The 112,779-nt window shown below is 40.5% G+C and overlaps 1 protein-coding gene across 11 annotated transcripts; it reads right to left on the minus strand.

Moving 5' to 3' along the window:
* Positions 1-24,214: 24,214 nt before the first annotated feature.
* Positions 24,215-79,594, minus strand: IL20RA (interleukin 20 receptor subunit alpha). 11 transcript variants are annotated; one of them, XR_012324864.1, is made up of 9 exons: positions 79,019-79,594; positions 59,950-60,085; positions 54,259-54,440; positions 52,433-52,608; positions 51,713-51,857; positions 48,161-48,300; positions 44,420-45,254; positions 44,214-44,316; positions 24,215-25,286 (listed from the first exon to the last, which is right to left on the minus strand). XR_012324864.1 is itself a non-coding variant. In XM_073789651.1 (8 exons), the coding sequence occupies exons 1-7, from the start codon at positions 79,128-79,130 to the stop codon at positions 44,463-44,465; spliced, it is 1,683 nt and encodes a 560-aa protein (XP_073645752.1). In that variant the 5' UTR covers positions 79,131-79,594; the 3' UTR covers positions 42,504-44,316; positions 44,420-44,462. The 11 variants fall into 11 exon arrangements, 9 of the variants coding, with proteins under 9 accessions (XP_073645752.1, XP_073645753.1, XP_073645751.1 ...); XR_012324865.1 differs by lacking the exon at positions 24,215-25,286 and adding an exon at positions 25,330-26,057; XM_073789651.1 differs by lacking the exon at positions 24,215-25,286 and having other exon boundaries at positions 42,504-44,316.
* Between the last annotated feature and the right edge of the window lie 33,185 nt (positions 79,595-112,779).

The following is a 112,779-nucleotide window of genomic DNA, read 5'->3' on the forward strand; positions in this document are numbered from 1 at the left end:
CACCAGATGCCAAATCTGCCAGTGTCTCCCATTCTCCAGAACTGTGAGAAATAAATTTCTGTTGTTTATAAGCCACCCAGTCTGTGGTATTTTTGTTGTTACAGCCTGAATGGACTAAGATGGCAGGGGAGGGGAGGATGACTTAGCAAATCTTCACTAGGCTTCTTACAGAATTATCCATTGCACCCATGTGGAAACCACCCTACCTGCACATTTTGGTATTTTCACTAATAATACCTTTTTGGAGACTATGCTATTAGGTTATATTGTATTATGTTTAAAGTATTATGTGGACTAAGTGCTTATATCTATGCTTCTTGCAAAGGGAAGGCAAGTTCCCTGCACTTTTCAGATTTCTCTAAGACAGGGAGATTCCTGAGCCCAGAGAGAGCACGTCTCAGTGTAAGCAGAGGCCAGAGGGCAGTGGGAGAGGACAGACAGGTGGGCAGGGGGAAACCCTCCAGCTATCAGCCACCCGGCTCTGTGTGTGTATGTGTGTGTCTGCAACTGTGCACACGTGTGAAAATATTGCCTCTCCAAGGGCCTTCTAAAATCAAACCTCCTGGAAATGATAATCCTTTAAGTCTTTCAGTGATTATTGCCTCATTATGAATTGGTTTATCAGATACTCTCCTCGGAGTCAGAAAATAGCTGCTCTTTCTTGATTAGTGACCACAGACAGGCATTTTGCTGAGTACTCTGCATGTTCTATAATTTAATCTTCTCACCCAACTCTGTAAAACAGTTACATTATTTTCTCTGTTTATTATAGGGAACACCGAGGCTCAGAGAAGTGAAATAACTTACTGAGATTACTCAGTAATAAGAGGAAAGGACTAGGGTGAGGCAAGTGAAGCATGCGGAGTACCAAGTTTAAGGAGGCAAACTCTCAGGTTTGAGCAAGTTCATGCTGATGCTTGCAAGAACCTGAGAGTATCTCAAGTTTTGCATCTAGCCTGCCTCACCCCCGTCCCAGGAATTCTTAGGTCTTCCGGCCTCCAAAGCACATGCTCTGGACCACTACACCATGGTTGAAAGCAGAATATTCTGCAGTCAAATACTCTACCCCTGAGCTATGCCTGCTAAAGCAGAACATCCCAGATGGTAATACTGAGAAGGGAAGAGGTGTAGATTGGAATAAGGTAGCCCAGTTGTCTTCAAAGTTTTTTGTTTATATATTCCAGGAGAGAATTTTCAAAAGCTATGTATTCTTTGCACCTGTTTAAGTTGATATCTAAAAATTTTCAGGTGAAGTTTACACAGTTGCAAAGGATTTAATTTCCTCTTTTATTTAAAATAAAATTGATACATCATTTTAATGTATTCAACAAAGCCTAAATCTCATAGTGGTAAGAAAGACATGGGTATAGATGAGGGGAAATTTTATACCATCTTCTTTTTTCCTTACCCTTTGAAATTGTATTTCTATTCCACTCCCTGATAGAAATTTTATCCTAGTGCTTTCTGTATTTGAAAGTTTTAAATATTTTTCTCAAACAAAAATATGTATAGAAATTGAAATTAATTTTTTGACCACAGGACCCTAAGCGTAAGGGTTTTCTTCTAGAATTGAGTTATCATTACAATTATTATCAGGACTCAGTGGGTTCTCAGCTTAATTATATTACAAATGTTAATAATTACTAAATATAAAAATAAAATTCTATTAGAACTGCATCTCTTAATGAGATAGATGGGATGTTTAAAAAGTTATTTCATGAATTCATAGAAGAATATTACTAATGGTCAGAAAAAGTCAGGGCTCAGCTCTAATTTTCATTATGCATTTTTATAGACGTGTTGAGAAATTTTGTTCACTGAGTAAGTAGGTGGTAGTGGAAAGAGTTTTGTTGTTAGGAAAGCCTCTCACTTCTCCAAGATGTAGCCTAACAAAAATCACAGAGTAATCTGTGAAGGAAAATTATTTTTAATGATTTATCAGCTTTTTTTTCAAAAGAATCAGAAGCCACTTGACTTGCAAAAGGATTTGTTAGACAGTCACTATAGTCGCAACACCAATACTACTACTTTTTTTTTTAAATTAATTTATTTTTGGCTGCATTGGGTCCCTGTTGCTGGGCACAGGCTCTCTCTAGTTGCGGCGAGCAGGGGCCACTCTTCGTTGCAGTGCGTGGGCCTCTCATTGCAGTGGTTTCTCTCGTTGTGGTGCATGGGCTCCAGGCATGCAGGCTTCAGTAGTTGTGGCACACCGGCTCAGTAGTTGTGGCGCATGGGCTTAGTTGCTCGGCGGCATGTGGGATCTTCCCGGACCAGGGCTCAAACCCGTGTCCCCCACATTGGCAGGCAGACTCCTAACCACTGCGTCACCAGGGAAGTCCCACTACTACTTATTTTAAATTGAAGTATAGTTGATTTACATTTCAGATGTGCAGCAAAATGATTCACTTATACATTTTTTTAGATTCCACATAAAAGTGATATCATATATTTGTTTTTCTCTGTCTGACTTACTTCACTTAGTATGATAATCTCTAGGTCCATCCATGTTGGGGCAAATGGCATTATTTCATTCTTTTTTATGGCTGAGTAATATTCCATCGTATATATGTACCACATCTTCTTTATGTGTTCATCCGTTGATGGGTATTTAGGTTGTTTCCATGTCTTGACTATTGTAAATAGTGCATTGGGGTGCATGAATCTTTTTGAATTAGAGTTTTCATCTTTTCTGGATATATGCCCAGGAATGGGATTGCTGGATCATACAGTAACTCTATTTTTAGTTTTTAAGGGCCTTCCAAACTATCTTCCAGCCAACACTACTACTTTAAATTGATTTTACCTTGGTTGCTTCAGAGAGTTTTAAGCCCTCTGGTAATACACTGAATTGAGTCCTGATAGGTGAGAGGTATGCCTTCTTTTTCTGTTTTTTTTTTTTTTTTTTTAGGTGAGAAAAGGGTGCCTATGAAAGGGGGGACAGGAACAGAGAACCAAAAGGACACCTTGACCACAGGCTCTTTCTCAGGGAGAATGGTTTTAATAAAAAGCCCATATGAAAAAAAAAAAAAGCCCATATGGACGCTAAGGATTTGGGAACTGATTCCCATAACACTACCTGTGCCTGGGGTAGGGCATGATGGGCATTCTTGAAAGAGTTGATAAGAACTCTTTCGAAGGATAGGATGACAAGGGTGGGAGGGAGGTGTAGAAAAGGCAGTGGGGAGGAGGAAGGCAGCACCAGTCCGGTAGGAAAATGGGGTAGAACTGAAAGGGCACAAAAGAGTTAACTCACCTTTGCCTGTGATTGGCCCCTCTGTGTCATATACTGGGCATTGACTCACCCTCACCAGCACAAGATTTAGAACCTAGTGTTTTTGTCTTGTGTTTGTTGGACGAGCTGATTTTTATTCAGGGTTTCAGTCAGGAAAGGAATCAATATTAGAAAACGTGGTTTACAAAACAGGTCAAGATTAGAAGATAGAAAGGGTACAATTTGGAAAAAGGAGAGAGGACTTAAGGTAAAGTCTGGGCAGGCTGATTTTGTGTCCCTGGCTTGTGTCATTAGCACTGTTAGCAGCAGATGTTGCTTGCTCTTCTCAAATTAAATTTTAATGTCCTTAGAGTTGGAATAATGCAGTTCAGTTATCTTTCAACCAGAGTATACCATCTCTCGGTACTTTCAAAACTGTTAAGGTGTATTTTGTGTGTAACCTTTATTTTGTGTGTAATACATATGAATGTTTTTGAGCATCATTCAGAAACAGGCCATTTCTCTTTGACAGGTCTGTATCGATTCAGGGAAATGTTTGCTATTAGGCTTACACTGTTGTCAGCTTAATCCAAAATAACCTATGTTAAGATTAGGCTCTATAGGTGGAAAAGTCACTAAGCTAAGTTTTAAAAAGTACCTTTGAATGAACAGATGAAAAGAAATAAGAAAATTAATTTTAAAAATCTTTGCTTGAATTCAAAGTTCATGAAACTCTGTTGTGAACTTACTTTTAATACATAACTTTAAAATTGAAGAAAATATTTGAAAATTAGTTTCATATTTTTTCAGCACTGCTTTTAACTCTGTTCACCGGAATTGCAAAACTTATCTATTTGTAGAAATTCTGCTTTCTAAATATGACTCTTAAGCATACGTATTTATCTCATTGTTAACACATATCTTTACGAAAGAAATAAGCAAAAGTTATAGTCACACAATTATCAAAGTATCCCGTGTAGATGATTTCTATTTTAATGAGAAGTCAAAAAAGACTTCTGAGACAGAGCCTTCCCTATTAAATACTATATAACCCTCTCCTTGCTGATGCCAACTAGATCATATTCCAAACTGATGATCCAGCTGTTAATTCATAAAATAAAGCAGGTGAGAAGGTCTCTATTTTGCCTTTAACTTTCATTATTTTAACAATTTTTTCTTTCTCGCTTCAAATGCAAGTCATTAGCAAATGTCACCTAAATGGTACTTCCTTTGTGACTTTGCAGCTCTCTTTGTTATACATTCAGCAGGCCTGAAGCCTCTTCTGTGTATTTCTGGAAAGCTATTCTTCTGTGTAAGCTAAACAAATGGTGCTGTTTAAGCTGTTAAAATACAGTACCATAGTTGTTTGTTTTTTGCATCCTCAAGTTGCATCTAAATGAGAGGTTTAATTGGTTCTAGGAATAGTATCAAAAGCAGCCCTGGAGAATTTCTCCTGGTATTAAGGGAATGCACTTCCGGCGCTCTCGCCGACCTCAAACAGAAGGAAGGGCGTCCCGGTTTTCTCTGGAGCCGCTTGCACTTATCTCCACCAGCTTAGTGGTAGTGGGATGCGGTGGTGGGGAGAGCAGGAAGAAAGATAAACGTGGCACACTGCAGGCAGACCCGTGCTTGGAGGGGAAGGAACTGCTCCAATCGAGAGAGGAGCCGGGGCAGTTTGGCCACGTGGGCGAGCGACCAGCGCTGTCACACAGGGTCCCGCGCCCAGAAGGGGGGCCCCCCCGCACTCCCAGTTTCTGCCCTAGCCGTTTTACCATAATGATTTATCTTTGAATTTGTGTCAGGTAAGTGAAGTCGGACGGGACAATGAAGTACGGGCCGAGATCCTGGAGCCTCCCGCCGCCCTCCCGCCTCCCCGGCGACCGCGCATCCTCGCAGCCGCCCTTCTCCCGCGCCGGCTGGGCAAGGGCTCCGGGAGGGCGGGGGGCGCGCGCGCACCCAGACTCTTGGAAAATGAAGGGAGGGCACTAACCGAGAGTGTGGAATATGGCACATGAAGGGATCGACTTCTTTCCGACCCCATGCCCTCTCCTCTTTAAAGCTGCTTGAAAGGTTTATTAGTGGTTCCTGGATCTCTTTCCCAAAGGGTTGGAGTAATGCCCTGAGGGCTTGTCACGTAGGCCTTTACCCCTTCTAATCAGCCAGATGGCAGCTGCGGGAAGCAGCCAGGGAGGCAACAATCACGGGACAGTGTTGACAGGGAGGTCTTCAACTGAATGGGGAACACGAGGAAGCATATGCCGTGGAGTTTCTCCGCCTGGGATATTAGATTCGCTTTTGTCAGTTGGGTTTTACGTATTAGTTGGGAATACTTCAATAATAAACAACAGCTATTAGATTATGTTCATTTACTGGGCCAAAATAGAAAATTGCTTTTAAAAAAAAGCCCTTCTAGATTAAAATTTCATCTCAGAAACATGGATAACTTGTCACCGCTCTTAATCTAAAAATTTTCCTACCTTTGTAAGTGGTTCAAAGTGTGTGTGCTGTTTGTGCTTGTGTATTTAGTTTTTTATTTTTATATGAGAAATTATATAAAAAGAAAACACACTCTCTTCAGTAGCAACCTGTAAATCTCATAATCCTTAAGGGAAAAGGGACCAGAGAAATGGAGCTACAAGGAGAGACGTTGCCTGCCTTTGCAGACCTCAGTGTGGTCACTGGCTTCCCTCAGCAAGGGCAACATACCGTGCAGATGTGCAACAGAAAGCAAGCAGAGAGTCTAATGAAAATGCCAGTAAACCCTTTGGGAAGCTGGCAAAGTGTGTGACAAACACGGACACAAGCTCCATCCATAGGCCTATTATTAGAATAGGGACAACGTCCAGCTCCCTTAACTGGACTCCCTTAACTGTGGAATGACATACTTATCCCTGCCACTGAATTGCCTCAGTGTCACCTGTGAACTATACCTAATCTTAGACAGCAAGAACATTTGCTCATTCAGTTATCTGTCTATGTGTCCATCAACTCATCCATCCATCCAAAAGATTGAATGTGGTCCTTTAAAACTGTATACAACAGGCTCTTCTGTCAGTACAAATATTCCCTCTTGGAAACCGTAATGTGACATGAGTTATGATTAAGTGGATTATATTTTTCCTATCAAAACAGCATTAAAATTGAGAGCTTGCTTCTGTTCAAATCCCAGAAAAAAAGTAAACAAGACACAAAATATTTGGCAAAAGCATCAATACAAGTAAAACCCCACAAGCCTCTATAATCTATAATACAGTAGAAGTATATGTGAGAAGACCAAAGCTGTGAGAGAGGAAAGGACTTGCCTGGTGTCAGTCACTTAACTCAAAAAAGCTAAGCTTATAAACCTGGTCCTCAGATCCACGTTCCTTTTCTGATACCACATTTCCTCTCTCAGAAAAATCCAAAGATTTATTTAAGGTTGCTTAAGTAAGAGATCACAGTATACTGTAATACGTGCATACAACATGAAAGGTTACAACTATATTTCATATGATTAAATTAAATCATTAGCCAAAATATATATTGAAATAGTTAAAGATTGTTATTCAATTAAGAATGTAAATCAACTATACTTCAATAAAAAAAATTGTTTGCTTTATTAAGAGCTACTAAAATTTGGCGGGAACAGGGGGGAAGCCCATTTCCCTTAATAAAAGTGCTCAGGAACTTCTGAGCCAGTAATTAAGTGGGCTCGGTCCGTTGTTTGCCTGACTAGGTTCCATCCGTTCCTTCTTCTTTCCCCACAGACCCTGATTTTATTTGGGTTCCTGTCACTTCTCTGCCCCTTTGTGCCTCAGTGGCGTGGACCCCTTCCCAGCTCTAGGGCTGGTCTCCATGAGTGAAAGGAGATGTCCACACCCTTGCCCATGATTGGTTTTGGGAAAGTCATATGACTTAGTCAAATGGGACAAGAGGGGAAGACTGTTGGAAGCTCTGGGGGAGATTTCCAGAAGATGCCGTCTCTCTGAGGTTATTTTGTCAGGGCTGAGATTTGCAGCAGCATCTCACTACCTACCCATGAATTAACAATGAAGTGAGTCAATGAATGGTGTTTATTGTTTAAGCCCATTGAATGTTTTCCTTTGTTTGTATCCCCAAAATGGATGCACGGAAGCAGCAAGTGCCCCCCTCCTCCCCCCTCCCTCCCTGGCTCCCTATGTCCCTCTAGTATGTTGCTATGCACAGGTGTCCTCCTCATTGTGGAGGATGCTTAAGTGAACGTGAATTCAGAATCCCTGCCCCCAAAGGGCTTACAGCAGGCTTCATAACTTTTTTCATAACCAGTGCCCTCCCATGAAAATGTAATACCACAGGTATACTATATATGTGTGTGTAATATCTATCTATCTATCTAAGCTTTATACATTAAAATAGTAAGACTTTTTTGTCCCCCCAAGAAGCAATTTTTGCCTTCTTGGGAGAGATATTGCCTCCGTTGAGAACGGTTTAGAGGGAGAGATGGAAGCAGGCAGTCATGATGAGATATATTACGATGAGGATATCCCCAGGATGGGAGCACCTATACACAGACAGAAAGCAGGGGCATTGCAGATTCTTTTACAGAACAGTCATTGCAACACACAAATATTTAAAACTATTACCATGGGCTTTATTTGGTCTTAAATTTATCTTGTTCCATTCTTTTCTCTCTTTCCCCATCATCTTCTCCCACAACAGCTACATTCTGACAGTCTGAAAGAAGAAAAGAAGAACCCAAGGACAGCCAGGGTTGGGGAGGGGCTGTAGGGAAAGAGGCTTCAGGTCATAAACCTCAGTTTTGTTGGCAAATCATCTTATTTTCTGTCATGTCTCTGAAATCTCTTTTTCATCTTTCTCTTCTTTTTTGTTTTCTTTGCTATCATCCTCATAAGCCTGTATTGCCTCTGGTCTGGGCAATCATTTCTCTCTTTTTTAAAATTATTTACTTAGGACCAACTGAATTTCAGGTACTTCCTATTACAGTCTCAAGCAACACAACAACCATGTGGATTAGGTATTAATGCCTCCATTTTACAGACAAGGAAACTGAGGCTCAAGTGTTTTAGTGACTGGCTCAAAGCTAGAAGCTAGTAAGATATAGACAGAGCTGACACTTAAACCCAGTTTGCAACCTATGCTTATGCTCCTTCTGCTGGTGTTTTGTAATGTATTTTAAAAATTACACATGTGATAAATGAATACCTTCTCTTGGCAAAAAAATCAAAAAGATATCACAACTTAATATTCTTATTAATCACCCCTCCCTATTCCTATTCTTCCTGTCCCCATCCCCAAAGGTAACCACAGTCACAGTTTGGTGTGGAGCTTTCCAGATCTTATTCTAGGTATTTCATGTGACTATTCGTGCTCCACTGCACTGGAGGGACCAATACAGCACCTCAGGCATTGGCCCCCCTGCTTGGATGACTTCCCATGACACAGTCCAGTACCTTGCATGTAGCTGAGCAGCTCCACTTGGTAACTGGCTGGTTTGCAAATCCTTCTCCTCGTAAATTACAGCTTGCCAATGTGCAAGTGGCTCTCTCCTCTGCTCCAGACCATGCCGTGAATATTAAGTATGTTCCTTTTGGTTTATGTTTTCACCCCTTCCCCTCTTTACACCATTTTTCCTCATCATCTTTTAACCAGAACACTTGGGTCCCTTTTTCTCTTTAGGATAGCAGTGGTTCTTTTTGTTGCTGACTGGGAAGAGTACTTAGGTAAATATCAGTGTGGACTGTAAAATAAGCTTAAGATAGCGCTTTTCTACCATGGGCTAATTTACTACCTCCTTCTTTTTTTGCACCTTTTTCTTCAGTTAACAGAACTTGTGAGCTAGTGATAGAGAAAATAAGTTATTTTAAGGTTGACAAACTGCCTGCAGTCAGCCCCGGGGATTATCACTAGACTAGATACACACCGTTGCCCTTGCTCCCCGTACACTGCTTCTGCAGCCCCTTCCGAGCTCGGCAGTTGGACACTAGGGAGGAAAGGGGGACATATTTGCAGGGGAGAAGCTGGTGTTGCTGACCTTTATGGAGATAGGCAAGTGGGGCATGGAGTCCAGAGGGATCAACCTCGGCCTCTGTGCCTATGCACCCCAGAGCCCCTACCCAGCCTGGAGCCCTGGCTGTGCACTCCAGAGCCCGCTTCCAGCATGCAGATCTCTAGGTAGAGTTCTGGGTAGAGACCGTGCACGACACCAATCATATGGCCATGATGCTGAAAGGGGAGGTGGCTCATCTTCCCTGCAGAGACAGAAGTCAGACCTCAGGGCCTTTCTTGCCATACTTAGTGGACTGTGGACACACACTTGGTCTTCGCTGGTGTTACTTGAGGCACCAGTCAGGGGGTTATACCAGCTGGAAGGAATGCGGAGAATAATGGAGGAATCAGCCACTGCCTACACCCCACAGGTAGGGGCAGGGAGATGAGAGAGCACCAGCCACTGTGGTCCAGAAACTGCCCCAGCCTCTGGGAGTCACAGGTGGGTAGTCACAGATGCTGCCACCCTCCCCCATAGGGATGGACACCATGCTGCAGGGGTCTTGTCAAATCTTATCAGCTTCCTGATGAAGGAGGGCTGGGAGGAAGGTGAGGCCTGACAGATGAGAAGAATGGAGAGAGGGGAACGAATCTGGGTGAAGTTTTGGTCAAGTTTGCCATCCCCATTCATCTTCTCTGTCTCAGGACTCCTTATATGAAAACCAGCCAACATGTACTTTACTCAGCGATTCATCCCTAAGTCCCGCTGATGGACAGAAATGCAATGTAATAACTTCCACCACAAGGTGGCAGCAGCATCTCCTTGGCTGTGTTCAACTAGCCTAGTGGGCACATTTTCTTTAACTACAGAAGAAATGGTTTTCTCCCCGCTTGTACTTTCAGAAACAAGTTGCTCTTTGAGCACCCGAGGATCTTCACAGTACTTATCACAAGGAGTTTTCTGAATGTTTCTCTTTCCTTAAATTAATGTCTTGGAAAAAATGAGGTTATGCATTAGCAGGTGCCTCTTCTGTCTTTGCCTAACAGCCAGTATTTAAAATCTAACTCTTCGTATCTGTGAAGCCAGTTGTCTTGCAATGGGATTAAGGGGACAAGGGAAGGTGACCAGATGTTCTAATTGAGGCAGACAGTCTTGGTTCCGGCAATGAGCAGGTGCTCTGGAAGAAGTCCCAGGCAGGCTCTGCTGTGCCCCTTATCTGAACCAAGCTGATGAGCTGGCCCCTTTCCAGAGGAGGGTGACCAGAGCAGACAGGGATCTGGAAACCAGGCGCAACCGGGACATGTGGAGGCGAAGGGGGATGTTTGCTGAGGAAGAGGCGACGTGAACGCTGCATTTAGACATTTGAAGGGCTGTTGTGGAGAAGACAGGTGGTTGGAATCAGATTGGTTAAATGCTAATTATGGAAGGGACCGTAGAAATCCCATCAAACACACTCCCCAGTTTACAAAAGGGGAAAATGAGGCCAAGAGAGTGACACTTTCCTAGTGTCACACAACTGGCTGGTAATAGTGCTAGGACAAGAACATTGACCTTGGACTGTACCTAAATATGGTCACCCATCAGGTTGTAAGCTGTACCCAAGGTGGGGGGAGGGAGGGTGATGGCTTCTGTTTAGTGTTGAAGCAGAAACTGAATGTCCATAGAGAGAGTTCCTGAATTGCACAGAGGGCTGGCCACAGCCCAGCCACTAGAAAACCTCTGCGGTTACTTCTAGGTTCTCTGCCTCTGTGCCGTTGTCGTGGGACTCTTCCAGTAACTGGTAGATAATTCATTGTGTGTAGTTTGGTGAGGTGAGGGTCAGAAAGGCAGTCCCCAGGAAAGGTCTGGCCTTCAGAAAAGGCCACGTTTGTGTGCTTCTCCACAACAGGAGGCTACGGAGTTCTCCGGCCTGGGATCCCCTAGTGTTCTTGCCCTTGCAGAGTCCCCAGGCTCTGACTTGGGGGTGGGGTGGGGAGAATGGAGCCAGGAGAAAGGAGCATTGCAGGATTCTCTACACAGCAGCCAGGCCCTTGGAAAGGGGGCGGGGCTACTTGTGATCTGAACTTGAAGCTCCCATTGCCAACTTCATAGGACCCCACTGTTGTCTTTATCCCTGAAAAATCCTTCTAAAGCACTATATGATATTAATGTTCTATCAGCTTTCCATGTATTTGTTTATTCTTTGTTAAGGTGCCTGCCTGACCTGGGCATGAGGTTTCATCACACCTTGCATGCCTTTTTTTAAAATTTTTAAATTGATGTATAGTTGACTTACAATAGTGTGTTAGTTTCAAGTGTACAGTAAAGTGATTCAGTTTCATATATGTATATATTCTTTTTCAGATTCTTTTCCATTATAGGTTATTACAAGATATTGAATATAGTTCTCTGTGCTATACAGTAGGTCCTTGTTGTTTATTTTATATATAGTAGTGTGTATATGTTAACCCCAAACTCCTAATTTATCCCTCCCCCCTTCGCTTTAATCATAAGTTTGTTTTCTATGTCTGTGAGTCTATTTCTGTTTTGTTAATAAGTTTATTTGTATCTTTTTTTAGATTCCACAAGTAAATGATACCATGTGATATTTGTCTTTCTCTGACTTACTTAGCTTAGTATGATAATCTCTAGGTTCATCTGTGTAGCTGCAAATGGCATTATTTCATTCTGTTTTATGGCTGAGTAATATTCCATTGTATATATACCACATCAAAAAGACAACATACGAAATGGGAGAAAATATTTGTAAACAATGTGACCGACAAGGGCTTAATTTCCAAAATATACAAACAGCTTATACAGTTTAACATTAAAAAACCCAAACAACCCAATCAAAAAATCGGGAGTAAACCTAAATAGACATTTCTCCAAAGAAGACATACAGATGGTCAACAGGTACATGAAAAGATGTTCAATATCACTAACTATTAGAGAAATGCAAATCAAAACTACAACAAGATATCACCTCACTCCGGTCAGAATGGCCATCATCAAAAAGTCTACAAATAATAAATGCTGGAGAGGGTGTGGAGAAAAGGGGACCCTCCCACACTGTTGGTGGGAATATAAATTGATACAGCCACTATGGAGAACAATATGGAGGTTCCTTAAAAACTAAAAACAGAGCTACCATATGATCCAGCAATCCCACTCTTGGGCATATAACCAGAGAAAACTCTAATCTGAAAAGATATATGCACCCAATGTTCAGAGTAGTACTATTTACAATAGCCAAGACATGGAAGCAACCTAAGTGTCCATTGACAGAGGAATGGATAAAGAAGATGCGGTACATATATGTACATTTGATGATTATCTGGGTGATGAAGAAATGAGTGCAGGCCACTCCCTAGATATGAGACACTGCAGCAATTAATTAAGCACTTAATGACTATTTTCTTAAGATGGATAGGAGTGACAGCAGTGCCCAGAGGAAAATGAGGTCCTTCCACTGCATTCAGCCAGAGAGTGCAAAGGTCATGCTAGAAGAAACAAGGGCAATTATGCTCCCAAATGTGTCCCACATACCACAGGGAAGTTGAAATGACTTAGGTGTGAAGAGGAACATTTCCAAATGGAATTGTTGTGTACATATTTTCAAGTGTGCTAGAAATCCATGGCTGGTGTATTAAATTTATTTACTTAGAATGAGGCCAAAGCAATTACTTAAGTTAAAAAAGTAGGTAGGTTAGAAAAATGACAGCTGATACTAAGTGCAGTGTGCCTAGTCTTGTACTAAGTGCTTGATAGGTAGTCCCTCATTTAACCTTCTCACAGCCATCCTATGAGTTGAATTCCATTTTACAGGAAACTAAATGAGAGCAAAGAAAAATTGCATAACTTGACCAAATGCACACAGTTATAAGAGGCAGACCTGTCTGGTTGCAGACAAACTCAGATCTGTCGGAATTCAGAATCTGGACCCGGAACACCGTGAGATACGGCTCTCCAAAATGTACGTCTGGACCCAGAACACCGTGAGATGCGGCTCTTCAAAATGTAATCACTCCTCCTCCCCAACAGAGGGGCTTTGTTTCTGCTGGATCCCCAGTGCACAGTAGGGCCTTAACAAATCTTTGCTGAATGGATGAATGAAAGAATGAGTAGCACATGATAGATGCTGATTGAGGCAAAAGTCATAAGGTGGTACATGGATGCCTGAAGCTTAGGAAACCCTGACCTAGTTTAATGGTTTCAAAATGTGTTCTCAGGAACTGTCCTGGGATTCAAGCCGCAGAGGAGCCTCTGGGGCTGCTATGAGAAGGGGGGGAGGTCAAGAGGCAGGTTTCCAGCCCATTCTATCAGCTTCAACCAGGGCAGCTCTCTTTGTTTTTAACGTTTATTTCCCCTCCTCCCACTTTAATTTTTGAAAGCTTTACTGCTGTTGCAATCAAGACAAAACAAAGCAAAAATCAAACAAACAACAAATAACGCCTCACAACGAAAACCTCCCAGTGATCCCAGTGCAATAACCTCATGATACAGATGAAGAAACAGTCCCAGAGAAGGAAAGTTTAGAACAAAGCCAGAACTTGAATCCAGTCTCTCTGACCCGTATCCCAGTGCTTATTCCATCACACTGAGAAAGTGATATTTGAAGTTGTGTTGGAAAACATCATTGTAGTACTGATGTCTGTATCTAGTATGTGGAAAGATAGCTGTAGGGTCCAACCCTGACCTACACAGAGATGCATTTTAAATGCTGGGTATTCCCCTCTACAGAAATGTCTTAGGTGAGTTCAATTCCCATCATTCACTTGCATAAGGAACAGGTAATTTGGAAGCATAAATTTAGGAGGAGTAGGCTGAATTAGCCAATCCGATCTTTCAAAAAGGGTTTAGTACACATTGTAACAAAATATATTGCTCAAACGAAGGTGACTTAATAAATCATAGTTCAAACCCTAAACATAGATAAAAGATAACATTATTACACAATACATGGTGAGTGCAAGATGAACTGTAGACAAAAAGTGACTAGTTAAGCAATAGGAAGAAAGTCCTTCCAACTAGGGTAGCTTCAATGCTTTAAGGTACCAGCAACTCCTGAGGGGGCCTTGAAGGATTGATGGGGTCCAAGCATTCATGATATAGGGAGGGGGAAGACTTTGGGGAAGGCAGGTAAGGATTTTGGAAATACTTTTATGATTGGAGCTGGGGCATTGGGCTGGGTAGCTGATGAATGTGGTAACATTCTTGAGGCAGAACATCTGTTATACTGTTTACTTGAACTAAATGATGGGAAAAAATTTTTAAACATTTAAAATAATGTGGAAATCAAAGAGGTATGCATTATTATCAATAATAGTAAATTTATCATTTAAAAATACAGTTTCCTTCAACTATATGCAATGTAAGATTTTTATTCTTTAAGATCTATTATTGTTTTAAAATCACATATTTGTCCAATTTTATGGAATAAATGTAAATTGTTAAATGTAAATCAATTTTAAAAATCAAAATCCTATTTCAAAGGAACCTGAGATTTTTTTACTTAACATAATCATACTGTGAATTTTTTTTGTTAAGTAATGAATCACTGTACGTAAAAAATTACAAGTTTTGTGTTTTAGAGGAAATAGGACTTGACACATTCATTCTAAAAATAAGACTTATTGTGAAGAATAATTTGTGAGATTACTAAGAAAACTCAGAAAAGATAAGTAATGAGGGAAAAGTACTGAGGATTAAATCAAAAAACCTTAATATAATAGCTTTATACTCATACAATAATACACATAAATCAATGGAACCAAAATACGTACTAGTTCATAAGGGGATTTTATATGTGATACGGAGGGTACATTACTTTCCTAGGGCTGCTGTAATGAAGTACCACAAACCGAGTGGTTTAAAACAACAGAAATTTATTGTCTCACAGTTCTGGAGGCTAGAAGTCCAAATTCAAGGTGTCAGCAGGACAATGCTCCCTCTGGAGATTCTGAGGAAGAATCCTTCCTTGCTTTTTCCTAGCTTCTGATAGTTGGTGGCCATCCTCGGTGTTCCTTGGCTTGTGGCAACATGACTACAGTCTCTGGAGCCGCCTTCATATGGCCGTCTTCGCCCTGTGTATCTGAGTCTTCACTTGGAGTTCTCCTCTCTGTCTGCTTCTTTTCTTCTTATAAGGGCAAGCATCTTATTGGATTAAGGGCCCATCCTACTCCAGCGTAACCTTAGCTTAACTAACTACGTTCTCAATGACCCTATTTTTTTTTTTTTTTGCGATACGCGGGCCTCTCGCTGTTGTGGTCTCTCCAGTCGCGGAGCACAGGCTCCGGACGCGCAGGCTCAGCGGCCATGGCTCACGGGCCCAGCAGCTCCGCGGCATATGGGATCTTCCCGGACCGGGGCACGAACCCGTGTCCCCTGCATCGGCAGGCGGACTCTCAACCACTGCGCCACCAGGGAAGCCCAATGACCCTATTTTTAAATAAGGTCATTATGAAATACTGAGGCTTAGGACTTTCAACATATCTTTCTGGAGGACACATTTCAATCCATAATGGATGGTATCACAAAATTGTAGGGAAAGAAACCATTGCTCAAGAAATGACAATTTATTTAACTCTTTTGGACAAAAAATAAAGTTGGTTGGACACACCTTACACTTCAGCCCCAAATAAATTTCAAATGGATTAAAATTAAGCCTAAAATATGAAAAAGCAAAACAGAAAAATAGAAGAAAAATGACTACATCCTAGGAGGTCAAAGACTCTAACTATAGAAGCAGTAGTAGATGTTTGTCTAAATTTGTCAGAAACCCTTAAAATTAAAAAAATGAAAAAAAAAATACTAAGGCAGGGAAAACACTTGCAATAAATATGACAAACATATGCAGAATTCTTCAAACTCAATAAGAAAAGCACTAATGCAACAATAGAAAAAAGTGATAAAATTGTGAACAGTTAGTATATTTCAATCAGACTTTAATGTAACATATTCAAAAATAAATTTAATGTAAAACCTGCATAAAGAATAGGATAACCATGAAAAGTATGTCTAAATATATGAGCAGAAAAGACCTAAAGGTAAATACCTCAAAATGTCAACAGGGGTTTTCCCTTGGTGCTGGAATTACTGTTGATTTTTATTTTCTTCCGTATATTTTCTGTATCTACCCAATACACATGTATTCTTTTTACAGATAAAAAAATTTTTCTTTTAAAGGCTACCCACTCCAATTTATTTCTGTGCAAATAAAGATTGCTAAAATTGAATTGCTTAATGTAAAATTATAGCCCTAGTATACTAAATTAGTTTTCCAAACTGTTGTAACAGAAATCCAAAAATGCACAAAGTTGGCTCGAGACTGCTTGTATGTTAGAGATATATGTGTGTCATATCATTTTTTTGGTTTTATTGCATATCTGAATATTCTGAATTTCCTTTTCAGAACAAGTAGTACATACCAGCATTAGTTTTGATGCTTTAAATGGGCCCTTTAAGTGGCTTGGCTTCCCAAGAGAAGTTCTTTGAATATCTCAGATCATGGGAACGAGGGTCAGGAATATGCAGAGACTTCAGGTAGAATTTGGCTTTTAGACAACTTCCCCCAACTTGGGGGACCTTTGTTATACTCCAAGGTGCTCTTCTCTCCCTCTCTTCAGTCAGATTCCAGTTGTTGCCTTTCTAGTGCCTCTGACTGGACTATAAAAGCAGAGCTGTTAGTCACCCAGTCAGTGGTGTGCATCTCTGCTAGTACCTTAAATGAGGACCTAAGGAATTTTTGGTTGTGGGAAGCTGTGTGTGTGTAGGTTGTACAGAGGGTGGGGAGAGGACTTCTTTTTCTTTTTGAAGTGAAAAAAATTTCCGGTAATCTTCATTGCCATTGTTCTGATTTCTCTTTACTCCTCCAGAAAGGTTAATGACTCTTTGAACAAAGTTGCCCCAATTCACAGTACCCAACACTTGGGAAGTGACCAAAGGTAGCAAGGGAACTATGCCTGTATATTACAGGGTAGCAAGTTTGGAGGAAGTTGAGCACCATTCCTTTTTACTTTTTTAAAAATTAATTAATTAATTAATTAATTTTTGTCTGTGTTGGGTCTTCGTTTCTTCACGCAGGCTTTCTCTAGTTGCAGCGAGCGGGGGCTACTCTTCGTTGCAGCGCACGGCCTTCTCGTTGCGGTGGCTTCTCTTGTTGCGGAGCACGGGCTCTAAGCGTGTGGGCTTCAGTAGTTGTGGCACGCGGGCTCAGTAGTTGTGGCGCATGGGCCTAGTTGCTCCGCGGCATGTGGGATCTTCCCGGACCAGGACTCAAACCCGTGTCCCCTGCATTGGCTGGCAGATTCTTAACCACTGGGCCACCAGGGAAGTCCCAGACCGCCATCCCTTTTGACCCGTAAAATAAAATATACTCAGGATTATAGTGTCTTTAACCCACATCTCTGGTTGTGACTGAGTTGGGGGCAGATCTGCATTTTACTTGCAGATGGTCACTTAATATTTGTCTCATGAGTTTCACGTTCTTGCCTTAATGGGATGATATAATTAATATAGTCAAATTGCATCACGAGGCTAGCTGACCATACATAAATGGTTAAATATAAATGGATAAACAGAGGTTCATTTTTTCCAACTGGCCCCATCTGATGGCAAAGGAAGTAGAGCTGCCCAAAGCTAAGCCTGTGTTTTGAAATCAAGTAATTATTCTGGGTGGAGAAACTGGCACAGGAAGGCACAGTGGCAAGCCAAGCATACCCCCGACTAATGGGGTGTGTGGCATGTTAAATTGCCTTAATTCCCTGAAGAGGTAGGTGTCTGGCAGGCTGAAAACGAAAGTCAGGCAAGTACTGATTCAAAATATATTGGTCATCTCTATTTGGAAGTGGATACTTTAAGCCAATCCCCCTTAGCATTCCTGTACTTTCATAACTCTTGTTGCCTTATCCGTAATTCTGGAGACATGACCTTTTTCGTTGGCCAGGTTCTAGACTAGAAGAAATTGTGCATCCAGCTCTGGCATTTGTCCCTTTGGAAAATGAGTGAACTACTCAAAACTGTCTAAAAATCCTTTCTCAAATCTCCAGAGGAGATGATTTTCTCCTAGACTATGCAACCCAGCTATTGATACCCTCTCCCTGTGTCTGGCTGGTTAATTAACCTGGGCGTGAAATTCTGGGGCGTCCCTCTCCTTTCATTCTCTCTCCCTCCCATTTTGCTTTTCTTCTCTTCTCTTCCTTCTTTCTCAAAGCAAAACACATTCCTCAACTTGCCTCTTGAATCTCAATTTAGCATTTTTCTCACTTGAAGCCTGATCTTGAGGTCTTGTCTTACCCTCAGTCCCAATCAGTTTATCAAAATATTTTTTCCAGATAAACATAGAGCACTTCCTCAGAGGAATTCCAGTGAGTAAATTTTCTCTGTCTCATTCCATTTATAACAGTGATGTTATGGAACTTGAAAAGTATAATATTAAAGACAAAACGTTGCCTTACTTAAAAGATAAACAATATTTATGATGCAATCCTTATGTATTGGTCACTCTCCAAGTGATTTCCTTGCCTTCTCTTACTAGCTAACCTTTCTGGCAACCCTAAAAAATAAATGTTTTATTCCCTGTTATTAAGCAACTTGTCCGAAATCACACAGCTAGTAAATGGTGAAACTGGGATTTGGACGTAGGAGTTTGGTTTTTACTATGACATACACTTACATCTAGGGAGGCATGAAGGACATTAATTTTTTTTAAATTTCTTTTTGACGTTAAGTTTTGAACAAGGTATGAACAGAGAAGCAGGAGAGAGTATTAGATAAGTAAAATATATTTGGGAATAGGTACTCAAAAACTGCTTTATTAATTTATTAAATATTCTCTATTTTAGAATTGCTTTTTTCCACTGCTATAAAATTATTTGTTTATTGTCATCATTCATTCGTATATTGAGCATTTTTGCATTCCTTTTTATTTATTCTTTTTTTTAGTTTATTCTTTTTTATTGAATGAAAGATTTTTTTTTTTAAACATCTTTTTTGGGTGTAATTGGTTTACAATGGTGTGTTAGTTTCTACTGTATAACAAAGTGAATCAGCTATACGTAAACCTATATCCCCGTATCTCCTTCCTCTCGTGTCTCCCTCCCACCCTCCCTATCCCACCCCTCTAGGTGGACACAAAGCACCGAGCTGATCTCCCTATGCTATGTGGCTGCTTCCCACTAGCTATCGATTTTACATTTGGTAGTGTACATATGTCCATGCCACTCTCTCGCTTTGTCCCAGCTTACCCTTCCCCCTCACTGTGTCCTCAAGTCCATTCTCTACGTCTGTGTCTTTACTGTTGTTCTGCCCCTAGGTTCTTCAGAACCATTTTTTTTTTTTTAGATTCCATATATATGCGTTAGCATACGGTATTTGTTTTTCTCTTTCTGACTTACTTCACTCTGTATGACAGACTCTAGGTCCATCCTCCTCACTACAAATAACTCAGTTTCGTTTCTTTTTATGGCTGAGTAATATTCCATTGTATATATGTGCCACATCTTTATCCATTCATCTGTCCATGGACACTTAGGTTGCTTCCATGTCCTGGCTATTGTAAATAGAGCTGCAATGAACATTGTTGTAGGTGACTCTTTTTGAATTATGGTTTTCTCAGGGTATATGCCCAGGAGTGGGATTGCTGGGTCGTATGGTAGTTCTATTTTTAGTTTTTGAAGGAATCTCCATACTGTTCTCCATAGTGGCTGTATCAATTTACATTCCCACCAACAGTGCAAGAGGGTTCCCTTTTCTCCACACCCTCTCCAGCATTTATTGTTTGTAGTGAATGAAAGACTCTTTAAATTCTATAGTGCTTTACAATTTTCAAAAGTTTCACACACATGATTTCATATAATCTCATAGTAACTCTTTTTAAAATGCTCTGCCCCTATATTGCCCCTCCTCCCTTCCCTCTCCCCATGGGTAACCACTTGTTTGTTCTCTACATCTGTGAGTCTGCTTCTTTTTAGTTTTATTCACTAGTTTGTTGTAGTTTTTAGATTCCATATATAAGTGATATCATACAGCATTTATCTTTCTCTGTCTGACTTATTTTAATGCCCCCCAAGTCCATCCATGGGGCTGTAAATGGCAAGCCTTCATTCTTTTTTATGGCTGAGTAGTATTCCATTGTGTATATACACCACATCTTCTTTATCCATTCATCTGCTGAAGGACAATTACATTGCTTCCATACCTTGGTAATTGTAAGTAATGCTGCTATGAACATTGGGGTGAATGTATCCTTTTGAATTAATGTTTTTGTTTCTCATTTGGTATGTGAGCTAGTCTAGGCACAAAACAGTTCTTGACTTCAAGTTTGAGTTTTGTCTTCTAACAAGTTCAGAACCCAAGGAGGAAGTTGGGGCGGGGATGGGAGGTGGTGGTTAGAGGTGGCTTTTGTACCCTGCCAAACTCCACACCTAGCTCCTAAATGAGGGATGGTCCTTCAGTCTCAGCCCTTAGGGCCAGTGCCCCATCCTACCCTGTTGGACATCCCTTTCTATTTAGATACTCATCTCTCCTTGGACTCTCTGTCTCCTCCGTGTTGGGTCTTCTAGCCCCTTCTGACCTCTGCTGCCTCCAGGGAAGAATGCCACTCACTTATCCATTCTGGATGAGGTGGGCTGAAAATGACCTTGGATAGTATGTGTGACATCTGCAAGACAATCAGTACATATGTCCCTAGGCTTTCTGTGTAGTTTTTATGCCCTCTCTAGAACTGTGATCCCTAATGCCCTCTTCTCATATCTTGGCTTCTGTAAGTATCAAGCCCAGAAGGGTATATGGTGGTGAGAGTCAGAGGATAGAAACCATTTTTCTTCTATAAGCTATTGCTTTTATATCTCTGTGCTCCTGAATATCAGCAATGAGTATACTTTAATATTATAAAATGTACTTTTTGGCGAATGGGAGAATAGTGACTATTGCTTGGAAGGGACCACATAATTTTATATATATATTTTTTTGCTTAAAACAACACACTCCAGAAACTGACACACCATTGTAAAGCAATTATACCCCAATACAGATGTTAAATAAATAAATAAATAAATAAAACAAAAAACCCCAACACACTCATACAATCATTATTACTACCATTATACCATTTTTTTAAATATGAAAGGACTTTCATATATATCATTTTATTTAATCCTCACAACAAGTTTTAGGAAGGTAAGTTAGATATGATTATCTGCTGTGAATCTCAAGTTTGTGTGTTCTCCTTATTTCCTATCTACATTTTCTGGCCTGTGATTGTTATGTTCATGAAGATATGCTATCTTACCATGTCTGGTTAGTTTTTCTAAACTCTTTTCTGTGGATTAACCTCTGTTTTATTCTTTTTTATTTCTTGGATTGACAGGATATAAAAATATTAAATAACAGTTTTACATTTGACATTTTTTATTGGTACTGACTTTAAAGAGAATGGCTCCAATATTTCCCCACTTTTTCCTATTTTTAAATTTTATTTTCCCTTTGTATTTTTGTGAATGCTTTATTCTTTTCAGATAGCAAAAATACCATACATCATAAAAATTTTGGAAAATATTTTAAAAAGCACAGAGAAGAAAATAAAAATAAGTTAATATAAAAAACTCCACTTAGAAATAAACCTATAAACTATGTTGTGTCTATTCCTTCTAGCTTCTCATTTCTCTCAATTTTATACTATCATAAATTATTAAAGCTCCCAACTGTTATACATGTTTAATGTTTATAATTTTCCTATATTTTAAGGGATGCCATAATAAATATTTACTTACCTATATATTAGAATACTTCTGGGAAGTTCCTAGTAAAATTGCATAATCAATTTTAAAGCTTTTGATGAATTATACCAGATGGTTATTCAGAAAGTTTTACCAATATATGCTTTTAAAAACGTTGCGTGAGTCTATGTGTTTTACCACGTGCTAAATAATCTTAGGTATAATCATTGTTTCAATCTTTGCCTCCTTGAAGAGTAAAGTAATACTTTAGTGTTGTTTCATTTTGTGTGTTAAACTCTGATGAGGCTGAGTATTTTTGTGTGTATGAATTGCCTTTTCCCATCCTTGGCTCATTTTTTTTTAAATCGAGGAGCTAATAAAAGAAAAAACCTTACTCTAAGAACTTTCTCTACTAAATATATTAATCCCTTGTCGATTACATATTCTAATTAGCCTGTTATTTGCCTTTTTAATGGCATTTTAACAATTTTTTTGAATTTGAAAATTATGAATGGTTATTGAGTTTTACCAAGTATCTTATTGATACTTATTAATAGTTTTTCTTATTTTTAAATCTATACATGTGATACATTGCAGGAAGAAAAAGAAACCATATGTTGGACTATCCTTGTATTCCATAAACTCTTTTAGACATGCCATAATTTTGTTTGAATCTATGATATTTTTCGGGAGAACAAATCATTTTGTGTGATTAGAGATGCCAATTATTTCCTGCCTGGGGGATTCTTCTGCAGCTGAGCTGTGGCACTGCCTTCCCAACTCCAAGTATCAGGTGACTGCTGTAGAATTGGACACCTGACCAGAGGGTTCCCTCAGTAGACTCACCAGAGACCAGGCTGGCATGATTCTTAGGAACGTGGAATTTTGAGTGATTCAACGGTGAGCACCTGAGCTGCAGGTGTGTTGGGCCACATACAAGATAAACAAGCAGCTATGCAAGAAACCCTGTGGTTCCTGAGAGGTGGGAGGTGCAGGGTGGGTTCTTGAGGGCTCTTGAGTTTCTCAAGTTTCCAATGAGTCTCAAAGGCACCGTCTGCCCCTGGATTCTGAGCCCCTCCAGGGTTCTTTCAATCATATACTTTCCTCTCTTTTAAGGTAGTTGGAGATTTCTGACTTACGCAACCAAAAAGCCTTCAGTTGACACTCAGGATGTCACTGGCCTTCTTCAAAAATAGGACAGGGGGCTTCCGTGGTGGCGCAGTGGTTGAGAATCCGCCTGCCAGTGCAGGGGACACAGGTTCGAGCCCTGGTCTGGGAAGATCCCACATGCTGCGGAGCAACTGGGCCCGTGAGCCACAACTCCTGAGCCTGCGCGTCTGGAGCCTGTGCTCCGCAACAAGAGAGGCCGCGATAGTGAGAGGCCCACGCACCGCGATGAAGAGTGGCCCCCACTCGCTGAAACTAGAGAAAGCTCTCGCACAGAAACTAAGACCCAACGCAGCCAAAAATAAAAAAAATAATAAAAAAAAATACGAAGGGGACGAACTCAGCACTATCTGATCTGGAAGTTTCCCTTAAGCCCCACAGTTCTATAAGTCTATGGAATTAATGGTCCCCTTTATTGGGACAGTTTCTAAACCCAGCTTGGTAGAACTCTGGAATAACAAAGATTCAGTGAAAACCAGGAGCCAGATGGCGATGTGTTAAGACAGACCTCTTAAGACAGGAAGACATTTCCAATTTTCGAAAAATTGTGTTTCCTTAAAACCTGAAGGAGCATTTTGCTTCTCAGTCACTGAATTGAACGAGTACCTCTGCTTCCTAAACAGTGTAATTTCAGCTGTCTGTGCTTCTCTTCACGTACCTCAGACTGGGCATCTGGCAGTGACAGGTAATCAAATCATATCGAGGGACACTGAGCCATCTGCCTTGATCTCAGTCCTCAGAACTGAGCTATTGGAAAGGGTTTCAGCTTTTCATCTGCAGCTTGCAAGCCTGCATGGTCCAGTTTTCTCAATGAAAGTATTGATTTAGGCCTTTAAAAATAATTCCCGGCCTTGCTGACATCAAGGAGACGACTCATAGCATCAGGATAAAAGAGAATCAGGCTGTGAATAAAGCCATTCAATTTTCTTTTGCGCACAAAACAAAAGTCTGAAATGCCCGCCTTCAATGGCCAAAAAAGAGCAGCGAGATAATTAGGACTTTAGGATTAAGAAAGCACAGCGTTGGGAGGTAATGAGGAGGTTGAGGGTGACAACAATTCCTGGGCTGCTGTCAGACGGGATATATGAAGAGGGATGGAGCTTATGCTCGATGCAAAGAAGGATACCTTTATTTCTGTTAAAGACTTGAATGTACAACAAACATCAAAACTGATTGGCTTTTAAATTACTTTTAAGTCCCTTAGTATCTTAGTCAGTTTGCTATAGCAGATTACAATAGACTAGATGACTTAAACAATAAATGTTTATTTCTCATGTTTCTGGAGGCTAGAAGTCCAAGATCAGGGTGCCACGATGCCCTTAGTGAGGGTCCATGTGGTTATGTCCTCACATGACCTTTCCTTGGCATGTGCACAAAAAAAAAAGAGGGAGAGAGATCTCATGTCTCTTCCTCTTTTTATAAGGGCACTTATAATCATGGGGACTCCACCCTTAAGGCCTAATTTCCTATTTACCACCACCAAATACCATCAAACTGGGGACAAAGTGTTTCGACAAAAGAGTTTTGAGAGGACACAAACATTCAGTCCCTAGCACTTGAGAATATGTATTCTATTCAGGGATCTTTGGATTGCATCTTAGGTTGAGTTTCCCATAAGTGGACCCTGAGATAAGGATTCATGGGAAAGTAGTTTATTAGGAAATGTCCCTAGGAGAAACTGGTAGGGGAGTCGGATTGTGCAAGAGTGTCAGATCAATATCTCACAGGGCATAACTCTTACTCAATCCTGCAGTAAGTAAAACCATCCAGAGTAAGGCAAGGGTTACAAATAGCTCCCAGGGGATGTAAATTCCCGGGTAGTTATAGCTCTTAAGACCAACAGGCTGGGCAGCCTGAGAGTAGTCCTCTAACAAAGAGCTGCAGGTACTGGTTGGTAGGAGTGAAAGCACCTTGAGGGAAGGCCCTTGTGCAGGAAAAGGACCCGTAGGGTATGGATGGTGCAAAGACAGCAAGTTGCAAGAAACAAAAACCCACCCAAGGTAACGTAAGCAAAGGGGTATCTCAGTTAAGATTTCATTTGGCTGCATATAATAAGAACTGGATTCAGCACCCAACCAAAAGAATTTATGTTTCTAATAAAATAAGAAGTTCAGAAGTTGGCAGTCTGGGATTGGTGTAGCTGCTTCCTGATGGTATCAGTGAACAGTGTTCCAGCTCAACCTTCTTGCTTTTTGCTTCATGCTTGCAAGACGGCTCTTCTACCTCCAGCCTCATGTGTGCATTCCTGTAGGAAGAAGAAGAGGAACAGAAAGAAGGCCATATGTGTATCAGGAAAACAAACACCAGAAATCTAGAACAGCCTTCTGATTATTTTTTATTGGCTCTGAGTTGCATAATTACCTTTAGATGTAAGGAATTCTGGGAAGTGGCATATGGCTCCCCTGAAAAGACTAACTTTTCTTTTAGTAAAGAAGAGAGAAAGGACAATGACTGGGCATCCAATAGGGGATTTTTTGCAAAAATACAGTGGGCCATCTTATGAGCATCCAAGGACAAGACACAAGCACAGCTTGGATTCCCGAGGGATGGTGCCAGAACTGGCCAATGAGGAGGTTGTGTTTTGTAAGTTAAGTCTGAATAGATAATGGAACATGCCTGTGCAAAGAGGAGATATGTGAAGTCACAGCACACACACACACACACACACACACACACACACGCCCTCATGCACGCTGGCTTTGTCCTGTGGCACTGTGAGCAGTGGCCAATGTTCGTGCTAAGCAGTTAGCCTGGCTGCACACGCCAAGGCTGGGACCTGGGTCCGGATTGGTGGTGATGATGGCGACAGCAGCAGCAGAAGCAGCAATAGTGGCAGCAGTAGCCATAGCTCTGGAGAGAGGAGGGTCCGCGTTTGAAGACGATGCTAGGATCCATGGTGGGTGCCTGTCTGCTGATCTGGTCGTGGAGCCTATCTCTGGGGCACTGACACAAATCTTAAATCTTTGGCCAGGAACTGCTGGAGCTCAGCTGGTAAAACTTTGTCAGCAAATTATTACTAAATAAAAAAAGACACGTGGGCATTGTAATAAAGCCTATCAGTGAGTTGCTAGAATTCTTCATAATTTAAAATCTCTGGTTTTGAAAACTGTTGCAACGTTGCCAAATACATATCCACAAGCCTAGAAATAGAAATTAAACTTAAAGATCATCACATCTGATGGAAAAGAACACTATTGTCATATGAAGCATCAGGTGAACCAATTATTAATGAAGGAAATCATTTTAAAATTAGTTTTCTCTTGTAATGGAAGATACAGTGATAGAATACATAAACAGATGTTTGAATTGTATATAAATCATGAAGTCAGATTTCTGTATAACCCCCACAAGTTACAGGAAATATAAGAGGAAATGTTAACATGCCATTGTTCAAATTTGCATTTAAAATTAGATCCAGACTTACATGAAAGGGATTTGTATGAAGGATCACATTTTTTAAGAAAAACTGTTCTGCAAGAATCATCAGCTCTAGATGTACTGATATTTGTATTTCAAAATAAATAATCAGAAAATTTCCCCAAAGTTTTCACAGCCTATAAAATACTCTTAACGGCTCCAGTAACTGGAGTTATCAGAAGATAGACATGGGCTTCCCTGGTGGCGCAGTGGTTGGGAGTCCACCTGCTGATGCGGGGGACGCGGGTTCGTGCCCCCGTCCGGGAAGATCTCACATGCCACGGAGCGGCTGGGCCCATGAGCCATGGTCGCTGAGCCTGCGCGTCCGGAGCCTGTGCTCCGCAACGGGAGAGGCCGCAACAGTGAGAGGCCTGCGTACCGCAAAAAAAAAAAAAAAAAAAAAAAAAAATTCAATCTTGAATTTTCCAAGAGCACCTCACATTGCTTTCAATATCAATTGAAAATGAAGTTGCTAAAAGTATAAATTTTGATGGCCTAATAATTATGTTTGCAGTAGTGAGCCAGAAAAGCCTAATGATCAATCAAGCCACCACACTAATAAACTATTATTTATTGTGTTATATGAGATCGTGACACAAAAGAATATTATTTTGTTCATTTTGTAAGTTCAATTCGTAAATGATTCCTATGTGTCACGATTATTCCCTTGTTATGGACTGAATTCTGTCCCCTGTCCCCAGTTCATATGTTGAAATCCTAATAACCTTCTATGTGACTGTAGTTGGAGACAAGGCCATTAAAGAAGTAATTAAAGTTAAATAAGGCCATAAGGCTTGGGCTCTAATCTCATAGGACAAGTGTCCTTATAAGAAGAGGAAGAGACGCTCGACATGTCTCTCTTTCTGCGTGCACAGAGTAAGGGTTGTATGAGATACACCAAGAAGGCAGCCATTTGCAAGCCAGGAAGAAAGTTCTTAGCAGAAAGCCTAGCAGCACCTTAATCTTGGACTTCTAGTCTCCAGAACTGTGAGAAAGTAAATTTCTGTTCTGTAAGCCACCCAGTATGTGGTACCTTGTTAAGGCAGCCTTAGCTGACTAATATACCCCTGTACATTTTATGAATAATTTTAAAGGAAAAATCTTTATATTTTAGTACCTTTAGTGGCATTTCCCCCCTTGCTTTTGAATAAGGGGGTCCACATTTCCATTATGTGCTGAACCCTGCCAATTATATAGCTGGTCATTCTCTGAATTGAGGTCACACTCTGCGTCTCTCCTAGGGTCTCTTCTCTCTGCTTCCTTTCTCTCTAATCAGCTTTTCATGGCTGCATATAACCCAACAGGCCACTTCCATCCCGACTCTACATGACCTTTTAGGTCAAGTGCTCAACATCAACCCATTAGTTTCATCTCAGAGCCCTGACTCTATATTTCCAAGAGAAAGAATCTAACTGGCTTGGCCACACATGTGTTCCTGGATGTCCAGGCCTCCAGCTGCAGGAGCTGAGATGGAAGGCGATTCCAAAGGCTGAGGACTGGGCTTGTGCTCTTAAGTGAGGCAATTAAAATGCATACGTGGGGACTTCCTTGGTGGTCCAGTGGGTAAGACTCTGTGCTCCCAATGCAGGGGGCCTGGGTTCAATCCCTGGTCGAGGAACTAGATCCCGCATACATGCCACAACTAAGACCTGGTGCAGGCAAAATAAATAAGTAAATAAATAATTAAAAAGAAACAATAAAATGCACATGGGGAGGATAACTGGCTTCAATTCCAAGCTCAACTTCTTTTCTAAGGGTGTGCGCTATCTTCACTCCTAAATGTAACCAACCTCAGTTTAAAAAGGAAAAGCAGAAACCACTGCTCTGTGCCAACAAGTATTTCAGGGCTGTGTTGCTCAGTTCTCCATCTACAAAGAACCCATTAAGAATAGGATTAGGTGGAAATTTTCAACAGAATAATGCAATGTCCGTGAATTTTTAGTTGAGGATCCTCAATTCATTCCAACATGGATTTCTGACATACTGTCTCACTTAACATTAAACTGTATTTGAAAAAGTTAAACAGCAAAGATACAAACAAAAATAGCAACATAAATATTTTCCAATAAGGTAAATTTTAATAACATTTTTGGGTTAGATTCATACCTATAATTTTTAAAATGTACTAAAATCAGGAGTCTTGCTATACATTTCCAGAAGCAAACTTGGAAGAGTCCTGTTGAATTAAAAGTACAAATTAAAATCATTGATTACTGACAACTACCATATGCTATCACTTATATGTGGAATCTAAAATATGACACAAATGAACTTATTTACAAAACAGAAACAGGCTCACAGACAAAGAAAACAAAATTATGGTTACCAAAGGGGAAAGGAGATGCGGGAGGGATAGACTAGGAGTTTGGAATTAGCAGATACAAATTACTGTATATAAAATAGATAAACAACAAGGTCCTACTGTATAGCACAGGGAACTATATTCAATATCCTATAATAAACCATAATGGAAAAGAATATGAAAAAGAATATATATATATAACTGAATCACTTTGCTATACACCAAAAACTAACACAGCATTATAAATGCACTCTGCTTCAATAAAATAATCACCAATTACCAAAAAGTTTAATATAGTCACACCTTAGTTACCTAGAATTCAGGCTTACTGACAACTCCTGCAATCTGGAACCCAGCAATGGAACAAAGTTCCCTGAGGTACTGAGACATCCCTCACAGAATCAGTGCACTGAAGCTCATTTGCGTTAATTGTAGATGCGGGACCCAGTCAGAGCCTGCTCACCCTTACTTTATACTCTCTCTAAATAATTTTGATTTTCTGGTTTGCCAGCCCACAGCAGATTAAAACCAAAAATTTATTAGGATAGTGGAAATAAGTGAATGGAAAGCAGAAATGCTGCTAAAACGTATAAAGTGATTATTGACATTGGAGAGGAAACTGAAAGAAGGAACTGTAAAACCACAGTAGTTTGGAGACATTTAATGCACACCTGCACCCATTTTGCATTCTCACATACATTTAATGAACATGAGCCGAGTGCCTCCTACTAGCCCATCACTGTGCTTGGTGTCCAGGAAACTCAGTGCCTACCCACAAGGGCTTATAATCCAGCATAAAGATTGACAAACAAAAATGCCATTATGATATAGTATGGCGAATGGTTAAGTGCTGGATAAGACTGAGCCCAGGGCCATGAGCCAGAATACATTTAAAGTGTTCCAGGTGAGACGTGAAGAAGCCCTAATTAAGACAGTGGAAATGAAGAAATGTGTGAGCTATGAAAGATCAAGGAGGTAGAATTTCCACTTCAGGATGACTGATGAGTTGGGAGAGGTGAGGGAGAAGGAAAAGTCTAGGATGGCTCTGAGATTTCTGGCTGGCATGAAGAAACAGTGAGAGGCTCCAATCTCTCCAATAAGGGCATCACCTTATTACAGCTGACATTTTAAATGAAGACTTGGGAATCATGACATAAGGTCAGGGAAGTATGAAATCCATTTAGTAGTGATTTTCTGTATTGGGGAATAAAACACCTCATTGTAAATGAACGGTATACAGAGAAGTCCTTGTAAGTTCCTTGAGGGCAGGACATACATGATTTATCCTGGTGTCCCCAGTGCCCAAATCTGGTGGGTGCTTAATAATAATTTATTTATTTGACTTATAGAAACCAATTAGAATCACTCTGACCTTTTCTAGTCATCTCCCTTTAGGGAGTAAGATAAAACGGAGGAAATTTGTAAATGTCTTTCGTGCTTGAGCAGATAGCTATTGGCTCCAGACATAGTCTTTCAAACAGAATTTTTCTTAAGGCAACTGAAAAGTCTGTGTTGTCATATTGGATCAGATCTTCTGAAGACCCTGGCAAGTAGCCTTTCCATCTCCTTAGATTTCCAGTGGCTTTTACAAAAGTAGCAGACACCAATTCGCTCTCTGATGGTGTAGGATCTGGAGGGACGCTGGCAGTGCCACCTCAGGGCAGCGGGAGTGGCCCTGTGTACTCATAGGCACTCTGCGTGCTCACAGGTCCAGGGATACGTGTGCAGTAGGAGCCTGTCATTCCCTAAAGGCAAGGAGGCCTCATTCAGCCTTCCTGACCAAGTCCTCATGGGAATCTATTCAGAAAAGAAGTTTATCTCCAAGTGGCAACTTGTAAACAATTAATTAAGTCAAGATGCACTTAAAAGAAAAGCTCAGAATTAGGTCAGGGTTGAATGAAGGGAAAACACAGTCTAGATGCATTATGGAGCTTCTCTGAAAAGAACTGTTTTCGTGATTTTAATCACTGACATCTACTGGAGCAATGTAATTTTCTTTTATTTGAATGTTTAATTTTGGAAGTTAAGCCTGAGAAACAGAAGCATTTTAGCCTTTATCAGATAGCTATGAGTCATGATTGATACGTATGAAAAAATGAGTTATAAAATCTCAGTTGGCTTTGAAGCAGGAACAGAAACAAGAGAAAATAAGAATCACATTGTGTAAGGAAAACCAGCTTCCAAAAACACTCCTGAGGATGTTCATCCTTGCCCATGAAATATAGCTTCCTCTATCAGATTGCTAAATTTGTGAGATCAAATAGCAGATTTTGTCACTACAAAATCTCTAGTTGGATCAACACTATACTGCAAGGATATGGGTGTGCGAATTCAAACGACACTGGGCAGTGGGCCTTCTTGGTCTTTATGTCTTATTCTTTATGTCTCTCGGTTGGAGGAGCCATGCTTTTATTTCTTTTGAAACCCTCCCTCCCCGTCCCCCGCGAGCAGCTGGGATTTTCTGTAAACCTGAAAGTTGTTCAGTAAGTGTGGCTGGCTAGTTGCCAGGTAGAGGTGAACCGTTCCCACTTCAGCCACCTCTGGGTGGGGAAATCATTCTGGAAGCATTTAGCTGGGAAGGGGGCCGCCAAGGAAAGGGCACACAGCCTAGCTCCTGGGGGCAGAGAGAGGCTCATCACCTCTCCCTGGACTTGCTGCCCCCGACCAGGGGCTGTGGGATTGCGGGAGGGGCGCAGGGACTAACCCTGTGCCGTTTCTGAATGCAAGTGGAGGGGGCGCGCTGAGAATGGGCTCTCCTGTCACGAACGGCTCCTCGTCCTTAGGGGAGGGTGATGAAGCCGACTCTCCTCTGGAACGACCGTTGGACCCGAAGGAGCCAGTCTGGGATGTAAAGGTCAGTGGCTTTGCCTGCTGCACTTCACGGAAGACGGTCGGTGCGCTCTGCCTTCCCGCGCTGAGCCAGCCACCTCCCTGGAAGCTGAGCCGCAGGAACGCTCCGCGGAAGGAAAGGCGGCAGGGGCTGCACCTGCTCGCAACTGCTTCCCACTCCGGCTTTCTCAGAGTCCTGACCCCGGCAGCAGCGTGGAACTCAAGTCAGCAGATGCTCAGGGATGTGAAGACGGCTTGGGTGGCTCCGCAGTTGAGGGCATATGTAGGAACCAGAGGCGGGAACCTTCTCTGTCAGAGACAGGCCGAGTTTATGCATTCGTAGATGAATTCTGGGCTTGTCTGAAATTTTGCTGGGGGTCTCCAAATTTAATCCTTAGGCGCTGATTTCTGTACTTTCCCTGGAAATGCAGCTATGACTCAGAGATATTTATGTTCACTAACTGCCTTATCAGATACGTAGGGTCTTTAATAATTCTTTTCTATCATACCTACCACCTAGCCTTGAAGGCTGTTTAAAAGGCAGACTTATTGAGGGTTAGGGCCTTGCTCCTACAAATATATTTGCATTTCAGATTCTAAACAAACCAAACATGGTTTCCTAAGAGAGCATCTGTTTATATCTAGCAGTATTGAAATATTCAGCTAATTCATCCCACTTACAACTACAAAGTTTACTTTGGTTCTTTTAAATAGTTAAAATTAAAGGTTCCCAAGGTTGTATGAGCTCCTTTTTCTGGGACTGCGTTGAAGAGCTATCATTATTCTTCGGGTGGTAGACTGCGCTGTTTGCTAATTTCCAGCCTGATAGACGTCTCAGGGGACGATTCACCGTCAGCGTGCCCATCAGGTTTTACTTCCTAATTTCAAATACATTTTTGAATGTTCCTGTCTGAGTTTATACACTGTGCCTGTACTTATAACATTGTTGGAAGGATGTAGTTCATTTAATTCTCACTGTTCCATCCTAATTACTTTTTCTGTGAGTCTTTGGTCTTTAAAAATGCGATAGCTAGGGCTTCCCTGGTGGCGCAGTGATTGAGAGTCCGCTTGCCGATGCAGGGAACACGGGTTCGTGCCCCGGTTCGGGAAGATCCCACATGCCGCGGAGCGGCTGGGCCCGTGGGCCATGGCCACTGAGCCTGCGCGTCCGGAGCCTGTGCTCCGCGACGGGAGAGGCCACAACAGTGAGAGGCCTGCGTAACCCAAAAAAAAAAAAAAAAAAAAAAAAAAAAAAATGCGATAGCTAGAGGCCTCTCTGTCCTTGAGGGTGGTGCGGGTAATAGCATGAATGTGCTCCTAATAGAATTTCCACACTTTTCTAAATGTCACAAGTGATGCATGACCATGATGAAAATGAGAAAACATGTAAGCAGAAAGAAAAACAATGCACTCTTATATGCATATTTATAAAAAGTATTTATAAAAATGTATATTTGTAAAAATGTGATTCATTTCATCACTTTTTAATATTTTCCTGCTTAATATAATATGAACATGTTCCTTGATTCTAATGGTTGCCTAATTTTGCCTTGTATGGATGTAACAAAATTCATCTTTTGTTGTTGGAGATTCAAATTATTTAAAAATCTTTGCTATAGTCAATGCAGTGATGAACATAGTTATATTCCTGTGCATTTGCTCAAGTATTTTTGCAAGATGAATTTCCTGAACCCAGTTTCTTTTTGACAGTAGCTTTGCTCATGGCCTCAAGTGGCCTCCCCCTTCAGTGGGACTTGATTCTCCCAACACAGAAGCTTTTGCCTCTACTTGATTCTTCATATTAGTTTGTCTGATCTCGAGTCTTCATTTTAGTTGCTGTATCTCACTTTGGGATTTTTTTTTTTTTTTTTTTACTTTTTATTTTTGGCTGTGTTGGGTCTTCGTTTCTCTCTTTTTTAAAGTGAAGGTGACCACTATCTACCTGCACACAGTCGTCCAGATTCAGTCAACTGATGTTTGTTGACTGCATCACATCGTATCAGTCTCCTGCATAAAACTTTCTGGTGGCTTCTCATTGTCATTAAAGTGTAACCCAAACGTCTTACCACATATGGTCTTCATATGATATCACTTACATGTGGAATCTAAAATATGGCACAAATGAACTTGTCTGCAAAACGAAAACAGACTCACAGACATAGAGAACAGACTTGTAGCTGCCAAGGGGAACGGGGTGTGGGGGAGGGATGGGGTGGGAGTTTGGGATTAGCAGGTGCAAACTCATATACAGAATGGATAAACAACAAGGTCCTACTGTGGAGTACAGGGAACTGTATTCAGTATCCCGTAATGAACTAAAATGGAGAAAATATGAAAAAGACTATATATATACGTATTACCGAATCACTTTGCTGTCAGCAGAAATTAACACAGCATTGTAAATCAACTCCACTTAAAAAAAAAAAGCTCCTGGTTTTTACCTGCCCCCTGCCCTCATCTTCTTCCAGGTTCCTCCTGGCTCACTATGTACTACCTGCCTTCCTTCTGACCTTCCCTTCAAACTACAAGTACATCCCAGAGACTTAGCACTTGCCCTTCCCTCGGCCAAGAACCCCTTTCTGGAATATATTTTTGGTTTGGTAATTAAAAACTCATTGTTAAACCCAAGGTCACCTATGCTACTATGTTTTCTTCTGAAAGTTTCATAGTTTTGCATTTTAAATTAAGGTCTGTGCTCCATTTTGAGTTAATTTTTGTGAGAGGTGCAAAGTCTTTGTCTAGGTTATTTTTTTTGCCTGTGGATTGTTCCAACACCATTTATTGATTACATTATCCTTTCTCAATTCAATTATTGATTTGCCTTTGTGGCTGGATCAAAGATCAGTAAACTACATTTGTGTGGGTATATTTCTGGGCACTAATTCACATAATTTTCAAGATTCATTTATTCATATTTTCCATCAGCAAATATTTACTGAGAAATTACTATATAGTAGACACTTATTTAGGTGCTAGGAACATAGAGTGAAAAAAAAGGTCAAAATCCCTGCCTTCAATATTTTGGTCCACTTGGCCCTATGAAACATCTTTACTCATGAAACTGCTAAAATCAAAGCTTTCATCAATCCACTATCAGAGATCTTAACTTTGGATCTAAACAGAGATGTAGCCTCACTGAACACAACTCACCGTACTTGAAAAGAGTTCGTGTTGATATAGTCCAGTATTCTCATTGACTTGACCCAAATTGATCAATTCAGGTAAATATAATTTGAAACCTTAAAAAAAATCCCTGCCTTCATGGAGTTTACATTCTAGAAGTTAAGTAATATATTACATGTAAGAATATTTTTAGAGTTATTCACATTCCTTTCCCAACTAAGTACAGTGTGCCCTTAAATGCCCCTGTCTTTGCTCACACTTTCCCATGCACTTGCTCGTTCATCACAAGTTTGAGCTGAGTGCTGCGCACTGTTCAAGGTGCTGGGCTATGAAGAGACCCCCTTCCCTCCCATCTCTGTTCATTCGATTCTCACTTTCTCTAGCTGTTGGAAAAGAACGATAATATGATATTTAGACCTAGGCATACCTGAGACCTTGAGTACACTAAGAAACGAGATACTGGCTAAGTTGTATTTACCAGCTTACTCTGATGCTTCCAGCAAAGAAACCTCTACTTCAGTGCTAACTACTTTGGGCTTTTCTGTATAATTGGAAGGAGAACAGATAATATTTATTCAGGTTGAAGGGTGATATAGGCAATGTTTTTAAATTGTAAACCACTCTTAACCTGTCATTTATTTGTACTTCTTTGATACATAGCTGTCTGGTCCTGGTCTCAGAGTCAGAAAGAGATTTATGGAAACAAGATGGGTTCTGAGCCTTATTTGTGTGAAGTGTTCCCTTTTCTGACAACCCAAAACCTTCATTAAGGAAAAAAAAATGATAAAAGAGACTTGCTTAGGCAGGATAGCAATGACAAGGAGAAATAATTTTTAAAAAGACACTGGTTTTTAGACTCACACTGTTTTTTTGTAAGGGAGAGAGCTCAGAAGAGTCTGTCTAGTGCCAAATGCTTCAGGTGGGAATTTTTCTTTTTCTTTTTTTTAAAATATAACACTTCACTCCTTTTTTATTTATTTATTTATTATTATTTTTTTTGCGGTATGCGGGCCTCTCACTGTTGTGGCCTCTCCCGTTGCAGAGCACAGGCTCCAGACGCGCAGGCCCAGCGGCCATGGCTCACGGGCCCAGCCGCTCCATGGCATGTGGGATCTTCCCGGACCGGGGCATGAACCCGTGTCCGCTGCCTCGGCAGGTGGACTCTCAACCACTGCGCAACCAGGGAAACCCCTTATTTTGTTATTTTTATTAAAAAAATATTTTTTTTGGCTGCACAGTGCGGCCTGCAGTATCCTAGTTCCCCAACCAAGGATCAAACCCAGCCCCACGGCAGTGAAAGTGCAAAGTCCTAATCACTGGACTGACAGGGAAGTCCCCCAGGTAAGAATTTCTAAGCTCTTGTACATCACATTCAGGGAAAGGCACTACTTGGCTCGCCTTAGCTGTCCACAAAGAGCGGGTCTATGGCAATTTATGAAAAACAGGATAAGTGACTAGCTAGTGAATTGCCTGGAAGAAAAAGGAGAAAAAGGGGGGAAATAAAGAAGATCCCAAATATTGTTTTTTCATAGTAGACATTTAGAGGCAGAAGAGAACTTAAAGACCACCTATGTCAACCCCCAGCCCCATGGAGGAATCCTCTCTGCAAAAGCGTCAGCAGAAACCAGCCCGTGCTTGAACCTTTCCTGTGACAGGGAACTCAGTTCCTCATATGGTTATGAATTAAGAGCTGCCACTTAATTATAGAAAGCCCTTCCTTCCTTGGAACTGAACTCTGCCTTCTAGCAACTCCCAAATACGTGTCCTAATTTCTTTCTCTGGAGCAATAAACACGTGGCCAATGTCCTCACTCATAGAAAAGTCCTTTGCATGTGGCAGCTGTTTGGACTTCACCAAACCCTGGATTCCCTCCACATTCCCCTTATGTCCTGGTTCCTGGACTCTCTTTGAGACGCTTTTTGGTTGTTCAAGCCTTTGTTAAAATGTGATGCTCAGAATGAACATACACTCTAGGTTTTTGAAACTGGGGTTAAGATCATGTGGGTGGCTAAGAAGAAATATTAGCACACCTTAATTATACTTCTGTTTATACTTCATTTGGGGGAAAGTTAAATGTTTAAAGTTCATCATTATGCCTGGATCAAAGGCGTTTCCACTTGAAAGTGTTTAAATTTGTAATTTTGCAAATTTTTCATTTTGGAAGCTGCTGGCAACAAGCTGGCTGGAAATATGGGACTTAGGAAAAGCAAACACATTCTATTTGCCAATGGTCACTAAGCATGTGTAACCAAGGCAAGCTTATTACAGAAAGGAACAGTTAGCTGGAGTGTAAAGGCAGAGCATTTGAAAGTCGTAATCCTTCTTCTCTGCATCCTAAAATCAGCAGAGATCAACTATTAGCTGCTTCATAAGGAAGGGATTTATTTACACTATGTAATTTTTGTCAGTGGGACTGCCTGCCTGCCTGCCTGCCTGCCTCTTTTTTTTTTGAGGTACGCGGGCCTCTCACTGCTGTGGCCTCTCCCGTTGCGGAGCACAGGCTCCGGACGCGCAGGCTCAGCGGCCATGGCTCACGGGCCCAGCCGCTCCGCGGCATGTGGGATCTTCGCGGACCGGGGCACAAACCCGTGTCCCTGCATCGGCAGGCGGACTCTCAACCACTGCGCCACCAGGGAAGCCCGCCTGAGATCTTTTTAACTCATTATTACCTGTGAGTAGGAGAAGGCGCTTGCATTTCAGAAGTTTGTGTGAATCACGTGTCCTCCTCACTTCCTGCCAGGGCTCAGGTATTCACTCTTTGAATAATGGCAGTTCTCAGCCGAGCCAAGGCACGCCCTTCACCACGGAAACCCAATGAATCAATTGGTCAATAGTTCTTTTCTGTTCAGAATTTTAGGCATAATCAAATCTTGGGAAACTAAGAAGATCGGTAAACAGAATATCGTCATAAAATACTTGTTTCCGACTTGCAAGGGAAAATGTTTAAGAGCGATCATCATTCCAAATAGCTTTACCAATGGTACAAAGCTGACACTGGTTATGGAACCTATGAGAATGACACAAAATTTAGGGGCTTTGGGGTACCATTATTGTTTTCCTTAATTAAATATACACACATTAGAGGATATATTAATACATATGTGCAGTTTAAAGAAGAATAATCAAAGGAATACACTGCTTCTACCATGTTTAAGGAGACTGTTACTAGTTCCGCTGAAGTTCCCGTGAGCTCTGTGCACTCCCATCCCCTTCAGTCCACGGCGGGAATCCATGATCTTAAACTTTGTGTTAATCATTTCCTTGCCTTTCTTTATAGTTTTACCATGTATATATGACTAGTGTTTAATTTTGTATTTCTCGAGATGTTATGTAAATGGATTTATCCTCTGTATATTCTCTAGAAATCACTATTTTTGCTCAACACGCCTGTGAGATTCACGTTGCCATGTGGATGTGTAGTTCCTTCCTGTCCATGGCTTTCTTCCGCTGATAGATAAATACACTCATTTTGTGTCAGGCACTCTTCTAAGAACTTTCAATATATTGATTCCTTTAAACCTCCCACAACCCTAGGAGGTAGGGACAATTATTATCCTTATTTCATAGATGAGGGAAGTTGGTCCCAAAAGGTTAAATAAATTGCCTAAGGTAATGTGGATGAAAAATGTCGCCTGCCGTATCCTGACGGTGCACGCTGAGGTGTTTCAGGATGGAGAAAAGCAGGACGTTGGCCATAGATAGTTAAGGTGCATATCAAAGGAATGATTTCAATGAGCCCAGACTCTTGGATCTTCCCAGACACGGAAAAGCACTAAATTCATTAACTTGATATGTCTGGTTTTCTTTAATTAGCAGTAGTCTTTTGATGTTCTGATTGATGTTTTTTTTTTTAATTTTTATTTTATATTGGAGCATAGTTGATTAACAATGTTGTGTGAGTTTCAGGTGTACAACAGTGATTCAGTTACACATATACATGTATCTATTCTTTTTCAAATTCTTTTCCCATTTAGGTTATTACAGAACATTGAGCAGTGTTCAATAGATCGGGATAGATCGGGAGTTTGGGATTGACATGTACACATTGCTATATTTAAACTAGATAACCAATAAAGAATTAACTGTATAGCACAGGGGACTGCTCAATATTCTATGACTGATGTTTTTTTGCAAAAACTCTTATATAGCCTGGCTCTTCTCTTATCTCTTCGGAACGGTCTATCAGAGTTATGTGAGAGGCTGCCTCCCGGGCTTCAGTCCTCAGAAGGTCTGCCGAATAAAATATAATTCTCACCCTTTAGGTTGTGCAGTTTTTTTCAGTAGACAGTCCATACATCCCTTTGTTAGTCAAATGCTGCGAAATTCTTTTAAAAGCACAAAGTTGACAAATTTAATGGAGATCCAATATCCCATGCCTCCTTTTTGGGGGGGGGTTGGGATTAAAATTCCCACTGATTTTTTTTCCCCTCTCACATCAAATGTTCTGAAGCGTCTGCATTTCAGATTGGAGAAGAATGCACTCGAGGAGAAGGAAGAATATGTAAACTATCTTAACTCTATGGGACCTCTAAAAGCAGTGGCTAATTCATACGTCCCACAAAAGTCAGTCCCAGGGACAGGCAAATGGCAGATGGTAGCTATCCCCAGCAGCGTTCATTGTCTCAGTGGCCTGGGCGTGAAAACACAAACACCAGACGATGGCCATATGGCTTAATACCACTTAATACCAAATACCACTTAATCTAGAGAACGACGGATTGAGATGTCAAAAAGAAATCTGTTGAGGAAGTAAGGGAGAAAATACCTCGTCTGTTTCCAGATTTAGCAAAGTGCCAGAGACAGGGTTTTAGGGAAACCCATGAAGAGGCAGCCTTGCCTGAGGACAGAAGGAGACTCCTTCAACCGGCACCAACACAACGTAACCCCTCCCGGTAGGGAGCCTTGGATGAAGCAATGCTTTCAGAGCCTTAACCTGCCATCTTTACTGGCATTCAGAAATGAAAACCACCTGGAAGATTTGTTGCAGTCTAAAACTAGTAAAGTACAAAAGAAATCTTGTGGCTGCCATAGGCAAAGGAATCTAGAGGAAACTCAGTGATAAACATGAATGTTTATCCAGGATTTACAGTGAAAGCCAAGATGCCTTCAAGGATCTGTCACTGAAGATCCTGAAGACCTTTAGAGGAAAGGTGGAAGGTGGTCAAAACTAAGCACAGGGGAGTCCAACACCCTCAAAGGGAAGATACACGACCATCTAAGAGTCATCCAGCCACTCTGCAGAGGCAGTGAGTTCCAGGAAATAACATTTTGGAGAGGTTCAGTTTTCTTTAAAGGATTCATATCACTTTGCTCTTAATAATGCCAACTTTTGGTTGCTGTTCGACTAAAAAAGTTTTAAAGCATTAAGTTTAGAAAAAATAATTCATCACTTGTCATTTCAGTTGTTCTAGTTTGAATAAGATTGGTGCTTCATAAAGTTAATCTAAGTATAGTTAAGACAGTTATATATTTTCGAGTGAGTGAAAAGAGCAAGTTATAAAAGTTCAGTAGGATCCTTCTTTTGAGGAAAAATAGATACATAAATGTATTGAAAGTGTCTGGAAAATTCTACACCAGTGTTTATCAATGTGGGCACTATTGACATTTTTGGCCAGATAACTCTTTGCTGTGGGGGGCTACCCTGGGCATCGTAGGATGTGGAAGAGTATTCTTGGCCTCTCCCCACTAGATGCCAGCAGCACCCTCTCCCTAGAGTTGTGACAAGCAAAAATGTCTCCAGATATCGCCAGGTGTCCCATCGGGGACAAAATCACCCCCAGCTGAGAATCATTTCCCTACCCTAAGATGTGTACAGTGGTTAAATCTGGGTGGGAGTATTACAGGTAATTTTAATTTTCCCCCCTTTATCTCTAGTTAGTTTGTAATGAGTATGTGTACATTTTTTTATGTGTACATTTATCTTCTACAGAAAAAAATAAAATCTAGTCTTAAAATACCCACAACCATTGCACTATTTATTTATTTATTAGATTTTAAAATATTCTAAGTTTATTGGCTGAACTGCAACTAGCCAATAGGCTGCTTGAAACTAAGCAGTAATATATCTTGCTGATAATTTGTCTGTAGTCACACTCTTCTTTTTTACATTTAAAAAATGTTTATTTATTTATGTGTTAATTTAATTTTTATTTCATATTGGGGTATAGTTGATTTAGAATGTTGTGTTAGCTTCAGGTGTACAGCAAAGGAATTCAGTTTTACATATACATATGATCTCTTTTTCAGATTTTTTCTTTTTCAGATTCTTACCCCATATAGGTTATTATAGAATATTGAGTACAGTTCCCTGTGCTATATAGTAGGTCCTTGTTGATTATCTATTTTATATATAGTAGTGTGTATCTGTTAATCCCAAACTTCTAATTTATTGCATTATTTATTAAAAAATTATAGGCACATGTTCTTGAGCAAAGTCTTTGAAAAACCGTGGATAGAAGATTTATGGAAGATATAATGTGGGAACCACAAAGGAAATAGAAAAAGTTCTTTCCAAGGTAATTTAGCAAAAATTCATCTCAAGATGTGGGATGGCAGTGTGTGGGCCAGAAAGAATTTGATTTATGACCCAGGTGCACTGATCCATACTGGTGTAGCCCTCTATTTGATGTTCTCATTAGATTTACCACGCTGTGCTGACTTGTACTCTGGGCTGTACAAATAGTTTTTCCCTGCACTGATTTCCTTTGAGGTGAACTCAGCCTGGGGGCACCCGATCTTCCCCATGTTGTAGGCTGAGGGGACAAATGTCCCTCTTCTACTTCATTCCCATGTGCAGGATGTGGCACTAGGTTTCATTCACTTTGTAGCAGGGGGTATTTTTATTCACCCAGTTGTTTAGAATTTATGGGGTATGGACATAGAGCCACTAGCAGACATTTTCATGTGGAAAAATCACCTAATGTGGAAGAGGTATGTGAAATCCTAAAACTGATGAACAGCTGGTGAAAGGATGAAGGTGCTGGTCAAAGATTCTGAAACCTCAACTTCCCAGCTCCACTGGGACCTCAGGCTTAGGGATGGAATCTAATGAGGCCCCAGAGGATGACTTCTCAGAGCTGCTGAGGCTCTGGCCACAGAGGTGACAGGAAGCACGATGATTGTTGCTCATAAAGGTAGACTGCATCGAAGACTGTGTCACTTTCCCCCACAAGACATACCTACTGTACACTCACATTTGAATATATATATATATATATATATATATATATCTGCGTGCATTATGTATGTTGCAAAGTACTAAAGAAACAAAATTTTACAAAGGCTCAATACTTCTGATATGCTTAGAATGATAAGAGATGTGAAAGCAACTCAGAATTAGATTCCGTTTTACAAAACCACAGATGGATTTCAATCTGAAGGCATAAAGTAGGAAGCAAATTACTCTTGTACTTTTCGGTAAGAGAAACAAAGAGAGGCAAACTTTGCCTTTGAATCAAAATAGTCCTATGTCTAAATGGCTTCTTTTCCTGGTGTTAAGCACAACGATAACAAACACCTAACACTCGCTATGTGCCAGGCACCGTTCTAAATGCCTTCTACGTTCTAACGCTTTTTCATCCTCAAAGTAACCCTAAGGTTGTTGTTATCCTCCCTACAACGAGGACATTGTAGGACATAGTAGATGCTCAGTAAGTATTTTGTGAATGAAATGAATAAGCCAAACAATCATCAATCATTTTATTTTCTTTTTGCTCTTAATAGCAACTCATTCTTTCCCACTCCTGAATTTCCTTTATAGTAATAATAAATTTGTTCTTCAAAACTGGCTGTTTTGAAGCAAATGGTGAAGGAGATGGGAATAGTGGAAATTAGCTAGGGTAGTATTGTTTTATGATATACGTTCGTTTCCACAGTAAATTATGTCAAAATTTTAATACACTCTCTCTTACATATTTATTTAATAATAAATTTGTTCTTCAAAATTAGCAGAATTAGTTTTATAAAGATTGAGAAGAACAGAACACTCTGGTTAATAGAATTATGCTCTAAATTAAATCACTAGATCAGAAGCTGTTTGGATTTGTGGACAATCTGAAAAGACCATGACTTCAGAATCCATCTCTCTTACCAGGGTTGTCTGTCTGTGCCAAGAATATAAATGAGAAAATACGGATGATATCTGTTTTTCTGAAAGAGTATCAACGGATCATGAGCTCATGATTAAAGCAAACATATGCTAAGGGAAATCATACGAAATTGCTGTCTCTGCAGGTCAAAAATGGTCAAATATCAACAATTTTATATGGCTCAACTTAACAGATTCTGTCATATTTTAATACAATGTGACTATCGAATTTAATTTTCTAAGCAAATGATGAAGGCGATGGGAATGGTTACTGGAATTTAACTAGGGTGATATTGTTTTATGATATACTTTCATTCCCACAGTAAATTATGTCAAATACACTCTCCCTTACATATAAACTCAACTTATTTCTTTTGTATGTCTTTATTTATTGATTTTAAGATTATGTAGATATGGGATATTCATTCCCACATATTCCAAGGAATCTCTAAGGCACTGCTCATTCAAATAGAATATTTAATATTATAATAGTAACAGTGATTCAGCTACTAAACATGTTCTAGTTTATAGATTATCTAAATATCTTTTGAAAAACACATTTCCAGAAATAAATGGACTGTTCTATTATAAAATGTGGCATTTTTTTTTTTTTCTGGTTAATTCCCTACTAAAAAGCCTCTGCTAGTTATTGAGAGGACATTTTAAAATTATTTATTTATTTATTTTTGGCTGCCTTGGGTCTTTGTTGCTGCGTGCGGGCTTTCTCTAGCTGCAGCGAGCGGGGGCTACTCTTGGTTGTGGTGCGCAGGCCTCTCATTGTGGTGGCTTCTCTTGTTGTGGAGCACAGGCTCTAGGCGCACAAGCTTCAGTAGTTGTGGCTCGCGGGCTCTAGAGCGCAGGCTCAGTAGTTGTGGTGCAGGGGCTTAGTTGCTCCGTGGCATGTGGGATCTTCCCGGACCAGGGCTCGAACCTGTGTCCCCTGAATTGGCAGGCGGATTCCCAACCACTATGCCACCAGGGACATTTTCTGACTCTAAACTAATAACAACAATTTATGTTTACACTCGAGAACTTCTCCTAAAGTATTAATATGGCCACTTAAAGTAGCCCAAAGCATATGACATCAAGATCTGTGCCTGATTTATTCACTCTGAACATGGATTATTATGACTGAACAGCGGGTTAGGTCTTTAAATGTGACCACTTCCCACCCACTTAGTGGTATTTGCATGTTTTAAGTATCTCATCATTCTGGCAATAAACCAAATTCTAAAAAAGTAGCACTTATACAATGAATGGTCTTCATGAAGTATTTTTTACAGTGCTATACGCTTGGTAAGGGCCCAGAAAATAATTGTACAAGTGCTTGTTAGAAAATCATAAATAAAGAGGCCACAGTACACCCACCTGAATAAATTCTGCATCCAAGTTGGCCAACATTTCTGAATACTTACTGGGTACAAAGAGGGTCAGCCACTGCACTCTGGGCGCCCACCATCGGTGCGGGAGACCCACACGCACAACCCAGCCACCACAGGAGGCGGAATGAAACAAGCACTATGAAAATAGAAGGAATAAGTAATTCTCACTGACACAGAAATCCGAGTAAACTTCTGGCTCCGGTACTTTATTATTCGGTCACTTATCTGTTTGCACTCACGTGTTTTGTAACAGTAGAGGTCTGGCAAAGGGACGTTTGAGTGTTAGTCTTCCATTTGTACATATAATCCCCATTCCTCCATAAACTGCATGAGATAGGCTTCATGTTCCTCCAGTGTCTTGTCTGGAGCCCGATCCTGGTAGAGTCTAGATAAGAGGCCCTCCTCCTCGAGTCCCTCAGACTCAGGATGCTTACATCTCTCTGAGTCATGTTCAAAGCTGGATAATGAAGGTATACACAGCCTGCCAGTCCGAGGGTCCCAATCGACCAGTGTGGTTGACGGTTCTGCCTCTGGCCCCTCCTCTGTGTCCACATGCCCCTGCGGCAGGTGGTCCAAGTCTCTGAGCTGAGGGGTATATGAATATGGTAGTGTTTGTGGACCCAAGTCTGCTAAAGTTGCCTGTTGCTCAGATAACTTTCCTTGTAGGGACACTTCCTCCTGCAAATTGAACTCCTGATCTCCAGGCCCCACAGAAATGTCACTAGTTCTTACATCACATTCATATTCGATGACTGTTTTATCTGTGGGCATTGTCCTGCTGGGTGGCTCTTGCTGGCTTAAGGAAGTCCCTTGGGTGCTTTTCTCAGGGTCATACACAATGTCCACCACATGTGAAGCATATCCCAGGTGTTTCACCTCCACTTCCTCCTGATGGGGCTCCTGGTCCTTGCTGGGCTCATTCAGGTCTGAGGCATCATTGCTTTTTTCCATTACACTTATATCTTTATGAGAAATTTTAGAATCCTCCAAAATATTGAGGGTGATAAAGTTAATCACAACTTTTTCAGCAGGTACAAAGACTCTTTTGTCAAATTCATTTCCATAAATCAAAATCTATAAAGAGAGAAGAGAATGGTTTTCATCTTTTCACTTTAGAGAGACATTAAAAACAGCTGTTAGATCACTAATCATTAGAGAAACGCAAATCAAAACTACAATGAGGTATCAACTCACACCAGGCAGAATGGCCATCAACAAAAAATCTACAAACAATAAATGCTGGAGAAGGTGTGGAGAAAAGGGAACCCTATGCACTGTTGGTGAGAATGTAAATTGATACAACCACTATGGAGACCAGTATGGAGGTTCCTTAAAAACTAAAAATAGAACTACCATATGACCCAGCAATCCCACTACTGGGCATATACCCAGAGAAAACCATAATTCAAAAAGAGTCATGTACCACAATGTTCATTGCAGCTCTATTTACAATAGCCAGGACATGGAAGCAACCTAAATGCCTGTCGACAGATGAACGGATAAAGAAGATGTGGCACATATATACAATGGAATATCACTCAGCCATAAAAAGAAACGAAATTGAGTTATTTGTAGTGAGGTGGATGGACCTAGAGTCTGTCATACAGAGTGAAGTAAGTCAGAAAGAGAAAAACAAATACCGTATGCTAACACACATATATGGAATCTAAAAAACAAAATGGTTCTGAAGAACCTAGGGGCAGGACAGGAATAAAGACACAGATGTAGAGAATGGACTTGAGGACATGGGGAGGGGGAAGGGTAAGCTGGGACAAAGTGAGAGAGTGGCATGAACATATATACACTACCAAATGTAAAATCGATAGCTAGTGGGAAGCAGCCACATAGCACAGGGAGATCAGCTCGGTGCTTTGTGACAACCTAGAGGGGTGGGATGGGGAGGGTGGGTGGGAGACGCAAGAGGGAGGGGATATGGGGATATATGTATATGTATAGCTGATTCGCTTTGTTATAAAGCAGAAACCGACACACCACTGTAGGGCAATTGTGCTCCAATAAAGATATTATAAAAACAAACAAACAAATAAAACCAGCTGTTAGTTAGAATTTATACCGTCCCCAGATAGTTGTAAAGGCCTATTCTTACCAACTCATGGAAGTGAAAGTTATGTTTGGAATACGTGGGAAAACTCCCTCACCTTGAGGCAAGAGACCCAAGATGCACGAAAGGCATATGACCGTGAAGAGTGGTTCCCTGGGCGGTCCTGATCCAGTCCAAGGATCGGGGGTGACCGCCTCTTCCTCTAACTGGCTGAGGGAATTCAGGGGGCTTATTTAATTTCTTGAGCCTCCTTTTTTTAATTCTGTAAAATCAGAATTTCTGCTGTGTCAGGAATGGTGAAGACTGAGAGTTTTTGAAATTGCTTTATTAATTACAGTGTACTATGTGTTTATCAATAAGCCATCCTCTGGGCTACCAGCTCTTTTTTGCATATACGCTGGACAGGAAATGTGGAAGGGCATGAAAACTAGGTGTAAAAAGAGAAATAAGCACACGAATAGAGATGGTTTTACTTACTTCCCCCATACACCAAACTAATCATGCTCTAATAGGGCCCAAAATGGAAATTCACCTGCCAATTTATTGCAGAGAGAGAAACTCTAAATCATGTCAGGAAAACTTGTTTAAGATTAAAGTTTTGCTGGCAATACATGGAAGGTGCCTGTTCAGATTGTCAATGATGAGTTATGTTACAATTCTCATTATCCACCCTATGATGTGATTTCATTTAACTACAAAATAGGAACTTCAGCATCTTTCTTTTACAAAAATGTGGGTTTCAGAAAGTCACAGGCTGTCAGTTCTCCTGTGCTTTTTCCTCCTAGGAAAGGTCTCCCTACGTCATTGAAAAGCTAACTCTGAAACCTAAATGAAGGCAGAATAATAGAAACATTTAAAAACAGAACTAACAGGAATGCATGTATGTATCGTGTACACGTGAACACGTATTTTGATAATTCCCAAAGAAACAGTTTTTGATTGTTAAAATATGCTCAGCCTTGGGAAACCTCCAGTACATGGTCCAGAAGCATAAGGTTTGTTCCTTCTTTTACTTTCTTGCTTCTCCTTGCTGTGAATGATTAAGCCCTGGCCGCTTTCCCCCTAAACGTGTTTCCATTCCGTGTCTGTCTCCAGCCCTACATCCCCCTCTCCTCTTTTAGACTCTCATCTTCTCTCTCCTGGACAACTCCCACAGTCTCCTAGCTGGGTTTGTTTGTTTGTTTGTTTGTTTCTAGTCTTCCTCCCCCTAAAGTTGTCTTTAACACTATCCAGTTGTATCTAAAACTCAATCTTGACCATAATGATCCCAGCTCAAAACCCTACAGAGTTTTGCAAACACAATGAAGTCCAAGGTCCTTAGAATAGCTCCCCAATTCTCCCATTATCTGGCCTTACCCCCTCACCCTCCAGTCTCTTCTTTCATAGCTTCTCATCAGGAACCTCATGGTTTTGCAATATTATGTGTTTTCCCAAACATCCTCCTACCTTTGCCCCTGCTGTTTCTTCCGCTTGAGGTAGGTGCCCTAGCTCTTACTGAACTTTCACGACCAAGCCCAGGCATGAAACTTCTGATCCTCCACGTAGGGTGCCAGCACCCTTCCTGTACCCACAAGAGTCCCTAGAACCCACTTTCATCTTAGTCTTCACATATCCTTTAAAACTTCTAGTCCCCAACTAGACTTAAGCCTTCGGAGGGGCATGGGTCATGACAATTTATCTGTGCACCTCAAGACCTAGTCTGATCTGTTCCATAAATATAAAATCTTTGTCAAAAGTAAAGGAATCTTTCTCTTTGGTTATGGTACTGAGTTAGTCTAGTACAGAAAGTGTTTTTAATTCATCAACTCTTTTAACTTGAAACTCACTCTGCCCATAAAAGGAACGGTATCTGTTCTAGGACCTCCTTTTCTATCTTCCTGGGTGTGTTGTAAAGCCTCCTACCACTCTAGGCACTCACCAGATTTGCTGGGTGTTTCTCTTTGCCGACGTAGGTATACCTGTACATGGAGTAGCACATCACAGAAAAAATAAACACAGTAACAGATACGGGCAAAACATAGCAGAAGATGATTTTAACCTTCAGTGTTGATGTTTGATCTGTAAAGAGAAAAGTAGGGTGGGGTAGACAGCTGTGATTTGGTGTGGTGGGAAAACACTGGTAACGTCAAGAAGCTTTGGAGAGATCAGTTACTTTTGGGAATTCAGTTTTCTCATTTATACATTGAGAAGCTTGAGCTAAATGTTAGAAGGGATCTCAGAATTCTTACTCTCTCTGACAATAGATGGGCTTCAGGAATCATCTGGACTTGTCTCCAACCTTTACAGCAAGGATGCCTTAACAACCCAAGTCAGCAGATATTCCAACATTTTATATCTGGCTATGAGATTCATGCCGGTTCTTCTATTTGCAGAAAAGTGTGCCTGATACTCAAGTAACTCACAGCGCTTCAAACCAAACAACAAAACCTTCTTGTGAAGATCCCATTAAGCTGCCCCACGTTTCCACGCCCCTCATTTGACTCAATCTTTTCCACCTATTCAGGACCTTGCCACGAATGTATGGCGTCGTCTTCTGTGTGACAAACAGAATCATCCTTACACAGCTGGCCAGGCTTTCTGGTAGGTCTGGAGCTTGGGGATGTGTGGAGAGGCAGCTGAGCTGGTGTGTGCTGAGAATGGCAGTAACTCCCTCCCTGGTCCTGCTGTGCCGTAGGTTCATGATGAGTTTAAAAGTCCATAGAGACATGAAAAGATCTGGCGAGTAGTTTTAAGAAAAGTAGCCCTGGATCACCATGGATCAGACTATATGCTTGATAGATAGGACTCATTGTGACTAATTTATATTTGTTAAGCTCCTGTGGAGCACTTGTAAATCGTGAAGATTAAATTTACGTGTCCATCTGGCGAGGCCACAGTACCCAGTTATTTGGTCCAACATTATTCTAGATGTTTCTGTAAAGCATTTTTTAGATGAGATTAGCATTTACATTAGTAGACGTGAGTAAAGCAGATTGCCCTCTATAATGAGGGTGAGCCTCATCCAATCAGTTGAAGGCTTTGATAGAAAAAAGACTGATCATGTCCCAGAAGAGTGGATTCTGCCAGCTGATCACCTTCAGATAAGAACTGCACCATAAATTCTTCCTTAGGTCTCCAGCCTTGCAGACTTTTAACTTACCAACCTCCAAAATCATGTGAGCCAGGTCCTTAAAATAAGTCTCTATCTCCATCTTGATGTGTGTGTGTGTGTGTGTGTGTGTGTGTGTGTGTGTGTGTGTGTACATTTATACATAAAGATTATGTATATTGTGTTCTATGGAGAACCCTGACTACTACAGCATTTAGCACAAATGACAGAAGTTCTAGGGCATTCCTTACATACTAATACAATCAGCAGGCGTGTCGTGGGAGTATTCTAACCCATTGCAGATGTTGGGTACTCTTGATGCCTAGTCCTGGGAGAGAGCAGCTAAGTTACTGTCTGGTCAACTGTCTAGTTAAAGAGTGGAAACAGAAGTATCATGGACTTCTGGTCAACAATAGCCAGTGGGAAAAGCCCAGGTATGGGGGTCCAGCTGCAGGCTCTTCCATCCCGAAGAGCACATCTGTCAACAGGTTCCACATAGAAAGATGCCAATAATGCAGATGTTGCAGATGGCTGAGCATCACCTGCCCCTACTTCAGGCTACAACTCAGTCCAGTCCTTTTTTTTTTTTTAATTTTTATTGGAGTATAGTTGATTTACAATGTTGTGTTAGTTTCAGGTGTACACCAAAGTGATCAGTTATACTTATACATATATCCACTCTTTTTTAGATTCTTTTCACATATAGGTCATTATAGAGTACTGAGTAGAGTTCCCTGTGCTATACAGTAGGTCCTTATTAGTTATCTCTTTTACATATAGTAGTGTGTATATGTCAATCCCAATCAATCCAGTCCTCTTAATACAATCCCTGGCCTCTGGACCAAACTCATCCTGATAAACAGAGCCATGACAACAATGACTGAAGGCACTTAGTATATACCAGCACATGTTTGCAACAACCAACTAATAAACTGTATCTGTATTTTAGGAATTGGGGGATTGTGGAGAGCAGAAATATTTCAAAGAATAGTCCCCAAAGAGGTAATAGTGAGTTTTTGAAAAAGTAGACCCTCATAATTGTGTCTTGGAAAGGTATCTGGGGTGCTCTAACAGCTGGGATATCAAGAAAGGTCAGACCATGAAATGGTACCTTGTTATTACCGTTCCAGGACTAGTGAGAAGGTCAGCTCCTTCTGCTTACTGGGAAGTATTTCATTTAATCTGTACTTTAGTTGCTTTAGCTCTGCCAATGGCTTAAATGATTTCCACTGGGAATTCATTCCTACCATTTGCCCACTGATCAAGCTGTTAGTAAACAGAGCACTTTTCCAAATACAAAAATGATTTCCTCAATCTGCTTTGCTTTGCCTTTTGCTTGCCTTGCATTTTAATTTTATTGATATTTGACATATGGTAGAGAACCCTTCATTTTAAAGGGAAAGGTATGATAATGATGGAGATTCAAAAATAAAGCTTTTCACTTCTGATATGTATTCACAAAATTCCCTTTTTAATCCTTAGGACAGTTTCATCTCGAAATGTGGGAGGCTTGAGGGGAGAGGAAAACAGGGGTTCTGTCAGCATTCCTGTCCCATAGCTGGTGACGGAACCAAGTCTTGGGGAAAATGATTGTGACGTTTGGAAGGCCAGCACATTTGGAAGAGAGAAACAAGAATGGATGAAGAGCCATTCAATGAAGGTAAACTTTAGGATTTATTTTCAATTTTTAGGTTTTGAGTTCAGGGTCTTACCACCCTCAGGGGAGAACAATTAAACAAACGCCAAGCTCCTATAACTCTAGTCTCCTAACAGGAACGAGAATCTTCAACCACACTTCCTTGGCAGCCAAGTTCAGAAAACACGAGAAGACAAATAAAAGGAAAGAGAGAGAAGCAACTATAAGAGTGAGGGAATAGTAACTGATTTGCTGATCCCAGGCCCTTGCACAGCCTTGCACAGTGAGTGATATCTGAACACAACCTGCAGCACCTATAATTTGTATTCCCGAGGGGGAGCAAAAGACTCTGTCGTAAAGTGTTTTTAGGATACTGCTTTGTTCCTAGGAATAAACTCATGTGATGTTCTTAAAGACCACAGAACTTCTACTGATCAGAGTGATTATAGTTTGAAAGAAGAAAAGCCGTGTGTGTAAAAATTCCTATAATTTTTCTTTCCCAAGGTAGAGTCTTGTTGGACTGGTGCTAAGAGTGTCCTAGGAGGTGAAAACACTCCCTACTGTGAGCCAAGTTCAATGGTAGAGTCCCAGGCTGCTCAGTGCATTTCTGGTGGTGGTTGTTTCTGCCTGCACTTCAGCCTGTTTCTGGTAGACACGGATTTTCAAAACCTTGTCTACACCACCATCCTTCCTTCTAGTTTTAGCAGATTTCCTACCTCAGACCAGCTGAGATTCTCAAAGCTTACCTTTCAAAGTACTGACACACTGCTTCTCAGATGGCTGAACAAGGCGAGGAGGGCCTGGGACGAAGGACTCCACGAGGACGCAGTACAGAGTGTCCGGCTCCAGCCAGCCGAATACCAGCGTTCGGTTTGTCACACACTGGGACCACTAGGATAGGGGATTGCGAAGAGCAGTTAGAGCCAGAGATTTCCAGCACCACCCCAGACAAGTAACTTTAGAAGGAAACAGAAGACTGAGGTACCAGTAAGTCCTTTACTATCACTAAGAGCTTATTTTTTTTAGCAACAACTTTAAAATATCCTTTTCCTTCAGCTTGGCAGTCCCAGTTAGGGACTGGGCAAATTGTGGGAACAATTCTAAATAATGACATAAGGAGGGATTTCTTCTTCCACTTTGTCCTGGGTTCTTGCTGATATGTTTTTCTTTCTTGGAGAGTGACTGACAGATGTTAAGCAAGTAAAAACTCTCCATCAAAGTGAGGTGGACAATTGCTCTACCCACCCACAGCAACATCATAGCAGAGACTTTCTGTAAAGGAAATCTGAAAGCAGTTTTGAAAATTTCTACACATCAGCTTCAACTGTATCTTGTATGGCGACACTTTTGAATGTCACACCTTCCCAGATTCACATGCCGAGAATTTAAGCATCAGGGCTGTGTGTTCCAGCATTAGCTGCAAAAAGTGACACAAATGATAGGTCCCCATTCCATTTCAGGCTTACCGTTCTATTTGATTTAGTATTATGTATGGACACATTATACTTCAGATTAGAGTATATTTGTTCCAGGGAAATAGAGCTTTCTTCTGGGTTTTTCTTCCACTTCTTTGGAGCCGTCAGAACAATAGATATGGATTTCTCATCAGTAGTCAAAGCAACCTCTGGTGGGCCAATTTGTGCTTAAAGGGGAGGGGAGAGGGAATGATCATGTTCAGATGTAGAAATCACCTCAGATGAAACAATATAATCCTACTGGGATCGAAGCTCTAAAGCCCACCCTCTTATCTGAGTTGCCTCAGAATGCTCTAGGTGGGCCCAAGTGATACCGAATCTTGAAACAATCATGTCACACACTGATAGAACATTAAAGCAGCAAATTTACTTAGTCACATGTAGTTCCTAGTCACATGGCTAAACAGTACTAGATGACGGTAAATATAATTTAAAGTGTTTGCATGGGCTTCCCTGGTGGCGCAGTGGTTGAGAGTCCGCCTGCCAATGCAGGGGACACGGGTTCGAGCCCTGGTCCGGGAAGATCCCACGTGCCGCGGAGCGGCTGGGCCCGTGAGTGGTGGCCGCTGAGCCTGCGCGTCGGGAGCCTGTGCTCCACAACGGGAGAGGCCACGGCAGTGAGAGGCCTGCGTACTGCAAAAAAAAAAAAAAAAAAAGGGTGTGCAACACTCCTGGGACCTGAAACGTTGGTGATAAATAACATTAAGAGGATTTGATGTGTTTGTAAAAATCAGAAATGGAGAAATGAAGCGCTGCTAAAGACCTCTGGGGAAGTAAACTTTGGAGAATGATCTAGAATAGAGATTAGCAAACTTTTACCATAAAGGTACTGACGTAAGTATTTTAGGCTTTGCAGGCCATGTGATCTCTGTCGCAACTATTATTTATATAAATGTAAAATCCATTCTTAGCTCTTGTCTTGTACAAAAACAGAAAGGGGAGGGGGTGCTGCATTTAGTCCGAGGCCATAGTTTGCTGACTTCTGATCCAGAAAGGCAGCAAGGGAAAGGCTCCAGCTCCAGAGCTTAGGGAGTGCTTGTAAACTTCATCATGGCAGCTCTGAGTGGGTCCTCTATGGCCGAATCAGTCACAGATCAGGGATGGAAAATTTTCAAAGGAAATACCAGGAAGATGTTGCCTTAATTCTGAGTTACATCTAGAAATTATGTAATAACTCTACCAAGTTTGTAACAAGAAGAGACTTAGTTTGGTGATCAGAACAATCTTCAATCAACCTGCGGGCATATGTCAAATAGTTTATAAACCCACAACAGGAAAATAAATCTGTCAGTTGTTCCTCAAATTATATAATCTCAACTAAACAATAAAACAAAATCAAAATTTGATAATATTGGTATCTAGGGCTTCCCTGGTGGCGCAGTGGTTGAGAGTCCGCCTGCCGATGCAGGGGACACGGGTTTGTGCCCCGGTTCGGGAAGATCCCATATGCCGCGGAGCGGCTGGGCCCGTGAGCCATGGCCGCTGAGCCTGCGCATCCGGAGCCTGTGCTCTGCACAGGAGAGGCCACAACAGTGAGAGGCCCGAGTACCGCAAAAAAAGAAAAAAAAAATTATTGGCATCTAGCGTCAATTCTGGATCTGGGAGCAATCTTAGAGACACTTGGCCAAAACTTTCATTCTAAAGATGAGACTCTGAGATGCAGCAAGGTGAAGTACCTTGGGCTGGTCACTTCACCTGATCGACAGAGTGCAGAGCGCTGGCCTCGACAAGGCTGTCTATGAGGCAGAGACTGTTACATTAGGGGGTCAGATGAACTTGATATTGATACATGTTTAACAAACAACTGTGTTACTTACTTTCTGAAAGAGGATAGAATCGTCCAGTTTCTGCCCATTTAGAACAATTCGTTCCCCAGATGGCCTTAGCTTTGGCATAATATTGACGTTCGTAGTCAGAAGTTTCAGCAGAGAGATCACAGTAGGTCCTACTGATATTTCTGCATTCGGATTTATTCAGCCATTTCTTTTGCCCATATCTGCTGAGAAGGAAACTGTGAATTAACAATGAGGTGCTCTCTATGCTTTACAGTAGGAAAAAAAAAAAACAGTCATTATATAAAACTGAATGGAACTTAAGACCTTCTCTTCAGAACAACAAAAGTGCTTGTCATTGAGATAAAAAAGAATCTAATTTTGCTGCTGGCAAATTTTTTCATTAGCTGTCAGGAACATGAGTCAGAGTTTCTATAATCACCTTTCTTTTCTGTGAATTATAATGTGGACAGTACATTTTGAAAGCATGTATTTTATTATTAGGTTTGGCCCACAGTAAACATTTTACAGATTGTGGGATCAATTCTTCTATGTAAATTTTTAGCCCACATGCATACCAAGGTCAGTTTGATGCGTCTTTTTTTTTGGATGGATTGTTTTAAGAAAAATTAGTCATTTTTTCCTTGGAAATTCTTCTTGACATTCTCATAAAATTTAAAAATATACTTGCCCTCAAGGGTTCTGGGGAAAATTCACTAGGTTGGAGTGCATTCCGAAATCAGCATTTTCAATGATCATAGTGATGATGATGATATTAACTAGGTTGTTCACATCTGTTTTTCCTCTCCTTTATTAAAGACATAGCACCCATAGAAAACAGGAGGTGGGAAATATTTTAGCATTTCTCAAGTGGAAGAGACTGAGGTATTGAGAGTTTAAGTGACATGGGAAGAGCCAAGTGAAAGAGACAGGGTTGCGTGAGAGGCTACTGAAAGGATTAAAGCAGGTGTGTCGGGCTTTCAGACAGCTAACTCTGGTGGTAGCGTAGAGAATGTAATGGGTCAAGGGTGGCTGACTGGGGAGCAGTTGAGAGGATGCTAGAGTGGTCCAGGTGGAAGAGGTAGGTGGCTTGCACAAGGATGGTGGCAGTGGAATGAATGACAGGACAAAAGGAAAAAATATTAGGAGACAAGACTTGGTGATTGAGTGCATGAGAGAGATGAGGGAAAAGAAGGTGTTAAGGATGATGTCTCTTTCTGCCCGGGCTAGTTGGGTGGAATGGTGGTAACATTTACCAAGATCAGGAATGCGGAAGAAGAGTGGGTTTGGGAAATGGGGAGCGGAGGGGGGAGGGAAAGATAATGAGTTTAGTTTTTGACATGTTGAGCTTAATATACGTAAAAGGTATCCAAATGCGGATGCTCAGAAGGCGCTGGAGCTCAGGAGAAAGGGATGAGTGGGAGGTAGGGATTTTGAAATCTATGGCATAAAACTGCTCATGGAAGGCACAGGCATGAATGAAATTACCCATGGAGACAAAGCAAAGCCTAGGATAAAATTTCAGGAGCAGCAAGATTTAAAGGTGAGATACAGGGATTGCCCTGGTGGCGCAGTGGTTGAGAGTCTGCCTGCCAATGCAGGGGACATGGGTTCAATCCCTGGTCCGGGAAGATCCCACATGCCACGGAGCAATTAAGCCCGTGCGTCACAACTACCGAGCCTGCGCTCTAGAGCCCACAAGCCACAACTACTGTGTCCGTGTACCACAACTACTGAAGCCCACGTGCCTAGAGCCCATGCTCCGCAACAAGAGAAGCCCGCGCACCACAACGAACAGTAGCCCCCGCTCACCACAACTAGAGAAGAGCCCGCGTGCAGCAACGAAGACCCAACGCAGCCAAAAATAATAAATAAATAAAATAAATAAATTTATTAAAAAAATAAAGGTGAGATACAAAGTACACTTAGAAATAGCAGCTAAAGAGGGAGAAGGAAAAACAGACATCACAAAAGTCAAGGGAAGACTGGGTGTTGAGAAGGAGGAAATGTCAACTTTATCAAGTGTTGCCAAAGCTTAAGGGTATCTTCTCTTTTCAAAATATGGCAGCAGAGTCCTGAAAGTAAATGTCTCCTGTTTCATAAGTACCATAGCTACCAGAAAACATTAGAAATATAGTTAGATCTTGTTGACCAATTTCTCCATTCAAGTAATCACCATGCTGAGGGGCTTTCAAACTTTTTATTGACTGTGAGCCATAGAAAGAAATACATTTCACAGTGTGACCCAGTTCACACATATATCCAACATACTAAAACAAAGGTCTTGGAAGATAATACCTAAACTTTACAACATGCCAGGCACTTAGTTATTTTCCATTCTAATCCACTCTACACCATTCTAATCCTTCCCGTTAAAAAAAAGATGCTAGGGCTTCCCTGGTGGCGCAGTGGTTGGGAGTCCGCCTGCCGATGCGGGGGACATGAGTTCGTGCCCCGGTCCGGGAAGATCCCACATGCCGCGGAGCGGCTGGGCCCGTGAGCCATGGCCGCTGAGCCTGCGCATCTGGAGCCTGTGCTCCGCAACGGGAGAGGCCACAACAGTGAGAGGCCCGTGTACCGCAAAAAAAAAAAAAAAAAAAGATGCTAGTTATGTCCCTCAAAATTGACTTCATGGCCCACCAACAGGTCTTGACTTGTGGTTTGAAAAATATTGCCATCCCCTATTTGACCTTTTCTCCTCAAATTTCCTGACTTTGCCAAGGGCAAGGCGGCTTCCCATGACAGATGTCAATGAAGGAGAAACGCTCTTTACTGAATTCTGGACAAAATGCTTTGTAAGTCTGACAAGCTGATAGACATGAATCATTCAATAAATACTACAGTAATGATGTTCATGCATGTCAAAAAGTCATGCGGGGCCCTCAGTGGTCTCTGATTTCTGGTAATGGCAGGAAATATTTATCAAGTGCCTATTATGCGCTTGGACTGCTGCTTAGGATTTGAAAGCTTTATCTCATTTAATTATCATAATAACCTTAGGAGGTAGGTACCGTTATTTCCATCCCATTTTACAGATGAGGAAATTGAGGCTCAGTGATATTAAGGGAGCTGCTCAAGGCAGTCTGACTAGTATAACAGGCATATCTGGGATTTGAACCACTTTTCCCTGATGCTAAAGCTTGTGCTTTTAATGCTACACTCTATTTTCAGCATTAAATTCTTTGGGTAGATATAATTTAAACTTTTGTTAAAATTTCATTTTTTGCTTAGAAACAAACTTCACTCAAAAGTAAAAAAGTATAATATGTAACCTGCCCAAGGCTACCCATTTAGGTTCACAGTCTGGCTATGACCCCAGGACTGTTTGTCTTCGGAACTGAGCCTGGAGCCCTGTCAGTGACACAAACTGCCCTGTATTCCTGCCCACTGTCCACATTCACAGGCATGTAAGAACTCCACCATGGCAAGTTTCTTTTCAAATATTCTTTTTTGAAATTTATGTAATCTAAATTATCTACTCTCACAGAGCAGTGATTACTCTCTCTCTCTTTTTAAATCCTTTTCTGAATCACATAAACACATAAAGAATAGAACAAGCTCCTTGCTCCACCTAATGAAAAAGGAGACAAGGACACACTCATGAGCCATTTCTCCTGGCAGAGTGATGCCTCTTCCCTAAAATACTGGTTCCTGAGAAATTCTTCGGCAATGAGAATGAAGTTCTAGATAAATGAGGTCATTGTGAGTAGCAGCCAAAGTCTTTCACTGCCTTTAATGGTCAGAATTTTCTTTTCTTTTCTTTTTTTTTAACACCTTTATTGGAGTATAATTGCTTTACAATGGTGTGTTAGTTTCTGCAGTATAACAAAGTGAATCAGCTATACATATACATATATCCCCATATCGCCTCAGAATTTTCTTTTCAAAGACAAAAATGATGTTATTCTTTTTTGTAAATATGGTACAGTTTTTAAACTCAGGCAATCAGAAAAGTATAACCGAGAGAGAAATAAATTACCCTGAAGCCCATTACCCTGAAACCTTTGGTACACATGATTCTGCACATCTCATTATGCTTATATGTACCCAGAGGAATGATTCAATAGCTGAATATGTAGACAAAAGCTAGGTTATGCCATACTTATGATTTTAATAAAAGTAGTAAATTTAACTTGATTCAAACTTTGAAGAAAAAGAAATTAAAATGAAATGAATCACTGCAGTTCAAATGTTTCATCACCACATGAGATATTAGTTCTTAAAAAGATCTTTTAAATTAAGAAAATTGTGTATGAAAGATATTGAGAGTTCACTTATTAAAATGATGACATATTTTCATTTTGGATCACATATAATGGCTTCATGCTACAGAAGTCAGTACATATACAGTTTTTCCCCACCTTCTGGTTTGTTATATTATTGATAAGGTTCAAACATTTACAAGAAAGTTCTGTAACCATATTTCCCATCACTAGTCTTAGTTCTACATTTAGATAGTTTCAATACCTGCTCCCTTTTTGCCAAAATCTTGTCATTTCTAAGTTCGTTTAGGCTCATCTTTATCCCTCTGTCAGTTGGATATCATCTTTAGTTAGTGTTCCCTCCCCACCACAGCCTGCAAGAAGGTCTCAGGGGAGTGACAGTCCAAGTTCAACCTGCTTGAAAATACAGAAAATATATTTGCTGAACTTGGTAAGAGTCTTAGGTCACACTTATTTTTCCCTCAGAAGATACATCACTGTCATGAACTGAGTGTTGCCAGATAGAAATCATTGCTTTTGCTGTGACGGTCATAAATCATTTCATTTTCTTCAAAGTTAAATAACTTTACCAAGATATGTCTTCCTATTATCTTTATTAAATTTTCCTAGACAGAGCATGCATTTACGATATGCAATTCCAGGTAGTCATTATTACCTGTTCAATTATTACTACCTGTTAGCTATAATAGGCTTTTCATCTCTATATAACATTTTTATTTTCCATCTTCTTCCTAAGTTCTGCCACCGTGCTTTTTAAAAAAGTTATTCTTCTTGTCTTAGAACCTCTTCTTTGACTGTTATCCCTTCTTTGAGGTTTACCATTAGAGAACATGTTGTTTATGGATTCAAACTATGAACCATTATTTGTCTGAATTTTTCTTTAATTTCCATGAGAAAGCTTTCAGGAATGTTTGACTTGTGTTCGTTTTGTCTTTCTCCCTTTCAGTAATTAGGGATAGGTGTGCTGGATTCTTTGGGACAATTACTCTTTGAATGGAGCCAGCTCTTTATTAAATATTAGGTGAGTGGGTATAGGAGTGAGGATCTAACACACACCCACTTACCACTTTGCATTTCTTCTTGATTGCAATGAGCGTTGAGCGAGAGGTGAAAAGTGAAAATGTCCATTCACTATTATCTTTAATAAAAACTGTGAGTTGTACAGAATTCTGCCCTCAGTTTCACTTAAAAATATCCTATGATTCTAATAAGTATAGATGTTTCAGAGGTGATGGATTTCCTTGTTTGCTCAGCCACAGAATAACGTTTTGACAGACTTCTTTTCTCCATTTAAATACCTTCTTCTTGCCTAAGTACTCAATACTCTGTTTCCATGAAGAAACTGTTGTCTAATTTAATCTAACAAAACACAATGAGACAATTTAACATGAAATATCTAAAACCTTTCTTTTTCCTCACTCATTTAATACAATAGATGGTTTATCTTTGCACAATTAATAGGAGTCTGAGTCTTGTGCTTATAAATTAGCCAAAACGAAAAGAACCAACTTACATGAAATACTGCACAGAATAAGTAACTTCCACTCCTTGTAGGCCCTGTGGTGGGTTCCACTGTAGGATATTCTTCATGTTTATAGATAAGAAGGTTATATTTGTAGGTTTAGGCAGACCACCAGAGACACAGGAAACTGAAAAAGGAGTAGAGAGGAATTGAGGTCTTAATAGAGAGAAAGGAAGACCTAACATGTGGTAGCTGGTCTCCAGATATGGCCCCCAATGAGCCACACCTTCCAGTACTCATGCTCTGTGTATTTCCTTCCAAACTGAACATGGGCTGACCTCATGGCCCTCTTTAACCAACAAAATTGATACTGGGACTGAGCCTTAACAAGGCCTACGAGCTTCCACTTTTGTCCTTTTGAAAGCCCTGAGCTGCCATGTAAAAAGTGGGCTACTATGCTGGAGAAACCATGTCAAGAGGCCATATGAAGAGGGAGAGGTTCGGCTGTCTCAGTGTCCCAGCTGAGCCCAGTCTTCCAACCAAGGGGCCAGAATGAAGCCACTGTGGACATTCCAGCCCCATGTGCCATAGACTGAAGCTTCATGAGAGGCTCTGAAAGAGACCAGCTGAAGAACCATCCAGCTGAGCCCTAGATAAATCCTCAGAATTATGAGAAATTATAAAATGATTCTTTTAAACCACTAAATGTTGGGGCAGTTTGTTATGCACCAGAAGATAACTGAAACAATCCCTTTATTAGATATAGAAATAAAATTTAGGATAGATGTCACTGAAAGGCCAGAGACTGGAGCTGGGGTTAGCTTTACTAAAGTATATAATAAAGAAATAGTTATAATAAGAACTAATGAAAGAAGACAATTTATTTAATTAAACACTGATATGCAGGCTTCCCTGGTGGCACAGCGGTTGGGAGTCTGCTTGCCGATGCAGGGGACACGGGTTCGTGCCCCAGTCTGGGAAGATCCCACATGCCACAGAGAGGCTAGGCCCGTGAGCCATGGCCGCTGAGCCTGCACATCTGAAGCCTGTGCTCCACAACGGGAGAGGCCACAACAGTGAGAGGCCCACGTGCTGCAAAAAAGAAAAACAAACAAAACAAAACAAAACAAAAAAACACTGATGTGTTCACCTAACTGTGTTCTAAGAAAGACTGTATCCTAGAGGATTAATTTATAGAAATCCTCTGTAAAGGAATGATAAAAAATGGAGAAACTACCAAAAAATTAGAAAAGAAAAGTGAAGAATAGTTTCTTATAAAAGAAAATAAAGACGATCCTTTAAATACAATAAATGAAAAAATTCTGTGGTGATATGAAAGAATCAAAATATTAATTTAAACTACTGGAGAGATCCCAAAGTCCTGAGTAATAAATAATCAGATATTATGAAGAACTTATCATAAATATGCATATTCTAGTCAATGAATTTGGAAAATATCAAATTTTGATATTTCAAATCAAACAGGAAATAAAACTGAGCTAAGTCACTGAAGGCTGGTCTAATTTTGGCTAACGTTCAATAACTCTTGTATAAATCAACTGAGACTAATGTCAGAGAAAGGAATTAGCTTTATGATTATGGTAATCCTTGGCTAAGATTAGCTCTATACAATGTATTGTAATCCCACAAGCCAAATGAAAAGAAAGAAAAAATTCTTTCCTTTGGATTTAAACTTTACAACGTAACATGACCCTGATTCTGAGCCAAAGTAAGCTCTTTAACACGTGGCAGGGTGACCGAACTATAAGTGGCTGAGTTTGCGTTCGGGCATGTGTGCGAGCATGTGCTACATTTGTAACGACTCCTACTTTTAACCTTGCTCATTGTTTTTAATACCTCAGTTTTGTTTTATTTTATTTAATAAATTTATTTATTTATTTATTGGCTGTGTTGGGTCTTTGTTGCTGCGCACGGGCTTTTCTCTCTAGTTGCGGCAAGCGGGGGCTACTCTTCGTTGCGGTGCGCGGGCTTCTCATTGCGGTGGCTTCTCTTGTTGAGGAGCACGGGCTCTAGGCACACGGGCTTCAGTAGTGGTGGGACGCGGGCTCAGTAGTTCTGGCTCGTGGGCTCTAGAGCGCAGGCTCTGTAGTTGGGGCACATGGGCTTAGCTGCTCTGCGGCATGTGGGATCTTCCCGGACCAGGGATCAAACCCATGTCCCCTGCATTGGCAGGCGGATTCTTAACCACTGCGCCAGCAGGGAAGTCCTCAGTTTTATTTCAGAGAGGGAAGTTAAACACTCAAAGAGAAGCTCTGTCAACTGGTCACTGTGTGGGTGTGTGTGTAGGAGCAGTAGAAAGGACCTCTAAAGGATGCCACCTGCCATCAAAGTGTCTGTCTTTGATTTCTATTCTTCGAACTCCTTGGAACCACTGCATATCAACTGGTATTGGCTTTTTCTGGAGCTTATATATAATGAATAATTATTAATGATTTAATACTGCTCTGTGCTATCACTAGGTTCTAACTTTTAATCATATTTTTAAGACAAAACAGAGAACTTGGGGAAGCAGCACCATGAAGTATAGTATTCCCCAACCCTTCAAAAGTGGGGAACAGGGCTTCCCTGGTGGTACAGTGGTCGAGAGTCCGCCTGCCGATGCAGGGAACACGGGTTCGTGCCCCGGTCCGGGAAGATCCCACATGCCGCAGAGCGGCTGGGCCTGTGAGCCATGGCTGCTAAGCCTGCGTGTCCGGAGCCTGTGCTCCGCAACGGGAGAGGCCACAACAGTGAGAGGCCCGCGTACCGCAAAAAAACAAAACAAAACAAAACGAAAACAAGTGGGGAACACTGTCAACATAAACAATTCCTAGGATCTTTCCAGATCTAAAATGCTGTGGTTCTATATTTTTAGATGACACTAACACGTAAAGAGTGGTTAGCATCTTGTAAAAACTAAATTAAAATAGACTGTGTATTATAATATCGCGACGGAAGACATTACCAAAACATGGCTCCACAGAACTAACTGAGAAGGAACCAGAATAGTCTGATTTGTGGCAATTTGTGTTCGGAGAATAAAAAAACACAAGTTATCTTAGATATTATAATCCAGGCATATTTTCTCAATGTTTATCTATACAAAGGTTTATCTTCTACATTGGTTTCTGTGTGACTTTTAATATAAGTAAACAACAGAATTCTCAAAATGCCTAAAACATACCCCCAAATTTTTAAAGAAATAACTTGGAATAAAGTAAACGGACTGCTCATTTTAATTTTTTTTTTTTTTTGCGGTACGCGGGCCTCTCACTGTTGTGGCCTCTCCCGTTGCAGAGCACAGGCTCCGGACAGTGAAGTAATCCATTTGAAATACAAATAGGCCCGTGGCTTCCACTGCATAAAAGCCTTAGCCTTTTATGAGAGGAAGGAAGAAAGATGGGGGCAAGAACAGCACTGGAGAGACCTGTGAGGCTGCAGTTGCAGCAGCCCCAGTGAGGAAGGCTGAGCTTGCACCGAGATGCTGGCTGTGGACATGGAGGGTGAGGTGGGCGCAGCTGGGAGCTCTCTTTTCAAAGTAGAAACAGTATCCCCTGATGAAGCAGAGCTATGAGAGTCACATCAGTAAGAGAGTTGCTGTGTTCTGAAAGCTAAATCAACAGATGAGGATTTATCAAGAAATATTTGCCCTTTTGATGATGCAAAAGAGTGATAAAAAATAGAATTAGCACTTTGTTTTTGAGGAGGAGAAACAGTATTTTAAAAAGAACAACTTATAACTAGTATTTCCTTGTGGTGTTTTCATCTTCACAAAGTTGTAGGCACTGTTTGTTTCCAGTTTGGAAAACATAAAGAAAACACTCCTGAATAAATGTTCCAGTTGAGATAAGTCATTTTCCTAACCTGCCAGTATCGATGAGATAATTTAACCAACACCAAAGAGGAAATATGTCACACCCACATTGATATCAGGAGTCATGTGCCAACTCGTGGGAAACAAAAGCATTTTCGTTCGCATAGATTGATGGCCTGGAAGTACAGCTCTGATCCTCTGAAAGTCCGTCCATTTAATATCCCAAATCACGAAGCTGTTGGATTAGCACACATAATTTTATTTCTGGGAGTGCTATACCATTACAACTTCGGTTTGGTACACAAAGTTCTCCATGGTCTGGTCTGGCCTCTCCTTTTGTAATTCTGCCAAATGCACTATGCTCATTAGTCACACCAGATCCCCCACAGAACCCTAACTAGCTCTGCGTTTTTTATGCCTTTACAATTCTGGTACCCTCCTCCTATAGTATCTTTGGGAACTAAAAGATGCCTTATTTTTCCATGTGTACCTCCATTTAGAGTACTGGGTTGCACTATGTTAATGACGTGATTACGTTGTGATGTTGTGGAGGGTGTGCATGGTCTCCCCTAAAGGGAGTGGGCATTCCTGACGACAGTCACTGGGTGGGAGGCTGGTCTTTCAGGAGAAAATGAAACACAGAAGATCTCAGAAAGGGACAAGAACTCCAGGCTCCCTTTGAGCTTCCCTGACCGGGGTATGGACATTGGTCAATGGAGGGAGACTTGAGGGGGGCCCCCTTGGATAATGGGTATTTAAGATGGCTTCTGCAAACTAGTGGTTCCCAGTGGGGAGGTGGGGAAGGGCAGTAGAGGGGTAGGGGATTAAGAGGCACAGACTATTACGTATAAGATAAGCTACAGGGATATATTGTACAACACAAGGAATATAGCCAATATTTTATAACTATAAATGGAGTATAACCTTCAAAAATTGTGACTCATTATATGGTACACCTGTAACTTATGTAATATTGTATATCAACTCTACTTCAATTTAAAAAAGGAAAAAAATTAACCAATGAACAACAACCAAAAAGATGGCTTCTGTCCTAACAAAGCTGTGAGGGGACAGCAAGAAGGGGTCCACTTAATGAACTCCTAAGGAATGATGGGTTAGCTATAGCCTGTAAGTCATGTCATTTAGACCTGTGTTCCCTTTCAGTGTTTATCTTCCTCTCATTATATCTTGGCCTTTGGGAAAGTCTTCTAGCCCAGCTTCATCTATGTTATAACCCCAAAAAGAAAAAGTCCTCTATCTCCTCTTGGGTCCTTCTAGTAGAAAGAGAATAAATAAATGGAATTTGAAATGGGTAAATCTTTGACAACTTCATTAGTGGAGTTTTATAAAATGTGGCTGCTACATTAGTTCCAAGAATTACCTTATAGTTACCTTTCTGTAGGTGGAATGAAATAGTATGTGACATTTTCTTAATGGCCTCAAAGATAATACTAAGGTCATCATCTTAAGTATGTTGCAGTTTTAATTATATGCCTGACAGTAAAAGGTATTTCCATTTCATTATACTGTGGGAAAAGTCTATGCATAAATTAGTGCCTGATGAACACTGGTAAAAAGTGGTGAGGTTTTCGGAGTGAACTCACAAAGGGTAATCAGGCTCGTGGTTACCCAAACCTCTCTCTTCTGGGTCTGAGGCTTTCTGAGTTTCCCATTATGGACAGTATGCTCATTCACTCCTGTGGAAAACCATCAGACAAGAGGCTGAACCATCAAATGTGTCCACTTTTGGGGACTTCCCTTTGGGGCCATTCAAGTCTCTCAAGCTCATGATTAACAAGGGAACCTCAGCATTGAGGAAGCCCTGCCCACCTTTGCCCAGAGAAAGTCTCCAGCCCTCCAGCCCCATCTGTCTTTCTGAAGCTAAGCAATGAAGGCATCACTAGGCTCTGAGCTGTTTGACCCTGGGCACCATGTCTTATAAGATTCTTTGTATCCCCAGTGACTCTCAAATAAATACTTTTTTTTTTTTTTTTTTTTTTTGCAGTATGTGGACCTCTCACTGCTGTGGCCTCTCCCGTTGTGGAGCACAGGCTTCGGACGCGCAGACTCAGCGGCCACGGCTCACGGGCCCAGCCGCTCCACGGCATGTGGGATCTTCCCGGACCGGGGCACGAACCCGTGTCCCCTGCATCGGCAGGTGGACTCTCAACCATTGCGCCACCAGGGAAGCCCTCAAATAAATACTTTTGAACTGAACTAACCAGGGACCACTGGGCTCACATAAATTGTAGAGAAAGGGCAGGACCTGGATTCACATGAGCATCTGGATGAGGGTGACACAGTCTGAACCACCAAACCCTGATAGCTTGAAATCACCCCGGGAAACTTACACTTTACACAGGGGATTAGCACAGTCAGAAGATACTCAACAGATGCTTTTTAATGAAGGAAGGGCAGTTCATGGCAAGTGGTTGCTACATCTTACAAGTGCCTTTCAAAATAGGAAAATACCTACTATGCTTGTAAGACCAAAAAAAGAAAAAAAAATCACCTCCTGAATGAGTTTTCTGTTGTGGGAAATGGGGTTAAAAACAATCGATGTACAAGAAGCACCAGAGGGTGATTAATCAGTTTCAGGAAGCAAAAGTTGGATATATCTCATCCCAGCCTCCACGAAAGGAGAGCCAAACAGTGTCACTGCCTTCAAACAGATTAAATATTGTTGTAACTTCATCATGCTGAAAGGAAAGGCATATTTTCTTTTGTCTTAAGTTATCAATTGTCTCTCCTGAAAAATATTAACTCCTCTTTCCTCTTTTCCCCCTTGACATATATTACATATATCAAGTGCCCTTAGAAAGTGAGTCATCTAAACAACACTTGAAATGTTATTCAGGAACTATTTACCTGAGAAAATATACTTAACTGTCTTCTGTAAAGGAGCCAGTACGGTTTGATGTTAACGTTAGTTCCTCTGAACTCGATTATCTTCCTCTACCAATCCCGCTACAATTTCTCTAATTATTTCTTTGCCCACTTGCTGCTGTACTTGCATACTGCCTCTGTTTTCTCTTAATAGTATACTGAACGTTATATAGGGCACTGCCACCGGCCCTATCTCGCTGGCTTCTAATAATTGTTTACGTGAGTAGGTCAGGCAGAAGTTTTAAGAACAAGAGTTCTAGAGCCACACTGGGACCTACTCCCCGTTCTACAGTGTACCTAAGCTGTGTGCCCTGAAGTAAGTCATTTAGCCTCTGTACTCGATTTCCTCATTTGTAAAATAAAACAATCATATCATCTGCCTCATAGGCTTGTTGGAATGATTAAATAAGGTTCCCAAAATAGTGCCTGGTACAAAGAAAGAGCTCAATAATCATTAGTTCAGTATCATCCTCCATGGTTACTATTCTCCCTTTATAGCTGATTAGATAGAGGGCCAGAGAGGCGGACTGATTTGCCTGTGGTTATTCGGCCATCTGGAAGCTGTTTGAGCCCAAGTGCTCTGAGGACAACAGGGTTCTCTACTAGGACACTCACTTACTGCCTTTAGGGAACGCTTCGAGGAGCAGTGCTGTGGGAAGAAAAGATTGCATGGTCATTGGAAAGTGTGCATGTTACAGATGACTGCTTCTAAGGAGATATATAAGAATTTCAATGGGGAGTTCAATTCTTAAAAATGCAAATGCTTCATATGCTGCTTTTCCCTATCTTTTCTCAGTGTGAATAAAAATATGTACACACACACACAAGGAATTCAAGGAGGAAAACCCTAGTATTTCTCCTTCACTGAAGTTTTTTCTGGTGGAAAGGTACTTAGTCATATCATTCATTCAACCTCATTACTGGGCACCTACTAGAAACAGAAACTGATAGTTACTAGGGTCAGTGGCAGACAGAAACACACAGGAGGCCCCGCTCTCACAGAGCAGATATTTTCTGAATCTGGGACACAATCCATCAATACATGCTTTCCCTGCCAGGTATGTGAACTTTCACATGGATGAGCGATATGTAAGTCATACATAAAAAGCATGTTATTTCTTTATAGCCACACCTCAGTAAGTCAATCTATGTGCTTAAACATGTTTTGGAATATTGCTGTTGATGCTTGAGAGCAAGTAGGACTTTAAGGTTGAGACTACTTCTTAAAATAAATACACTGGCATCTACCCATCAAAAAGAGTGTGCATTGTCCTAGCAGTTCCCTTGGGAGGGTTTATAATTATTCCCTGGTACTGCTCAGCTCTGGCATCTGGGGCATGCTTCCTTTCAGCTACAACTGTCTTCAGCGGTTGCTTGCATACATGCAAAAAATTCCATCTCATTGTTTTTTTATAGTCACACCTTGTTTTTGCCCAACATAGCACTTCTTACTTGATTACCCAAGTTGGTCAGAAGTGGCTTTGAATGCTTTTGAAAATTAAACCACACCTCCACGATGAAGGTTTGCCACTTAATGGCAAACCTTAACCTGACCGATGCATACAGGTTCTATTGAGAACTCTGAAAAAAGGAGTTTAGGAAATACATTGTGAGATTTTTGTGCACAGCCTCCTAAAATGTCTATTTTGAAGATGCCATTATTAATTTGAATATGTTGGTCTCGTTGTTAGAAAAGCAGTCCCACTTCCTTATGTCATCTCCTGTATGTATGTCTTCCCTTCCCTTTCCCTTTCAGACTTGCTTTTTGAGGCCAGGGACTTGATTTTTCTCCACATTTTGTGATCTCCAAAGTGTTTATCCAAATTGAATATCATAGTAACTGTGGAAAAATAGATTCAAATGTGGGTTGGAGTCTCTACAACTTGATAACTTGCCTCAGAAAGGAAAAGATAAAAGAAATAACAGAGTCAAAGACAAACCATTTGAAACCACTAAGGTATTGGAAAGAATAGCTGTTGGGAACTCCCAGTTCCATCACTAGGTGTTTACTAAGTATCAACATACATCGTCCACTTTATTTTTCAAATAATTTTCATAAATCATAGTACTTCTTTATATCCTCACATAAGGAATGTGATGCTTCCACTAACATCTCCATCACTTGAAATTTTCAGAGAGAAAATCAAGATAAAAATGTGAGAAAAAAATTAATAGAAAAAGTAAGAGAGACAAAAATAATGACTTAGTGGAGATTTGGAAGTAATTAGTAGTATTTACTTCTCTTGGCCGTCGATTGGGATTTTGAGGCAAACGAGGTTGAGAGTGTGATCTCAGACTTTGCAGTCAAACAAGATGAAGACAGAGGTGTACAGCAGCCCTCAAGACCACTGTCAAAAAGGTGCAATATTTTTCAATAGGTTAACTCTCCTCCACAGTGACAAGTCCATGCTTTGATGTTTTTGATGGTGACGGGGGCTCGGATCACACCTCTTCAGGGTTGAATTAAGCCTCAATGAAGTTGTGTAACTAAATGTGATAAAATGGACAGGGGATCCACGTGCTGCGCGGGGCTCGCTGAAGATCAGCTCTCTGAGGTGGTTATCCTACCACAAAGATATTAAAACACACTGGTCAGGATAAAAGCAGAGCAACGGTGAAGAGGCCACCCACGAAGAGCCAAAGGCTCTGACGACACTGGAACCTCTCAGAGAATGGATCAATGAAGACATTCCCTTTGCTCTTGCTGTTAAAGCTAACAGAGCCTTCAAAGGACTGTGTTGATTCAGGAAGTGAGAAAGTGCGCCTCGGGCACCAGCCCTCTAGAAAACCACAGCTGTAACAAGGGAGCCTTTTGATACCTGTTTGTGGTTGGATTCAGTGTTGCACAGAGCCGCAGACCACAGTGACCTGTTGAAGCTGTCAGTGACCTTGAGGTCGGGCTGTCCTACAGCTGCAAAGCTCCTTACTCCCACCCACCCGGCAATAAATACCATTGTCAGAAAAAAAATCACCTGTTTCATAGGATTCTGCTTTTTGCTGTTGGGTTTTGTTGGTTGATTTGTAGTTTTACAAGAAAGAAATGTAGGTGGGAAAAAGGAATGTTAACTACGTGGTAGTTTATAGATAGAATATGCTTAGAGAAGGATTTAACTTTATTTTCTTGCTAGCATTTTAAATGCAAAATGTAAAAAGTATATTGGCAATTCTCATAAGTCTCACTTTCCCTTTTCATAGGAAGCCCTGCCTGACTCCTAGATTAGATCCGTTGCCTTGCTCTGTGCTTCTAAAGAAGCTTGGTTTCCTCAGTTCTGGCATTTATACTTTGATGTAATCACCCGAAGTTAAAAGCTCCACGAAGAAAGAGGCCCTGTTTTCTTGTTCACCTCAATACCGAGAACAGTTCCTGATACGTATGAATGAAAGATATTGAATAAATGAAAGAAAGAATGAATAAATGAAAAATGCTCAAAAGAAGGTTATTTAAAAATCACATTGTGTCAAGTTGTATTTTAACTTATGAAAACTCAAAATGAATGTGTGGGGTGTGAAGGTTAATTCTTTTTCATTAACTCTGACCATCTCAAATACCTCATTCCCCTAAGTTATTTGCTCCTAAGGCACATGTGATAGATATTCTATTTTGCACCTAAAAACTATCAGCAAATTTAAAAAATAACAACGTAAAGCATTCGGTAGGATAATTCAGAGGACCTTTTACTTCTTTTATACTTTCATCTAAAATGGCGGAGGAGGGCTGACTTGGAGTCACGTGGACAGTCAGCCTCAAGTACGAAAATGGTCCATGCTGGAGCAAGGGTGAAGATTTTGCAATGAACGTGCCACGTAGAGCAACAGAGATGGAGGTCTGACGAGAGTGAACCCCTCTGCTGAAGAAATTTAAACTCCACCATCTTTATTACATACCCATTGACGTTTCTCTCCTTTTTAAAAAACAGGTATAATGAACATACAACGTGTTAGTTTAAGGTGTACAACATAATGATTCCATGTTTGTACATATTGCAAAATGGTGGCTATCTTTTATGTTCATGTTATGGAAAGTACAGGAGACGACTCATCTCTGCCCTTTACATTCTCAGGAGAGCCTTTCAGACGTGAGACTTCTGCAAAGGTTTCCTTTTGGCAGTGGACAAAGACTAATAAATGCGTTGAGGAGGAAAACTGCATGGGGTTGAAAAGGTAGCTTTTCGGGCTTCCCTGGTGGCGCAGTGGTTGAGGGTCTGCCTGCCGATGCAGGGGACACAGGTTCGTGCCCCTGTCTGGGAAGATCCCACATGCCGCGGAGCGGCTGGGCCCGTGAGCCACGGCCGCTGAGCCTGCGCGTCCGGAGCCTGTGCTCCGCAACGGGAGAGGCCACAACAGTGAGAGGCCCGCGTACCGGAAAAAAAAAAAAAAGAAAGAAAAGGTAGCTTTTCTCCACTTTAGAAGCCAAGCTCAAGTCCTGCTCACTGCCCTACAAGCCGCTGAGGGTGTGGTAGGTGTTATAAATTCAACCGTGGCCCCGCAAAGAAATATGTTGAAATCCTAGTCTCCAGTGCCTCATAAAGTAACCTTAATTAGATATAATGTCTTTATAGAGGTAATCAAGTTAAAAAGAGGTCATTAGGGTGGGCTTCAATCCAACATGACTCGTATCCTTATATAAACGGAAAATTTGGACGCAAAGAGAGACATGCACAGAGGGAAGATTATGTGAAGAGACAGAGAACAGTGAGTGAAGGCAGAGGATTGGAATGATGCTCAACAGGCCGAGGAATGCCAAGGATTGCCAGCAACCACCAGATGCCAGGAGAGAGGCGTGGAACAGATGCTCCCCTACAGCCTTCGGAAGGAAGCAACCCTCCCAACATCTTGATTTCAGACTTCTAGCTTCCAGAACTGTGAGATAATACATTTATGTTATTTTAAGCTACCCAGTTTGTGGTACTTTGTTATGGCAGCCTCAGGAAAGTAACATAGTAGGTGTCTGTTCCTTGTATCTTTCCTCGAAAATGAACACAATGTTTATTTAACAGAAGCGTGAATGCTTTAAGGGCTGCCAAGTAACCTGGAAGTAAGGATGGAGGGATTGAAGTAGGAGAAAAAAAAAATGTCTGCAAAGTTGAAAAAGAGGAAATTCAAATGGCGGAAGTAATGTAAACAAATGCTTCAACTAAGAGGATACACTTGCCAAAATATCTCATATCACCAAAATACAAATGTTAATGGTATGGAATGGAAAATTTCAGGGGGCTGGATTAAAGGCATACATGTTGAGACTCAAGAAGTATAAGGAAAACTCCCTGACATATCTGTACAGGACAAGGTTTGCCCATTCTCTGTGCCGGGGGGTGGAGCTGGAGTTCGATGATGCGGTGCATAAAGTGATTGGAGAAGCTGAGTGGAAGCCATTTTGGCGTCTCAACGTGCACTGTGGTGACCACCACACTTGAAAAACAGAACTGATTTTGAATAGATAATATTTGTAATCAATAAAAATTTCCTTTCCAGAAGAGTCTCCTTAATTGCGTTAAAGTCCACCGTGACGGACATCATGTGCTCTAGATAAAACATCATACCGGGCTTCCCTGGTGGCACAGTGGATGAGAGTCCGCCTCCCAATGGAGGGGACACGGGTTCGTGCCCCGGTCCGGGAGGATCCCACATGCCGCGGAGTGGCTGGACCCATGAGCCATGGCCGCTGAGCCTGTGCGTCCAGAGCCTGTGCTCCGCAACGGGTGAGAGGCCACTACAGCTAGAGGCCCGCGTACCGCAAAAAAAAAAAAAAAAGAAATCATACCATACTTCTATTCTCTGTATTCTGAGAAGTAAAGAGAAAGAAAATCGCCTCCACAAACTGAAATTGTATTAATATGAAATGCTGAGTTTAAATGAGGGGTCAAGGTCTGTGTCTTATAGGAAAAGACAGCAAAGGTAAAAAGGGAGGGTAACTTTTAGGCATCAGGAACCCTTTGTTCACCAGGAAACTGATGCTGAATCACTTAAGGACCAACATGCCAGGGGCAGTGATTACAATCTGGCAGACCAGCCATGTCATCATGATCTACAGTGAGTGTGCCTGAGAACTTACAGACAATCTGGAACACACACATACAGAAAAGACCAGGAGAGAGAGACGCCTGGCATGACACAACTGGGGAGGTGCTTAGCTGAGACGAATGAAGACAGAGGAAATGTGATGGTTGCAGTCAATGAGCTGAGCAGCTTGTTCTGCATGATTGCATCAGCTTAGAGTGAGGACCAACAATGTGACAAGATGAGAGATCAAGACCTCAGCTCGTTCATGGGAAGAACATTCTAGTAGCTGGAAGTCTACAACGACAGGACATCCTGTCTTGGGTGTCAGGTATCAAGTTTCTTGTGATGAGAGGTGCTCCAACAGCAGATAGGTAATGACTCTGAAGTTATGTTGCAGGGAACATTCACAAGGGAAGCAGTTGGACGGGATTTTAAGGCCCTTTCAAGCCTAGTTTTCTATATCAAAAGGAATTCTGAAAATAAAGCAGAGGAAGTATTTAATTGTATTGTCTTCAGCCAGCATTCTTTTTTAAAAAAGTTCTCTTGTTCTCCAATTTTATATGGAATTGACACATCTTGAGACAGATTATAGAGATTTAATTCATTTTTCTAGTATCACCTTTTGAGTTAAATAATCATAAATGTGGAGCAAGAAAAAGTAAAAATGCTGCCAGAACATCACAATCATAGCATAAAGGTAATGTTATAAATAAGATGAATAAAATGATTTCACTTCTTAAAATATATACTACCTTAAGCTGCAGTTAATACTTAGCAGTCTTTTTTTTTATCATCATGGAAGTAAACATGTCAAAGATACCTGGTAAAATTGTACATGAAGAAAAAGATGCAAGTAGAGAGTCATTTTAAAAGTATCATGCAGGGCTCCCCTGGTGGCGCAGTGGTTGAGAGTCCGCCTGCCGATGCAGGGGACACGGGTTCGTGCCCCGGTCCGGGAAGATCCCACATGCCGCGGAGCGGCTGGGCCCGTGAGCCATGGCCGCTGAGCCTGCGCGTCCGGAGCCTGTGCTCTGCAACGGGAGAGGCCACAACAGTGAGAGGCCCGCGTACAGCAAAAAAAAAAAAAAAAAAAAAAAAAACATGCATATAATGAAAGATGCCTTTTAACCAAAAAGGCAAATTTACGGAGTGACATTTGTGAAAAGCACTATGCCAAGCACTTAAAAATAGTTAATGTTTTATGCTCATAACGTTTTATGAGATGCTTCTACTAAAGTATTAGTTTTATAGCATTAATATTAAAAATTAAAAATATATGTTACTGCTTATTGTCTTTGTCTAAAGTTTAGGCTTAAATGCAAAATCTGCATCCTACCTATGGCTCTGAGTCAGAGCTGTATGGAATGGTGCACTCAGGGAACTGACGCCCCTCCTCAGCCCTACCGCCTTGGTCGTACACCATGCCACCTCCTGTGGGTAACAGATCTCCTTTACTGTTCTCTAGGGAGCAAATTCTGCCTTTCCTGGGTTTGTACTATAGGAAGCTGGATAAGCTACAGGCAGTAGGAGCACGTCTTCTGAAAGGGGAGGCTGGTGATACCTATAGCCACATGCTTAGATCTCAGGTATGTGATGCTCTCCAGACATGCTGAGGATGGGCTTCGAGCTGATCAATGAGGAGCTATGTAACAGCCAAGAAATGATAAATGTACACGCAAATGTACAAGAAATCCCTCATGTCTGCTCCAAAGGGAATGGGAGAGAAGCTGGAAAAGAGGACAAGCTTGTTTGATGGAAAGAACATTTGAGAAGACAAATCCTGCTTTAGCTGCAATAGAGCACCCAGATGTAGACCAAGTTCTTGACTTTTAGCATACAATATGTTTAATATCAGGTGCTTTCCTGCGAAGTTGAAGCAAGATGTGGAAACGATTTAGCCTTGATATGAATTTGGCCGGTAGAGTCAGGGCCTACCTTTGAGGATTACAGATTTGTGAAGCAGGAAAGACATATCCTGTTAAGTGAAAAAATGCTAAGTGGAAAAGAGAACCTGTAGTATGCTAGGTTTCATGTGAGAAAGAAGGGGAATATGAGAAAATACACACATATCTGTTCACTGGTGCAGAAGAAATACAGGAAGGATAAACCAGTAACTAAGGAGACTGGTTACCTACGGGGGTGACGTGGAATGAGAATAGGAACCAGATTGTAAGGATGATGAGGGGGCAACCCCTCTCCAAGTGTACCATTTGGTACATCTCTCTCTGACTCTTAAACTACAGTAATGTCTCACATACCCTTCAAATACTCCCAAATCAAGAAACAAAACCAACTAGCATGTGGGAAACCCCAACTGAAATACAAACAGTAACAAATGAACCTAACCTTATTACAAATAGACAATAAAGTAAAGAAGGTGAAAGAAAACCGGTCTAATCTAAGTAACTTTGGTCAACAGTATCTTGACTGGGTATTATAAAGCTAAAGACAAAAGAACTGTATATAGATGCTATAATCTAGTTAGTAAATGTCCTTCTCATAGAAGCATGGGTTAATACTTCTGAAACTCTAAACTAGAAATGAAGAAATAAGTAAATCTATTATAGATAATGATATCAGGTTTCTCACTGTTGGAGAAAGAAGCTACAAATAAAGACAATGAACTCTGTGCTCTTGGAATCACAGGTATCAGTGTAAGCTTATTGTCTTTTGTATACATAGACACATACATATAGATACAGAAATACAGATGTGTGTGGATGCCTGGGTTAGTATACATATTTATAACTTCCAGCTCTGTCCGCTGAGAGAGCCTAGAAACAACATTCTAGTAGCAATGAGTATGCCTGGCAACTAGATTTTGGTTTCTAGATCCTATTCTCCAGTAGAAGGAGCTAGAGCTCCCTGGGGAAGTAGCTGATTCAGCCCTGGGGAAGGGAAAATACAAAATGAACCTGAAACATTTTATGTCGCTAGAAAGCAATGAAATGCTTAAAAAGAATGGGCCTTGTTGAAAGGACATGGGAGCCAAACTAAAAGAGCTTTTAATGGCCAAAGCTGGAACAATTTGAGCAGCAAAATTAATAATAATAGTATTGGATTATAGCTCAAAGAATAAAGTAAATATTTATGAGTCCATATTGATATATTTAAGCAATTGAATAAATAAATAAATGGGGGAGAAGTAAATGCTCTTCTTTGCATTAGAATTCCAATTTAATAAATAGAGAAGGAAAAAATGAAATTAAAAAAATCACCATTAGGCATCATAGTTGTTGCATTCAGTATCCACTGATGAATACTAAATTAGTGGGTGTAAGTTTGAGGAGAAACAGGATATTTGCATGATCTCAAAGTATCTTCCCACAATGTATTTATTAATCAGAAAGTGAAAATAGTAACTATACAGTGAAAACCCCTGCAGACACCACCTAAACCAAATGATCAAGGTTAACATCGCCAGGAAGAAGACACATTGACATCATAAACCCTTTGATATGATGCGCTGGGAAAGACAACATAATCTCTGTGGTATTATTGCCCAAAAGGAATAACCTCACTCTAATCAAGAGGAAACTTCAAATGAACCCACATTGAGGGGCAGCCTGAGGAGGAGGTGATAAGAGCTCTTCAAAAATGTCAAAGACATGAAAGCAGAGAGGCTGAGGAACTGTCATAGATTGGAAGAGAGGAAGGAGACACAGCAACTAAGTGTAATAAGGACCCTGGATTGATCCTGGAACAGAAAAGGGGAATTAGTGGAAAAAAGGGTGAAATTGGAACAAAGTCTATAGTTTAGTGAATAGTGTCAATACTATACCAATGTTAATTTCCTCATTCTGAACACTGTACCACAGTTACGTAACATGTTAAAATTAAGAGAAACTGGGTGAGGGGTTTATGAGAGCTCTATTATTTCTATAGCTTTTCTGTAAGTCTCAGAATAGTTCAAAATTAAAAGCTAAAAAGAATAAAATAATGAAGAAAATTTAATTAGTTCACTGGGATAATTTGTGTGTGTTTGAAAAATATCCTGAAATAATTTCTCAGTGAAATAAAATACCTGATGCTGTTGTGTTCATATCAAAGAAGACACACTTCAACAAATACCCTCATTCTGTTAATTATAGTATATTAGTTCTAATAAGTAGAGATGCTGTAATAGACTGCATTCAAAAGCTCCAAACCTAGAGTTTGGCTCATTTGTTCATAGGCATAATAAACAATATTTTTTCCCTCTCTGGGGATTTTGGGAAGATCTCCTTGAAAGACGCACATTGGAGGTGAGATGCCAAGTCTGAATAGGAGTTAGCCGGGGACAGAGTGGACAGGAACTTTCCAGCACAAGGAACTGCAAGTATGAAGTCCTGAGAGGGAAAACGGTTTGGTTTGCTCTAGGAACTGGAAAAAGGCCAGGATAGCAGGAATTAAGTGATGTAAGGCTGGAGACACAGGCAGGACTGAGCCGTATAAGACCACGTAGGAGAATTCAGATGGAAGCCTCTGAAGGGCTTGAGGAGAGGAGATACATGACCTTGGAAAGTCATCTCCTTCCACTCTCTTACTGGCTTTAAATGCTTGTTTATATTATGCTGACCACGGTTCTTTATCTTCACTGAGGAATAAGACATGGGATTGGGCCAACAGGGCAGAGTTTGATAAACCACAGTGATAAACTTCCTAGTGAAACTTCTGTCCCTGGAGACATAAGAGAGTGAAGGTACAGATGTGTATCCCTCCTGCCTTGAGGGAGTGGCACAGACGTTCTGGATTCCTTTAAAAGTTTACCTGAAATGAACTACGAAGAACTTTCCTAAAATGTTGATGCCCCATTGAATTTTTTTTTCTTTCTCTTTGGATGTTTGGTATTGTACAGCCTGATCCAATCACAGAGTTGTGTGACTACGAACTTTTGTGCTAAAAGTTCAAAAAATTAAAGAATTCGCCTACTGGAGAATGGTAATGTCATATAACTATTAGAAGGTTCACACTGCTCAGCAGATATGGTGGCGGATCAATCAAGATAGAATAGCTCTCTCTTAAGAGCCAGGTATGTAACCACATACCATGTAACCACATATGCCTTCTCACCTGGTTTTCCCAGCAGTCCTCAGGGTGCCTGGAGGCCCAGAAGAGGACAGGAACTCTTTAAGAAGAGCTAAGAAAGTACCTGAGTCTCGTGGGTCCGAAAAGAGTTTCTTCTGTTTTGTTTTTTCCCCAATTTTGCTTTGAAGCCAAGAATATTATTACCTTCTAATGTCAGCCTCCCAACCCAATTAAGGAGCAAGCTTTATTTCTTTGATTAGAAATAGAAACAACTAAATTCATATCTGTTAGTTGAGGTTCAGTATCTGGATAGGTCAGGAGCAGATCTTCCCATTCAGCTTACCTAAGAATATTTATCACAAGACAAAAGAACTACAATTTCTGGTAACTTTAGGATTTAGAAGAGAAACTTTTTGTGTATAATGTCTATTGTCCAAAAATCTCTCCAAGATCTATATGCACACAATTCTTACCTTTGTAACTGTATTGAACTTTAGTAACTTTTTCTTTGACTACTAAGGACACCGCAGTTTCATGAACAACTTTCTTCCTGCATTCACTGCTATTGTTCAGCTCTGGGATAAAAACATGGAAGCCTGGATCAAATCTGTACAAAGCACAGTATTCTGGGAAGTTGTGTTGCTTTAACTTTTTTTTTTTTTTAAAAAAGGAGGGTCCTAGATATCTTGCTTTTAAAAAATTTCTTTCTCTCATACACCAGAAATGCAGAAGGAAAAAAAAAAAACGAAATCAGGTTAATGAATCATTCTGGTTTACTGGATTCCAGATGGTAGAGAGTTAACACTTAAAACCAAAAAGCCTTGAGTTACCTATATCATGGATCAGTTCAAAGTTTTGTTACTTGCAAAAAAATCAAAGAGCACATATATGTACAAGATCAAAACTGCAAAGGAAAAAAATGACGTGCCCAGAAAGATCTTACTTTAGAAACGCTGCACTTTCTAGCTCCGGTTCCCTCAAAGCCCACTCTTTCAGGAAGTTTGATTTTTAAAGCGCAGACATCGCCTCCTTCCCTGGGGTGCTCTGTTGAAAGGCTACAGGTCTGTGCGGCCACGGCTTGGGTGGCGGGAACCTGCGACGTGCCGGCGAGTGCAATGCGAAAGGTCACTGTCACCGACCGTAAGTTACCAGCTGTGGGGACCGCTCGGAGCGACCACCGTCAACCTTCCTCTACCTCGCCCGCAACGAAAAGTGTGAAACGCGGAGCGCGCAAACTTGACCCTGAATCCGGCCCACGCGAGGCAGCGGCGAGTTTCTCCCTGGGACTCCAGGGCTCCCGGCGCTGACCCGCGCTCCTCCCGCTCTGCGCGCTTGAAAGCGAAACCCGGGGGCTGGAGGGCCTAAACCAGCCGGAACTGGGCGGTCGTCGCGGCCCCGGCGCTACCCTCCTACCTGCCCGTCCCGTCGGCGCGGCCACCAGCAGCAGCAGCAGCGGCAGGGCCGGGAGGCCGGGTGCCGGGGCCCCTATGGCAGCCGTCTTCGCTGGGGGTCGGGGGGCGCACATGGGCGGCGGGGCCGGGTCACATCTCCGCGGGCGGCCGGTAGTGTCCGACGCCCCCTCGGGCCGCGGGCGGTGGGAGCGCGGCCTCCCCTCGGCGCCCCGGGCCCCAGCTCCCACTGCGCGCCGCGCTCGGGTCGGCGGGGCGGCCGGGGAGGCGGAGTCGCGTCCCGCCGCAGCCCGGGCCGGACGCCAGGGAGAGGGGAGGGCCCGCGACTTCTAGTCGCAGCTCCTCAGCCTCGCTGCTCTGACAATCTGAGACTCTCCACCGCCGCGACCAACGAGATTACTGCTGCAGGGAAAACCTCCCTCCAGTAAAGGGAGCGTGAGCCACGCACACTGAAGAGTGATTCTGGTCTTCGGGCCTGATGGTCATTTCTGTAAAACTTTTGAAATGTCCGAGTTCAGTGCCGGAGGAAGAACGGATATTTATTTCTCCACACACTGTCAGTCACTCTGCCATCCATTGTATTTGATTCCATTGATTCCATTTAATCCTCGTCATCTGCAATTAGGCATTGTCCCATTTTACAGATGAGGAAAGGGACACTCAGAAAGTTGGGGCGTCGGCCTGAACTCCCACAAGCCTGTGAGCAGTGACGCCCGGATTTCCACACAGGCTTGATTCTAGGTCCCATGCTCTTCATAATGGGAGGGCGGGGCTGAAATTAAGAAATGTGCTGAAGAGTCACAGATATAGAAAACAAATTTATGATTCGCAAAGGGGAAAGGGAGTAGGGGAAGGGTAAATTAGGAGTTTGGGATTAGCAGATACAAACTACTGTATATAAAATAGATAAACAACAAGGTCCTACTGTATAGCACAGGGAACTATATTCAATATCTTGTAATAACCTATATTATATCTCTCTATATCTGTCTATCTGAATCACTTTGTTGTACACCAGAAACTAACACAACAATGTAAATCAACTCTGACTTCAGTTAAAAAAAAATGTATTGAGGGCTTCCCTGGTGGCGCAGTGGTTGAGAGTCCGCCTGCCGATGCAGGGGACACGGGTTCGTGCCCCGGTCCGGGGGGATCCCACATGCCGCGGAGCGGCTGGACCCATGAGCCATGGCCGCTGAGCCTGCGCGTCCGGAGCCTGTGCTCCGCAACGGGAGAGGCCACAACAGTGAGAGGCCCGCACATGGAAGCAACCGAAGTGTCCATCAACAGATGAATGGATAAAGAAGATGTGGCACATATATACAATGGAATATTACTCAGCCATAAAAAGAAATGAAATTGAGTTATTTGTAGTTAGGTGGATGGACCTAGAGTCTGTCATACAGACTGAAGTAAGTCAGAAAGAGAAAAACATGTACTGTATGCTAACACATATATATGGAATCTAAAAAAAAAAAAAGTTCTGAAGAACCTAGGGGCAGGATAGGAATAAAGACGCAGATGTAGAGAGTGGACTTGAGGACACGGGGAGGGGGAAGGGTAAGCTGGGACGAAGTGAGAGAGTGACATGGACATATATACACTACCAAATGTAAAACAGTTAGCTAGTGGGAAGCAGCTGCATAGCACAGGGAGAGCAGCTCGGTGCTTTGTGACCACCTAGAGGGGTGGGAGGGAGGCAGACGCAAGAGGGAGGAGATATGGGGATATATGTATATGTATAGCTGATTCACTTTTTTATAAAGCAGAAACTAACACACCATTGTAAAACAATTATACTCCAATAAAGATGTTAAATAAAATAAAATAAAACCATATGTGGTAAAGGACTGTTTGCCTCCCCTCAGCAAAAAAAAAAAAGAAAGAAAATGAAGCCAATACATTTGAGGGGTGAACTGTAAAATAATACATATATTAAGATGTATACTTATTAATTTATGAAAATGCAGCATGGGTGTGATTTCCTTAGCGTAAGTTACTCTGTAAGGGAGAAGAGATGTCCATTCTTGGATACTCAGCTGTGGACAGGGCAGGCTCAGAATGTACTAAGGTGATTGCTCCAGAAGTAAACCTGAAGATTAGAGGACAGGTGGCAGTTAGAGGGAGAGAGCTGGCAAGATAAAGCTCTCTGAAAAGTATTGGGGGTGGGGACAAATTCGAGAAAAGGAGAGTTCTGGGGAAATAATAAGCATCTGGTACTTAGAGGATTTCTGTGAGGCTTTTAGTCCACTCTGCCATTCTCTGTGGCTGTTTGGGGCCACTAGCAGTTTTTGTCATGCTGTCTGCTTAAATCAAATTATATCCAATATTAAAAATCCTATGGCATCCTATCTCATCAAATCTTCCTCCAACTCTTCAGTTTTTGTTTTGAAAAGTGGTTCATGCATTTTAAAAAATTTTGTAATTGTGAAGCCTAATATGTATACAGAAAAATGCACAAAGGTAGTTGTTCCAACTCAATGAGTTATCACGGAGTGAAAGCATTCGTAAGCATCACTCAAGTCAAGAAATAGGACAATTCTAACCTGACAGAGTCACCTCGCCTACTCTTTCTCTTCTCCTCCAAATCACTCAGGGTGTATTCTATTGTATTTGGCTTGTCTCACTCAACATTAGGCTATAAGAGTTATCCATGTTGTTGCCTGTAGCTGTTGTGCCGTGCTGTGAAGTTATTCATTGCATGACTATGCCACAATTTATTTATGCATTCTATTTTTGATGACATTTAAATTGTTTCTGGTTTGAAGCTATTAAAAGTGCTGCTTTGAACATTCTTGTACATGTCTCTTGCTTATGTGCACATATTCCTGCCAGATACACACCCAGAAGTGTAATTGCTGGATCATAAGACATACCTAATTTCAACCTCAGTAACTTAAATAATGCCAAACCTGATTTCTGAAGTACTTGTAACAATCTACACCCCTATCAGCTGTAATGAGAGTTCTTTTTCCACATTCTTGCTAATATTTGGTATTTTCAGGCTTTATAATTGTAGCCATTTTAGAAGATATGTAGAATTATCTCATTGTGGTTTTCATTTGCATTTTTCTGATGATTAATTATGTTAAGAACTTTTTCGTAAGTTATTAGCCATTTGGATAATGGATAATTTATCAGCCTTTTGGATAACACATAATTAGCTCTTGTATCATGGATCTGCTGAAGTTTTGCCTATTTTTTTCTATACGATCGTGTCTTTTAATTTTATTTTTAATTGGTTTGAAGGAATTTGTTACATCTTCTGAATATGAGGCCTTTCCCAGTTATATATGTTGCAAATATTTTCCTTCTTGTTGTGGCTTGTCTTTCCAGTCTCTTCAGACAGTAATAAAAGAAGTTCTTAAATGTAATCAAGTCTAATTTACCAATTAGTTCTTTTATGGTCATTGCTTTTTTGTGTTCTGTTTAAAAAATGTTATCCTAGCCTAAGATCATGAAGATATTCTTCTAAGTTATCTCCTGAAAGCTTTATTATTTTATTTTTCACATTTCAAATTATGATCCACCTGGAATTGATTTTATATATGATGTAAAGTAAGGGTTCAAGTTTTATTTTTTATGTGAGTCCAACTGACCCAGCACTATTTACTGAAAAGTTATCCTTTCCTTACAGCTCTTCATAAACTGTCTTTCATGAAGGGGTCTGTTTATAACCATCCTCTGTTCTGTTGATCTATTTGTGTATTCCTACGCTAATACCACACTATTTTAATCATCTTTTTGCTGGCAAACAAGTCCTTTACTTTGTTCTTATTCGAGTACCTTGGCTATTTTTTTCCCTTTGCATTTCCATATAAATTTTAGAATCACTTGCAAATTCCCACAAAACAACTTGGCTGAGACTTTTTTAAAAAATGCTTTTTATTGTCATACATAAAATAAGGTGCATAAAGTCCACTAATCTTAAATCTTTCATGTATACACAACCATGTTACCAACTACAGAACAAAATATAGAATATTTCCAGGACTCTGCAAAATTTCCACATGCTCCAATCAATATCCTTCCAACACAGGCAATCACCATTGTGGCTTCCACTACCATTTGATTACTTTTTAATCTTCTTGCCCTTCCTACTAATGGAACCAGATAGCATGTATCCTTTTGCATCTGGCTTCTTTTGTTCCACATAATGTCTTTGAAGCTCATTTATGTTATAACATGTATTAGTAGTTTTTCTTTTTTATTGCTAGGATGTTCCATGATAAATTTTTTATTTTATTTATTTTTTTTGAGGTACGCGGGCCTCTCACTGTTGTGGCCTCTCCCGTTGCGGAGCACAGGCTCCGGACGCGCAGGCTCAGCGGCCATGGCTCACGGGCCCAGCCGCTCCACGGCATGTGGGATCTTCCCGGACCGGGGCACGAACCCGTGTCCCCTGCATCGGCAGGCGGACTCTCAACCACTGCGCCACCAGGGAAGCCCTAGTTTTTATTTATGTACTTCTGCACAGAAATTTTGCAAAGGTAGTACAGAGAATTTCAGCATACTCCTCATCCCATTACATTACCATGGTAAATTTTCAAAACTAAGAAAGCTACATTGGCATGTTACCTTTGAGTAAACTCCAGACTTTATTTGGATTTCTCTGTTTTTTCCATTTTTGTTCCAGGACCCAATCCAGGGTACCACATTGCTTGCGACAGCCATGGCTCAGTCTCCTCTGGTCTGTGATAGTTTCTCAATATTTCCATGTGTTCATGAACTAGACTGTCTTAAGGAATATTGGCCAGGGATCCTGTAGATTGAAAAAATATCTATGAATAATTTAAAAATACCAATATGAGTCTAGCAAGTTTTCTAGACATAAATTCAATATCCAAAAAGCAATTGCACATCTGTACACCAACATTAAACAGGTAGAAAATTAAATAAAATATTGTTTATAATAGTATGAAAGATACCTAGTATGTGAGAAACCTTTATAAGAAAATGTATGAAATTCCAATCAATGACATTGAAGAATAATTTTTTTTTAGGTGGGGAGATATGAATTGTAGTTATGGATTGAGGACTCAATATCTGTTAAAATTAGGTCATATATTCAATGACCACAGATTCAAATCTAATCGAAATTTTAACAGACCTTTGTGAAACTTAACAAGGGGATTATAAAATTTGTGTGGAATTGCAAAGGTCCAGAAATAAAGACTTTTTTTTTTAAAGTTCAGATGGAAGGACTTTCCCTTCCACATATCAAGCCTTATTGTAAAGTTACAGCAAGGAAAGGTGGTAAACTAAAAGATCAATGAAACAGTATACAGGCATACCTCAAAGATTTTGCAGGTTTGGTTCTAGACGACCACAATAAAGTGATTATCAGAATAAAGCTAGTCCGCGAATTCTTTTTGTCTCCCAGTGCATATAAAGGTTATGTTTAACTACACTATAGTCTATTTAGTGTGCAACAGCATTATGTCTAAAAAAAACTATGTACATACCTTAAATAATACTTTATTACTGAAAAATGCTAACCATCATCTGAGCCTTCAGCAAGTCATAATATTTTTGCTGGTGGAGGGTGTGGTCTCAATCTTGATGGCTGTTGGCTGATCAGACGGCTGCTGAAGGCTGGGATGGCTGTGACAATTTCTTAAAATAAGACTACAGTGAAGTTTGCTGCATCGATTGACTCTTCCTTTCAAGAATGATTTCTCTGTAGCATACAATGCTGTATGATAAAGTTTTACCCACAGTAGAACAGTGGTCAGTGGAGCAGTCAGAACACACACAACATTTATCAATTAAGTCTTATATGGGTGCAGCTCTTGGCACCCCAAAACAATTAGAGTAATAACATCACACATCACTGATCACGGATCACCATAACAAATATAATAATGAAGAAGCAGTTTGATATTGCTAGGATTACCAAAATTTGACACAGAGACAAGAAGTGAGCAACTGCTGTTGGAAAAGTGGCACCAATAGACTTGCTCGAAGCAGGGTTGCCACAAGCCTTCAATGTTTAAAAAATGCACTGTTTTCAAAGCACAATAAAGTGAAGTTTAATAAAACGAGGTATACCTGTATAAAGTCCAGCATTTATAGACATTTGTTGGCGACATTTTACAGATATTTTAGAAGAGTGGGAAAAGAGTGGGATTTCAGTGAATGGTTCTGGGAACATAGGGTATTTATCTTATTTTACACCACATGAAAAACAACTTGAGGTGCATTGAAGAGCTGTTTTAGATTAAATGATGTCCTTTCCCCCTGAAATTTATATGCTGAGGTCCCAACCCCCAGTTCTTCCGAAAGAGACTGGATTTGGAAATAGGGTTGTTGCAGATGTAATTAGTTAAGATGAGGTCATATTGGAATAGGATGGACCTCTAATTAAATATGACTGGTGTCCCTATAAAAAGGAGAAATTTGGATGCAAACGTGTACGCAGGGAGAATTCCATGTGAACAGAAAGGCAGAGACGGGGTCATGCATCTACAAGCCAAGCAACACCAAAGATTGCAGGTAGACCATCAGAAGCTATGGAAGAAGCATGGACCAGATTCCCCCTCACAGGTGTCAGAAGGAGCAAACTTTGCCGACATGTTGATTTCAGACTTCCAGCCTCCAAAACTGTGAGACATTTAAGCCACTTTTCTTAAGGCAGCCTTAGCAAATCAATCCAAAAACTAAACGTAAAGGTAAAACCAGAAAGATTTTGGGTGTGACCCTTGGGTAAGAAAGCATTTCTTAAGTATAAAAAGCATTAACCATAAATAAAAAGATTGGAAAGTTTGACTACATTAAAATTAAGAATTTCTGCTCATCAGAAGACACTGAAAGAGACACTTAAGAGACAAGCTGCAAACTGAAAGACTGTATGTGCATCATATATAACATGTATTATGCAGAACATTATATTATGTATACATATATTTTGGATATATATGTGTGTGTGTATATATATATATATATACACACACATATTTTTTCTGGATATTAAGCAACTTTAATTTCAAAGAACTTTTTTTCTATTGAAGTATAGTTGATTTACAATGTTTTGTTAGTTTCTAGTGTACAGCAAAGTGACTCATATATAAGTATGAATTTTATATATATAAAATATAAATATATTCTTTTTCTTATTCTTTCCCATTATGGTTTATTACAAGGCAGTGAATATAGCTCCCTGTGCTTGCTATACAGTAGGATCTTGTTTATTTATTTTATATATAATAATTTGTATCTACTAATCCCAATCTCTTAATTTATCCCTCCCCCATCCTCTTTCCCCTTTGGTAATTATAGTTTGTTTTCTATGTTTGTGAGTCTGTTTTCATTTTGTAAATAAGTTTGTTTGTATCATAATTTAGATTCTACGTATATCTGATGTCATATGATATTTGTCTCAAAGAACATTTTTATCTAAGGGATTTGTAATGTGTTTTTGGTCATCTTTTCTATTTTGAGAACTACTATGGAAAATGGAAACAGTACTCCTAACAGAAACTGGCTTCTGGAAGGGTTTATAAAAAGCCATAGTAGTTACTTCAGCCACTACCGTAAAGCATGGTGGTAATAAAGAAGATGAAAATCCTTGCAAATGCTGAATGACCTTGGCATTCATGATCATCAAAAAAGTTCTCGGGCTTCCCTGGTGGCGCAGTGGTTGAGAGTCTGCCTGCCGATGCAGGGGACACGGGTTCGTGCCCCGGTCCGGGAAGATCCCACATGCCGCAGAGCGGCTGGGCCCGTGAGCCATGGCCACTGAGCCTGCGTGTCCGGAGCCTGTGCTCCGCAATGGGAGAGGCCACAACAGTGAGAGGCCTGCGTAACGCAAAAACAAACAAACAAACAAAAAAAAAAAGTTCTCAATGCAACAACTGTTGGTATAATAATTCAGTTGGTAGTTGCACCTGCCAGGCATGCTAATTAGCCAGCATATGTGAAAAGAAACTAACGATTCCTCTTTTCTGGTATGGAAAGACAAAAGCACAACATTAATAATCCTCTTCGGTCCAAATCCAGAGTAGTCTGGCTTTACTTGGTTGTAGCATAGTACCCTCTGCTGGGTAATTTAAGGAATTTAAGTCTGAAAACTTTTGAAAATGCTAGGTTAGCACAGAGGTCATTTCAGAGTTTTTATTTGAAAAGAGCCTAGAATAGCCAAGATAAATCTTGGAGAAGAACAAAACTGAGCAACTTACACAAAGACATCAAGACTTACTATAACGCTGCACATTGATAAATTAGAATTCGTTAAAAGTAACAACTGCTGTTTATCAAAAAACACCATTAAGAGAATGAAAGAATAAGAACAGAGCAGAAGATATTTGCAATACATATGTATGACAAAAGAATGCAGAAAATATGAATAACTCCCACAAATTGATGAGAAAAAGACAGACAACCCACTACAAAAATGGGCAAAAGTTTTAACAGGTACTTCACAAAAGAAGATATCAAAATAAACAATAGGCTTCTCAACAGCATAGGTTATCACGAAAATGCAAATTAAAACTACAATGAGATACGAATACACTCCTACTATGATGGTTAAAATGCCAAGTGTGGGTAAGGAGTTGGAGCAACTAGAACTCTCATGTATTTCTAGGGGGAGAGTTAAACGGTAAAGATACTTTGAATAACTCCATGGACAGACTCATGGACAGGTGACCTGTGCAGATGCTCAGGGCCCATAACTTAGAAGGGCTGTATGCATGGTTTGATGCCTTGCTGTCGACATTTTGAAATTCTTGCTGATTTTTTTTTTTTTTTTTTTTTCGGTACGCGGGCCTCTCACTGCTGTGGCCTCTCCCGTTGCGGAGCACAGGCTCTGGACGCGCAGGCTCAGCGGCCATGGCTCACGGGCCCAGCCGCTCCGCGGCATGTGGGATCCTCCCGGACCAGGGCACGAACCCGTGTCCCCTGCATCGGCAGGCGGACTCTCAACCACTGCGCCACCAGGAAAGCCCCAAATTCTTGCTGATTTTAAACTTTTTTTGTAAGTGAAGACTTGCAAGACTGCGGAGCATACACCTGAGCAGGAAAGGAAGTGCAGTTTGTGTGTCTGTGCTGTTCCTTTGTACCCCAGTCATGGATAGCATTCACTATATCCATGGGCACAATATTCTAGTGGAACCCCAATGCCTGGGAGTTCAATGAAATTCAAAGGAATGCAAGGTAAGTGGGGGACACTGACAGCCCTGAGAAGCCCCATTTCTGCTTGAACCAGAACTTGCATTGAACAGAAAGAACCCAATGATGTTTTAAGAAACACACAAAAACCCAAAGAATTCTATCATAGCCTTTCTTACTCATGTTACTTCCCTGCATTAACCAAACGCGTATGCTAACAGTGATAACGTGGAAGGAAAGGAAAGATAGGACCACCTATAGTTTTTTTTTTTGATCCTACTTTCTCACCAGTAAGCTGAGGGTAGAAAGTGTTGATATAATGGGCATGTACAAAGAGAAGACACAAAAATATTTAACTTAGTTCCATGCAGCATTTTCACTGTTCTCTTAAGAAAGAAATACATATGCATATACAAACTATGAAAAATGAATTGTGTAATTTCAGTGATCCTGCATACAGGTTAAATGCTTTAATATTTGCATATAAAACAGCCATTGCACAATATTCATTCATATTCATTCATTAAAAAGGTGAAATTTATGCTAAAATTTAAACATTTAAGTTTTTTTACTTACAGGACATTAAATAGAAAATAAAAGGACACCATGACAAGTTGAGAGAGACTTGGGGAAAAGGAAAAAGTTTTATATTTTAGTATCTTTAATAGCATGTTTCCCCACTTCTTGAATAAGGAGCTTTTCATTTTCATTTTGCATTGGGCTTGCAAATTAGGTAGTTGGCCCAGTTTCTGAATCAGTGACTTTAATCCTGGATAGAAACTCAACAAAAATGAATGCTTATTTTCACCCAAAGACACGTACAGAAATGTTAATAATAAATTTATTCATACTAACCCCACCCAAACAAGAAATTATCGCGAAGTTTGTCAATAGTAGAACATATAAACTGTAGCATATTCATATAATGGAATATTAGACAACAATGAAAGCAGATAGATTACAGCTACATGCAGCCACATGAATGAATCTCACAGGTGGAATGTTGAACGAAAGAACCCAGGTGCAAAAAGAGTACGTACTATGTGATTTCATGTATAAGAAGTTCAAAAAACTGGCTAAATATATGGTGACAGAAATCAAAATACTGGTTATCTTTTGGAGGTTAGAAGGAGGGGGACAAAAGAGACACTTCTGAGGAGCTGGGAATGTTTTATACCTTGATCTCAGTGGAGGTTAAACTTACACATATGTCAAAACTCATATGTAAAAATTAAACAAGCTGCACCCTTAAAGGTATGTGTAAATTATATCTCAAAAAGAGGAAACAAAAAGAAAAAAGTTATCTTTCCCGAAGTAGCTTTATCAAATACCATAATGAATGTAAAACCCTTTCTTCACTCTGTGTGTGTGTGTGTGTGTGTGTGTGTGTGTGTGTGTGTGTAACACCCTAGCTACCCCTGGGAGCACTGGGAGGTCTGGGCATGTTGTGTATGGGGACAGAATGAAACATCTGACTATCCACGTTCCTGACTCACTGCCTTTACTCTGAAACAAATTGATTATAAATAGTGGCATTTTGTGGCAAATTGATTATAAATAGTGGCATTTTGTGGCAAATTGATTATAAATAGTGGCATTTTGTGGCAAATTGATTATGAATAGTGGCATTTTAGTGGCATATGACACTATTTTACTTTGGGTCTGAATTCCTAATTCAAAGATTGGCTGTAATTAACTCTTGCACTCTCCCGTATAAAATATGAAAGCTGAGTTTCGGCTTATAGGTTCTTTTCATCTTTAAAAATAGATTTAAACTGCTTTCATATATAATTATTTTTATTTCAACACTGACATCATATTTCATTTTCTCTAGCAGCTGGATTTTGCACAGCAGTTCTTCTTATCATTGGCCTTTCTCTATGTTTGGAAGGCTCTCCTCTGATATATGCATGATCTGACCCTTCAATTCAGGTTTCTGCTCAAATGTCCTCAGAGAGACCTTGTACGGTCACCATCCAAGATAGCAGCAATTCTCTTGTCAAAATCTATGCCCTTGTTTCATTTTTCTTTTTAGCATTTACCATGACCGGACATTATGGGATGTCTCTGTGTGTGTGTGTACATTACTGTCTTCCCCAGGAGGGTAAGGATTCCTCTTGTACTCACTGCTTGGCACCTAGTAGGTGCACAATAAACATTTGTTGAATGAATGACAAAGCTTACTTTCAACACCAGGAAAAAATGTAATTTTGGAATTTTACGTTTTCTCAGTTGTTGATCATTAACATTTATTCAATTTTATGATACAATTTAAGACATTGCAGCTGTAGGGAGAGATGAGTGCTTATCCTGAAAGTAAAAAAAAAACCAGGAGAAGATGTAGAAGGATAAATATTATTGGTAGAACCTGGTTGATCTGAAATCAGAATCTTCCTGGCGTCTCACAGGGTTCACAGGCTTGGAAGGCCAAAAGCGGAAGTCAGCACCTGGAGTAGAGTGAGTCCCCGTCCCTCCCAATCAGTGTGCACCACACATCAGAAATGCAGCCGGCCGGCCACTGGATGTCACTGTTTCCCACGCTACCGAGTCTGGGTGTCCGGCTGGTCTCTCTACGCATGAATATGCAATGTCCTAGTTTACAACCCTGACAGAGGGCACAGACTCACCTGTAAAGGCCTCCTCAATATGGGATCACTTACTTCTCTTACATAAAATTTATTTTCGGTTCTGAGCAGCACAGAAAGGTTCAGAAGAGATATGTGATCTCAAGTGCCGCTCTCAGCTATAGTCTCAGCCTGAAAACAGTGCTCGGGGGAAGCAACACAGCTGCCAGAAGGAACCCAGCTGCCGTTTATCTTTTAGTCAAGAGTCAAGACTCTTCTACAGACCCAGGCTTGGACATGAGGACTGGAAATCATTTGGGTTTCATAGCTGGTTCAGATTACATTCAAAGATAACACTAAAATTCTTCCATTAAAAAAAGAAACAGGAAATGAAAAACAAGGCTTAGTGACCAGTTTATATCAAAACATGACAGTTGCTCCCTCTTCGAAAGACTAGTGCAAGGTTCCAGTTTGACTTAGAAGTACATCTTCAGCCAGTTCCATTAAGATTTTTAACCCACAGGCATGACCTGCTTGCTTTCCATACTTACACAGCCATATAAGTAGAATAAAGTAGGCAAGTTGCTACGGGCTCCTTACCCATTGCTTCCCTCCTGCCCCCTTTGAGCCTATGCTCGCTCACTTTTATTCATATCAAGGTAGGAATATAGGAACTTGTTACACTTCCATTAGGAATGTTTCCTCTTAAACTCATTTATTCAACTATTAAACAAATATTTATTGAGTACCACCTTCTAAGTACTAGGCACTATTTTAGGAGCTGGGGACACAACAGTGACACAACAGATAAAATTCCTGTTACAGTGGAGCCCACATTCTAGTGTTCAAACAGAGATTAAAATCTTAAGCTAAAGGGAGATCACACAATTGTTTCTATAGATGTCAACCAGGTAAGTGGAGGTGCATCTGTTCTTCTCATCACCGAGAAGGTGGTTTGATAGCTCACTGAGTAAAAACGGTTCTACTGATTGCCACCACATCCCTGTATAGGCCACTCCAACGGCCTCTGAGAGCCTGCTTTCTTCATATCCATTTTTGCTCTCTCCAATCTGTTCACATAGCCAAAGAGATTTTTTTAAAAGCAAATCTTATAGTAAGAGAGAAAAACAAATCTGACTCCATGTTGGCTCTGTTTATTTAACTTATCCTATTGCTTTTGCTACAAGTTGATCACTAAAGGGATGTTGCCTAGAGCTTAAAGTAGACATAATGGCCCATCTCCAGGAGCCCTGCCTCCTATGCCTGAGCATTAAGCTAAAATATCTTTGTTTAGATCACAGAAAACATGCTGACCAAGCCCACCTGTGAATGGCTCCAGGAAAGAAGAAATTAACACATCCCCTCCAGAGTCTGGCAAGAAACAGGAAATATTTGCAACACCTTATCACCTTTTTTTTTTTTTTTTTTTTTTACTATACCTCCTCACCTCCTCCTCTTTGTTCTATAAAAGAAACTAGCATCCAAACCCAGGCAAGATGGTTCTTTGGGACACTAGTCCGCCATCTTCTCAGTCTGCTGGCTTTCCAAATTAAGTCGCTGTTCCTTGCCCCAGCACGTTGTCTCTCAATTTATTGGCTTCTGTCGTGCATACGAACTTGGATTCAGTAATATTATCTTTTAGCTTTCTTGCTTCAAACCCTTCAATGATTTATCACTGCTCTTAAGATGACAACAAGGTCTTTACCACGGCTGAGACTTATCCCCTGCCTATTCCTCTAGGCTCACCAGGCGCCATTCTTCCCCTTGTTGCATTTCCACTCTCTAGAGATTCATTTCCCAGTTCTTCTCATTGCCAGGCACTTTTGTGCATCAGAGCTTCTGTAGATGCTGTTTCTTTTGGCTGGAAGTCTCTTTGGTAACCATCCCTCATTCCCTGTCACACACACACACACACACACACACACTCACCCTTAAGTTTGGCTTGAACTCCAATCACTTCTGCAGTGAAGTCAGTCCCACTGGATTAATCAGGTTTTCCCTATTCCATAGTCCTGATAATGATGCTGTCCATGGTACCTCTCAGATGCCTGAGCCTGTGCACTGCCCTGCATGTTATCCCATTCAGTTCACCACCACTGGACATTTTGACAATTGACTGCTACAATGTACCAGGTTATCAGTTCTCCACGTATGACTCTTTGTAGGGTCCTCATTACCAGCCGGCCAGCAGGCCACCTATCTCCCAAATCCCAAGTTAGAGTCTTATTCTTAGGACCATTTCTGTAACCAACTGTCTTTGGTTGGGTCCCCCGGGAACAGCTCTGAAATGGAGATTTATGGGTAGTGGTTAATTGGTTAGAACTCCAAGGATTAATAAGGCTAAGGAAGCAAGGGAAGCAGTGTTGGTGGAGTGAGGTTAAACTTTGGTGTAGTAGCTGCAACAGGGGTTTCAGCCAATCCCATGAGGAGCTCTGGATCTGGGAGGGGTTATCCTAATTGAGGGAAGAGGCTGATGGGCCTTGCAACCTTGCATCCATCAGTCACTGGGTTCCAACTGCTCCAGGAGAGGGGAGCACAACCTTGTGTAAGGCAGCTCTGTTTAGCCAAGGGCAGTTCCCTGGGAGGGACTCAGCTGTGACAACCAACACTTCTGGCAGCTGGAAAAGAAACGCCTCAGTCTGAAGTGGGGATGCGAGTGGTGTGGAATAGCATCCCTTACGGCAACCCAGCCAGGTTTTCATACGGTGGGGTTCAAGAAATTATCGATGGATTATTTTCTCTCTATTAAAACATGAACCTGCTACCCTGACCCTACTTTGCTACTTGCTCTGCTCTCAGATTTAATCTTTGTTGACTCATTATCTCTGCCTTTTATTCTTCCAAACCTAAAACACACGTTCCCTTGGCAGAAAAAAACTTGACTAGAAAGCTTACTATCTATCAGGCACTGTGCTGGGTATGCCCTTTTTCAAACACTAACCTTTATTTCTGTTCTCTTCCAAAATTTGTTGAACACTGAATTCTACCTCTTTGTTTTACCTTTTTATTTCTGAGATGTTCATAAAATTGTTCTGAAGCTCTCTTTCTAAATGAAGACTTATAGTGATCGTGTGTGCGCTAATTGCAGTGATAAAATGAAAACTAGACAAAAACCGAAAAAAGTTATTTCCACAGTAGTATTTAACTATATTATGAGTTATTTTATTGTTTTTTAAGTTGCTAAAATGGATTCATCCTTATTATTTAACATTAACTTCGAAAGGCAAGAGCTTTTAATAACTGTCTTATAAATTTATACATGCATATGTTATCTGTAAATTTCTGCAAACAGTAATTGCAAACAAGAATGGATTTTTAAAAGAATCATTTCACAGCTCTCCACAAGCCCCCTAAATCCTATATTGTGTGCTTTATAATTCTTTTGTGTGTGTGTGTGCTACGCGGGCCTCTCACTGTTGTGGCCTCTCCCGTTGCGGAGCACAGGCTCCAGACGCGCAGGCTCAGCGGCCATGGCTCACAGGCCCAGCCGCTCCGCAGCATGTGGGATCTTCCCAGACCGGGGCACGAACCTGTGTCCCCTGCATTGGAAGGCAGACTCTCAACCACTGCACCACCAAGGAAGCCCTATAATTCTTAATGAGATATTTATTTCTAGTCTCTTGAAGCCCCAACTATATAGTAAAAAATGAAATAAATGTCACTTAGATTGCCATGATATTCTTTTATCTGTTTGACCTAATGATCTCTACAAACCTTAGATTATTATATTTTCATCTTAGAATCTTCTCACTGTTTTGACCTTCTTCCTCATATGGTTTTAGCTATCCCAATATTCATTCTAGAGAGATTAGCACAATACTAGAAGTAAAACAGACTGTATTCTAGAATGAGTTTTAGTTTTCTTATATGTGAAACAGAATTAATGTTAGTATATTTTGCTGTGAGAGGGATTAAGAAAATCTATGTAGAAGTGCACTGAAAGCAGTAAGATGTTTTAAAAATAAAAACATTTTTACTAAAAAGAGAAAAATATAGGAAGAAAGAAACATGAAAGACATTCATTGGCTGTGCACTGTGTTCCAGGTGCTTAATATAGGTTATTTCACAACTGTGCTGTGAGGTAGGTATTGTTATCCCTGTTTTAAGGATGAAGACACTGAGGCAGAAAGAGGTTAAATAACCTCTTAATGCCACTGGCTCGAATGTCTGAGTCACGATTCACACCTAGCCTTTTGGATATTCCAAGCTGTGCCTTCTTTTCACTGCACCAAAGCTGACTCTCACTTAATTGTGTATAATCCATGGAGATTAGTTTACTACAGTCCACCCTCAGTATACATGGGGTGATTGGTTCAGGACCCTCGTGGATACCAAAACCACGATGCTCAAGTCCCTTATATAAAATGGTGTGGTATTTGCATATAACCTATGCACATCCTCTGTATATTTTAAGTCATCTCTAGATTACTTATAATACCTAATACAATGTACATGCTACATAAAGAGTTGCCAGTGCATGGCAAATTCAAGTTTTGCTTTTTGGAAATTTCTGGAATTTTTTCCCAAATATTTTCCATCAGCAGTTGGTTGAATCCCTGGATTTGGAAATTGTGGATATGAAGAGCCAACGGTATTGTGCATTTTTCCCTTTATTCTCCCTCCTATCTCTTTCCTTGTCATCTCTGGTAGTGTCCCCTGGAATCTTAGGGAGGCAATGGATTATAATTAACACTTGTTTTTTGGCAGTTCAGTTTATCTTGTTTCCCATGTTTGTTTTAGATGAAGAAATCTGAACTTGAAAATACGTGCTATCACTGTGAGTTGTGTGTATTTTTATATATCTAATTTTAATCCTTAAAAGGAAGAAATTGTTTTCAGGATGCATCTCACAGGTCACTTCCAGAAGGTCAGGAGGTGCAAATGAACTGAGCTGTTGATTCAGCTGAGGTAATATTGATGAGCACATACTTGCCTGTGGTTCTATAATGTGGTTCATCTCCGTAAAATTCCAAGCTTTATGGGTTTGAAAGCATTAACTCATGTTTTAGGAACATTCCACATAGATTATTATAATTCTTGGTGTGCTGCCTGACCATCTGCTTACCTATAGGAATTACAATCAGATAGAATGGCCCCATTCAAATCTAGCTCAGAAAAGAAATATGAGAATACCTGAGTCTTTTTCTGTTTTGTTGAAGCAGCACAATTTTTTTACACTCTGCCAATCACAATAATAAAAGTACAATAATTTGTGACTTTTCTTGCTTCAGGGTGATTAGAGTAAGAACATAGTTATCTTTCCTCCCTCCTGTGGTTCTGTGAGAATGTATCAGTGATCTCGTGCAGCATGCCTGCAAGTTAATCATACTTAAATTCTTGCTGCCTTGCATCCTATCAGGACTTCTCCTCAATTTCAGTTTGCAGATTTAGCTAAATCACAGCAGAAAATATATGGCAGCTCTATTGGGTCGCCTAGTCATGGCCTGAATGAAAGAGAGGGAAAGTGTGAAGCAGAATGACTAGATTCCCTTTATTAAACCAGACACATTATAGATAAAGTATTATTTTCATATTATTGATGAGGAAACTGAGGCTCAAAAGTATTGGTGTACCTAGTTTAAGATCTCACAGCTAGAGATTTGGTGTGGGTAAGAGGGGAACTGGAATTCAAACCCAGACGGTCTGGCTCTGAGTCTATCCTCTGAACCATTAAGCAGCATCTCCATAAATGGACCTCCAATATGTCAAAAGCCAACTTCTCACCATCCTGTTTTGTTTTCACCTGCAGGCACCTTCAGCTAGGATGTCATGTGACAGGTAATTTATACTAAGCCCAGATACACTGAAAATAAAGTCTTACAGTCAGAACGGCCATCATCAAAAAATCTACAAACAATAAATGCTGGAGAGGGTGTGGAGAAAATGGAACCCTCTTGCACTGTTGGTGAGAATGTAAATTGATACAGCCACTGTGGAGAACAGTATGGAGGTTCCTTAAACAACTAAAAAGAGAATTACCATATGACCCTGCAATCCCATTACTGGGCATATACCCAGAGAAAACCATAATTGAAAAAGACACATGCACCCCAATGTTCATTGCAGCACTGTTTACAATAACCAGGTCATGGAAGCAAGCTAAATGCCCATCAACAGATAAATGTATAAAGCAGTTGTGGTACATATATACAATGGAATATTACTCAGCCATAAAAAGGAATGAAATTGAGTCATTTGTTGAGACATGGATGGATCTAGAGACTGTCACACAGAGTGAAGTAAGTCAGAAAGAGAAAAACAAATATTGTATATTAACGCATGTATGTGGAACCTAGAAAAATAGTACAGATGAACCATTTTGCATGGTAGAAATTGAGACACAGATGTAGAGAACAAACGTATGGACACCAAGGGGGGAAAGCCACAGGGGTGTGGGGATGGTGGTGTGATGAATTGGGCAATTGGGATTGACATGTATACACTGATGTGTATAAAATTGATGACTAGTAAGAACCTGCTGTATAAAAAATAAAAATTAAAAAATAAACTAGGGATAGAAGGAAAGTACTTCAACATAATAAAAGCCATATACAAAAAACCCCATAGCGAACATCCTACTCAATAGTGAAAGGCTGAAAGCTTTCCCTCTAAGGTTAGGAAGAAGAAAGGAATGACCACTTTCACCACTTTTATTCAGCATAGGAAGTCCTAGACAGAGACATTAGGCAATAAAAAGCAATAAGAGGTATCCTAATTGGAAAAGAAGAAGTAAAATGATCTCTGTTCACAGATGATATGATCTTATATGTAAAAAACCCTAAAGATGCCACAAAAAAATTGGTAGAACTAATAAATGAATTCCACAAAGTAGCAAGATACAAAGTCAACACACAAAAATCAGTTGCATTTCTCTACTAAACTTCTCTACTAACAGAAGAGAAGTTCCGAAAAGGTAATTATGAAAACAATTCCACATACAATAACATCAAAAAGAATAAAATACTTAGGGATTAACTTAATGAAAGAAGTAAAGCATTTATACAATGTTAATTACAAACCATGACTGAAAGAAATTAAAGAAGACAAAAATAAATGGAAACACATCCCATGTTCATGGGTTGGAAGAAATAATAATGTTAAAATGTCAATATTACCCAAAGTGATCTATGGATTCAATGCAATCCTTATCAAAATCCCAATGACATGGAGTATTTTTGGCTGAAAACCCATCCTAAAACTTATATGGACTCTTAAAGGACCCAAAATAGGCAAAGCAATCTTGCAAAAGAAAGAACAAAGCTGGAGGACTTGAACTTCCCGATTTCAAAATTTACTACAAAGCTAAAGTAATCAAAACAGTGTGGTAGTGGCATAAATACAGACATATAGGTCAATGGAATGGAATAGTGAGCCCAGAAATAAACCCTTACATATATAGTCAAATTGTTTTTGACAAGAAGTCAAAACCATTCAATGGGGAAAGGACAGTCTTTTCAACAAATGGTACTGAGAAAACTGGATATCCATATGCAAAATAATGCAACTGGACTCTTACCTAACACCACATACAAAAATTAACTAAAAATGGTTTAAAGGTCTAAATGAAAGACCTAAAACTATAACACTCTTAGAAGGAAACACAGGGCAAAATCTATGGCAATGATTTCTTTGATGTGAAATCAAAGGCACAGGCACCAAGTGACAAAGTAGACAAATTGGGCTTTGTGAAAGTTTTAATGTAAAATGGTACAGCCAGTATGGAAAATAGTATGGCAGTTCCTTAAAAAATTAAAAACAGAATTACCATGTGATCCAGCAATTCCACTTCTGGGTATACACCCAAAAGAATTGAAAGCAGGATCTCAAAGAATTCATAGCCGCATTACTCACATTAGCTAAAACATGAAAGCAACCTAAGTGTCCATCGATGGATAAACAGAGCATGGTGTATACATACAATACAATATTATTCAGCCTTAAAAAGGAAGGAAATTCTGACATATGCTGCAACATGGATAAACCTTGAGGACATTATTCTAAGTGAAATAAACTAGTCACAAAAAGACAAATTCTGTGTAACTCGTATTAGATGAGGTACTTAGAGTAGTTAAAATGATAAAGACAGAAAGTAGAATGTTGCTTACCAAGGTTTTGACAGAGAAGGAGGTGGAGAGTTATTTGTTTAATGGGTATAGAGTTTCAGTGTTACAAGATGAAGAGAGTTATGGAGATGGATGGAGATGGATGGTGGCACAACTCTACAAGTGTATTTAATACCAGCGATCTGTACATTTAAAGATGGTTAAGATGGTAAATTTTATGTTATGCATATTTTACTTCAATGAAAAAAAATGAAAAAAAAAAACCAGGTGTAAGTATAAATCGTGATATACCCATACAGTGAAATTCTACTCAGTGATAAAAAGGAATGGATTACTGATACACAAAACTAAGTTGATGAATAATTAAGCTGAGTGAAAGAAAACAGGCAAAAATAGTGCATGCTATATGATTATATTTATATAAAATTTGATAAAATACAAGTTAATGTATAGTGAAAGAAAGCAGATCAATGATGCCTGGAGACAGAGAGGTGGATAGAAGTGATGGAGGGAGATAATACAAAGGGACATAATGAGACTTTTGTAGATGATGGACATGCTTTGTATCTGGACTGTGGTGATGGTGTCATGGGTATATACCTTTGACATAATTTATCAAACTGTACACTGTCAATATGTGCAGTTTACTGTATGTCAGTTGTGTGTAAATAAAGCTATTAACTTTACAAAACCTTGCTAACATTTCTGGGATACTTGTTTGCTGCTGTGGGTGTCTGACAGGCGGTAAGCACACCTAACTTAAAGGTCAAAGGTGGCATGGGCAGCCATCACCATTGCCACTGTTGCTGCTGATGGCATTGCTCCTACGACGACCTGGGGATCCTGGGTGATAAGAAGTACAAATGAGAGACAGTGGACAGAGTTACAGCTTCTGCAGTGTGGGGATTCTGAGTCAGATCTCTTTTCCCACCTGGTCCTAGGTGCTGGCCACCCTGCCAAGGGCCTGGAGGAACTTCTGTCATCAATTCCCTCCTTCCTTCTCCCCATTTCTCTCCAGGACTGTGAACGGGCTCCCAAGCCCCACAGCTCAGGTTCATTTTCAGCCTTCACCACTTAGGAGCTGTGTGACCTTACACAACCTAGGGCCACCTAACAAAGTACCACATACTGGGTGACTTAGAATAACAGAAATTTATCATCTCACAGCTCTGGAGACTAGAAATCCAAAATCAAGTGTCAGCAGGGTTGGTTCCTTCTGAGGGCTGTGATCTGTTCCAGTCCTCTCCCCTAGCTTCTGGTGGCTTGCTGGCCATCTTTGGTGTTCTTAGCTTGTGGCAACATAACTCCAGTCTTTACACGGCATTCTCTCTGTGTATGTGTCTGTCTCTTCACATGTCATTCTTTTTATAAGGACACGGTCATACTGGATTAAGGGCCCATCCTCCTGCAGTATGACCTTCTCTTAACTAACTACATCTTCAATGACCCTATTTCCAAGTAAGGTCACATTCTGAGGTGCTGGGTATTAGGACTTCAACATATGAATTTTGGGGAGACACAATTCAACTCATAACAGCAATTTATTTAACTTCTCAGTGCTTTAGCTTTGTCATCTGAAAAACGAAGCTATTACTAATACCTACACTGTGGGGTTGATATGAAGATGTAATCATTAGAGCACGTAAAGCATTTTGAGATGTCCTGTCCCCAGCACACGGTGAGCCGTTGTTACGTATCAGCCGTCACTGTTGTTCTCTTTTCATACGTGTGCAGATTCCAGCCCTGGAAAGATTTTCTGCTCTGGGTTTACAAACCCGCATTCCCTCCCACCCAGCAACCACCCAAAGTTTTTACCACACACATGAAGATAATACAAAACAGCATCTGCTAAGTACTAAAGTCTAGAAGGGGTGAGATTTCTGTGGGCCAAATAGTCATAGGAGCCTTCATGGAGATGTTAGCAGACCTTGGGAGGAAGATTTGAATCCTTTTTTCAAAATCTCTTTTTATTCATCTCCCTTGGGGTGGGGTTGGGGGGAATTACTGATCTTTGAACTTAAACTTCTCATCTGTAAAACAGGCATAACACAATTATTGCACTGATTAAATGAGACAATGGAGGGCAAATGTTTGTCAGAAGGCCCAGATAGGAAAGGTGCTCGGTGAATATAAACAAACAATACAGACGTCGTGCTGTGGGTAGAACTGGGCGAATCCTCAGGATGTGGGCTGTGGCTTTCGAGCAGAGCAAAACTGGGCTTATTAGCTCAGTGATTCCACATGCCAGTACAATGACAACCAGTTTCCCAACGATGACACAGGAGCACAGGGACCATGGCACTCAGGGGACCTCTCCTGCTGTTGCTGTTTGGCCCACAGAAGCAGCTGGGTTTCAGTTGAAGACGGCACTTTGAAATACGGCCACAGGGGGTCAGTAGTGTTCTGTGAGGTCACCAAGAGGTAAAAAACTGCACCTTCTCTGCTCTTTCACGCATAGATTCCTTCTTCTTAACGAGGAGCATCTGTTCCTTCCATACCTGCAGATAGATTGATAGAGTAGCTTGAGGAAAGTATGTTTGCAGCTTATAAAATAGCAGAGGCACTAATCTCTTCTTAAAGATTCATTTACTACGATACCAGTGTGTCTGAGGAAATGGTGTTCTATTAAACCTATGTTTTGGTTAAGGGTGTTACCACCTGGGTCACATTTAGATCACCACTGTTCAAAGAAAATACATTCTGTATATGTATAATTGGATCACTTTGCTGTACACCTGAAACTAACACAATGTTGTGAATCAACGATAGTCCAATGTAAAATAAAAAGTTTAAAAAACCCAAAACATACACAAACACATCTATCATTAGAATTAGAGTATGCATAATTTCAGATTTCTTTGATGTTTGGGATAGCACTTCAGTACCTTGGATCTCATCCTAATGGACACCTGAACTTATCCGAGCCTCAATTTTGCATCTTTAAAAATGGGGATAATACAGTTATTGTCATAGTTAAATGAGACAATGTAGGTAAAGTGCCTATCATAAAGCCCTAAAATTTGTGGCTGTGGGTGCCCAGTGTCCTTCCTATTTGGGGAGAATCCAAAGATGGATGGGAGACAGGGCTTGCACGACCCCAGTGGAAGCCACGGGAGGCAGATCCATTTTCTACTCTTGACCCCTGACTGCTAGAGCATGGGTGGGTGGCCAAAGGGTGGCCAGTCAGATGCCCTCACTGGGAGCATCAAAGGCTTGGGACCACTTAGATATTATTTGTAATGGCAGCTGTGAGGCTGGTGGCCCGGCAGCGAGGACCTAGGAGGAGCGGAGTTCAGCAGGACGTGGACTGGGCTTTGCTGACCTTAGTTTCTGCCTAAACACAGTTCTCCCAACAATTCCGTGAAGTAATTTATATCCTTTGAGCAAATGCCTGTTTAAATTAGCCAGAAAATTTGCTGTTGTTTGCAACCAAAAGCACTGAAGGGTGTGAGCTTCAACTTTAATTTTACAGGAAATATGCAAAATTACTAGTTAAAGAAGGATTCTGGTTAGTGGATTGTTGAGTTTCTCCTGAGTTTTATTCCACAAAACAATCAACGATTGTGAAAGAAAAGCTGGATAATTCAAAAGAAGCCTAGTTTCTTGATATTCCAATATAAAAAATATTTCCTAGGCACAGAAAGCAGGGTTTCAACCATACTGTAGAAAATTGTCTGAGAAATAGAGTCACAGATGTAGAAAACTAACTTACGGTTACCAAGGGGGAAAGGGTGGGGGGAGGGATAAACTGAGAGACTGGGACTGACGTATACGCACTACTCTATATAGAATAGATAACTAATAAGAACCTACTGTACAGCCCAGGAAACTCTACTTGATACTCTGTAATGACCTATATGGGAATAGAATCTAAAAGAGAGTGGATATATGTATAACTCATTCACTTTGCTGTACAGCAGAACCTAACACAACATTGTAAATCAACTGTACTCCAATAAAAATTAATTAAAAAGTAAAAAGAGAAGTTGAGGATGGCTGTGGGTACTCATCCTGAGCTGCCTGGATGAGTTAGCTGGATCCCAGGTGGCTTACGTTTCTTCCAGCTCAAGGGGCTGCACCCAAGCTCCGTTTCCCATAGAAGCAGCGACTTCCTCTCTCATTTCCCCACCCCCACCAGACCTCAAAGAGACTGAATGGAAACACCTCTGAAATCCATTAGTAAGAGGGCAGCAGAAATATTGTGTATGCTTGTGTGTGTGACATGCCTCAGTATTAAAACACAGATCCATATGGCCACTAGCCATTGTATCTGAAGGTAACTATTTACCCTTCAAATGATGTTGAGGGTCATTTGTTCAGTTTTTTGTTTTTTGTTTGTTTTTTGCGGTAAGGCCTCTCACTGCTGTAGCCTTTCCCGTTGGGGAGCACAGGCTCCGGACGCGCAGGCTCAGCGGCCATGGCTCACGGGCCCAGCCGCTCCACAGCATGTGGGATCCTCCCGGACCGGGGCACGAACCCGTGTCCCCTGCATCGGCAGGCGGACCCTCAACCACTGCGCCACCAGGGAAGCCCCATTTGTTCAGTTTTTAAAGTTAATGTTTTCTGGTTTTGAAATTTTCATTGTGATTTGAAGCCAGTAACTAAAAACAAAACAAATCCCAAACTACTGCTATTTATCTCCCCAGACTGCTCTTATTCTCACATCACACTCACCACTGCAAGTTTCTTGACAGGAGAACTTCTGCTTCCTTCCTTCCTCTCTCCCTCTCTTCATCTCTTTCTTTCCTGTGGCAAATATATAATGTTTGGTTTTCAAGCACCTGGAAAGGTGAATTTTTTCCTCTCACTCTTCTCGGCTGCCTACCCCTCCACCCTTGCCTTGGGAATGAAGCCGTCAGAAAGGATGATCTCATAAATGTCCCCATACTAGGGAAAGACATATGTATCATCTATATTCTAGGTTGATTATAAAACCATCTTATAAAACTGGTTTATTATGCTGGGATTCAACTGTTTATTATGCTGGAAAAGAGGGGTTGGAGGGAGGTCCGAGGTGAAGAAATTGGTGGTGAGGGAGGACTCGACTTACAGCTTTTACTAGCAGTGAAATCTGAAGCCTTGCAAAATCTCAGTAGTGCCCGATTACATAAAACCAAGCTAGTGTTTCTTGCATCATCAATATTTAAAAGCCACTTGGTGGACCATGTTGGGACACCTGTGTTTTGAAACAGCCGTGATCGTGTTTATACTATTCTATTGAATAATGTGCTTCCAATTCAAGAAGTGCAATTTCGCATTGGTAATGTTTACAGACGTGTTTGCATCCAGGGTACCTAAAAAAAAGTTAAAATGACATGAAATCTTGGAAAAAAGGAGGCAGCTCATTTCCCTCACCTCCTTTGCTTTTTAAAAATCCTCTCTTTGAATTTAATGTTTTTGCATGATGGTTCTTTCCCTCTAATACCTAAATATTTTCAAAATCACTTTGAAGTCTTCAATGACTCCTTTCTGTACCAAACAGAGACACATTTTGCAGCAGCCCCTGCTCTTACTAACTCTAACGTACAAACCTCCATACTGACATATGTCTCAAATATGGTAAAAGGGATGTTATCTTTTAAAAATAAACCAAGGGGAAATGTAGGTAACAAAATCTAATAAAGAGAATGCATTTAACATCATGGTATAGTAGAAACAAACAGATTTCTTTTCCTTTTTTTTTTCACCTTTATTGGAGTATAATTGCTTTACAATGTTGTGTTAGTTTCTGCTGTACAACAAAGTGAATCAGCTATATGTATACATATATCCCCATATTCCCTCCCTCTTGAGCCTCCCTCCCACCCTCCCTATCCCACCCTTCTAGGTCGTCACAAAGCATTGAGCTGACCTCCCTGTGCTATGCAGCTGCTTCCCACTAGTCATCCAGTTTACATGTGGTAGTGTGTTTATGTCAATGCTACTCTCTCACTTTATCCCAGCTTCCCCTTCCCCCCAAACCCCGTGTTCTCAAGTCCGTTCTCTATGTCTGCATCTTTATTCCTGTCCTGCCACTAGGTTCATCAGTACCATATTTTTAGATTCCATATATATGTGTTAGCATATGGTATTTGTTTTTCTCTTTCTGACTTACTTCGCTCTGTATGACAGACTCTAGAGTCCATCCACCTCATTACAAATAACTCAGTTTTGTTCCTTTTTATGGCTGAGTAATATTCCATTGTGCCACATCTTCTTTATCCATTCATCTGTTGATTGACACTTAGGTTGCTTCCATGTCTTGGCTATTGTAAATAGAGCTACAATGAACATTGTGGTACATGACTCTTTTTGAATTATGGTTTTCTCAGGGTATATGCCCAGTAGTGGGATTGCAGGGTCATATGGTAGTTCTATTTTTAGTTTTTTGAGGAACCTCCATAGTGGTCTCCATAGTGGTTGTATCAATTTACATTCCCACCAACAGTGCAGGAGGGTTCCCTTTTCTCCACACCCTCTCCAGCATTTATTGTTTGTAGATTTTTTGATTATGGCCATTCTGACTGGTGTGAGGTGATACGTCATTGTGGTTTTGATTTGCATTTCTCTAATGATTAGAGATGTTGAGCATCTTTTCACGTGTTTGTTGGCAATCTGTATGTCTTCTCTGGAGAAATGTCTTTTTAGGTCTTCCACCCATTTTTGGATTGGGTTTTTTGATATTGAGCTGTGTGAGCTGCTTGTATATTGGGGGGATTATTCCTTTGTCAGTTTCTTCGTTTGCAAATATTTTCTCCCATTCTAAGGGTTGTCTTTTCATCTTGTTTATGGTTTCCTTTGCTGTGCAAAAGCTTTTAAGTTTCATTAGGTCCCACTTGTTTCTTTTTGTTTTTATTTCCATTACTCTAGGAGGTGGGTCAAAAAGGATCTTGCTGTGATTTATGTCATAGAGTGTTCTGCCTATGTTTTCCTCTAAGAGTTTTATAGTGTCTTGCTTTACATTTAGGTCTTTAATCCATTTTGAGTTTATTTTTGTGTATGGTGTTAGGGAGTGTTCTAATTTCATTCTTTTACATGTAGCTGTCCAGTTTTCCCAGCAACACTTATTGAAGAGAATGTCTTTTCTCCATTGTATATTCTTGCCTCCTTTGTCAAAGATAAGGTGACCAGGTGTGGGTGGGTTTATCTCTGGGCTTTCTATCCTGTTCCATTGATCTATATTTCTGTTTTTGTGCCAGTAATTTCTTTTTCTTGCATCACTGATATTTATAAGTCACTTGAAGCCATTTTGAGACACTTCTGTTTGTTGCAAGTGTAGGTAACAGCTGGGTCACATTTATAGCATTCCACTCAAAACATGCTTCAGAGTCCAGGTTTAGAAATTCAGATTTGCAATTTATAGGCATACTTGCCTCCAGGTATCAGAAGACTTTGAAGTTGGATAAAATCATAGCAAACAAGGTATGTCATTCTACTGCAAATTTTTTAAACTCTTTTTTTTATGCAAGTCAAGTATTACTATTAGTATGATAGCTCTTTTTCATATTGCTTTAATTTAGAATAATCTTAATATCTTAAACCCTCCTCCTTCCTACCAATCAGAGTCATTCTTAGCCATTTTTTCTATACCTACCCCAAAGTACAAAATGCAACCCTGCAAACAATTGAAAACAACTTTTTAATGTGGAATATTGTTGAATTTTATGATGAGTCTTGTTGAATTCTCCAGTCTTTGGAGCAGAATGTGTTGAGAAAAACATGGTCTGTGGATTCTGACCCACCTTTGTTCAAACAGTAGTTCAGTTAGATATCCCTGCACTTGACCTCAGTGAGCCTCGTTTCACTCTTTCATGAAATGGGTAAAACAATGCCAACTTTACAGAGTTGTTTCAAGGATTAAATGAGAATGACAATAATAGCTAAGATTCATGAAAGAATTTCTACATGTCAAAAACTGTTGGGGAGGAAAAACCTTTCCTCTATTCTCTTAGGTTCTGTGTCTGGGGGCCTGTGAATTTAACTGACAAAAGACAGATTAACAAGAGAAAACAAATACACATTTATTAATATTTTTACATGCACAGGAATTCACAGAAAAGAAGTGAAACTCTTTTGTTATGTAACATTTTAACTTATGTAACATTTTAACAAACAAAAGAGGGTTTGGACTTCAAGGGACTATAAATTGTGGGGAAGTAACAAGGAAATGTATGAGGGAACTAGTGGAAGATACAGGTTATTTTAGTAAAGTTTGTTTATGCAGAGTCACCTTGGTGTTGACTGTCTCTCGTAATAAAGGTCGCTTTCCTCATTCTGGAGCAGGAACATGGGGAGAACTTAAGCCACCCCTCACAAAGGGAAATTTATGCCCTGCGTGTAGGCAAGTAAGGGGAGGGCAGAGAAGTCTTCCTGTGTCTGTTGATTCTTAATTTCCTCTAGCTCAAAATAATCTTTATGTCAAATTGACATATCTGGGGGTGGTATACCTTTATTCCTTTCAATACTGTGTGGAAAGCTTCACATAGGCTGGACACGATGCAGATCAAATGCCCATGGAAAAGGTGCCACATTAATTAGGCCAGAGAAATGTGAATTTATTCCCCCTTCCTATGTCATTACAAATTCTTGTAAGAATGATTTTTAATGAGAACTTAATAGCCTAAAGGACACATCCAATATACTTTGCCATTTCCCTATAGCTGAAGAGCATTTAGATGGTTTCCACTCTTTGTTTTGCTATTAAACTTACACTGTAGTGAATATCACTGTGCCTGAATTTACACCTGCATTTTGAAATTTTCACCCTTAGTACAGAGGCCCAGAAATAAAATTTGAGTCAAGGGATCTGAACACTTTGAAGCTAATTTGTTTTCCAGATTGATTGCCCCATTTATCGATGTCATCCCATCCTTGCTATTATAATTTAATCTTTCCTAGCTGATAGGTGTAGAATGGTACCTTGTTTCAACTTAAGATTTTAACATTACTAATGAATTGTGCAAAACAAAAATTTACTGACAATTTGTATTTTCTCTGTTGAGAACTGTTTAATTCTGTCTTTTTCTTATTTATCTGTTGCTTTGGTGTTTTCCTTGTTGATCCCTAAGAGTTTTCCATATGTTAAGATTATTCTTTGTTCATTATCTGTTGCAAAAAAAAAAAAAAAAGAAAATCACACCATGCTGTTTGTCTTTTAATTTAGGTTGTGCTAAATTTGGGAATTTAGAAAATTTAAAGTTTTATGGGATAAAATCTATCAATCTTTTTCTATTATAATGTCTTCCATTGTTTTTATAATCTAAAGTCCTTTACCTTCCAGAGATCAGAAAAAATTGTTAAAGCGTTTTCTTCTAATTTTATTTTTTGTTTAACTTTTTTCCATTTAATTCTTTGGTCAATCTAGAATTTGTTTTGATGTGTGGCATGAGGGGAAGATCGGAGTATTCTTTGGGCTGCACCACAAAGATGGACCACATAACTTGGGCCACATTAAAAATAAACGAACAAAGACATTTAAAGCCAAACACCCAAAGCCAAGTAATCAATTAATGGATTTTTTTCTTGGAAAAACTGTCTTTACAAAAGAAACTTAGAAGACTTTTTGTAACCTCAGATTTAGCTCAAGATTTAAAAACACAAGAAAGCCTCTTTCCTTTTTATCTTAATTATTCAAGGCATATAAAACATTACTTCTACCTTATTCTAGAAAATCCATATCTTGGTATGTAAAGACTTGGAGGCTTATATTTCTATATCTGTATCTATATCTGTATCTATATCTATATCTAGTCTTTATTATCTACATACATGCATGCATTCCTTATTTGGCCACTACTCACCTTCTAAACCTTGTGAAAATAAAATGATCCTCCAGATGAATGAGGAACTTATAGTCATGATACAAAGGACTTGCTGGGTTAATTCTCTGCCACGCTGCAAGTTAGGACCTCAGGAGGGTATCCTGATTGAGACTGAAGCATATACATAAATAAATCCCTAGCCAATGCTTGATTTGAATAGATATATGGGAGTTGGGGACGGAATTGACCAGATGCTGGACCATGTGATAAACACAGAGGGTCATGGTGTGGTATAAAAACCGGGCATTTATATGGTACAGCTGGCTGTGCATAATCTTCTACTAATTTATAAGGCAGGAGCATCTGGTCTCTAGCTGCCACTCTTTCCAATTTTCTAACGGCCTTCTCCTTGAGTCTCTTGTTTAATCAAGCAGCCCCCCTGAACGTGCTGCAGGAAAGAAGGGCGGGCGGTCACAACACGGAAAAACAACATGGTCCTGAAGCTGCCTTTCAGAGAAGAAAGGGAGAAATATCTCCAGGAAGATTCTTGGTCTCATTCAAAATAAGACTTCTTTCTAGGATGGTGGCATTTTGAAAACGGTCTTTTAAATGGAGCATCTTGGTTGCCATCATTGGGCCAGGGCTTTCTCTATAAGGAGAAATTTTTCTCTGCTGCTTAATCTATAAGAGGAGAATTTAGGCTGAATTAAAGCCTCACATTGCTTTCGGACAGAATTCGTTTCTGTTTAATATGAACTGACTAGCATTACTGGACACTATGTAGGTAAAATTGGGAAGCAGGAATTGGGATGGTCTCCTTGCCCTACACCTCCCCTCAAAAAATACCTTTGAGGGGATTTGCCTTTCTACTCACTGTTCTTTCCTTCTGTTACCATTTTTCTTTCTACTTCCTGCCAGGGTGTGGTGCGGTTACGGTAGTGGCATATGCTTTGTTACCTACTATAGTAGACCCAGCTTTCTACTACCTCTCTACTTAACTCCACAGATGTATTAGTTGATGGAGGCTTAGAATATTTTTATTTTAAAAATAAATAAAAAAGGAATGAACATCTTCATGACAGAATTTTTGTTTTCTGGGATACATGGATAATATAATTTAAAGAGAAGGAACACTTTACCTTCAAATAATACTATTTTGGAAGAAACCCATTGGTCTAGGGTATAGAAGAGGCTTCAGTTCTGATTCACAAATAGCACTGTGATGTTGGTCATGTCACTTAGGCTCTCTGAGTCTGTTTCCAGAATGTCACAGTGGGGATAAGATCTTCAACTCATTTTACAAAAAATGCCTTTTAAGATGTAAGGCATTAGACAAATATAAGTGACTATGACTAGAACTATGGACGTGTGGAATTTTAGAGCTATATGTAATTTATATAAGTAATGTAAGTTATTAAGCCAGGATACTTTTGAGAGAGAATGGGGGTGAGGACGGCACAGGAAACTGAGATAATAGTAAATTGTCCGGGGAAAACCTGGAAATATGGTCTCCCTGGCCATAAGAGGCTTTAGAAGCCATATGCTCTAATTACTCATAAGACCAGCTTTGTCCCTCATGTAAGAGAGGATACAAAAGTAAATAAATAAATAAATAATAAAAGGCTTTTCCATTGATGTGTTGTTATATGTTAGGGAAAACCAAGCACATTCAAAACACTCAATGAATGCTGCATTTGATGACCTTCCAATATTGCTCTCTAACCCTGTATCTATCACATTTTGGCCATTTGTCCTCCCTGGAGCCTCCTGCCCTTCCCATCCAATAGTACCGGTAGAGTAGTAAAGAAGCATGCCAAGTGGTTGAGATGATTTCTGCAGTGCTTTACACCCAGTGGGCAGGGGTCAAGGCAAAACTGTGCCCCTGATGATCCCTTCTCATCCCCTCCTTCAGCTTTACCCATTTCTTCTGGGGCTGCATGCTGTCCTTGATTGTCTGTGATCTCCCCACCATGCCCTGCTCCAACCTAACACCATCTTCATTGATGGTCCCCTGAGTTTTTATGCAATGAATTTTCTTAAACTCCTCTGATCATAAGAATCACTTGGGGTGCTCTCCTGGTGCTTCTGAGTTAGGAGGTTTAGCGTAGGGCCTGCTGATCTGTATATTTAACCAAGTTCTCAGGTGATTTTTATCACCACATGAGTCTGAGATACATGGATTTCGTATGTAATAAATACGAAAGTAGAAAGATGTCCTCAAGATCCTTTAAGCCAGTGGTTCTCAAAGAGTGGCTTTCCAACCAGCAGCATCAGAATCACCTGGGGACTTGTCAGAAATGCCAATTATTGGCCCTCTGTTGAGTAGGAACTCTGGAGGGGGACTCAGTAACTTGTGTTGTAACAAGCCCTCCAGATGATTCTCACATAGACTGAAGATCCAGACCACTGACTTAGACCAACCCTTTCCTGTTGTCCTCCATTTTATAGATGAGAAATGTTGGCACTCTCGTCTCTCACTTTGGGACTTTGAGTGTTTAGGGAGGGATAGTGCTATAATCCCTAGATGATTGTGAATGGGGTGGGATGATAGAAGGTTAGGGAGCTATTGAGATGGGGCATCAGTGAATATGACCCTTAATTCCCTCTCCCTACCTCCAGAGTGAGGGGTCTTGCCTGTGTAGATAAGGACTCATGTTTGTCAAGGGGATTGCTGAAAGACACAAGCTTCTGAAGAGCCACGCCCCTGTGGTAAACCAGAGCCTGGTGTTAATAGTGACTTCCCACCTAAGAAATCCCCTGAGAACCCAGACACCAAGAAGCCCCAGTTCCCTCTAGACAGACATGTTTCACTCTTGCAGATGTTTCAGCTCTGCTTTTGGTGGTTAGTCTCTGCTCATTCTCAGGGTGGTTGATGAAAGACTTCTAATTAGTGCTGACTAAGAATCATCTGAAATTGTAACTTATGGGTGGACACTGATGTGGTCTGGTCACATATCTTCCCACGTCACACCGGTGAGAAAGAATGACATCCCTGGTAAGCTCAAAAGCAGTGTTCCTGGATTTCAGTCACTGATTACAATTTTCACAGTGTTTTCAATACTCCAGTACAATATGTTCTATAATTTATTTAACATTTCTCATTTACTCAACTTTAAAAAACGCTTTTAAAATAGTTGTACATTTATAAAAATTTTATGAAGATAGTGCAGAGATTTCCTATATACCCTACACCTGATTTCCCTTATTATTATCTTACTCTGGTATTGTATACTTGGCATAATTAATGAACCAATCATGATACATTATTATTAACTAAAGTCCATACTTTATTCAGATTTCCTTAGTTTTTACCTAATGTCCTTTTTTTTTTTTCTGTTTCTTGATCCCATTTAGGATACCACATTAAATTTAGTTGTCATATTATAATTGGGTCCTAACCTAGACCTATTCTTTTTTATAACTTATTTATTTATTTATTTTTGGCTGCGTTGGGTCTTCGTTGCTGCATGTAGGCTTTCTGTAGGTCCGACGAGTGGGGGCTACTCTTCATTGTGGTGCCCGGGCTTCTCATTGCGGTGGCTTCTCTAGTTACACAGCACAGGCTCTAGGCACGTGGGCTTCAGTGGTTGTGGCATATGGGCTCTAGAGCACTGGCTCAGTAATTGTGGGGCATGGGCTTAGTTGCTCCATGGCATGTGGGATCTTCCTGGACCAGGGCTCGAACCCACGTCCCCTGCATTGGCAGGCAGATTCTTAACCACTGAGCCACCAGGGAAGCCCCTAACCGAGACCTACTGAACAGTGAAACTGATGCAAAATGATGATACTCTGGCTAAGGCTACTGCTGTGAATGTTAAAGCTCTTTGTCTCTGACCCAGGAGTCTCATGTCTGCTGCTAGCATTGAAAAAATGTTGACAGGCTAACTTGTTAGCTTCTGAGCAGGGTAAGCTATCAGACCTCTTACAGTTCTTGACAACCTGTGTGTTATACAATTGAGGTGTTCAAAAGGATATGGAATATATTAAATTTATAAATATCTAAAATCATTCAATTAAATTGTAAAAGCCCTCTTAAAAGTGATTGCTGAAAGTTGCCAGATTTATAAACAAGAGTAATAATGTTTATGAGTTGAACTTAAAAACAAAGAATAACAAGGGATTTGAATTTGCAGTTTTCATAAATCAAGAATTAATTAAAAACAATCCCAATATCCCCTGAATAATTTTTTTCTGGCAAAAAAAGCCATTGCTAAGGATGCCATAAACCTCATATAAATAATCCCAAATTGTGTGATCTTGGGTTGCTGTCCTGTGAGAACCCATCCTAGA

Source organism: Tursiops truncatus, chromosome 12, assembly GCF_011762595.2.
Source record: "Tursiops truncatus isolate mTurTru1 chromosome 12, mTurTru1.mat.Y, whole genome shotgun sequence".
Classification (NCBI taxonomy): Eukaryota; Metazoa; Chordata; class Mammalia; order Artiodactyla; family Delphinidae; genus Tursiops; species Tursiops truncatus.

Excerpts from the sequence above, each read along its gene's own strand:
- IL20RA (XM_073789651.1), bottom strand. The coding sequence starts at position 79,130 with ATGTGCGCCCCCCGACCCCCAGCGAAGACGGCTGCCATAGGGGCCCCG. Across the intron at positions 54,441-59,949 it reads TATTCTGTGCAGTATTTCAT|CAGATATGGGCAAAAGAAAT; the intron begins GTAAGTTGGTTC and ends TTTCCTTCTCAG. Across the intron at positions 48,301-51,712 it reads GTGTGTCAGTACTTTGAAAG|ATCAAACATCAACACTGAAG; the intron begins GTAAGCTTTGAG and ends TTCTCTTTACAG.